The sequence below is a fragment of the Pinus tabuliformis genome, chromosome 4_2 (assembly GCF_031772625.1).
Source record: "Pinus tabuliformis cultivar Carrire ecotype Pingquan chromosome 4_2, CPIR1, whole genome shotgun sequence".
Taxonomy (NCBI): Eukaryota; Viridiplantae; Streptophyta; class Pinopsida; order Pinales; family Pinaceae; genus Pinus; species Pinus tabuliformis.
This window is the reverse complement of record NC_142304.1, coordinates 822547767-822691945: the sequence shown is the minus strand read 5'-3', so window position 1 is coordinate 822691945 and position 144179 is coordinate 822547767. Positions and strand designations below refer to the sequence as shown.

General features: G+C 38.5%; 1 protein-coding gene across 1 annotated transcript; it reads right to left on the bottom strand.

The window, feature by feature from the left end:
* Window positions 1-45593: 45593 nt before the first annotated feature.
* Window positions 45594-110708, bottom strand: LOC149172194 (CMP-sialic acid transporter 2-like). The gene is made up of 15 exons (XM_089424246.1): window positions 110503-110708; window positions 108706-108763; window positions 108515-108569; window positions 108314-108425; window positions 108063-108142; window positions 62198-62273; window positions 60137-60237; window positions 48046-48117; window positions 47649-47697; window positions 47479-47520; window positions 47017-47138; window positions 46711-46770; window positions 46519-46567; window positions 46331-46425; window positions 45594-46186 (listed from the first exon to the last, which is right to left on the bottom strand). The coding sequence occupies exons 1-15, from the start codon at window positions 110527-110529 to the stop codon at window positions 46135-46137; spliced, it is 1050 nt and encodes a 349-aa protein (XP_089280372.1). The 5' UTR covers window positions 110530-110708; the 3' UTR covers window positions 45594-46134.
* Between the last annotated feature and the right edge of the window lie 33471 nt (window positions 110709-144179).

The window sequence follows — 144179 nt, the reverse complement described above, 5'->3', positions numbered from 1 at the left end:
TTAGTCATTCTAGACTACGTAGAGACCAATAGAGGCAGCCCAGAGCCTAGAGAGACTACGCCATCCATGCAGAGGGAAGAGGGAGTGATGCAGAGGTTCGCATAGGATGTGCAGTTCCTCAGAGGGTTGACGGAGAGGGTCCTGGGGCTGACCCAGGTCAACAGGAGGCTGATGCAGAGGCCAGAAGGACCGACATTGAGCTTCAGTTGTGCCAAAGAGGGTTTCATGGGAAAGGTTTTCTAAATACCTACCTCCGAATATGCAGGTAATGTTGTCGTGTATTTTTCTCTGTCGAGTGAGATGGTTAGGCACCTAGTTATACTCAGAAAGACTGCATAATAATATAACCCTCAAAATAGCTGCACCAGGTTTCCCGCATTGGGTTTTTCCGAGGACATTTTTCCAAAAATAATGGTTTCACTTGTGTGCTTGTTTTCTTTCAGTTGATGATTTGTAGATGTTGAGATTGTACTTGTGTTTATTTTCAGTATTTATATGGTTAAATAAATTGTTAAATAATTAAACAAGTAGGTGAGATAAACCATATAGTATAGGAAGAATTTATAACGAGTTAGAATGAGAAATTCCAACATGGTATCAGAGCGTGGTTGCAGATCACAAGAAAACTGAAGGCATCAGCTAAGCATAGCATTTGCAACAGAATCAGTTGTCCTGAGTGACAGAGCTGATCCTTGCAGAAATCGACAGAGGAAGGAGTGACGCAGAGGTACTGCATCATCAGTATGATCCAGAGAGAAGCAGTGCAAATGCTAAGGAGGGCAAAAACAAGCTCATGCAAAGCCACGTAGAGGCTAGGTGGGCTGACGTAGTTGGATGAGGGAGTTATTTTTCTAGTGTTAGGATTACATAGAGCCAAGAGGCTCAATCCTTCAGTTACTGAGGCATAGGAGGCTGTGTGTAGTTTGCGGAGAGAAGTTGGTGGGGCACTGTGGTTATAACAGTACCTAACAAGGCAAGACCAAGGTAGAGGGAGTTGCTGCCGAGGCAGATTTCTAGCCAAGGAATCTGGATCAGTGTTACAGTTGCACAGACAATCGGAGTGGGGAAACTTGACGTTGGTAGAAGGATTTCTACGAGGGAAATTGGGACTCAGAGGGAGTCAAAAAGATAACTTACAAACGAGAAGTAGAGAGACTGAACAGGACTTGAACAGAGAACTTCCAGACAGGAAGTAGAGAGACTCGGCAGGAGTCGAACAGATAACTTCCAGATCAGAAGTAGAGAGAATCAGCAGGAGTCGAACAAAGAAATTCTAGGTGGGAAGTAGAAAGACTTGGAGGAGTCGACAAAGAAGAGCAGAGAGATTGCCGAAAATGGGCTGAGGGATCAGGACAGGTTGGATGAGGCATCCAACTTTGTCATCTGGAAGGCCAAGATCTTATCTATTCTATGTGCCACGATTGCTCATAAACCTCTAGAGAAGAGGTGGGGAGACATCGATTTGTAGTCAGGAGGACTACAGGCGATGAGGGGCAGGATCCTTGAGGTACCCAACCTCTTGGATTATATCTGGCTATGGGAGCCCTATAGAGGTGTAGCAGGACTAGCAGATGTCGGTAGATATGGATGCGGATGAAGCAATAGAGAGTGCTATAGTGCAGGAGTCCTCGGGAAGCGTGAGGCTAGCAGGTTGCAACAGTGCAAGAGGTACAAGAGTTTTGCACCAATGTAGGATGGCACAGAGAGGTGTGCAACAATGCGAGATGCAGGGAGTTATTGCAGCAGCGCAGAGGTTAGTAGAGGGAGCACTTGTGAGCGGTAGAGGAAGCTTTAGCATCAGGAGTGTTTCTAGCCTAACAAGGATGTCAGAACTTGGGTGGATCAATTACTTACTTCTCAGTAACTGAGTTATAGTGCAGTAGCACGATGTAGCATGATGAGAGGGGATACAGTGCAGATGCAGTGTTGGGAGGATGGACCAACAGCAACACGGATGTAAAGGGAGATGTCGTACAGATGCAGCAGTGGAAGTGGCAGTGCCATGGGCAACAGTAATAGATGCAGCAGTACAGAGGATGTTGGGCAGAGAGGCCTACTATCAACACAGGTACCGATGCCATACAATCAGAGTGATGCTCAATGGGGAGTGTTACTAGAGCACAGTCCTCACTAAGAGGGAGTGTTGATTTTGGGTAGCATTGGATGTGCTCTAGCCATGAAAATTGGTGGAGAAGCTAAAGCACATGAGATCTCCAAGACTCAAATGGTTTGGACATATTGTACCCGGGTTGGGAAATATTAATATAATTAATATTTTTAATTGAGTTCCTAAGTCTAAACTTAGGAAAAATAAAATACTAATGGGTATTAATATAAAACTGGGTTAGAAGGTTCCAAAAGTCATGGATCAAAGCAAATCTAATCTTAGCTATTGATTAGAGATTTAATCTCAGCTGCTGAAGGACCAACGAGAAAAGTATAAGAAAAGGCTTAAGGGTTAGTTGGAGAACACACCAGAGTGATCAGTCATTCATTTTGCTAGAGCAAGGTTGCTAAGCAAAGTTGAATCAATGATCAATAGCAAGGGGCAATGACTACGAGGTAGAGAGGCAGAGACAATACTGGGAGACCAACACAGAAGCAAAGAGAGCGAGAGCAGCAGTTAGTCCAAGCTACATAGAGCCCAGCAGAGGCAGCGCAGAGCCCAAAGAGACTGCATCATCCACGCAAAGGGCAGAGGGAGTGAGGCAGAGGCTCCCGGAGGATGTGCAGTGCCTCAGAGGGCTAATGTAGAGGGTCTTGGGGCTAACGCAGGTCAGCAGGAGGCTGACGCATAGGCTAGAAGGGCCAGGACTGAGCTTCAGTTGTGTCGGAGAGGGTTTCATGGGACAGGTTTTCTGAATACTTGTCTCTAAATATAGAGGTATTGTTGTTTTGTATTTTTCTTTGTCGGGTGAGCCAGTTAGGCACCCAATTGTACTCAGAAAGAAAACATAATAATATAACCCTCAAAATAGCTGCACCGGTTTTCCCGCATTGGGTTTTTCAGGGACATTTGTCTAAAAATGACGGTGTCACTTGTGTGCTTGTTTTCTTTCAGTTGATGATCTGTAGATGTTGAGACTATACTTGTCTTTATTTTCAGTATTTATATGCTTAAATAACTTGTTAAATAATTAAACAAGTAGGTGAGATAAAATAGATAGTACAAGAAGAATTTCTAACTGGTTAGAATTAGAAACTCCAATAGTCTCATCTCAAATCATCACACTTGGGATTTCACAAGCCTCATTAGAGAATTCAGACCTGTAATTTGAGGATATTTTTGGATGTCTTTAGGATGCACTTTGATGTTTGGATAATCTTGTTATATTATTGGAGCTTTTAATGCATTGTTGATGGATGTATATATTTTATATTGTATTGTAAGTGTACCTTTCAAAATTATAATCTTGGGAAGTTTTTCATGTGTTACACATTAATGATGTGGAAAGAATGTTCCTAGTGGATAATGGTTACATTTAATCCATAAAATTCCATGAGCTAATTATAAAGAAGGTAATTGTTGAAAGGGGTAACTAGGGCTTCCACTTTTAGCATCCTTAAAGGTTAATTTAGCCAATTATAAGCACCCATGACTCCATACTCTCAATGGTCCAGGCATTGATAGAGTACATTGGTGGTCAAACCTGGATTTAATCCATAAATTTTCCTTCTTTTCGTTTCCAAATTTCATCCCTTCAAGGATAAGGAGGGTTCCATAGGGCTTGGTGTGAAATCTTTTAGAGGAAGTATTTTTTAATTTCATTTAGATATATACCTTCTTTTCTGTCTCCTCTAAAGGTCCTCAAATTTTGGTGGAATTCCCATGGTGGATTCTCCATATATTTTGATGCCCTAGTTCTCGCATAAAGAGGGAACCCTAGAAGCTAATCCTTCAACTTAGGGATTCTTTGAAGGAAAATTATTTAGTACTCAATGAATTAAATCATACATTTCCTTTTCTCTCATCTACCTTGACCTTGGATTCTCCTATATCTCGTCTCAAATTTTAACCTTAGGACTTGTGTAGTCCCCTTCCCAAGGGGTTTTTCATGGAAAATCTTAATAGCTCCTCCCAAAGCTTGCACTTTTGTTGAAAATTTCCATTGAATGAGATACCTTGCCACAGTTCAATCCTTTCATAGAAACATCTATTATAGTTTAGTAATATTTGGATTCCTCCTATTGGTGGAAATCTGAGAAGAGCAGGGAACTTAAGCTGTGGTGACAGTGGGCGTCTGCCACAAGTGTTGTTGTGCCCTCTAAATTTTGAATATTCATAAGGCCTGCTATTTTGTGCAACAACACTACCCATGAGATTTCATTAATTATCAAAAATATAAAAAATATTTATATATTATGACCATGCTAGATCCATCTTAACTCCAGATCTATCAAGCGCCTAGAGGGATCAAATCTCTTTTCTCTAAAAGAGGTTTGCAGATCTCAATAAATTTGATCCCTCTCGATGCTTGGTACATCCGAAGTTAATATGAATCTAGGATGGTTTAATTTCCCCATTTAAATAGACTATATTCCACATGAATACTTTGGGTTCTCATACCATGAAGTTATTTTTATTTCAACATTATTTTTTATTATTTTTATTTTATCTTGATAGAATAAAAATGTTTACATAACATAACAGGATAAGACAACATCTTTTCCATATTGGGATGAAGAGCACCTCTCGGTGCAATCATGAGCATAATGGTAAAACACAAAGATAAAAAAAATGAACACTCATGGGTGATCATCAAAACATATCTCTTTAATGTTTTACACTATGTTGATTGTTACATAGCATTTCACTATGATTACAATCAGTTTTTTTTACATTGCGTAGGGATTTAATAGTCAATATATTATCAAATTATGATGCTCTCACGTACATATATCACTATTGAAATTCTCTAACATGTAGAAGTTATCATGTGCTTCAAAATTCAAATAGTGAGGGAGAGTTCCTTACATAACTTGGTTTAAACATTGCAATGATAAATATAGAGCATATAACAAACACATTATTCACACATACTTATTTTAAATTTTTGTTGTTAAATTAGTTGAAATGATTAAATATAATCTTTGAGAGTGTAGTTTTCATAGTGCTAATTCATATCAATATCGATGTTTTTGGAAAAAAATTAAAATAAGAATGAAAAGTATGGCATTTCTAGTAGATGATCCACTTAACATAAGGAACAAATGAAGTGGAAGGTCCCCTCTAAACCTCAAACACTTCATTACTATTTCACACTATTTTTATAGAAGCATAAATTCGAATATAAATAAAATACAAAAGAACATGACACACTTTTCAATAAACTCATTCAAATTATATCTATTAAACTCATTTAAACTATATATATTATAAAACATTTCACTTTTAAATACTATTAATTTGACTAGCCTTGTCTCAATAAGGAGTACCTTAAAACTAGATATATTTAATTATTTTTTATTTTTATTAAAAAAATTAAGTTTAATAATTTTATGAAAAACTTATAATTTTATTTAATAAATCAAAATTAAAAACCAAATCATTTAGAAACTTATTTTTCCTCAACTTTTACAATGGGAAATATGATTCATTAAAATTTTAAAACTTTACAAAAAGGTAGTACCACTCACATTTTATCCATCAACAAATATTTATTGTTTTTTACTTTAATTTAGCTATATTTAAACTAAGTGACAAACACTAGCTACTATGTAGCACTTGTTTAATTTTAGATCATTTTTGTGTAGACATTACATATGCTTAAAATATTTTTAAAAGTAACATAATGTTATGTTCACTTTTGTAATGAGATTATCTTGTAATTCAAAACCTATCAATATGTTTTTAAACAATGCATTTTGTTGATGAAACTATTCTTAGGAACTAAGTGATGTAATTTGTTTTTCAACTTAAATATAAGTATTGGTATATGAAAGAATGAAAATGGATGGATACAAGTGATGATTGAACATAGTTTTTAGGATATAAGATATGGAAGATTAGTAACTTTTGCGAAGATTATTTTATTCAATTCTCCCTACTCAAAAAGATATTCAACCATAAGAGAAGGCATATGCTAGAAAAAAGATATGCAATCATAATAGCATGCATATGCTAGAAAAACAAGAGACATTTATATCATTAATATTAACTAGGGTATATGCTATTATTTCACAATCATTTTATGTTTTACCTTTTTCTAAAGCTAATAAATTAGCACATAAGTAAAGTACTAAACATGGTGATTGAGTTGGGTTTTATTACCTAAACTCACATAAGCATGGATTTTCCTATGTTTATCTAGGGTTGATAAATCAACACACACATGTTGAACCATAAACATGGTGATTGAGTTGTAGATAGGAATGATCTCCTACTCAACTTAATTTTTACCATAACATCAATTTTACCAAAAAATCAATTTCTCATTAAGTTTGGCCTACCATTTTAGATGACATAGCTATCATAGTGAGCTCTTAATCCTCTCCTTTATCTCCTTAATCACATTCAAATAGGGATGGCTCAAATACTCTATCTCCTCTTTAAACCCTAGGGTGTGGTCCTCCTCACATGCAAATGGGCTCCAATGGACTTTTCCATTTGGTCAACAATCTCTATGACGATGAGGTTCATGTATTGAAATTGAGGTCATGGGTATCATCTACAATAATTAAGAGCATGGGTCTCATTTGTAGAACTCCATTTGGGCTCAACACTACTTTTCATGGGGGATCATGGTTGTAGGTATTATTGTAAGATGTTAACATATGTTATGTTAATATGTAAGATGTTATAATATTTGTTTTAGTTATTTTTCAATAAAAATAAATAAATTAATTATATATGTGTCTATTTTTTTTTTAATTAATTATATTATATTATTATTATAGGAATAAATTAATAATTTGCCATGCTTGACCCTTTTTTGATCAAAATCATTTTCTAAATTTTGTACGAATCTATTAAATGTTATAGTGTTACTCGATTGATGGGAACTTTGACCATGGAAATTCCTTGTCATGGATTTTATACCATTTTTAAAATAACCCAAAAATTTTGAAAATTTAAAAAATAAGAAGCCCATGATATAAAAATAGATATTTCCTTTCTAGAAAAAAGGAACTCACCAAAAAGGTTGAGTTTGATCACTTTTTCATTAGCCCTAAATTCAAGTCCTATTTTTTGTGCACTTAATACTACATATTTTTATAATTGGCCCAAGGGTACTTCACCATTGTAAACCAAGTTAGAGTTAACCATTTATGTGGCATCTCCATGTAATCATTAAATTGTGTGGACTTTCCTACCACTAATATAACCATTATCCTAAAGTGAGCATAGAATAAGAAAAACTATGTTATCTACATTGGGGAATGGGCTAAACACCCCCGTCTACTTAGAAATGGTCCATGTTGCATGTAAGGGTTCCTTTGAATTGGTCCTCATGTTATCATCGTAGGAATTTATAGGGTAATTTCCTCAGACAGAACACCAAAGGACACTGCTCACAAACAGATCACAGATCAATACACCAGTATTTTGACGTGGTTAAAACCCTCAAAGAGGGAAACAGTCCACAGCCTGAGCCAACGCGACCACTTCAGGCAATTTATTAATAAAAGAATGAAATTTTACATATGCTTCTCTCATAGACGGATTACCCTACAAATGACCCTCCATGCTCTTTAAATAGAGATCATGGACCAATCGGGTGTTAAGCCACGGATCAAGTGTCGGTAATACCGAGGAGAGAATGAACCGTCAGATCACTACATATCATGACCGTCGGATTGTAAGTTACAAAATGTACATAGTAAAGAAACACACTTTACCTAACTCTATACTAGACCAAGTTGTACTTAACTATTTCCTATGTGTCGGAATATCCTAACATCCCCCCTTAAGAACAACTTGGGATAGGATTGAAGGATTTACAAATATGACACAATAGGAGAAGGAAGGAGGCACTAGAGCCTATCCCCCCTTAGTGACAACTTCCTGAACTCCAACCATAAATCGAAGTTTAGTGAACTTCACCTCTGTGAGAACCTTTGTAAAGATGTCTGCAACTTGATCATCTGTTGAACAATATTACACTTCAAGAACATGGCCGTGAATGAGCTTTCTGATGAAATGGATGTGCAGTTCAATGTGTTTGTTGCGCTGATGTTGGACTGGATCTTTGCATAGTTGAATGGAACTTTTATTATCACACCAAAGTGTAGTCGGATGCTGCTGCTGAAAGCCAAACTCTGACAGGATCTGACGAAGCCACAAGGCTTCCTTAATAGCTTCTACGGCACCACGATACTCTGCTTCTACTGAAGAAAGAGAAATGGCACTTTGTTTCTTGCAAGCCCATGTAATAGGTCCTGAACCAAGAGTGAACACATAACCTGCAGTAGACTTCCGATCATCAGGTCACCAGCCCAATCGGAATCAGTGAAACCAACCAATAGAGGAGCTGCTTCGGCACTGTAATGAATCCCAAACTGAACTGTACCTTGAACATAACGAAGTATTCTTTTAGCTGCTTTCCAATGACTTTCATGTGGGTTTTGCATAAACCGAGCAACAAGGCCAACGGCAAAGGAAAGGTCAGGACGAGTATGGGTTAGATACAAAAGTTTTCCTACAAGTTGACGGTATAAGGTAGCATCAACTTCAGGAGAAGTACAAGTGACTGAAAGTTTGACTCCAGACTGAAAGGGAGAAGGGGCTGGCTTACAGTCTTCCATGTGAAAATGGCATAGAATATCACAGGCATACTTGGACTGAGAAAGGGAAATACCTTCCTTGGATTGCAAGACTTGAAGACCGAGAAAATAATGTAAGTGTCCTAAGTCTGTCATTTCAAACTTCCTTTTAAGGCTAGACTTCACATGGTTTATAAGGTTGGGATCACTACCAGTCAGGATAAGATCATCAACATAAAGAACAAGAATGATAAGGGACTTGCCCACTTTCTTAGTGTAGACAGTATTGTCAGAATGACACCTAGAAAAGCCATTTTCTAAAAGAAAGTTATCCATTTTGGCATACCAAGCTCGAGGAGCTTGCTTGAGACCATAAAGGGATTTCTTAAGTCGACATACAAGGCTGGAGTCTGTTTGTATAAAGCCAATAGGTTGTTCCATATAGATTTCTTCATGCAAGTCCCCATGTAAGAAGGCAGATTTAACATCCATCTGATGGACTTCCCATTTGAAAGAGACAGCAAGGGAAAGAACAAGGCGGATAGAGTTCATTTTGGCAACAGGGGAGAAGGTTTCAGTGTAGTCAATGCCTTCGACTTGTGAAAAACCCTTAGCAACAAGACGAGCTTTATGTTTATCAACTTTCCCATCTGGTCCATACTTGGTTCTGTAAACCCATTTGCATCTAACAAGTTTTCGTCCCTTTGGTAGATGAACAAGATCCCATGTATCATTTTCCAATAATGAATGATATTCTTCATTCATATTGCTTCCAAATCGGGATGGCCTGAAGCTTCTGCAAAGGTGCCAGGATCATAATTCACTGAAGCTTGAGCCAGTAAAGAAGAGGCTCTCTCGAACTGAGAACGTGTACGTCGCTGATCTGTAGGATCACCGGCAAGATCACCTACTGCATCCCGAGTAGCACGGACCCATTTTGGAAGCTGAGGAGCAGAAGGAGGATCCTGAGAAGGTGGGGGAGGATTTTCATCCTCGCTTTCATCATCTGAAGAAGAAATATTTTCAAAATTAGAAGATATAGGGAGAGGTGGCACATCTGCCGAACTAGGCTCGCAGGCCGATATATTTTCAGCAAACTTTACATCTCTTCTAATGATAACATTTTTTGACTTAAGTGGAATAAGTCCATATCCTTTGACATCTTCAGAATATCCAACAAAAATACATTTTTCACTCTTAGGTTCTAAAGCTTTATGTTTCTCATCTGGAATATGGGCCCATGCTTCACTTCCAAAAACACGAAAGTGACTTACATCTGGTTTGATTGAGCTCCATGCTTCTTCTGGAGTGATATTCTTTAAAACCTTAGTAGGAGTGTGATTTATTATGTAATTTGCACAGTTAATTGCTTCTGCCCAATAATTAAGACTAAGTCCTTTAGATTGAAGCATACAATTAGCCATTTCCTTTAAGGTGTGATTCTTCCTTTCAGCTACACCATTTCGTTGTGGAGTATATGGAACAGTATGTTGCATTTGAATTCCATTCTCAGTGCAAAAGTTGATGAATGTGTTTTTAACATATTCTCCGCCATTATCAGATCTTAGCTTAAGAATTTGATGTCCAGATTGTTTTTCAGCAAAGGCCTTAAAGGCCAAGAACATGTTAAATACTTCACTCTTGAGTTTTAAGAAGTATACCCAAGTGCGTCTGGAGAAATCATCAATGAAAGTTAAGAAATACTTGTAGCCAGAGAATGAAGCAACTGGAAGTGGACCACATAAATCACTATACACGAGCTGTAAAGGGGTTGAGGCGTGCCAAGAGGCACGTTTTTCAAAACTGTCCCGATGATGTTTTCCGAGTACACATCCGAAACAAACACCATCTCTGCAAGATACCATTAGAAGACCTGTCACCATATTTTCTTTACATAGATTCTGAAGAGAGCGATAGTTTAAGTGACCAAATTGCTCATGCCAAAGTTTGCTCACTTCATCATTATGAGCAACAAATACTGAGGGAAGATTTGATGACCCAAAGTTGTGAAACTTATACAACCTTGTAGAATCATCAGCAATGCCAGTAGCTAAAATCTGTCTAGGATCTCTTAGGTCCTTAATTACAACATCGTGAGGTGAAAGTTCAAAGATTTTACCTTCACCTGAATGAGTTATCTGATATACAGATAGAAGGTTGCAGGATAAGGTTGGAACACATAATACATCATTAAACTGACCATTGTCTAGATGAACAGTTCCAGTCCCTACAACACTAAGAGATCTATCATCACCAACATATATATTTTTGGTGTTACAATCATTTAAAGAAGAAAACATGGTTTTGTTTTTGGCCATGTGATAAGAAGCTCCAGAATCAATGAGCCACTCATGAGAATGAGAAGAAGAAGATACATTTAGTGCATAGCCAGACCGAGATGCTTGACAACCACATGCAGAAAGTGTCATTCCTGAAGATGAAGATGAAGTTGAAGTTGAAGAGTGCTCCAAATGGATGTTATGCTTCTTCATTGTTGCTTCCAAGGCTTCCATCTTCTTAAAGCATTTGGATTCTAAGTGGCCATCTCGATTATAAAAGTTGCAATGTCTATCAGTCTTCTTCCCTTTGTTTTTATTTGTCTTATCATTTTGTTGAAATGATTTTTCATTTTGAGGCTGAAATTGCTTAGGACCCTTGTTTGGTTTAGGACCATTCTTTTTAGGATACAACTTCTTAGGATTCTTTGGATTTGGTTGTTGCTGGGCGGCTAACGCTTTCTTAGAAGAGTTTCCAAGATGAAGAAGACCAAGGTGTAAGAGTTTTTCTTGTTCTCTTATTAAAGAATCACAAAAGGAATCAAAGGAAGGGGACTTGTAGGTTTGTCCTTGAGAAATGAAGGCTTCTCTTGTAGAATGGAAGGTGGAAAAAAACACAGAATAGGCTGGTCCCAACTTAGTAAGAATGGAGTTGATAAGGCTACTATCTTCTTTCTTAACCTTAAGACCTTCCAAGAGAAGTCTAAGGGTCTTGAACTTGGAAAAAAAATCTTCAATGCAAGAAAAATTATTGGGGTCCAATGTAAGCAATTCATTTTCAAGTTGATGGGCTTTAAGTTCATTTTTAATTCCAAAGACTTTAGTATTCTTTTTCATTGCTTCATCAAGAGTATCAAGTTCTGCAATATGGAATCTAAGATCTGGAGAAATAGACATCCCTATCAACCCACGTGCTTGGTCTTGCCTATTTTCCCATTTAGCTGCCTTGTCTTCATCTTTCGGTTTGGTCTCTTGGCTTGTGGCTATTCTGTAAAGACCTTTACTTCTAAGTAAATCCACAATGTAGGACCACCATTGGAAGTAGTTGGTGTTGTCAAGAATAACTTGGCATGGACTTTCCATTTTAAAAAAACTGAAGCTATAGATGCTGAAACTAAGTGTTTCAATGGAAATATCTTGAAAAATTAGGCTGTTTAAAAAAAAACGGTTCTGAAAACGTCTTCCGGATGAAGAAGTTATGGCTTTTTGAAGAAAATTTGATGAAGTCGCCGATGAAGTGCGGGAATGTGGGGAAATGAAAAATCCGCCCCCACAAAATGGAGACTTGAACCCAAGACCTCTACTCTCATAAATTAGCTTTGCACTAAGTGAGCTATACAAAAAGTATGAGAGAGAGAGGGAGGGGGGGGAGGGGGCGGTTGATGCTTTGGGTTGCGTGCTTTGCTTTGAGAAAGCTCTTTTTCCCTACAAAACAAAAAACACAAAACCCAACACGGACATACAAAAAAATGAACCTTGTGGCTCGAAGTTAGCTTTAGCTGGAAACTAGATATTTTCAAAAACGAACCTTGCGGTTCGAAGTTAGCTTTAGCCGGAAACTAAATATTTTCCTCAATGTTTCTGATTTTCTGAGATCACACTAAGGCGCAGCGGAAAAGAGCATACGCATGAGAAAAATCCTTCCTTTCTGTTTCTGATTTGCGCAGATCGCACAGAGTCGCAGGGCAAAGATCATACGCATAAATGAAAGGTATAGATCCGGTAATAAAAAAAGCTAAATAAACCGAAAACCGAAATAAACAAAGAGAAAATAACTGTAAACTGCAAATAAACACTGCATACCTCCAGATCTTAAAAATGACGTAGCTAGGGCTACCGGAAACCTTTTCGCGTGAAACGAAAGGGGTTCCTTACTAGAACAGATGCTCCCAACACAACAGAGCAGTCCTCTCGGCTCGAAAGCAGTCAGAAACAGTAGATCTAGGAAACGGTAGTCGGATGTAGTTCTACCGGCTTCAGATTTGGATCACCAACGGATGCGGCCCTCAAATAGCTCTGATACCATGTAGGAATTTACAAGGTAAGTTCCTCAGACAGAACACCAAAGGACACCGCTCACAAACAGATCACAGATCAGTACACCAGTATTTTGACGTGGTTAAAACCCTCAAAGAGGGAAACAGTCCACGACCTGAGCCAACGCGGCCACTTCAGGCAATTTATTAATAAAAGAATGAAAATTTACATATGCTTCTCTCATAGACGGATTACCCTACAAATGACCCTCCATGCTCTTTATATAGAGATCATGGACCAATTAGGTGTCAAGCCACGGATCAAATGTCGGTAATACCGAGGAGAGAATGAACCGTCAGATCACTACATATCGTGATCGTCGGATTGTAAGTTACAAAATGTACATAGGAAAGAAACACACTTTACCTAACTCTATACCTAACTCTATTCTAGACCAAGTTGTACTTAACTATTTCCTATGTGTCGGAATATCCTAACAATCATGACATAGGTTGATCAAGTAAATAACTTGGATTACACAAGAATTTGTACAACTTTCATAAATTTGAAGAGTATAATAGTCGTGTTCCCAATGTGTTTGGTAGCATTATCATTGATCTAATCCTTTACAATTAGAATGCTAAACTTGAAATCAATACCAAGGGGTGGTTTAGGGTATGAATTTGATTCTTCAATTAAGAGGGACTACAAAGTTGCAATAATTCCATAACTTGGACTTAATGAAGACATCGATAGAATTTTGTGTCGAGATGATAAATTTTGAATGGATAACGCACAAAAGGATTAAATTGATCACAAATTTAATAAAATTTAACTACTATATTTATCAGAGTGGTCTTAACCATAATCCTAGATACAATCTAACTCGTCAAGGTTAGAATCTATCTCTAACTCCCCCACATCATTAAATGATTACATAGTTCCCATTTCTGGGATATCGACCACATCATCATCCACACTATAAAAACCTCATCATCTTCATCTACTTCTTTCACTCCCTCATTTAATGCCTCTTCAAGCTCCCATTTTTTTTCTATAATGTTTTCTTCATGCTCCCCATATTCTTCCTACTCCAACCCACATTTTTTTGCCACACCTTCATGCTCCCCACCATATTCCTACTCCATAATATCTTCAGATACATAACTTATAGGCCTTCCTTTTGGATAATATCTAATAACAAATGTACAACTTAGACTATTCAAAATCAAAAAATAAAACGCCTACTCACATTGAATTGGAAGGACATGACACACACACAAAAACACTTGACTTGTGCCTAATATTATTAATCATAATAAAACCATTACCATGATCAATAAGAGTCATTCCAACATTCTATAACAAGAATATATACCACTTGACCTTATAGAGAAAACTTTTGGAGGGAATAATATCTAACTCTATTATATCCAAATGGCCATAATATATAATATCATACATGATTATGTTTCCATGCTCCCAATGAGATATATTAGTTAACTAGAAAGTTGCATCTATTCCACAATCTGAGGTTTTCTTTTTATATTCAAATTTTTTGTGATATTTATGGTCATTGTACCACATAACTTTTTGAAGGGAAAATAAATGAGAAAAAATAATGGTTTTCTATATTTTGTACCAAACACTAAATCTATGCATTTCAACTAATTGGGATTATTGCCCAATAAAATTTGTCAAATAAATTGAGATGACCTACCACATGACAAGTTACCATTAAATTTTGTCAAGATATTTTATTGGCATAAATTAGGAAATGTTATTTTAATCAATCAAAGTGTTTGTAAACTTAGAAGAACATTATTATATGTAGGTATTTAGGATTAGATTTATTGTCACATTAAGAAATAGAGATTTTTTGTATTCAGGCTTCTATGATCCGTAGGCTTATGTCTTGCACTATCAAGTACATAGGCTTCATTGATTTCTCAGAAGCTTGCCAACCTGTGCATGTCAGTTTGCTTCGCTCCCCTCATAGGCTACCATTCTGGACTTGGGCTAGTTGTTTGTTGAGCAACTCCCTCAAAAAATTGCGCAATTTTGGAGGGGAACCAGCCTTCCCTCTAGAAATTGCGCAAATCTACTGGCCAGCCTGTTGGGCTCAAAAATTGCGCAATACAGTCAGACAATCTTCCTTGGGAAAATTGTGCAATCTGGCCCAGCACTGTAGCTCAGCGCAGAAATTGCGCAATTTTGGGCAGCAATCACCTGCTCCTCCCAGAAATTGTGCAATCCCTCTATGACAGCTAGCCTAATTCCTCTCAGAAATTGCACAAATCCCCCTCTCAGTCAAGCAAGTTGTTTCATGTGCCTTCAGGTTGATCGGTTCCCTCGGGACCGAGCAAAATTGATTTGCATGCATGGGCTTCTCTTCCTGAAATAGCAAAAGGAATCCCTAGATCTAGGGAGTTATTTTTAGCAGCTAGAGGTTACATGCAAAGATCATTTTAGAAGCCTCTCGTTAAGTGTCACTTTTTCCTAAATTTGTGGCATGTGCATCATAGCCTCGATCTTATCAAAACTCATGAACCGTACGTTGCAGAGCTCATTCCTCACATCGACCTTGCAGCTCTAACATCCCACATTGCATCGAGTAGTCTTTGACACTTTCATCTTAGTTATTTCAAGGTAAGTCTGCTTTTCATGTTTGCGCTGTGTTTCTATCGCTTTATGTGTTTAGCTTTGTGTAAGTGTTTTCTACTTGATTTCAATAAATGGTTGTTGTCGTTTGTAGAAATTTCTGTTTTCCCACCCCGGTTTTCAGTTTCTCCTTATTTCTCCCATATAGTTAAATACCCTTTGCCATAAGCATACATTTAACAAGCTGAAAAAAAATAAATTTGCTGAAAACACAAATTCTGGAAATTTTACAGAATGCTGGAAATTGCAGAAATAAAAATCAGCAGTAATAAACAGCCATTAAAACACATTTAAACACTGAGATTTTTGGTCAATGTGACCCTGGAAAAGCCCCCTACAACTCTTGGGGAAAACCAGTTTGAGAGGTCTTCTTTATTTCTGAAAATTGCCTTTTACAGTGAGAAATTTTCAGCAAAAAATCAACAAGCAAATTTACAACTTATCTCTTTTCCCATGCTTCACAGCAAACTGGAAATTACAACAAACAGGACAGCAATAAATGTTGTACGGTCTCCTTGATTTTCGTGCCCACTTTCAGCATTAAATGTTGCTGTATGGCCCTCGTTTTATGTGTAGAAAAACCAGCAAACTGCTCCTCGATTTTTGTGCAAACCTCTCCTCGAAAATCGTGCCAAAATCTGCCTTTCACTGTGTGCTGAATCAACTGTACAAATCTGCTCAACTGCTACCTTGGAATGTGTGCCAAGTTGCTGTCTCCTTCTCCTCCCTGCTCAAAAATATCTCTTGCTCTCCTTCTCCCAATCTGCTCATGAAAGAATTGAATCGAATGTAATATTTTCCTCTTTTTCCTCCCTTAATATAACTCCAAATGACTTTTGGGTGACCCAAGTGACTTTTGGGTGATCTCTAAATCCAATGGCTGAAATAGATTTAGATCAATGGCTGAGATTAAATGTTCATTTAAATCTCACTTTTTATTTTTTAATTCACCCCACTTTAATAAAGACCCACTTAGTCATTTATTTCCAAAGTCACTTTTCCTTTCTAATTTTTCATTGACTTTATAAAAGTCACTTTAAAATTAGACTTAGTAACTTTATCACTTAAAATCACTTTTAAATTAGACTTAACTTTATAAAATTATAAAGTCACTTTAGGAGAAAAATTAAATTATTTTGGACACTTTTCCCTAGGCCAAAGATCAAAGCCTAAGGGAACCACCTGTCCTCCGGTACCAAATTTCAACACTCCCTCTTACCGAGGAAGGTGTTCCTCACCACACCCATCTTGTCTCTGAAGTAGACATGCTTGCCCCGTGGTAAGGCTTTGGTAAGGATATCTGCAACCTACTCATCAGTGGAAATATACTCAAGCTTCACAACTCCCTTCTGAACATAGTCTCTGATGAAATGATATTTGATCCCGATATGCTTTGACTTGTCATGAAATACTGGATTCTCCGTGAGTTTAATGCAACTCTGATTATCACAGTAAATCACTGAAGGTCTCAACGGCTGACCAATTAAGCCAAACAACATCTTGCGAAGCCAGATAGCCTCACAACTAGCTAGACTGGCTGCCATATACTCTGCTTCCGCTGAACTCAGTGCTACTGACCGCTACTTCCGGCTGAACCATGACACTACTGCGGAACCCAACCCAAAACAGCACCCTGAAGTGCTCTTCTTATCAGAAGCACAACCTGCCCAATCAGAATCAGTGTATCCTGCCAATCTCACTCCATCTCCCTGCCTGTAGTCTAGACCATAATCCACTGTCCCCTGCAAGTATCGCAAAATGTGTTTTGTAGCCACCCAGTGAACCTTCCTAGGCTCACACATAAACTGACTCATCGTGTTGACTGCAAAACAGATATCTGGTCTAGTGTTGACCAAATACATCAAGGAACCAATCAGCTGCCTGTACAATGTGGGATCCACCAACTCGGAATCTGAAGCATGAAGCTTCTTCCAGTTGGTGATCATTGGTGTCGACATGGGTCTACAATCCTCCATGTGGAATCTGCTAAGGATGTCCACAATATACTTCCCCTGCCCCAAGAAGAAATGCCCCTCCTCCTGCCACACCTCCAAACCCAAAAAGTAATGCATCAAGCCGATGTCCTTCATCTCAAACTTCATCGCAAGATCTCTCTTGCAGTGCTCTATGAGTCTCTCTGCACCTGTAATGATCAAGTCATCCACATACAGCACCAGAATGAGAGGCTCCTCACCAATCACAATAAAGTAAAGGTTCGGATCTGCCTCACTCTTTGTGAAACCCATCCCCTGCAAATATGTATCTATCCTAGAGTACCAAGCTCTGTGAGCTTGCTTCAGGCCATAAAGGGCCTTCTTCAGTCTGCACACATGGGACTCCTTCTCATGCACCTCAAAGCCCTATGGCTGCTCAATGTACACCTCCTCCTGTATGAAGCCATTGAGAAATGCAGTCTTCACATCCATCTGGTGGATCTTCCAACCCATCTCTGTTGCTATCAATATAATGGAGCAGATCGAAGTATATCGAGCCACGGGAGCGAAGGTCTCCTCATAATCAACTCCCTCTACCTGGGAGAACCCTCTAGCCACAAACCTCGCTTCGAATTTCTCAATGCTGCCATCTGCAGCATGCTTTACCTTGTAAAGCCATCTGGAAGTAACCACGGATTTGCCCTCAGGCCTCGGCACCACCTCCCAAACATCATTCTTCATGATAGAAGAATACTCCTCCTGCATGGCCTCTCTCTAGACCTGCTGGCTAGCTGCCTCCTCATAGCTAGAAGGCTCAGAGTCAAGGATGTTGGTAACCATCGCCATATAGCTACAAAACCTCTCAGGTGGTATACTCTCTCTGACCGGCCTCTTCGGCTCAGCAACAGATGTGGCATCTCTCAAGGTGTCCTGAAGCCACTTGGGCTTTCTCTTCCCTGAGCATGCTTCTCCCATAGGAGAATGAAACTCCTCCTCCTCATCACCATCAGTAGCCTAAACTCCTGACTGTCTGTCTGTTGTCCTCCTGTCTGCACCTGAACCTGTAGAAGTTGAGGTACCGTGTGAACTGTCCATCAGTGGACTCCCTAGTGCACTGCTCTGCATGCTGCCCGGAGCACCACCCCTCTGGCTCGGCGAGCCACTGCTCACTAACGGACCTGACATCCTCATAGATGTACCTCCAGATCCTCCTGATCCCTGCCCACTGGATCCCTGCGACTGACTCAACTGCTGTTGAGGGTCTGGCTGATCCAGATACTCTAACTCTCGTGACCTCCTAAAGGCCCTGTCCTCCTCGAACTTCACATCCCGTCTGACAACAACTCTCCTCTGTGCAGGAATGTAAATCCGAAAGGCCTTTGAGGTCTCACTGTAGCCCACAAAGATACCCTTCTCTGCGGTGGGCTCTAGTTTGGTCCTCTTCTCCTTGGGTATATAGGAGTATGTAATGCATCCAAAGATATGAAGATTACAAATATCAGGCTTCTTCCCAGAGAAAGCCTCCTCCGGAGTCATGTGCCCCAAGGCACGATGCGGACTCCTGTTCTACAAGTAAACAGCTGTGTTGCAGGCCTCTGCCCACAAGAACAATGGCAACCCCTGATCATGTAACATGGCTTTGGCAGCCCCTATGATGGATCTTTTCTTCCTCTCCGCAACCTCGTTCTGCTTGGGGTTGTAAGGAACAGTGAACTCCCTCCTAATGCCTGCCTCCGCACAATAGTCAACAAACTCTCCAAGGGTGTACTCTCCTCCATTGTCCGACCTCAAGGACTTGATCTTTCGACCTGTCTGAGTCTCCACAAGAGCTCTGAACTCCTGAAACCGCTTGAAGATCTCACTCTTGGTCTTCAAAAAATAAATCCAGGTCCTCTTGGAGTGATCATCAATGAATAAAACATAGTACTCATATCCACTCAAGGAAACATGAGACATCCGACCGCTCACATCGGAATGAATCAAATCAAGTATCCCCGTCGCTCTGCTGTCACTGTTGGGAAAAGGGGATTTGGAAAATTTGTCCATCGCACAACCTCTGCAAGTATCAAAGTGATCAGTACTGAAATCTGGCACACCTGTAGTGATCTCCCGCAATGTCCTCAAGGCTCCATGATACATATGTCCCATCTTGCGGTGCCAGATCTCACACAGCTCAAAACTGCTAGCTCTACTGTCGGTACTACTGCTCAATGCCAAAAGGGGCTGGAATGCAAACTTGTACACCTTTGCATGGCATACGCCTATCACTCTAGCTGAATCATCTGGAGTGCCCCTGGGATACATCAACACCTGTCCTCCCCTGAACAGTACCTCATATCCTCTGTCCTCCAAAGCTGAGATGGATATGAGGTTCTTCCTCATCCCTGGCACATAAAGAACCTCTGACACCTTCAAGGGAGGTTTGGACTCCCTCTGAAATGTCACTGTCCCCACCCCGACTGCTCTAACAAATCTGTCATCACCGAGTACTACCTCAATATCAGTGCCACTCTCTGAAAGCTCTGAGAAGTACTCACGGACTCCTGTCATATGATATGACATGAAGCCCCACTGTCCACATACCAGATACCTGAAGATGCTCCGCTAATCGATGGAAAAGCATGCTCCCTCTGAACCTGTGTGGCAGGTGATCCTGCACTAGAGGACTCACACGTAGTGAACGCAAACTCTCGGTCAAAACGACCAGCAAAGTCTTCAATCTCTGCTGAAGCTGCCACGTCCTGGTTCTTCCCCTTCTTCTTCTTCTTCTCCGGACACACAACTGCATAGTGTCCCATCTTTTGACAATTCCAACACTTCACCTTGGAATAGTCCTTCTGTGTGTTCCCCTGTTTACCTTTACCTTTGCCTTTGCCCCCACCACTGCTTGTGGAAGCCTGCTTCTTCCCTTTGTATTTCTTGCCTCCTGCCACCAGTGCTACATCCTCATCCTGCTCAACTGGCTTGGCTGCCCCAAGCTGACCTTTCCTGATCTCTGTCTGAATGCAATCATCCCAAAACCTCTCCCATGTGGGAAGGGTCTCACGTGCACAAACCCCATCAGCAAAGTTCAACCATGAACGGGGGAGGCCATTCACTGCAATCCGCACCAACTCAGTGGGTGGAATGGACTCTCCAATCGCTGCCAACTCATCTCTCACATTAGTAATCTTTGTGAGATATCGAGTTGCACTATCATTACCCATCTTAATGTTCTTCAGCTTCTCCTTCAGGACCATCTTCCAGTTCTCATTGGTACTCTGGTAGAGATTGGACAATGCTGTCCACATCTCATGGGAATTGCTCTTTCCTCTCACATGAGGAATGCAATGGTCTTTGATTCCGTTTAGAATCAGCCTCTTACCCTTGTTGTTCTTTTTATTATGAGCTGTCAACTGAGTAGCATCAGTAGGCACAACAACAGGGTTCTGTGTGGTATGCACCATGATATCCCAGACTTCTGCCTCCTCAAAGATACTCTGCATTCTCTCCTTCCAATTGCTGTAATTTATATGCCCATCCAGCCTATCTTCCACCCTCAATCCCAATGACATCCTGCTGCTCTAAAATTGAAAAATAGCAACGCTATAGTAAAGATAAAACTGTTGTTTATGAAAAAATCAACTTGCTGGAATTTTCTGAGTGAAAAATCAACAATTGTAATTTTTCTTTTTGCTGTCCCAAACTGCCCTTCAGCACTCAAGCTCTGATACCATGTAGAAATTTCTTTTTTCCCACCCTGGTTTTCAGTTTCTCCTTATTTCTCCCATATAGTTAAATGCCCTTTCCCATAACCATACATTTAACAAGCTGAAAAAAATAAATTTGCTAAAAACACAAATTCTGGAAATTTTACAGAATGCTGGAAATTGCAGAAATAAAAATCAGCAGTAATAAACAGCCATTAAAATACATTTAAACACTGAGATTTTTGGTCAATGTGACCTTGGAAAAACCCCCTACAACTCTTGGGGAAAACCAGTTTGAGAGCTCTTCTTTATTTCTGAAAATTGCCTTTTACAGTGAGAAATTTTCAGCAAAAAATCAGCAAGCAAATTTACAACTTATCTCTTTTCCCATGCTTCACAACAAACTGGAAATTACAGCAAACATGACAGCAATAAATGTTGTACGGTCTCCTTGATTTTCGTGCCCACTTTCAGCATTAAATGTTGTTGTATGGCCCTCGTTTTGCGTGCAAAAAAACCAGCAAACTGCTCCTCGATTTTTGTGCAAACCTCTCCTCGAAAATCGTGCCAAAATCTGCCTTTCACTGTGTGCTGAATCTATTGTACAAATCTACTCAACTGCTGCCTTGAAATGTGTTCCAAGCTGCTGTCTCCTTCTCCTCCCTGCTCAGAAATCTCTCTTGCTCTCTTGCTCTCCTTCTCCCAATCTGCTCATGAAAGAATTGAATCAAATGTGATCTTTTCCTCCTTTTCCTCCCTTAATATAACTCCAAATGACTTTTGGGTGACCCAAGTGACTTTTGGGTGATCTCTAAATCCAATGGCTGAAATAGATTTAGATCAATCGCCGAGATTAAATGTTCATTTAAATCTCACTTTTTATTTTTTTAATTCACCCCACTTTAATAAAGACCCACTTAGTCATTTATTTCCAAAGCCACTTTTCCTTTCTAATTTTTCATTGACTTTATAAAAGTCACTTTAAAATTAGACTTAGTAACTTTATCACTTAAAGTCACTTTTAAATTAGATTTAACTTTATAAAATTATAAAGTCACTTTAGGAGAAAAATTAAATTCTTTTGGACACTTTTCCCTAGGCCAAAGATGAAAGCCTAAGTGAACCACCTATCCTCCGGTACCAAATTTCAAGATCGTTTTAATATATGTTAGCTTGTAAAAGCACCGTTTCAATTTTCATTAGCATCTCACTGTTGTCACATGCATGACACTGTTTTTGCACTGACCGTTTCACACACATGCATGTTCTCTCGTTTTCTGAATCCTGCACTTTCTGTTTGCACGCATGATCATTCACTCTTATTTACACTTAGTTTCACCATGCATTCAGACTTCTCATATTTTCAATCACCCGTCGACGGGTCTGGGCTGCCTTGGCCCGAACCTTGCCTTGCCCGGCTAGCATTGCGCATTTCTGGAAGTGAAGGCTTTGCCTTCCCTTCATAAATTACACAAGCCTGGCCCAGCACTGACCTCGAGGCTTGCATTGGGCAATTCTGGGAGGAAGTGCCTTGCTCACCCTAGAAACTGCGCAATGTAGTTTGTTGGTTTGCGTGTCACTACCAACTGAAATTGCGCATTGTGCAGTTTCAATCTTCAGTAGACTAGAATAGATTGTACATTGCACAGCTCTAGCAATCATTCAGCCTCCCGATAGACCGGACTATGCCTTGCACAGTTTTGGTAGTGAGTCTCCCAGCCTCATGGTGAAAATTGTGCAATCTTCACAGATAGTCACACAGGTATGTTGCATGTCATTCCTCCAGTTTGTTTTGGTTTTCAACTGACAGATTGCTTTCCATGAGTGTTTCTATGTCTCCAGGTATCACATGTGTTCGTCTGCCTCTCAACAGCACAGGTACAATGGCTTCCAGGAGAGCAGAGTCAAAGACATCATTGAGAGAATAACTGGGGATGCAGTCGATCAAGTGTCTATGCACTTGCCTATCTATGAAGATATCAAGTTATTCATGGACAAGGATATCAAGATGAAATGGCAGTGGCATCACAGCGAGCAGCGCCATCAACAGCAGCATAAGGTAGCAGAGCTACGTGCGACCTATGCAAGAGGAAGGTTGTTCATAGCACAGAGGCAGAACATAGTTGAGAGTTCAAGCAGATCCACTTGTGATGAAAGTAGCTTTGGAGACTGAGGCGATGGCGCGACAAGAGGATCACACGAAGGCAGAGAAAGAAACAGAGAAGTAGTTGCAGGTGCTGAAGTGGCGACTCAAGGAAGAACATGAGCTCCACAGACGAGAGAAGGAGTTGCAGCAGGAACAGGTACAGTATGAGGCGCAACATGTACAAACTGATGAAACTTCACCCATACAGGTTATAGACCCATCCCAACAGCTGGCACAGAGCATACACGATGAGCAGTGTCGTCAATCGCATGCAAGGGTGTTCAGCAGCATGGATGTCATTGTGCACATGCATGCGATCCCACCCATTGGCATACTCACCGAGGTGAAGACAAGAAGCAAGTCCGACTAGAGCTAAACATGTATTTCGACAAGTTGATGCGCATGGTCACCAACACACACTTGGAGATCAAAAAAACACTATGCATCAGTATGTTGCTAGTCCAGTTGCACTTAAGATGATGATGCGCATGTTATCAAACGAGTTGGACAGAGGAGCCATATCAGTGTACCCGAATGCAATGGAGGCAAGAGTTCGCTTTCAGCAGGATGTCACCATTGAGCGCGCAGACGCCATCACAGACGACCAAACTTGGCATTATTTTTCCACCATCGACCATCATGAGAATGTTAAAGAGTTGGTCTTCCCACAGTTGTCCAAGTATTAGTGATGTCTTGCATGACTTTCTCAAGCCATTTTGTCTCACATAGATACATGTGCAGATTGTATGTAACATCTTGCAAAGTGGAAGTCCAAGTGTCGATAGTGGAATGTAAAAGTCATAGAGTAGTTGAAGAGTCATGAGGGTAGGTGAACAGTCACAAAGGGGAATGTCAAGGGTCACCCCACCCGTTTCTATTTATAGTACCTCATAACTCATTGTAGAGGTTGTTTTTCAGCCAAGCTTCTGATAGGATTATCATAGAGAAAGCTTGGCGAGTATTGTAACAAGCCTTGGCTTATCCACAGTGCATAGCTAATACATCTCTTTGGAGTAGGCGACAGTGATTGTAACGTTCCACTATTGGGACTAGTGGTTGGTCATGGTTGTATTGTATGATTGGAACTTTCAGTTCTTAATATAATAGAGACACCACGTTTCATGCATATGTTGCTATTGTTTCTTAGCTACCTTGGTTACTCTAATGATATATGTATATGTTTTCTTATGCATGCATGTATGGAGTTTTTCTATATAAGTATGTATGAATATTACTAAGATGTGATGTTGGTTTAACCATCACTTTGGATTGTTATCTTACTTGCTTTCTAGTTTGTGATGCATCTTCGCTCATGTGTTCCCTTCCAAGCCACGTGCTTCCATAGGTTTCCAAGGGGCGCACTCACCTCACTTTTCGTGTGTTAGAACGATTCATGCACCTTCCTTCGCTTGCTACGCATGTCACACCCTTGCTACCAACAAGGACATCTTACTTGCCTCTGCGTGCAACCACGATCAAGGTGATACCATACAACCCATTGTTGGGACTCCTACACCAAACGATTTGAGGTCTAGTTGGAACTTCTTACAGGGAGATCCCCTGACATTTTGGCGGGTCCAGCACCGTCAACATTTTGGCACTAGAAGGAGGGCCAGATGACAAGATGATTCCTCATCATCTATTTTGAATCTTCACACATCTATGGTGGATTCTATTAGACTCATCCCTCCACGATGTTTTTCCCATGCTAAACCTCTCAACATCACAAGGGAGTTTTTTGATCTCTTATCTGAATTCACGTATGATGGTGAAGGCGAAGTAGCGTAGCCTGAGTACTTAGAAGAATTCTATGAATTCCTTGATAATGCAGACGAGTTCTATGGAGAAGAGTTCAGCTTGCTGCTTGCATACACACTTCATGAATCCCCACAACGGTGGTGCTAGAGTCTGCCTCCCAGCAGCGTGCACTCACTTGAGCAGTTTTGTGATCTCATTGAATCTACTTTCCATCATTTTGATCCAGAACCTCTTGACCAAAAACTACTACAACAACAGAAGGCCCCGCATTAATTGCCTATGGAATTTTGGGATCGCTTCCGTGTGTTGCAGTTTCAAGCTCCGAAAAGCCAGATGAAATCCCAGTACCTCATGGAAATATTTGAGTATTGCCTTACCAAATTTTTCAATCCTAAAAGGAAGTTCAAGCCTAATTCGTTCTCAACATTCATCGGTGATGGAGTTGCACAATCACAGACGAACATTGTCATTGTCACAAGTGACTATCCATCGTCCCCTCATCAAATAGCTCCACCACTGCAAAGTGATGTGGGAGAACATTCACACACATCCATTCAACTGCCACATCCTCCCAACATCACTTCTCACAATTTTCACACAGATTTGGTTGCTAATCCCATGGGTTGTCACATGTATTTCGTACCTCAACCTCTATCTTCGTATTTTGATGATCATTCGAATTGCATTGTCTTGTGTTCTTCCGTTCTCAATTCTACACCTGTTATGAATGAGGGTGAAGCCATTGACGGAGTTGGTGTTGCACAACCAACCTGGGTTGTCATTCATGAAGAGTATGACTAGGAGCTTGAGCATCAATCCTCGGTGAAGGATGACTCCCTTCAGTCCGAGCCTCCTCCGTGTTTTCCTAACATCTTGTGTGATTCTATCATCCCTGATTTCGCACGTGTATCTTCGTCTACGGATGCACCCATTGTTGATCATTCCTAGAACACATCAGATGTCAATCCATCCTCTGGAAACGGAGAGGAAAAACAATTCATTAAACATCCACTTGATTATTCATCTGCTTTTTCCAGGAATGCAAAGGGTGAACATTATGGCTTCTCGTCTCCCCTCTGTGTGAGTCATCAAATCATGAGGATGCCAACAAACATCCTAAATTTTCTGATCTTGGTTGCCGTGACCTCTCTAATTCTTCATCTAGTCATGATTTTGATTCAATCATTGTTAATCTGTCTAATACATTGGTCTATGATGATCTATCTGTCGAAAAAGTCAAAATCCCGCAGACTATCGAGGCACCTCACCCCGAGTTGATGTTTATGTTAGGCCCTCACTGTCCTGAGGTTGGTTTCACTTCCAATCAAGAAATTTTTCAAACATCCAAGGCTCCTCATCACTCAGTTGTATGCATTGAAGATCAATCTCACACACATATTTTGCTTCCTCCACTCGAACTACACGATCCCATCGCTCACGCATTGGAGGAATCTTATAAAGCAAGCACACTTGCGTAATGTAAGTGGTCTACCTTTCTCACGTTTTCTTGCATGTCACAGTCAAGAGAATGTGTACACTTAACATTGGCACACATTGTCACACAACATCATGGTAATTCCACGGATTGTGTGCCATGCACTTGCACTCACTTAGGTTCTGTGGATGCATCTAAACTCGGAGTGTGTCTGTCTTCATTGTTATATCTTTCATGTTCGTTGGTTCGCACAGTTGTACTGTTTGCGAACCATGCCTTCACCAACATGGGTCGACCAATGCGTCGATGGTTGCATTGGAAGTATCACTTTACATAAGAAGACCCATGCATCGTTAGCTTAGGAGTAAAAGTAGTGTTTTCTTTTGGTTTGTTTGCTTGCATGTGTTTTTTCTTCTTAGTTTGCATGTTTGTTTGTTTTCCTGCTTATTTGTTTACTCGCTTTTCTTACACATTTACTTCTGCTTTTGCTTTGCTTTTCTGTTTGTTTGCTTGTTTACGTCTGTAGGTTAGTTTCACATGAGACCGTGTGACACTCTTGGAACAAGCTGGGTAAAGTACAAGAGGACTTGTGTAGTTATCAATACTTAGTTATCTATCATCCTGCCTCTATATGAAGAACTTGTTGTCTTCAATCCATGATACATCAATTCAAAATACGTATTGTTCGAAGTGAAACTTGGTGAAAACACAACGCTTGTACGCTAACCAGTATCACCTACTCTAGTCGGTTGTTTTTTCAGTTAATCCTTGTCATCTCAGTCAAGTAGAGTAAGGTGAGGGGGAAACCTTAACAAGCACATCAGAGGTATATACAAACTAATTCTATGAAGTATCAACCTCTTATGCTCTCAATAAGTCAGGATCCCTCTTCCGCCTATGAAATGAATAAGTGTTATGCACAGTTATGAATATGAAAATGTGAAAAATTTCGAAAAAATGAAAATGAATAAGGTGAAAGAAGAGAAAGGCTTCCTGCATAGAGAGGTGATGCAAGTAACTCCGTCGGGGTACTAAACAGGCTCGCTGGCAGCAGAGCGATGCTTGTGTTCCTGCGAGACTCTGTCGGGCTATTGTCCAGGCCTGCTGGTAGCTTAGCAACACCATAGATGAAACTAAAACTATGACGACCATATGGATTGTGCACCAACATACCCCTCATCCCCAATCAAAACAGTTTTGTTCGCTTGGCTTGGAATGTGTGTCGACCGACCAAGAGCTTGGTAGATGTTACATCTTACAATCGAGCAAGTGTGGAAACCAATATGAATAGAGAACTGAACAATACTTCAGGAGGTGTTAGACTTGCTGTTCATGAACAATGTTCATTCAGAGAGCTAGAGTTATACTAGTGTGTCACCGAGTGTTGTAGCAGCTACAACCACCCTCCAAAATGTTACCTTAGCTTCGTTTTGAAGCCTCCCTACTAACCATCCTTAGCAACATGTCTTGCACTGTCAAGTACATAGGCTTCATTTATTTCTCAGCAGCTTACCAACATGTGAATGTTAGTTTGTTTTACTCCCCTCATAGGCTGCCAATCTGGACTTGGGCTAGTTGCTAGCTAAGCATCTCCCTCAAAAAATTGCGCAAATTTGCTGGAGAGCCTGTTGGGCTCAGAAATTAAGCAATACAGTCATACAGTCTTCCTTCGGAATATTGCGCAATATGGCCCAACACTGCAGCTCAACCCAGAAATTGCGTAATTATGGGCAGAATTCACCTACTCCTCCCAGACATTGTGCAATCCCTCTGGGACAGCTAGCCTAGTTCCTCTCAGAAATTGCGTAAATCCCTCTCTCAGTCAGGTAGTTTGTTGCATGTGCCTTCAGGATGACCTGGTTCCCTCTGGGACTAAGCAAAACTGATTTGTATGCATGGGATTCTCTTCCCGAAATAGAAAAAGGAAACATGCACAAGGCATCCCTAGATCTAGGGAGTTATTTTTAGCAACTGGAGGTTACATGCAAAGATCATTTTAGAAACCTTTTGCTAAGTGTCGCTTTTTCCTATATTTGTGGCATGCGTGTCATAACCTCGATCTTATCAAAACTCATGAACTAGACGTTGTAGAGCTCATTCCTCACATCGACCTTGCAGCTCTGATATCCCACATTGCATCGAGGAGTCTTCGACACTTTCAACTTAGTTGTTTCAGGGTAAGTCTGCTTTTCATGTCTTGCGTTATGTTTCTGTTGGTTTTTGTGTTTCGCTTTGTGTAAGTGTTTTCTGCTTGATTTTAATGAATGCTTGTTGTCATTTTACTGTATATTAGCTTGTAGAAGCATCATTTTAGTTTTCGTTAGCATCTCACTATTGTCGCGTGCATGACACTATTTTTGCACCGATGGTCGCCGTTGCAACGACCCGTTTCACACACATGCATGTTTTCCCATTTTTTGAATCCTTCACTTAGTGCTTGCATGCATGATTATTCACTCTTGTTTACACTAAGTTTCACCATGCATTCAGAATTCTAATGTTTGCAGTCGCCCGTCGGCGGGTCTGGGCTGCCTTGGCCTGGACCTTGCCTTGCACGGCTATAATTGCACATTTTTGGAAGTCAAGGCTTTGCCTTCCCTCTAGAAATTTCACAATTCTGGCCCAGTACTAACCTCTAGGATTGCATTGCGCAATTCTGGGAGGCAGTGCCTTGCTAGCCCCAGAAAATGCGCAATGAAGTTTGTTGGTTTTCATGTCACTGTTGCTGAAATTGCGCATTGTGCAGTTTCAGTCTTCAATAGGCTAGGATGGACTGTACATTTTGTAGTTCCAGCAGTCATTCAGCCCCATAACAGCCCAGAATGTGCCTTGTGCAGTTTTGGCAATTAGTCTCCCAGCTTCCCAGTGAAAATTGCACAATCTTCACAGATAGTCACACAGGTATGTTGCATGTCAGTCCTCCAGTTTGTTTTGGTTTTCAACTAACAGATTTCTTGCCATAAGTGTTGCTATGTCTCCAGGTATCACAGGTGTTCGTCTTCCTCTTAGTAGCATGGGTATAATGGCTTCTAGGAGAGCAGAGTCAAAGACACCGTTGAGAGGATAATTAGGGATGTAATCGATCAAGTGTCTATGAACTTTCCTATCTATGAAGACATCAAGTTGTTCATGGAAAAGGATATCAAGATGAAATGAAAGCGGCGCCACAATGAGCAACAGCAGAAGGTAGAAGACCTTCTTGCGACCTATGCAAGAGAAAGGTTGTTGATAGCATAGAGGCGGAACATAGCTGCGAGTTGAAGCAGACCTACTTGTGATGAAAGAATATTTGGAGACTGAGGCTATGAGATGACGGCGCAACAAGAGTATTGCCCGAATGCAGAGAAAGAAACAGATAAGTAGTTGCAGGTGCTGAAGCGACACCTCAAGGAAGAACACGAGCTGCACAGACGAGAGGATTTGCAGTAAGAATAGGTACAACAAGCACGGGCTGATGAAACTTCACCCATACAGGTTATAGACCCAACCCAACAGCTGGCACGGAGTAGGTAGGGTGAGAATTATCGTCGATCTCATGCAAGGGTGTTCAGGAGCATGGATGTCATTGTGCGCATGCATGCGATCCCACCCATTGGCACACTCACCGAGGCAAAGACAAGAAGCAAGTCCAACTAGAGTTGAACATGTATTTCGACAATTTGATGTGCAAGGTCACCAGCACACACTTGGATATCAGCACAAACACTATGCATCAGTATGTTTTTGGTCCAGTTGTAGTCAAGATGATGATGCGCGTGTTATCAGACGAGTTGGACAGAGGAGCCATATCAGTGTACCCGGATGCAACGGAGGCAAGAGTTCAGTAGGATGTCACCTTTGAGCATGTGGACACCATCATGGATGACCAAGCTTGGCATCAGTTCGCCACCATCGACCATCATGAGGATGTCGAAGAGTTGGTATTCCCACAGTTGTCCAAGTCTTAGTGATGTCTTGCATGGCTTGCTCAAGCCATTTTGTCTCACATGGGTACATGTGTAGATTGTATGTAACATCTTGCAAAGTGGAAGTCCAAGTGTCGATAGTGGAATGTAACAGTCATAGAGTAGTTGAAGATTCATGAGGGTAGGTGAATCAAGGGTCACCCCACCATTTGCTATTTATAGTGTCTCATAACTCATTGTAGAGGCTTTTGGTCAGCCAAGCTTCCGATAAGAGTGTCTTAGAGAAAGCTTGGAGAGTATTGTAACAAGCCTTGGCTTCTCCACAATGCAGAGCTAGTACATACCTTTGGAGGAGCAGGCAGCAGTGACTGTAATGTTCCGCTATCGGGACTAGTGGTTGATCATGGTTGTATTGTATGATTGGAACTTTCACTTCTTAATATAACAGAGCCAGCATGTTTCATGCATATGTTGTTATTGTATCTCATTTATCTTGGTTGCTCTAATGATATATGTATTTGCTTGCTTATGCATGTTGGTATGGACTTTTTTTGTATAAGTATGTATGAATCTTACTGAGATGTGTTGTTGGTTTAACCATCACTTTGGATTGTTAGCTTACTTGCTTTCTAGTTTGTGACGCATCTTCGCTTCGTGTGTTCCCTTCCAAGTCGTTTGCTTCCACAGGTTTCCAAGGGGCGCACTCACCTCACTTTCCGTGTGTTATAACCATCCATGCACCTTCCTTGGCTTGTTGTGCATATCACACCCTTGCTACCAACAAGGACATCTTACTTGCCTCTGCGTGCAATAGCGGTCAAGGCGATACAATATGACCCACTACTGGGACTCCTACACCAAACAGTGTGAGGTCTAGTTGGGACTTCTTACCAGGGAGATCCCCTGACATGTTGGTAGGTACAGCACCGTCAACATGATCAAAGGTGTTGTCATGAGTTTACTATCTATCATCCCAAATTTTTGTAGAATATTGATCACACATTTTTCTTGACCTAGTAAATCTCACCATGTTTCTACCAAACTTCGAGTCCCAGGTAATAGTGTATGTATCAAACTCAACTTCTATACATTTTTTTCATTGACGAATACGATGTTTTGCACCCGTTATCATTAAGTCATCCACATTAAGTATTATGATCATGGGCTCATTCTTTACCACATTGATGTAGAGATTCAGATCTTTGGTACTTTTGACGAAACCAAATTTTAATATATAGGCATCCATTCTAACATACCATGCTGTAGGGGCTTGTTTTAAGCCATATAGAGCTTTATTTAACCTGCAAACATGAGATTATTTTCCATGTGTTTAATAATCTAGGGCAGTTATAGTTAGTGAGATTCTTCTTAGCTTGATAACTATTTGTGAGGTGTTTTTAATTTTTCTTCTTATCATAGTCTTCACTTGTTATTATTAAAGTGTGTCTTCTTAGTTCATCGGATAGCTACCAAAAACAAATAAACAAGAACACATGATGTTGCCTTTCTGCCAGGGCCAAAACCTCTCCCTCTTGGAGAGGAAAACCCGCACAAAATTCTTCTTATAGAGATTCCAATTGACGAATACCAAGACCAAGACATCAATCCTCTTCTTTGTCACTATTGAGATCATCATCATTGTTGTGCCACTGAGATCAGCAACACTGCACTATCGAGATCTACATTGTTGCGCCTTCATGGAGGACTTCATCATAACGACGAGATCATTTTTGTTGCACCATAGCTACTCCTTCGCTTATATAATTGTTGCACTCTTCACTGAGATAATCATCATGCACCAGGATATTTATCATGACCTTATCTTCACTATGACTAAGACCATGATTTCCATCATACTAAGATATAATTATTCTGAGATTGTGGTTGTCTAAAGAGCATGCAGAGAGTATCACTGAGATCCTTATCATCAAGAACGTGATTGTGATTCTTCTTTCACATAGATTTATAACACCTTGAAGGACATTGTAATCACTAATTGTGATTACACCCGAAGTTACAGGGGAATTGTGCTCACTGTACTTATCCGAGATATTGTATTCCTTTACTTTTATCTGAATTATTGTACCTTGTACTTTTTCTGAATTCTCAGAGACATCCGAGATCTTGTAATTCATTTATGACTGACCCTAGCTAGGTATATATAGTGGTTTATCCTCTGTATTAAGCCGACGTGTATCCATGAAGAGTTGTGTCTATTTCTTTGAGCCGACATGAATGAATTTAATTCATTTTGCAGGTCGACATAAAGAGGAGGACTGTGCTTTTCATTTAGAGGGCGTCTACATATTTCTATGGAATTAATACATTAATCATAGGCTCAATAACAGCTCCTTATACATGACTTTGACTCTTTGACTTTCCTAGACCTATGAAATGAGCAAGAAACTCATTCTTCTAAATTACAAACATAATATTTATTTTTCTTGACAAATACAAAGATCAAAATTACATTTGTAAATACCGAACCTAGTTTTACTTTATTCAAGACTCCCTCTTAACTAGGGAGGTATTTAGAATGGTACTTGGCCATTCTCAATTTGAAGAATTTCTCCTAAGAAGAATCGGATTGGTAATCCCATCTGCATAACATCGTATCAACCAGCATTGTCATAGTGCAAGGCCTTGACTAACAACTCCATCTCTCCACGAGATCATGAGCTACAATGTTGGTGAGACCAATGATTATAGACACCTTCATCATTGTCTCTCAAGGTACATACTCACCCAGGTGTTCACTGAGTATGACCTTCTAGGAATATTCTTCTCTTGGGTTCCCAACCCTCAAAGAATATCAGTCCTCTTCCCTTGTCTTGGATTCCCTACACATCCTCAAAGAGCATCGGATGCCCGATGATTACCCAATCCTCCATTCTTTCTTCCAAAGTAAAGACAAGAATGTTGTGTCTATATCTCCCTCTTAACTTGGGAAGATATGCCCAAGCTCCCTCTGATCAGGGACTCTCTCAAGCTCCCTTTCAATCAGGGACTTATCAGAGCTCCCTCTGATCAGGTACTCTGTCAAGCTCCCTTTCAATCAAGAACTTATCAGAGCTCCCTCTTGGCTAGGGACTCTTCTATACATCAGCAACTTATTCTTCGTGGGTCCTTCAGCTGCTCGATCAACTTTCCTCCTTGATGTCATGAAATTTAGTTGAGCTTCTTCCTTGTAGGGCAACAACCATCGATCACTTTCCTTCTTTGTTCATAATGTCATTCCTTTATTCATGGAAAGTGGCCTTATTTGTATCTGGAACCTTCATCATATGGCTACAAGCTCCTTCTCTTTATGTTGGCCTGCAAAATAAGAGCTCCTTATACATGACTTTGACTCTTTGACTTTCCTAGACCTATGAAATGAGCAAGAAACTCATTCTTATAAATTATAAAAATAATATTTCTTTTTCTTGACAAGTACAAAGATAAAAATTACATTTGTAAATACTGAACTTAGTTACACTTTCTTCAACACCGTGCACTTCAAATCCTTGAGGTTTCTCAATGTAGACTTCTTCACCAATTGTGTCATTTAGAAAAGTTGTCATTATGTCCATTTGTTGTATCTTCCATCCCATAGTAGTTGCAACAGAGATGAGAGATCTAATTGTTGTGTACCTGGTTGTTGGGGTAAAAATTTTCTCATAATCAATTCCTTCTTGTTGAGAGAATCCTCTAGCCACAAATCTTGCCTTATATTTGTCAATACTCCCATCAGTTGCATGCTTGATTGTGTACACCCACTTGGAAGTCACGTCTGATTTATCCTTTGGTCTAGGAACAATTTTCTAAATATTATTCTTCATTATTGATTGGTATTCTTCTAACATTTCATTCTTCCATACTTTATCTTCAGTTTCCTTTTCGTAAGTGGTATCTTCTGCTTCAATGTGTTTTGTCATATGCTACATACACTGGATATCTCTTGGGTCTCTTGCTTTCTCTGAATGTTCCTTTTGTTGTTTCATGTCCTTCGACTTCTTGTAGAGTTTATCTTAACCAAGCGAGTATTTTTGGAGTTTCTAGAATGATGACAGGTTGTATAGGTTCGCTTGGTCCTTCTCGTTGTTCATGATGATCAATTATAGGTTTTGGAGGATTGTCTTGCTCTATATTTTCTTCATTGGGAAACATAAGTCATTCTTCTTAATCAGAGTCAATGGGAATATCCATGGAATTATTATATGCAATGTGAAAATTCCTAGATCTAACAATCTCAGGAATCCTACTGCAACCAACTGAATCTACTTCACCTAGATTGTAAATTACATTACAAGCTTATTTCATATTTATTCTTGAAACATTGAAGTAAATTACTGAAGCAGCTTGCACCAAATTACATATGATTTTGAAACATAGAAACTGAGCAAGGAAAATAGAAACACATAGGACATCGTTATTTTTGGACAATAATCCTCGAAAAAACCCATTTCAGGAAAACCGATGTAGCAGCTCTGAGGGTTTTACTATTATGCAAGACAAAATTTGAGTACAACTGTAGGATGCTCAACTAGAAACCTGATACAACGAGAATAATGAACAAAACATTGGCGAAATGATCTCACCCTGTCACTAGAGAATCAATGACTGATCCTGCTAAACTGGAGGCTCTACGTCACCCTCTTTGTGGCCTCTGCGCAGAACTGCGTCACTCCTGACAGTTTCTATGTCACCCTTCCTGAGTATTATGTTGCCTCTCCTTTGGATCCTTTATTGGCTAAGAAATCGACCTTCTGCCTCCCAGACTCACACCCCGCTTCTGGAAACTGAATTTCGACTTCCCGTCAAGGACTGTGTTGCCTCTGCGTCAACATTGTGTGGGGCAGCATCAGCCTTCCTCTAGACATCTTTTTGTTCTCCCTCTGCCTTGTACTCTCCGAAAATTCCTTCTTCTAGATTCTCAATGCCCCTCTGCTGCAAGAAATCTCCTCAATCAATTTTTCCTCCTAACAACTTTTCACTTTAGAAAAATCAATTTCCTTGATCTCTCAGTGTGTTTTCCAAATGACCCTCAAGCCCCTTATTATATCTTCCTGTTAGACAACCAATGGCCTAGATTAAAGCTTAATCGAAGGCTTAGATCGTTTTGGCTTGATCCATGACTTTTTCTAGAAGTTTCACCCATGATTAGATTAATACCCATTAATATTTTAATTTTCCTAATTTTAGACTTAGGAACCCCATTAAAAATATAATTATTTTAATTAAATCACTTCTGGGTGGAATTTCCAAAAATGCTTTCTGGGTTCTTTGGAATACATGTGCCCAAGCCTCCCTGTGAAATTTGAGGCTTAGAGCACATCTGATGCTACCCAAAATCAACACTCCCTCTTAGCGAGGAATGTGCTCTAGCAATACACTACTACTACATAAAGCTTTGATTCTGAAGCATCGTCCTCTACGCTGCTGATGTTTGACATGCTTTCCACCAACTACTGCACTGTTGATGCTATTGTACTACTGCCTTTGACACTGCTAATTCCAATGCTACATTTGTACTACATCTCCCTCTCAAATGTTGCATTCGCTGCTACTAGCACTACCACTGCTAACACTACATCCGTACTACAACTCAGTTGCTAAGAGAAGCGACTGAAAACACCCAAGACTGGACAATTATCCAGTGGATACACCTCCATGTTGAAAACTTGATTGTTGCTAATCCCACATTGTCTTTTGAAGCCACTGCACTGCTGAAGCTCCACACTATGCCTCATGCACTTTTTCCTCTCTTCTTTGTGTTTATCACCTTCAGGCGCTACTAACTACTGCATCTGTCGAACCAACACTCCATGGCACCAACTGAAAACTCCTCCATCCCGCTACCACTGATCATGGGCTCCCATAGCAAGGTGATGATCCAAAAGGTGGGTGCCTCAAGGATCTTGCGCATCTATAACTTTATCAAAATACAGATCTATATCATCCCACCTCCCTCCTAGAGGTGTCTTGGTTGTCATGGCGAACTCCTCCTCTTGTTCGATCTTTGCGGTTGCAACCTTAGGATCATGCTTTTCATCCTTGTCATTTTCCTTCAAAGGACTCGGATGCATAGTGGCCCATCTCGCCACATCTAAAACATTTCACCTTGGAGACGTCCTTCATGTGATTTTTGAACCATTAGAATGATATCAACTAGTAGACCAGCATTAGAGAGTTGAAGCCTTGACCCCATTAAAATGTTGAGAAATCCAGAGTGAGGCAGTTAAACGATTTCTCTTATTATGACATTAACTTGTGATGTTTTAATTATTATTATTAGAACCTTTTTAATTATATTTTCTTATCATCAAGGCTAATGCCAAGAAACAAATAGAAGAGAACACAAGATGTAAATGCACTAGCAGGGAAAAACCCCACTCTTGGGGAAAACCCAGTCAAAATTCTTCCTTTAATAGATTCAAGATGAGACGACCAAGACCCTTACAAACGAGACCCAAGACATCCTCCATCAAGTCATCCTTGTAATTGTGAGAGCATCGAGTCCTTATCACTGTGATATCAACAAAAAAATCTCATTGTGCGACCTTGTCACTTGGCAGCACTGAAACCTCCTTAACTCAGCCACCTAGACCTTGTCATTGTAGCAGCAACAAAACCATCTTCACTGTGATAGCATCTATATTTTATCACTGCATCGAAATCATCTTGTAATAGCACTAAATTGTGGTTACTGTAGTAGCACTGAGATCATCCCTGTGCCTAATCCAAGCTCTTGTAGTGACACCAAAACATCCCTGAAATTCACCGAAATTCCACTCTGAAATCCAAGCTCTGTAATCTGAACTTCTCACTGTAATGGCACTGAAACTTTCTCTGAGATTGCACTGAAACTCCCATTCTGAGATCCAAACTTTTGTTCAGTGTGGAATGAGAGGTTCTAGGCTTGTATTTATAGTTGTTCATCCATCATAAATGAGTCAACATGAGACTTTGAAGAGCAGTGTCTTTGTGTTGAGACGACATGTGTTCTTTTGATGATAATTCCTTTCAAGTTAACTTTGAGGAGGCTGACTTGATAAGGATTTATTTGACAACAAAGAGACTTTGATGGAGGAGTCTTTGACTAAACAAAATTTAACTTTTGACGCAAGTAAACAATCCTAAAGCCTACAATGGAGGCTTCACCTATGAGAATTAACCCAAGCATGAAACCCATGCTTTAATAAGTCAATTTAATTTTAATAATAAAATTATTTTTGCTTTTCTTTTGACAAATATTATAATGTGATTCAAATACAATTTATGAAGACCAAACCTAGTTACATTCTTCAACACTCCCTCTTAACTAGGGAGGTATTCATATTTACATATAATCAAAGAGGTACATGGAAGATCTCAAAACACGTCATCTACGAAGAAGTTTATGCACTGCAATGCCATGCACTAGATTCCTGACCAGGGTAATCTATCCATTGGTCTCTCAACAATTTAGGCACCGCAATGCCACGGACTAGATTCCTAACCAAGGCAATCTATCCAGGTGGGACTAAGATGGAATCAATATTTCAGCCTCTATAGGTACCATCAGGCTTATTTGACAACCATCAACCCAGGGATCTAGGTGTGTATCCAAAATCAAAGCTCTATGTCCAACACCACCTTTCCAACTTCAAGACCTAGACATCAACACAAAGTGTCAGCCAAATGTCCTTCTAGGCAATGCTTCGCTCACAAAGCCTCAACACACCTTGATCCAGTAGATCAAGGACAACAAATCTCTCTTGATCAAACTGATCAGTAACCAGTATGTTTATCAAAACCTTCGAGAGATTTACCTATACAAACACAACCCCAATTAATAATATACTTTCACATGTATATAATCAAATACAAACCTTCGAGGCCTTGATGTTGCTTTTCAACACAGTAAGGATACCAACTGAATCTTTGACAGAACATTCTTCAATCATATACTTTCCTTCACATGCAGCAACATATCCTTCAAAATGTATTCTCCAATCAAAACTATGTTATGCCCTTTCTCTCAACCAAGAAGCTTTCCTCTATCCAGGCTCCCTCTTAATCTCAGGGAGATCTCTTTTATCCGAACTCCCTCCTAACCTAGGGAGATTAACTTCTTATTTTAGACATCGGAGAATCTTTCGTGGCTTCCTTATTTCTCATCAAAGTTATCATTATCATTCACATCATACTTATCACATCAACTTTTCTTTTGATCATCTTCACCATCTTGAAGATTGTGTACCTGCACAACTTAGATAGAAAGTACCTCCAAAACTATAGAATCATGAAGTTAGCGATATCAGAATCTTATAATAACGGAAGCATTAGACTTTACAAACATAATCAGTAAGAGAATATACTTTAATACTTCAACTTCTTGCACATCTCATCATGATATCAAACTTATTATATATAGGGTTTCAATATTCTTTTAATGACATGACACGAAGTAAAGAAGATCCTAATATAAAGAAGTAAAAATCATTCACAAGCAGTCACTAATGAAAGAGAAATCCCCTAATCCTAATGCCCTAGATTTCTCAACATGGTATCAGAGCTAAGGTGTTGAAGTAAAAGGAAGGGCATCTAATCAAAGATACATTCAAGGATCAAGTTTCAAGAAGGGCATCAAAACAAGTTGAAGATTATCAAAGCAAAAGATCAAGATCTACATTGAAGAATCAAACCCTAGATCGAAGAAGCAAAGTCTACAACAAGAAGAGATTTTGTTTCTATAAGCATCATCAAAAGGCCACAAAGACCCCCATCAAGGCAAGATAGCTCGTAGGACTTTAAAGATGAAGATCACATCATCTTGGAAAAAGTTGAAACCCTAGAAGCATTTTTTTATCTACACTACAAGAGAAGTCGAAGCATATTGAAAGCGAGTAGGCATTATCATCATCTTCAAGGTTATAAAGCAAGCAAGGATCCTCTCCTTGTCCTTGGAGAAATTCATCCGAAGAAGCAGCAAATCATCCTCATCAAAAGGAGCAACCTTCTCTTTTTTAGGAAAGGCTTTTTCATTTGGAAGAAGATCATCCAAGAGGGAGCACTAATACATCTTCAACCATCATCAAAGTGATCAAGGTGAAGATTTCATCTTCACTTGTCAAGTATCTTTCATTAATAAATTTGGTAAAATGACTCTGTGTTTGCAAGGAGATCTAAAAGTTGGTTGGGTCATCGAAATTCCTTGCATGGAAAAGGAGGATCGACATAGTCCTTGAAAAGTGAAGTCATATCAATGAAAAGGTCTCCTCATTACATGGGAATGGATTCTTATGAAATATCCCCTCATATAGTAATATTGGAGACATCAAAGAGATGTATATGATAAACTTATAAGAAAACTCTCTGAAGATGTGGGAAAGAAGGTCACATGACTTAGATCTGATCTACACAAAAAGTAAAGGTATCAAAGGATGAAGGATATCTTCATAATATCTCATCTACAAGATCTAGGAAAGAAGATAATCGTCATTGATCTATAATGCACTAACTGATAATCAAGGTAACAGATATCCATGGGATAAGAAAGTTACCTCATTCCACAACTCGTGATTTCTATGTAAAATAGAAGAAGACCAGTTGAGGGCAAAAGTGTTGAAGGTTAAAGACTCAAACATTTGCTGGAAGGATAGGAAGTTTGGAAAATTTTGGTTCTCAGAAAGAAAAGAAGAGCATAGTTGAGATTCAATGCTATGACGATGATCATTACAGGAAAGATGGTCCTTAGCTTAAGAAGGACAATAACAAGAAGGATAGAGAAGAAGTCCATTTCAGCAAAGAAGTGGAGGAGGTTGAAAGAAGAAAGTCCAAAGAAAAGAGGCATTAGAAGCAAGATCCCATGACATCACCATAGGGAAAACATGAAGGACTACTGGAACAAAATCTATGCTAATCAACTTTGAAGGATATAGCTCGTGGTGACCTCATTGGAAGATCAAAGGAAGAATTCATCCATGGCAAGTGCCATCATACATCAGTGTAAAAGGGAAACATCTACTGAATAAAGATATACGAGATGGAATCCTCATTGAAGGAATCATCGATCTAGAAAGGAAGCAAGTGTTTAATCAGGAACTCCAACCTATGAAATTCATGGATGATGGTATGATGACAAAGACCTTCATCAAGTCAAGATAGCTCATAAGACTTTAAAAATGAAGATCACATCATCCTAGAAAAAGTCGAAACCCTAGAAGCATTTCTGATCTACGCTACAAGAGAAGTCGAAGTATATTGAAAGCGAGTAGGCATTGTCATCATCTTCAAGATTATAAAGCAAGCAAGGATCCTCCCCTTGTCCTTGAAGAAGTTCATCCAAAGAATCAGCGAATCATCCTCATCAAAAGGAGCAACCTTCTTTTTTTGAAGAAAGGCTTTTTCATTTGGAAGAAGATCATCCAAGCGGGAGCACTAATACATCTTCTTCAATCATCATCAAAGTGATCAAGGAAAAGATTTCACCTTCACTTGTCAAGTAAGTATCTTTCATTAATCAATTTGGTAAAATGACTTCGTGTTTGCAAGGAGAACCATAAGTTGGTTGGGTCATCGAAATTCCTTGCATGGAAAAGCGGATCGACATAGTCCTTGAAGAAAAGTGAAGTCATATCAATGAAAAGGTCTCCTCATAATACATGGGAAGGGATTCTTAAGAAATATCCCCTCATATAGTAATATTGGAGACATCAAAGATGTATGTGATAAACTCATAAGAATACTCTCTGAAGATGAGGGAAAGAAGGTCACATGACTTAGATTTTATCTACACAAAAAATAAAGGTATCAAAGGATGAAGGATGTCTTCATAAGATCTCATCTACAAGATCTAGGAAAGAATATAATCATCATTGATCTATAATGCACTAATTGATAATCAAGGTAACAAATATCCATGGGATAAGAAAGTTACCTCATTCGACAACTTGTGATTTCTATGCAAAATAGAAGAAGACCAATTGAGGGCAAAGTGTTGAACGTTAAGGACTCGAACATTTGTTGGAAGGAAAGGAAGTTTGGAAAATTCCGATTCTCAGAAAGAAAAGAAGAGCATAAATGAGATTCAATTTTATGACTATCATCATTACAGGAAAGATTGCCCTTAGCTTAAGAAGGATAGCGAAGTCCATTTCACCAAAGAAGTGGAGGAGGCTAAAAGAAGAAAGTCCAAGGAAGAGAAGCAATAGAAGCAAGAGCTCTTGACATCACCATAGGGAAACATGAAGGACCGCTAGAACAAAATCTATGTTAGTCAACCTTGAAGGATATAGCTCTTGGTGACCTCATTGGAAGGTCAAAGGAAGAAGTCAACCAGGACAAGTCTCATCATACATTAGTGTAAAAGGGAAACATTTTTTGAATAAGGATATGCGAGATGGAATCCTCATTGAAGGATTCACCGATCTAGAGAGAAAGCAAGTGTTTCATCAAGAACTGCAACCTGTGAAGTTCATGGATGATGGAATGATGACAAGAGAAATGAAGCAGATCAAGGGGTTGAAGATATTTTCAATCAAGGAAGCTATTGAAAGAAACCTAGATGACTTAAGGTATGCTTGTATTTAATTTTATAAATTCATCGTATGGTTGCAGGTAACAAGGATCACTACTATTTTTGAGAAGCATGATCAAAGGAAAAGAGTCTCCTCCTTTGAAAGAATGTTAGAAGGCATGAGTCACACTACATGAAATCAAGATAGTATGTCCTCATATGAAGTATGAGGTGGTTGGCTACAATTAAAGAACTCTTATTAGAAGCCCTTCGAAATGAAGTGTGTGAAAAAATAGGAAGATATCATGATAATGTGCAACGAAGAAAGAATGCATTCTACATCTGGAGTCCAAGAAGATTTGACTAGAAGATCTCCCGGAAGAATGTGAAGACTCCGATGAAAGTCGAAAAAAGAAAGAGACCCTTGACACTGAATATATGTGGGAGATGTGTCAATCTGCATGTAGGAAGATATGTGAATAACTTCCAAGCAAACCATATAGAAGGATGTAATGTCCTTCCGGAAATATGGCATGAAAGCAAAATGACATGAAGCAAAGCCAAATAAAAAATTTGATAGATCACTTTCTGATGAGTTGAGGACATGACTAACTCATGAACAAAAGTGATGAATGATCTATGCCCTATATATAGAAGTTCCCAAAGGATGAAGACTCCTTATCGTAGAAGAAATTCATGACATCAAAGAAAGGAGCTCTTCATGCAGATGATTGTTTTAGGATCTGCACATGAAGAACTGCTATAGGTCGCTGATTAAGAGGGAGCCTGAGAAAAATTTTCTTGGAATAAACTCAGAAATCCCTAAGCCGGAAGCTTAGGTACACTCCTCTGTGATAGGAATGAGTACATTCCTTTAATGTAATAAAACCCCCTGGTATAAAAAGGAGCGATAGGTTATGATCTTCACTTGGGAAAACAAAATGGAGGATTGTGTAATCATTTGGCATCTGATGATCTTAGGGGATGAGATAGCGCATCCCATGAAAGAGTAGTCGTGGGGGACCGATATTCTTTTGGGACTGGGGAGTCCAAGAAAAGAATAGTCCTTATGGAGCATATCCTGAGAGAACCAGAGTGGGGTATGTTCCTAGAGAGACAATGATGAGTATGTTTATAAATCATTGGTCTCAACAGCATTGTGCTCTGACCTTGCGGAGAAATAGAGTTGTTAGTCAAGGCCTTGCTATATAACAATGCTGGTTGGTATGATGTTATACAAATGAGTTATAGATCTGAATTTTCTTATGAGAAATTCTTCAGATTGAGAATGATCAAGTACCGTTATGAATACCTCCCTAGTTTAGAGGGAGTGTTGAAAAGTGTAACTAGGTTCAGTGTTCATAATGACGTGTAATTGTGACTTTCGTAAATGATGTAATAAAGGAAATAAAATTATTTTTGTATGCCTTGCTTCATGGGTGTCATGAGCAAGAGATTTTATTTGTTAGTGGCTCCCATTGAGAGCTTTAGGATTTATCATTAAGTCAAACAGTCAATGTCATGTATGAAGAGCTCTTCTTGAGCACGATTCAATGTATATGAGTCTATGAATATGTCTAGATAGCACTCCAATGACAAGCACTTGCCATCCTCTTCTACATCGGCCTCCAAACTGTGGAAGATCTCATGTCGTCTCATATCAATAGACACATCCATTCGTAATGTCATGTCGGCTTAATATATGGGACAGACCACTATATATAGGAGTCTAGGCTCCTCGCATTCAACAAGAATAGTACTTCACATCTCTAAAATTTCAATGAACTGGGACATCAAAAGAATTCAGATCATCTATATTTCGGTAGAGGCTACAGTTGAAGGTTACAAGATCACAATTCTATGGAGAAGGGAATTCAAATCCCTCTTGAATGTAGATTACAATGACAACAAAGATTAATCTCTGTATATACCACAGTCACAAGTTCAGATTCTTTCTATGGTCAACAAATTTCGGAAATTCTCTCTGAGTTTTCGGTAATGATGATCAGTGGAGCATCTCTATGATTCGGATGTGAGAACAGAGCTCGGTCTATCAAACAGAGGAAGAGATTGGGTGTCTAAAGGTATTTGAATCTCTATACAGTTTGTGTTTCAATAGCAGTGAAGAAGATGAGACAATTCATAGGGTACCATAGTCATATATTTTTATACTATGAAGGAAATGACAGTGAGAAGATCTTGAAGACAATGATGAAAGGATCTTCATAAGACAGTGTGAAGATGCAAAGGTCGAAGCGAAGGAAGAATCATGAAGAAGAAAAGACAGTCAAGAGAAGTAGTGTCTTGGTCTTGGAGTGGCTAATCGATCAAGGGCCTTGGTCTTGGTATTCCTCAATTGGAATCTCTATAAGAAGAATTTGTGTGGGTTTTTCTCTCAAAGAGTGAGAGGTTTTGGCCCTAGCTTTTATAGCCTACATGATGTGTCTCGTGAGTATTCATGTTCATGCATTGGTTATTGTTTGATGAAAACCACTAATAATCTAACGTCAGGAAGATCCTAATCTAAAGACGTAAAAAGCATTCACAAGTAATCACTAATGAAAGAGAAATCCCCTAATGCTTATTGCCTAGATTTCTCAACAGTGACCTATGACAATTGACCCAAGCATGAAACCCATATGCTTTAATAAGTCAATTTAATTTTAATAATAAAATTCTTTTTTCTTTTCTTTTGACAAATATACAATGTGATTCAAATGCAATTTGTGAAGACCAAAACTAGTCACATTATTCAACAAAAAAGACTATTTAGTGCCCCAAATCACCACCAAAATAAGGTGTGTCCCTACACCAACTTCATGGCCTCAATTTTCTTCTTTTTTCTTTGTTATGACCCTTAGGCGGGCCCACCTAAAGGGGCCACACGAGTCAGCTCAACAGATGGAGCCTGACCCTAATGGACCCAAGGAGATTTGAACCCACGCCTCATGATAGAGGGCCAAAGACTTGGCAGGGCGGGTTTCAACCAACTGGGCTACCTATATGGGCTTGGCCCTAATTTTATACTTCTGAAGTACCAAAATAATAGTCAAGTTATATAGCGATCCATTTCATAATAATTGGATGTTGATCATAGTCATACATTTATCCTAGTTGCAATGTCTCCTAAACAATACATCAATGCATGTTGCACTGATTGCACAGGGATGATAAACATCGTCGTTATCATTAATAATGGTAGTGCCTTGACACCACATGCACTTCCCTTGATGCATTAAATATGATTAGTGATTGGTTCCATTGATTTTTTTCCTCCGTTGTTACCAACGGGATTTTCCACCATAAGATCACACAAGAGATCAAGCTGGCATCCAGTCATAAACCAATCAAGTAAAGACAAAACTGCATAGGGAAAGAAATGAAGAAAACAGGAAAAAGAGGAAGATAGACAGAAATAAACTAAAGGGGCCCTAAATCATCACCCATTATCCAAAAATCATTGAGATTATATAAAATAACATCTGAATTGAACTACAGTTACATCCTGCAAATGGCTATATGCCTCCAAACATGAACAAAATAAAATTGTATATAAATGGCTATCCTGGACAGGTATCTAAAGGGGCCCTAATCATCACACATTATCCAAAAATCATTGAGATCATATAAAATAACATCTGAATTAAACAACAGTTACATCCTGTGAATGGCTATATGCCTCCAAACATGAAAAAAATAAAATTGTATATTAATGGCTATCTTGCACAGGTATCTGGCTGTGGCGGTCAGTACAGGTATGTTAGTGATAAGAACTCTGTAAGTAGGGGCAGAGGGGTACATTGCTTTTCCTTTGTAAAGGAGTTTATCATGATGCCGGTACAAGTATGGCTGGTGCGGCAGGGGGTTTAGGAATAGCCATTCAATTAGGATAAAAGGATACATCTTACAACTAATTAGATATCAAAACTCAGCTTCTGAATGTAACCATGTTCAAACTTAAAAGGCTCCCAATTTTTTGGTAGAAAATGCTACTGATGTACACATTGTGAATTGTTAATAGTTTAAGGAAGCATTTTCTTCCAAAAAGAAAACCTAGAAGGTCCAACCTAAATCTTCAAATTAGATTGACAGATCGCTAAACTCCAATATAATCCAGAAAACATCCACATGCACTAGCTCTCCATTGCTCAGTATAGTAGAATATGGATCACCTTGGCACCTTCCCTTTAGAATGCAAATAAACTGATACAGACACAACCCTGCCAACAAAGACCAGAATAAACTCAATCTCTCTTCGTATGGGAAATATATATATTCATGAGCAGAATAACCAATCTAAGCACATCTGAAGTGGCAACTTAATGCTAAACAAAATGTAAACTCGTCCTGAAATGACTACTTACGTAGAACCAAGTACGAACGGAAGAGTTAAGCGAAATCCAAAGAGAAACATAGACACAGCAGCTGTAAGCAGCATTGCAACTGAGGTGGAATACACCTGTCAATAAGAACTCCGTTAGCTACAAACAAACAGCAGTAGAGAATATCGGCATGGGTAGTATATTTAAATTGTATGGAAAAACAAACATACCTTCACAATATTATCTGCATATTTCATCACCAAAGATACTGCGATTCCACTGCAGACAAATCAATGCCATGACAACGGGTCAAATGTGATCATAGCACTAAATGTGTGACGTAAAACATTGAATTGTTTAACATCACCTCTGACCAATTTTTCCTATCACACATGCAAAGAAATCAGAAATGACAACTGTACCTAAGTGCATGGTTGATAATCATGCATACAGTGATGGCTGAATAACCGTGGAAAAATCCCCTGCAAAACACGCCTTGTAAACTCAAATGGAAAATGAATTTGCTTCTAAAACTTAAACTGTTTGTCCCAGACGGTTTGAATTAGAAAGACATCGTACATGGTTAGAGGTGCCAATTGACACATATTGCAGCACTATTCTCCTCAATTTTAAAGGATAAACAAAAAAACCATCCTAAAAAAGGATATGCACAAAACTGCTAGCTAGATTTTCCATAAGCCAGAATCTAAGAGAACAGTTTGCCATACTTGTTCATAATTTCATCATAATCTTGTGTGAGCATAGCCCCGACATTGAAAATCATGCCAAAGACATACAACCAGAAATTCTGCACATTGATGTTTCTCGAAGGTCGCTTTTTAATGATCAGCTGTTACAATGCAAGTCATACACATTAGTCAGATCAACTTGCATCCTCAAACAAGTTTAACATTCACGATAAATTTTAGTAGGCTGGATTTTAAATTTGATGAAAAAATTGTAATGGACCTATCATCAGAAATGAAAATTGTAATTGAAATTCATGTTCAATGTATGACAAAACCCATAGGTGAGATGCGATGATTCAGACTGCTTTTATTTCTGTAACTTGTTACAAGATGACTATGCTGACAAGCACAAATATGCAACACCATATGTAACATGACCTGCTACGCATATCAGACTACCATAATTTTTCTATTTCCAATCATGTGTTTGCATGCATCTACCTCAGTGTAAACTCCAGCAAATCCACTGAGTAGTGCCATGATCTGCATAAAATCAATGTTAGATATAGAATAATATTCTAGCAGAAGCAACAAAATTTAGCATTGAGCTCCTCTGACAATTCATGCACAATAAATATGCTTATAACCAATACCAAAGATTGTCAGCTTACAATAGCCATGAACCAGCCTTGTATGGGAGTCTGTAAAACATGGTCCGATCTGCAGTAAAATGGTTATCCCATTAGCAACAGTCTTACTGAAGTGTCCACATAATTAAGATGTGATCAATTAGAAGGGGAGCTGCTTCAGCCTAACAAAACTGTCTAGGTTGCCTGCAGTACTGCAAGAAACAATTCTGTTTTGCACACTCCATGTAAGTACATTACTACTAATAAAATAAGATGATGCTTAAACAGAATTTCAAAACCTCACCACCAGACATCAGAATATAACAGAACCAGTGGATACAGTGCATCCTGGAAATGGTAAATACTAAATACTAAGTACTCCCAAGTAAATTTAGTTGTTACTCCAAGTATGTTCTCTGGATAAAGATAATAAACTTACGATGAATTCAACTGTGCAGTTGTGCATCCAACAGACAAGAGAATATAAGCTGACCATTGAATCTCCGTTAATCTACAAGAGAATAAAACATGTGGGAGTAAGGAGATATGTAACATTTTGTATCCACATATTTAATACCACATTAATCACCAGATGTGTAACAAGTTTACAAGGTGAATTACATAAACAATTACTCTTGACCTACAAAATGAACTTAAATACATTGAAAATCTTTAGCTCCAAAGATAACCAGAAGAATTTCATTATGTTAATTATTTGACAGAATATTATACCAGGGAAACTGTATAATTTGCTGCGATGATGAAAATGGATATATGAGGATTAAAAATGAACTGATACAATTCATATGCCGTACTTATCTAAGAAATTGCATCGCATCTATTTGACAACCATATCAATGTATCTGTGCTACAAATACAAAATAGGAAATGCAATAAGAAAAGAATATATGTTGTCAGGCAAAAAGAAACAGAACCAGCAAGAACTATTTAGATGCAATTTGCATGAGACAATTATTGCAAAACGGAAAAATCACAGCATGCAGGTAGCTACACTTTGTGATGATAGAGAAACAAAAAACAAAAACAAATGTGATGCTGAGATGTAATGCGGTCGCTGTTTGGTTTGATGTTAATGATCTCCTGGGAGAGGCGATTACTAATTTTTGCTTAAATGTATTGTGACTTATCATATTCTTTATATGTATGACACTCTGGGTATGGTTTTTGTGGAAATTATGTCTACAAGATGAATGGCAGTTTTTGTATCCGGCACACAAATTCCTTACTCTTTGTTTAGCAATCTAGTAAATAAAGATGTTTTCAGGCGACCTGTTACTGTATTTTCTCGATCTGTTTCACTTTTGAATATTTATGATATTGTAAGTAGAATGTGCATCAACCATTTGAACTCTGAATTTAAGTATGCGATAGCCATCTTTATCCTGTTACGAATAATGACTAGTTAATATGTAGACAGTTACTTATCTAAGAAATTGCATCGCATCTATTTGACAATCATATCAATGTATCTGTGCTACAAATACAAAATAGGAAATGCAATAAGAAAAGAATATATGTTGTCAAGCAAAAAGAAACAGAACCAGCAAGAACTATTTAGATGCAATTTGCATGAGACAATTATTGCAAAATGGAAAAATCATAGCATGCAAGTAGCTACACTTTGTGATGAGAGTGAAACAAAAAACAAAAACAAATGTGATATAGAAATGGTGCTGAATAGAAGACCATCATGATAGAGACCGCCAATGGAGTTCTAGCTATGCACCAAAGAGAACGGCATGTCAAGACACACACCAAGGTTCAATTATCATCCTTCAAGAGCTGTGTCACCCAAGAAAAGAGGCTGTTTATGGTACCTGATGGAATATTTCTGGAGTTTTAAGGAAGCACTTAATAAGAGATCAAGATACAGACTTCTTCAGACAGTAATCATTAATCATTAATTTTACTTTGGTACAAAGTGATATTCCTATGACAATATTCAGTGCTGCAAAGTCAACTTCCAAACTGAGAAAATATTGAACCCAAACATTATGTGTAGAAAACAAGGCTACAGAAAGCAAAAGCATTCATGTGCCAAGCAGATAGAGAACTAACTACAACCATATAATATTAGATTAAAACAACGAAGGGAAATTGAATGGAAAAGTTTTGATGAGTTTCGCTGCTCCATCAAAGCTCTGCAAATGTCCTACTCTTCACAGATCTACAGCGTTGATGAAAAGAGAGAAGAAACATGTCTGCACAAATTATAAGGATTCGAGTAGCAAAGTTTGCAAACAACAGACGCAGATATCTGTGACAAAGCTACCAGAAGTGTGTGTGCAGGAGTAATCATGGATGGTCAGATTTCCAAAGTTTACGTTTCAAGCAAACAAGGAACTCATGTGCATCCCCAACTTTCCCTGGATTCTGTCCCAGAAAATGGAAACAGAGGCTGTTGCAACAAAATCTAGCACCCACAAAAGTGTAGAGTCCCAAGAACCAAGGTGATAGCTTTGTGTAACTTGGGAGTCCAGTTTCTGGCGGTCTCCGGACGTCTCAGTCCTAGGCTGAACTATGAGTTTCTAATATATGTGGCTTGCGGGCTGTTGCATATATCTGGGGAGGTTGCTAGTTCCCCATCAACCATATTCTTTGAAAAAAAAGCTTGGGAAGGTTGCCCGCTGTCAGCTCAACAGTTCTTCCCCACACTTTATATTGTCTCTTCTCCATCACAAGAGGGGCTTCCCTAAGGTAGGATGACCAAAGCTATGGAGTGGGGGATCAAGGTGAAAATGAACATTGAAAAGTAAGCCTTGATAAAACAGAAAGTGTTTGTAGTCTATGAAAATGGAAATGAAAATGGGGAAAGAGAGGAAAGGAAAAAGAGGGGAACAAGGAAATGGGATGATATGATACTAGTGCCTATCAACCTATTGGGCTAATTGACTCATGATATGATACAACTAGTTTGTTATAATCAACTATTTTGGTGGGCTATATGGTAGAAAGGGCTAGTTTGCCACATTCAGCCCTCCAATGGATGAAAGAACTAGATGATACATTCATCATTTAGGTCTGTACTTAAGGTAAAAGGAACTAATTTGTAATGTCCCCAATTTTTGGATTGCCTTGTGGTGGGATTAGGAAGGATTCCCAAAGCTTATGTCAGCCAGGTCACAAGAGCAGGATTATATTATTGGTGGGCCCGGAGGGTTTTGAGGAGTTTCATGGGGGCCGACTAGGATCGCTTGCCATTTTTCATCACAGGGATCAGTTCCGCACAGATTGATCTTGGTTTTGTTGCATTCCAACAATTTCTGTAAAACGAAGTTATTAACAAGCATATTTTAATTAATTATGCTTAACTTGTTGTTTCAGGTTGATTATTTGCAGAAACACCTTAGTGTAACAACCAAGGCTGCGGGGGAGCACTGCCCCCCCCACCCCCACACTACAAATCACTCCCGGAGTGCACTCTGAGCGAGAGCGAATTGGGAGCGACCCAGGAGTGCACTCCCGAAATTTGCTCCCGCAAGACCAAAAAAAAAAATTGCTCCCTGGTTTTTCACAAAATTTGTCACAAATGTGTTCCAAACGCAATTTTTTCTCAAAGAAACACGAGTTTTTGAGTAGGGCAACCTAATATTCAAGCTTGTGTCCCTAGTATTTATATGCAATTCATGGAAATATTAAAATCTTAAAGTAAAAAGATGAAAATATGGAGAAAGTAAAATTTTAGATCTCACTCAAAATCCAGCTGGCTTATCAGTTTTTCAGGATAGGTTGATTGAAATGTTTCCATTGGATTTTGTCATGTACTAGGGTATGGGACTCGTATTTAATCAAGAGCACCAAGCCCTCTATGTACCTTGATGTTAGTACATTGGTTGTTGAGCTCATCTATTATGACCCTACTAAAAATGTACCCATCACTCAAACAAAATCTTGACTTGACAAGCTACATTTTTTCTATCTTATGTTAATTGCTTAGAGGGTGATATTAATGACAAAGATCCCAAGATAGGAAATAATTTGATGATATGTAGCTATTTGTTGTAACATGATTTTTTTGGATGCTAGAGGCCATCTAGAGCCTATTTGTTGATGTATTTTCGGTTCAGAGATGGATTGCACTCGATGCTATTTTGGTTATGTGCACCCTTACACGTTATATTCCTACTAGGAAATTAACAGTAAATATAGCTCTATGAACTAGGAACAACAATGTTGAATATAAAATCAAACACCCAAACTAGAAAACCAACAAATATGCGCAAGAACAACTGAGCCATTTTATTAAAATTGTAAATCTAGGTACAAAGATTAGGAACAATGGAACTTGGGTTTGCTATTGCAAGCTATGCAAAACCCAAGAGATATTTTGCTTACCCGACTACTAGAATAGACTCCAAGCTGAAGTGTGCACTACCCAGAAAATTATGCTAGTTGTTGCTTGATGGAAACTAGAATTCTGCTCTAAATAATGCCCGAAAAATTCTGCAAAATTAACCTCGGCCTCCTCTCACCAAACCCACAAAAACCCAAAAAGGGTTTGGGCTAATTCCAGGTGTCCTGGAACCCCTCCAAAAAGTGAGTTCCCTCTCTAGCTTGTTGTGCAAATTACTGGGAGAAATTCTGCAATCAAAACCCCAAATGCACCACTGGAATATCCCCTAGCTTCCCTACAAAATCACCTCCAGAAGCCCTTACTTTCTTCCCCTTGGTTCCTTCAATTCAGCTATGGCCCAACCCCTGCGCACTACCAAAATGAGAGTAATTTGACCCTCACTATCTTTGGCCCTGCAAATCCACCACAAAATCATCGGCACAAATAGGGCAATCGTCCTACAAATTAGTCGGCACTCCAACCTATTGTAGTTGGTCCACTAATGAACAATTTGAACTACCTCTATGCCCAAAAGTGTGCAGAACAGGGGAAACTCCTACAAATGAAGTCTAGTGAGAGACCTAAAATGGACTCCCAAATTTCCTCACTAGGGAGACACTCAAAGTTCTCTAAAATGAGGGTGGAATTCTGCCCGGAACTCTTGTGCCCAACAGCTACAAGAGAGCTCGAATTTTTTAAGTTTGATAGTCAAAAGATGGCTGGAAATTCTCCTTTGTTGCCTCAAGTACTCCAACCCCTTAGCCTCCCTTGGTGGCCCCCACAATCCACTAGTTCGACCTCCTTTCCTTGGTAGTTCGAATAACCTCCCTTAGTGGCCCCCACACTCCACTAAGAGTTTGATCTTTCTTTCTCCTAGTGTGCATTGCCTCTTTGCCTCCAAAATTCACATGGGGCCTACTCCACCCACTTTTCCTAAGTCTCCAAAATTATCAAAATTCCCTTCTAATGCCAAAATTCCCAAAACTATGCTACACTTAGCCAAACTATATGGTTGGGGATATCACAATAGTTCAACGAGCCAATCAATTTGCAATACATAGAGGGATCAATCAGATCTAAATCACAGTCACGTATCTTCTTCAAATTTGTCACCATTGGAGTGTCCATTGACTTACAATCCATCATGCCAAATTTATGAAGGATCTCAATAGTGTACTTGCCTTGTCCAACAAGGATTCCATCAAGCTTTTGCCAAATTTCCGATCCCAAATAGTAATGCATAAGACTAAGATCCTTCATCTCAAATTCAGAAATCAGATCCCTCTTACACTAGACAATGAGAACTTCAACCCCTATCAGAAACAAATCATCTACATACAAAAATCAAGGGCTCATGTTCAACAACTTTGAAGTACAAATTCAGATCAGCATCGCTCTTTTTGAAACCAAGGCTCAACAGCAATGGCAAAGTACCATGCACGAGGAGCTTGCCTAAGCCCATACAAGGCTTTCTTCAATTTGCAAATATGTGTCTCTCTATCATGAATCTCAAATCCTTGAGGTTGCTTAATATGTATTATAAACTTCTTCAATGACTCCATTCAGAAAAGCAATCTTGACATCCATTTGATGCATTTTCCAACCTGCAGTAGAAACAAGAGAAATAATAGATCTAATAGAAGCATACGTGGCAACAAGAGCAAATGTGTCTCCATAATCTTCTCCCTCTTTCTAGGAGAATCCTCAAGCTACAAATCTTCCCTTGTACTTCTCAACACTTCCATCAACTACATGCTTGATTTTGAAGATCCATTTGGAAAACACAACAGATTTCCCTTCAGGCCTTGGCACGATTTCTCAAACATCATTCTTCAATATAGACTGGTACTCTTCAATAATAGCATCTCTCCAAACTTGATGCTCAACTGCTTCTTCATAGATGGATGGTTCGGACTCAATGATCTTACACATCATGGTTGCATTACCTGAATAATTCTTCGGTCTCTTGCTTTCCCTGAAGGTCCCATGAGGTGCCGCATGTCCTCCAGCTTCCTTCAATGTTTGATCAAGCCAAGCATGTCTTTTTCTAGTCTCCGATATAGTGACTCTTGGTGGATCAACAAATTCATGTGGATCATCAAACTCTTCATGAGGATCTTGTTCCATCAGTTCAAGTTCTTTGGATTTTGATTCCACATTCTTAGGAGCCACTTGCATCTCATCATCAGAGTCCAAGTGTGATCCTTTCGACTTCCAAAAAGCAAGATGTTCATCAAAAATAACATCCCTGCAAGTTTCAATAAATTCTTTGTCCTGGAACATAGACCTTGAAGGCCTTTGAATTTTCATTGTAGCCAACAAAAGTTCCCTTCTTCCCTAAAGATTCCAACTTCATCCTTTTCTCCTTTGGCACATAAACATAAACAGGACAACAAAAAATTCTCATGTTCAACATTGGGTAACCCACCTATGAAGACTTCTTCAAGAATCTTATAATCCAATATTTGATGTGGGCATCTATTTTGAACATAAACAATTGTCCTTGAGGCCTGAAGCTTCTCCCCATAGAAACATCGACAGCTCTTGATCATGAGCATGGCCTTGGGAGCTTCCATAATAGTCCTATTCTTCCTTTCAGCAATTCCATTTTATTGAGGATAGTAGGGAACTATCATCTCCCTCTTAATTCCAGCATCCCTACAAAAAACAAACAATTCCTTGGATACATAGTCTCCTCCATTGTTAGACCTTAAAGTTTTGATCCTTCTTCCTATAGTATTTTCAACTTGCGTTTTGAATTCCCGAAACTTCTCAAACACTTGATCTTTGTATTTCAAGAAACAAATCCATGTTTTATGAGTAATCATCAAAGAAGGTTACATAGTATAGAAGACCACCCAAGGACTTATCAGACATAGGCCTACAAACATCTAAATGCATAAGATCCAAGATTCTTTTGGATCTACTATCATTGCTAGTACAACGCCCTTTAACATTTTTCCGAAGAGCGCATTCTTTGCAAACTCCATCATGCTCAATCTTGATTTCATGTACACCTTTAACAAAGTCTTTCATTCTAGACGAGGCTTTATAATGAACATGAGCATACCTTTGATGACATAGCTCACAAAGATTAGTGGTGTTGTGCAAAAGGCTTGAGTAGACCGACCAAGGAGACGATATAGGTCTCCAATTCGCAAACCAATGGCCTTGGAAAATTCAAAGGAGGAGTCCCTCTTCCATATTAGAACTTTTCCATCAACGATAGCAATTCCATATCCTTTGCCTTCAAGAAATGAAATGGACAACAAATTCTTCTTTAAACCAAGAACATATAAAAAAGTGATGTTTAATGCTTGATACTTGGTGACCAACCCTTGCAAGGTCTGAAAAACGCCGAATTTCCCTTGAAAAACGCCGAATATGTCCGTTTTCCCTTGAAAAACGCCGAATTTCGAATTTAATGCTTCAAATTCGGCGTATCTGGTGACTAAGGATACATTACCTCCAGATTCCAAATGGAATGACAATGAACCAATGCCTTTGACTTCGTATTTTCCATTTTCTCCAAGCTCAACTTTTTGAGTTATCTTATTTTCAACCAATTCAGAGAGATGTTCACGACTTTCAGTCATGTGCCTAGAGGCAGCACTGTCCACCAACCATATTTCATTATGACCTACAATGGAACCTGTAAAAGCAAAATAGAATGAATATTCATCATCAGAATCCCTCTTTCTAGGCCTCCTCTTATGCGATGGTTCATTAAGATTAGTTGCAGAAGCATGGTGCTTCCCTTTCCTTTTTTCAATCATCATCCCTTCGAGGATCATTCTTTTGAGGGCAGTTACAATAGAGAAATTTTGAGGTCTAAAATGGGCCTCCTAAGGAATATAATAAAATAATAGTGGAAATAATAAAATAAGATTAGATTACTTCATCAAGTTTTTGAGGGAAAAAAGAAAAAACCACTTTTTTAACTTGTATTTTCAACTTATCTTCCTACGATTTTACTCAAATTTCAAGCAAGAGCACTCGTTCGATGCGGAATTTAACTTTGCATCCAAGGAGTACCCATGTTGCATACTTTTGATGGAACCTACTACACAAAAAGTGTGAAATACATGAAAAAACATGATACAGTTTTTTACCTCAAAATTTCTCTAATGTTTTGATAGTGACCATATGCTTGGCAACGGTAGCATTAAACATTTTCCATATCTCTTCAATCTTTAGAGGGAGGAGGAGCTCTTCTTTGTGGAGCAGGTCCCCTTCTTGGGACATGTATTGGAGCAGCTCTTGAAATTGGTCTTCTACCTGAAATTCTTTGGAATCTCCCAAAATTTCTTCTACCTTTGCTACTCTTTGAGTGGATTGAAAAAGCTTGAGAACCTTCACCAAGATTAGAAATCTTGCCTCTAGATAGGAGCCTTGATTCTTCTTGAATGCAAGCAACCCATAGCTTATCAAAAGAAGGTGTGTTTTCTCTGCCACTAATACTTGCTACAAAAAGATCCCAAGATTCAGGTAGACCACCCATTGTCACAAGTACCAATTCTTTGTCGGATACTTCTTCATCAATAGCTTTGAGTTGATCTCATATTTGAGATATTCTTACAAAGTATGATGGTACAGTATCATTTTTCATGTATTTCACATTTTTCATGTAGTAGGGTCCATCGAAAGTATGCATCATGGGTACTCCTTGGATGCAAAATTAAATTTTGCATCCAACGAGTGCTCCAGCTCGAAATTCGAATAAAATTCATAGGGAGATAAGTTGAAAATACAAGTTGAAAAAGTAGTTTTTCTTTTTTTTATATATTTTTACCCTTTTACTCCAAAAATGGTTAATCATGAATCATCCCCCATGGTTGACATAATCATATTGAATCCTATTGGTTCCTATAAAGTTGATTTTTGTTGTTACATTTTTGTTTTGAGGCCCATTTTTGGCCTCAAAAAATCTCTATGCTTTTGATAGTGACCATATGCTTGGCAACGATAGCATTGAACATTTGTCATATATTTTTTTATCTTGAGAGGGAGGAGGTCTTCTTTATGGAGCAAGCCCCCTTCTTGGAGCAGGTCTTGAATTAGGTCTTCTACCTGAACTTCTTTGAAATCTCCCATAATTTCTTCTAGCTCTGCTACTCTTTGAGTGGGTTGCAAGAGCTTGAGAAACTTCACTTAGATTTGAAATTTTCCTCTGGATAGGAGCCTTGATTCTTCTTGAGTGCAAGCAGCCCATAGCTTATCAAAAGAAGGTGCATTTTCTCTGCCACTAATACTTGCTACAAAAGGATCCCAAGATTCAAGCAGACCAATGGTGAATCATGAAGCATCCCCCATGGTTGATATAATCATATTGAATCCTATTGGTTCTTATAAAGTTTATTTTTGTTGTACATTTTTGTTTTGAGGCCCATCTTTGGCTTCAAAATTTCTCTAACGTTTTGATAGTGACCATATGCTTGGCAACGATAGCATTGAACATTTGTCATATCTCTTCTATCTTGAGAGGGAGGAGGAGGTCTTCTTTGTGGAGCAGGTCCCCTTCTTGGAGCAGGTCTTGAATTAGGTCTTCTACCTGAACTTCTTTGAAATCTTCCAAAATTTCTTCTACCACTGCTACTCTTTGAATGGGTTGCAAAAGCTTGAGTATCTTCACCTTGATTTGAAATTTTGCCTCTGGATAGGAGCCTTGATTCTTCTTGAGTGCAAGCAGCCCATAGCTTATCAAAAGAAGGTGCATTTTCTCTGCCACTAATACTTGCTACAAAAGGATCCCAAGATTCAAGCAGACCACCCATTGCCACAGCTACCAATTCTTTGTCGGATACTTTTTCATCAATAGCTTTGAGTTGATCTCTTATTTGAGATATTCTTACAAAGTATGATGCTACAAGATCATTTTTTCATGCATTACACACTTTTTGTGTAATAGGGTCCATCGAAAGTTGCAACATGGGTACTCCTTGGATGTAAAATTAAATTTCGCATCCAACAAGCCATCCTGCTCGAAATTTGAGTAAAATCATAGGGAGATAGGTTGATTTTTTTAACCCTTTTACTCCAAAAATGGTGAATCATCCCCCATGGTTGACATCATCATATTAAATCCTATCGGTTCTTATAAAGTTGATTTTTGTTGTAAATTTTTGTTTTGAGGCCCATTTTTTACCTCAAAATTTCTCTAGTGTTTTGATAGTGACCATATGCTTGGCTACGATAGTATTGAACATTTGTCATATCTCTTCTATCTTGAGAGGGAGGAGGAGGTCTTCTTTGTGGAGCAGGTCTTGAATAAGGTCTTCTATCTGAACTTCTTTGAAATCTTCCAAAATTTCTTCTAACTCTAATACTCTTTGAGTGGGTTGCAAAAGCTTGAGAATCTTCACCTAGATTTGAAATCTTACCTCTGGATAGGAGCCTTGATTCTCCTCAAGTACAAACAGCCCATAGCTTATCAAAATAAGGTGCATTTTCCCAGTCACTAATACTTGCTACAAAACGATCCGAAGATTCAGGCAAACCACCCATTGCCACAACTACCAATTCTTTGTCAGATACTTCTTCATCAATAGCTTTGAGTTGATCTCTTATTTGAGATATTCTTACAAAGTATGATGCCACAGTATCATTCTTTGTCATCTTGATCTCACAAAGTTGACCCCTTAGACTTATAGATTGATTGATGTTGTTGATGGTGTACAATCCAATGAGGGCATCATACATTTCCTTGGAAGATTTGTGATCAGCAATATAGGGAATTAGATGATCCCTAACAGATTCCACAATGATGCTCCTAGCCAAGATATCATCTTCCTGAAACTTGTCTTTTCCTGCTTGGTCAGTTGGTTCAGTGACTTTTCCCAATACAATACCCAAGACCTTATGCCTTGCAAGCACTAGGTCAATTCTAGCCTTCCATGCCCTATAATTTGTAGCTCCTTCAAGCTTGTTCTCTGTCTTCATGAAGGAATTCATGATGAAGATGTCCAATCAAAACAAAAGATGTAGAATCCCAAAGCTCTTCAAAGTGCTCTCAATGCTCTTCAAGGTGATCTCAATGCTCTTTTTCCTTCACCAAAGCTTTGATACCATGTTGATTTTCTAGTGCAATCAAGACTAGTACAATTTTTCAAATTGATAACTACTTCCAATGATACAATTAGTCCTCTTATAGCATTCCAATCATTAAGCAGTTATACATGAAAAATTTCAACCATTCACTCTTTCTTCAATAGAGCATTATAGATCACAGTACTGAGTAAACAATGAGACAAGAGACACCAGAATTTAGGCTAGCAGCCAGGGCAAAACCCACAAGAGGAAAACCCAACAATATTTCCTCATGAGAAAGAATTCAGTTCATCAAAAATGTACATCAGAATATTCCAAACAAGATTCCAATTTCATGACTTCAATATTGCCAAGTCAAACCAGTCAAAGAAGAGAGAAAATAGTCAACATTGGTCGATGTCACAGTCTGCAAAAGAGGGACTGAATTTCAGCCTGAGGTAGCTAAACAGAAGGGCCAAAATTCAGTCAAAATCTTAGTCAATGAATCCTGTCAAATCTTATTCAAAGAGCAGCTGTTGACCTGTGGTAACCCTCAGTCGACGAGCCAGAACGGGAGCAGAATTCGGTCAAACAGAATCAACGAACCTCTGAGATTTTTGGCCTCCAAAAACATTCAAAGTCTTGGTCAAACAGAAGCAATAGATCCCAAGTCAATGCTGGTCAACATAAGAAAGCTGGTCAATACTAAAAAGGCCAATCATATGAGTCCAAGCCCCACGGGAGACACTCGACATCATGACAGAAAGCACAGTGATGAACACAATTTATTGCATTTTTTTACCATTCCATTCTGCATTCTAAGAGTTCAGAGGACAGAAAGCAAAGATAGAAGTATGAATCCTCTTTTGGAGTGCAACAAAGGCCATTACATCTGTTCAAAATAATTCAATACAGTATTCATTCCTCTTCAGAACCTCGCTCCTTGACCCTAAGTTTCTGCTATAATTACCTTTTACATGATTGACTTCTAACATCTCTATTAGCATATGTGAAGATTCCCCATATTAGGAAATTTAACCTTAGAATTGATGTTAATCTTTACCAATCTATTCTACATTCAAGAGCTCGGAGCATAGAAAGCCAAGAAAAAAGTAGGAATCCTGCTCTGAAGGACAATAAAAGCACTTACTTTCTGTTTAAAATAATTCGATACAGTACACCTGTAGTGATAATGTTCAAGTTCTTCAAGATCTGGTAGCTTGGCGCATCAACATAGAAAAAGATATAGTACTGCAAGTACAAATAGTTACGCAAATCCGTTATCCATTTTGAAATAATAACATCATGCTGAAATGCAAACTGTAAATCAAATTCAAAACCCAGTAAAAGAAATTCAAAACCAATGTAAAGCTGACTAGAATATAGTCAATGTTATAGCAAGGCTACCTGTAGGCAACTCGATGCTGGAAGTTACAAAATTTAATTTATTATTGGTTTATTATAAATAAACACCAGTAAACATTAGTGATTAGGCTTCTTATGTCAAAAATGACATATAATATTGCCAAAGCACAATATGCCAAGACATCCACTGAGACCTTGGAAAGAGTGATGCCAAATGTACCCTATTGGACATATCAGCTAAACATATAACATAGATCAGCCTCCAAACAAGAACTTCGGCTGCAGAACAGGCAGTCATTCATTCCCTGAAGATCAGTTTCTGAGGTAACTAGGCACCATACATAGAAAGGTAAAACTAGAATAATATTAACATAAGAAATTTTATGCCCACAGGGTATAGAACGGTTGGTGATAGGGTGTACTCTTAAGGCACTCCTTCTGTGAAGGTTGTCAGTTCAAAACCCCATATGTCTAGCTAACAAAAGAAATTTTATTGGATCCAGACTCCACACAGGCTGAAATTTCTCACTGTTATGAAAGAATCATACTAAACAATCACCTTATAAGTTATATCCAAGCCTCAAAGACATAGAGTTCCATACTGTCTACCACAAGCAAATATCATACTGCCTACTGAAAATTTGTTGCCAAAATAAGCAGCACAACTGAAAATATGCAACACAGACTCTCTCTATATACCATAACACTTCACAGCATAGTTTGCAGATAATTTATAATTCCTGACAATTACAATCAGCTTTTGGAATTTTCCTTCATATTTCAGTGTGACCATTCTCCCACCCGAACCTCTGGGTGTTTCACATTTACTCATATATGAAAGTTTTCCAATGTTACTCTTTCATATGAGAAAACACACTTGTAAGATGAAAAACTTAAAGAAAAGTTCTATGGTTTTGACCTTTTCCAGTTTGTCATCACTGGAATCCTGAAATAAAAACTTTGATGAAATTGAGATTTTGGATTATCGAAATTGTTGTTTTTAATGCAGAAACAGATTCAGCACCCTCAAATACCCCTGTGTGATATGATTTTGATTGTTAACTATTGATGTCTGCAATTCCATCAATCAAAAATTATTATTACCAGCTTTTTAACTGAAAATGCCAGTTTCACTTCCCATTACTTTGACCGGCCGCAAAAGATCAAATTCCTAGAACGTTATACTTATGACTACGGCAATCTTAAAACCCTTTCAATGGTACTAGATGTAGGGGAAGAGATATTTCAATAGATAAGCAGCTGAGTTGGCCACAGGCTAGAGAAATTAGCGAAGAATAGGCTCATTTCTTGTAAAAAACATGTGTATTATTTTCATTATTATGGATAAACCAGAGGACTAAGCACATGAAGGCCAATGGAGTTTCAAGTTCCCAATATTAGGTGATGCTTGTTGAAGATACAAAACCTTAGGGTGAAATGCCATGAGCATTGATTCCAATTAATCTAATCAAAGATTATATTTTTCCAATTATTCAGATTACATTAACTGTACAAATAGCATTAACTTGAGTATCTTCATTAGACTAGGATCAACAATGGCTTGAAGATCTCTACAACTTTTATCTTCAGAAGGAACAATGCAATCTAACCTTCAACCCATGTTTGCAGTGTAAGTAGGCCATTGCATGGGCATATAATTCGGTGGCAATGTTGTAGGTTCTTTAGTACTATCAACATAGCAATTAAAATAGGTTATTTTATGAGCAGTTATGTAATAGGGAATTTGATCATGTGTAATTTTATTTTATTGTCCTTAAAACATAAAAATCTAATAAACCTGTTTATGTAAATTGACAGAAAAAAATATTTACACTTGTGAACATACCTGCAATAGATTTTTAACAAGATATAATGCTGCTGGAATGGGATAGACCTTGACCTCATCCCATGTGGTACTCAATCTGCCAGAAGCAACAGATGTAAAGAGGAGCATGGTCAGATCCAATATGTTCATAAAAGCTGTCATTTAATGCTTTATTCTAGTAAAATGCGTGCAATGAGATTTTAAAAGATAATAAATCTTGTAGATATTGACTATTGTGATTCTCAACTTTCAAGATGACCAAAGGAATTTGTTTCTTCGGTTTAATTATAGCAAAAGGAGGCTTTCAGTAATTGGTCTTGAATAAGTGACAAATAAGATAATCATCTTTTGTTGTACTTTAATAGCCCTCCAAAAGGTCTACACTATCAAATGATAGAACAAATCTCATCAAGAAAATAGTATATTTCCTTTTCATTCTCCCAAAAATTAATCTTCTCACCAAACATATTTTATTTTTGTTCTCCCAAAATCTACACTTTCTCATTTAATACAAATTCAAATCTTACAAACATTGCCAATGGGGTATTAATTCACTGGTGAGTTTGACAGAAATTCAAACCATCCATCAGGGTTCCACTACCCTCTAGCTCTGCCCAATGTTTTAAAAAACACAACTGGTCTTTGAACCAGCCACCTATCAAACTGGAACCAGATTGAACCAGATTCAATGAACCAGTTTTTAAAAAATATATATTAAATGATTAATGTTTAATAAAAAAAATTAGGTTTAAGATTCCAAACCATTAGAGAAAAAATATGTGAAGCTTGCTCATCTATATACCATGTAAGAGTGAATATATCAAAATGGCACCAAGTGCAATACATATCAGCAACAAAATACATAATCAATGAACCTCTAAATGGCCTCTAGAATCCAAAAACCATGTTACAAGCTACTAGGCTACTGGATTACAACAAATCATTAATGAAATGATCACTCATCAAACTCATCACCACTATTAGAAATCGCATCATCAGTAGAAGCTACATAACCATCATCTAGCTCAAAGAGAGTTAGGAGGATCCCTCTCTACCTTCTTCCGATATCCTAACTAGCGATGCCTAGCCCTCTTCATCAAGGAAGATATTTAGACACAGATCTCAAATCCTACATACCTCGCCTCACTCGAGGATGATCCGAACAATCACATCATACTTCCAGGTCGATCTAGTTGATCGGGTTGATCGGAGCAACAAGCAACAAGCTAAGTCCCAGGGTATTTTAGATAGAAGAGCAATGAGACCTCAGGTGTCACGCCCCTACACCTGCGGTAGTCTTCCAACCGCTTGTAGCAAGGTGCGGCACCACCGAACGCGTTCTTTTCACCAATACTAACATTCGTGGACTACGCCTACTTTCACATTAACATACTTAGCTTGTGTTTTGCAACTAAGTAAAAGCAATTATCCTTTATACTTAATGAAGCCCATACTCATTCATTATCATCATGCAATTAAACCGAGAACAACAATTGCAACAAGTATAAAGGGGAGGGGCAACTCCCCGTAATGTGAGTCTGCCCGACAATATATTATATCAGTTTTTCAATAATACAATCATCAAGTATACTTGGCAAAACTCCAAGTCTATACTTAGAATATTTTACAACCAAGGCATAGAACAGCCTTTTACAATCATGTGCACCCTTGCACAAAGAGAAGTGCTCACCCGAGCCACTTATACCTCTCTACCAAGTCCTGCACATACAACCCGAACCTCGGCACGCTTGCCTACACTCCAACCGGCATAAGAAACTCCAAATCTGCACTTGGGTAGAGCGCATGAGCTATGCGCAGCTCCTCCTCTTCCTTGCGCAGATTTTACCCCTTCCTCATGCGCATAAGTGAATGAGAGTTCGAATGGATGATGAACAAATGAGCTCAAAGCTCTTTACACTTATACCATTCATGTGTATGCTTTAAGGGGGTGTGCAGCCCCATGGCCGACCCCACAAGTTAGCACATACGCCCACATGTAACTCTATTACAAGTCGGCTTTACATTCTTTTAACCATCGCATATATGTGGTAGGCCAACACTTAGTCGAATTAAGTGTTTACTATATCGTCGCATATTGTCGCATTTCCTCCGCACAAGTGTCGCACCCGTCGCACATTTTGTCCGCGCGCCCATGCGCCCGCTCTCGTGCACGAGTCGCCGATGCCCGTCGCACTTCGCTCACGAAGGCCTTACATCAGGTCTCCCCTCATCCCCTCACCCCTCCCCCAATCCCCCTTTGGGAGGCCAACTGGTACCCTCGACATTGTTGCGAAGGTGCCGAATAGCACATCAATTCACTCACACCTAGAGAGTCAAAGAATTTAGTACTAGACAGTTTCTCAACAAGCCCCCCCCCCCACCCAACACGTTGCTCCCCAACCCTAGCAGAGCATCCAGAGACTTGTACAAAGCTTCTTTCCTTTGGCCTCAGATACTAGGAGTATCCCTCGCTCCTACACCCCCCCCCGGGGGATCATGCAACTAGACTCCTCACTGGATCTAGAGGACTCCAATAGCGAGTCAACACCATTGTCTCCCCCCTCGTCATCGACTATCAAACTCAGGAATTCTTGACATCATCAACCTCCAACTCTAGACTTATTGACTTAGCCTTTTAAATGATTCGTTATATACATGTTTATGAGGTTGTCCTATTATTATTGTATCCTTCTTTACTTTGTTTTATCCTAGTTTTAGCTTTGGCATTTTCTAGGAGTTGCATTTGCACTCCCACATTGTACCTGTATTGGTTGTATCCTTCAGTCCTATTGACCTATTTATGGTCATTTGTTGGATATTAATGAAAATATCTTATCTTATTTGATTCCTCAACCTTATAATATGGTAGAAAAAGCTTAACATGACTAACTAATGACTTTCTTTTGAGTGAAGGGTTCAGCTCCTAAAACTTATAATATGATATAAAAAGCTTGACATGCCTAATCAATGATTTTGGTATAAGTGAAGGGTAAATTTTTGTTAAGGCCATCGCAGAGGAGTTCAACAATCAATACCACCAACATCAAGGTACATAAAGGGCTTGCAGCTTGGTGCTCTTGATTAAATGCCAAACCAATATCCTCATACATGATAGAATTCAATGAAAATGTTGCAATCCTACCAATCTTAAAAACCTAAAACTATTAATTTTGCCAAATTTTGAATGGGATATGAAATTATATTTTCTCAATATGAAGTCCAACATTGTTGGAACCAATGTTTTAAAATTCAGATTCAGAACCAGCCGAGGGTCAACTCCGACTCAGAATCAATTCGAACAAGTTGATTCCAATGACTCGGTCTTTGTAAAAAGTACATTATATATTTAATTTATAACGAAAAAACATATTTTTTAAGATTTTCATTCATGTTTCCAAACTCAAAGCATTAGAGTAATAGAGAGAAGACAAAATATGATCAAAGTATGCTCATTAATATATCTATTAGATAAAAATCACACCTAATGCACTGCCCAATACATGTAATATATGGAGATCATAACAAAAACACATAACCAAGGAACCTCTAAATGGCCTCTACAACAAAACAATACAATTATAGGACTACAAGTCACTAATACAAAATATTACTAGATAAGTGATCACTACTGCTAGACATGGCAACGTCATCTGGGTCGGACTCTGAATCAGAGTCAGACGGGGAATCCAATGGCTCTTCCTTTTCATCAAGATATCCAATTGCAATTGTAGAAGTAGTAGCTCTAGTTGCACACCGAGATAGACGAGTTATGCACTTGTGTCGCGATTGAGTAGAGGAAGTGTCTGCAGCTGGAGGACTTGGCGCTTGTAATACTGGAACTACGTCTAACTGATCAGTCCCTAATGCATCCATATCAACAACAAGATGAATATCCTTGTCAGGGTCAAACTCTGTTGGTTGAGTCTCCACTACCCAATCTGAGGTTGGATCAATATCTTCCAACATAATGGGGTTTGTATCAGGTCTTTTGTTCAGCAATTGGTTGCGTCTTAGCCGAAGGTTATATTGGACGAAGACTAGATCATTCAATCATTTTCATTCTAAACAGTTTCTCTTCTTCGTGTGAATCCTCTCAAAGACATACCAATTATGCTCACACCGAGAAGCACTGCAAACTTGACTTAAAATTCGGATTGCAAACTTTTGCAATTGAGGACATTGCTACCAAATGCCTCCCACTAGTGTGTTGCAGAAAAGATAGTTGTATAATGAGTTAGTTCAACAAATTATATCCAATTTTCAAATTATAAACATTTTAACGAAATAAGAATTTGAAAATTAAAAGTGTTTACCTAACTCATCTGCTTCCCTTGCAATCATTGCTAGGTTTTTGTCGAAGGTACCTACGGCTCTACTAAAACAAGTGATCTGTCGGTGTATCTCCAACTGCTCACTCTCATCAAGGACCATGCGCTTAAGGCACTCATACAACCCATCTTTCACTTCCCTAGTCAAATCTTCTCCCAACTACATGTATAGGGCGATGGAGTGGATTGTTCCATCTTTGATCAATGTTCTCCCAAATACGCCCATACTAAGCCACTCTATCCTTATACGTTGTCCTCATTTGCTCCTTTGCCTGATCCATAACCTTATAAATGAAACCCATAGCCAATCTTTCCCCATCCACCAACCACAACACCTTAACTAGTGGCTCAACAATTTTAACAATCTTTGTTTCCTTTTTCCAAAATGTGTCATCATTAAGTTTCTTTCTTACGTCTTTGCCATCCTGTTTGCTGGCCCATTGACATCCATTCCATTCATCACTAGAAAACATCTTCTGCAAGTTTTTATGTTAGGAAAGCATAAATTGCAATGTCAAAAAGTGAGTTGCAAATCAAGTGATGGTAGGCCTAACAAGATTCGTGTCCCCTGTGTTTTTCCTCATCAGGTTCAAAATCCGTGAGTGATTGTAGATATACTTTTTTATGCTTTTGGCATGCTCTACAGTGTTCTTGATCCAATCTATTTTACAAATATCCTCAAGCATGAGGTCTATGCAATGTGCAGCACATGGGGTCCAAAAGATGATTTTGTGTTTTTTCTTTAACATTTTACCAGCAAGAACATAGTTAGAAGCATTATCTATGATGATCTGAACAACATTAACCACCCCCACTTGTCCAACAACCTCATCCAAAATCTGAAACAACAAGTGTGCATCTTTTACCTATTAGACGCATCAACTGATTTTAGAAACATGGTTCCCCGTGAGCAAAAGATGAGAAAATTTATGAGGGTATGGTTCCTTTGATCAATCCATCCATCTGACATGATGGTACATCCTGTTTTCACCCATGAGATTTTGAAATCTTTCAAATATTCATCAATTGACATAACCTCTTTATGCAAAAGAGATCCCCTTAATTCATGCATACTAGGGCCTTTGAATCCCTTACCAGTAGCAATGATGGCATCAAACATAGGTTCATAATACAGTGAATGGGCAGCTTTGAAGGGGATTTCAGGATTGTACAACCATCTGGCCATGTATTCACAAGTAGTTTCTCTCAATTCCACCTTCCAATGGTCATCTAATGTAGGTTGGATTTGACTTCGATGAGCTTGAGGACCATGTGCACTATCAGAGGGAGAGGAGGGTGAGAAATAACTTTTGATACCACCCTTCTTTTTACCCTTACCCTTATCTTGAATAGACTCCAAAGAGAGAGAAACAAAGTGAAAGGTGTTGGATGCATCAATATAAGGAATAGAAGAAGAGCCCTCATAATAAAAATTGGGGTTGACCACCATCATTCATTTTAGACTCCTCTTCCTCCCTATTTCAGCCTCTATTGCTTTTTGCCTAGCTTTGTCTTCCTCAAACTTCTTTAATTTTTCTAGCAACTCCTTTCTAATTTCCCCAATATGCTCTGATGGTGTTGCACATAGGACAATTTGGCCTCTAATACCGACCAAGTGTTGTTTCAACCTGTGAATGCCCCCCCTGCCTCCCTTAATTTTTTTATGACAAGTTGCAATACATTTGATTATCGATCATCTCCGCATATGCCCAAGCAACGTCTTCACTCCAAGAGCCATTTTCTAATAATTGGAATTGGAAATGAGAGGGAAAAAGTCTGAAAATGAAAAGAAAAGAAAACAATTCTTAATTTTTTCTAGAAAATTTACTCATTTCAATTTCCAGATCCGAAACAAAAAAAAAAAAAACAACAGCAGATTTGAGAAGTAAAAAAAGCATACATGTAGCCTCCTCATTGTTGCTCCAAAGATTGCCCAAGAATCTCCTCAATGTTGCTCCAAAAACCAACTCCAACTGCTCAAAAGTTCCTCACAAATGCAATGAGATAGCTGTGAGGAAAAATGATGGGGTTGGGTTACCTTTATAGGCATCGTAAAGGGGTAGAGGAGCTAGGGTTTTAGAAAAACCAAAAAAAAAAAAAAATCAAGTCTACAAGCCTGCCTTTTTTTGCCGCAATCGAACTGGTCTGGTGTCTAACTCGGCCCTTGATTTGGTTTAGGGATCGGTCTGGTACTTAACCAGTCGAGTTGGTCCCCGACTTGGCCGGTTCATGGCGAGCTTGGTACCAGACTCAGTCAAGTCGGGGACCAACTCGGTCGGTTCGGTACCAGACCAATCCCTAAACCGAATCAAGGGTCAAGTCAGACCGAAAGGTGGCTCTAACTAGTTGACCAAGCTGAGTCCAAGTTGAACCGGCTAGTTGATGCAAGAGCATGAGGCTTGAAGACAAAAGACTTCGAATTTTATTCCAAAAATACAAAAAAAAAAAGTTTACAAGCAAAGGAGTGGGATCCTTTCGCTGTCACTTAACAAAGCTTTCTAGATAGGATTTGAACTAGAATTCAAGGATTTGAATTATCTTGTAATTAATTCAAATATTTAAGCTTATTTGACATTCTTGAGGAGAATATCATGCAGATTAGATATTATCTAGGATTAGGCAAATTCGATCCATTGATTTAGGATCTGATTGTTGTATGTACAAGTATTTATGTAAGTTTTGAATTAGTAGAATAGGATTTTTGACAGATTTTGGCTGGATTTTGGCTGAGGAGGATTGGAATGTAAAATTTGGAATTTCTCTGTATCTCTATGAACACTGTGCATGAATGGTCAAATCCCAGAGGTTTTATTTCCTTCAAAATATTTATGAGTTTTGTATAATCTTGTGTTGTCGCATCTAAATCTTCACTCACTGTGTATTTAAATAAACTTGGCGGAAGTGCTAAGTCTAGCAGAACGAGGAAACTTGACAAATTCGTGAGAAATCCAAGAGAAAATCTGAATCGTCCAATCGGACAGATCCAATAGATCTAATGGTCATCGCGTGCCAACAAGCACAGACATTAATTAGAATAGTAGATCGGTCTTCGTAGGTGTAAGCAGTATCTCGCGCAGTCAAAAGGTGGTAAGTGGTATTCTACAATTTCACGCGATTACCCTTAGCAAGTGACATGTAGCATGAGAAAACTACTTTTCTTGCGTGCCCTCGACCTGATATCGGTCGTGCAAGAATCCACGCGAGATTACGCGATAGCCGTTGGATCAAGCGGGATTGATCGACGGTGGAGATCAGCCAAGCTAGTTGGCGAGTGGGTGACGCGATAACCGTCGGATTGAGGAATGAGATCGACGATGGAGATTTAATGCGCTAAAGGTTTGTGGAATGGCGGATGCGATAAGGTTATGAACTGGGGTTTTAATTCCTTTTGGTTCCATGGAAAATTTGAAGTTTTGCCATATATCGGGTAAATTAACAGTTCTGCTATTTTAGCAGAATAACTAAAATTGGAGGTTGATGATTGATACTCCAAAGAAAACCAGAGAAGAAGTTCCACCCGAACTTGAAGAAATCATTTCTAGTTTTGAACGATTATCCTTAACACCTGCAACCAGCGCACCACTAGTTTTAAAAACGTTGGTTGAAACCACTCCCAAGCATCCTAAGACAATTGATGGTAGTCTTAAAACTTTAAGGAGAAGGATAAAAGAAATTTTGTATCCTTTTACTTTAAGAATCTAAGATTACCATTGATAGCCAGCATTGCTAGGGTTTAGGAGCTAGGTCTCTTGTTTAGGGTTTGGGGTTTAGGAGTTAGGTTTTTATAGAATGATCAATTCAAGATGGTATTGGCCAATTCAAAACAATTTGTACCGGTTTTGAAGCAAACAGGTACAAATTGGTCCACTAGTTCAGTTTGGTAGTCAATTTGACCCCTAAAGCTATTCAATTGGCCGATTTGACAGTTATGGTTCACACTGGGCCAGTTTTTAGAACACTAGGTCTACCCTACATAAACAGCATGATTTAGAAAAGGTATGAGATCAGGGGTAAGTTCCAGGCATTAGCTTCATCCTAGAGTAGTCTTCACCTTAGTTTTATCACCATCCTAGTACATGGTATGAAATATAAGAGATAAGGTTTGTAGTTGGTGTATCACAAAGAACAAAGCAAGAACAAGATTAGTCTCTTCAACTGTTCACAGCTATGGCCCCAAATTTGGCATAGAAATTAAGGATATAGGTCGACCACACTTAATAACTAAGCTAAGGTAGTGCCTTCAAGATTATTAGTTAGGTAGGCCATACTCTAAACGTTTGAGGTTAATTAAGAGAATGTTAGCACCTGTGACTAAGATTCGTGTGCATACATGTAACTAAAAGGACCAAAAAGGAGAATGATTACTCACAAGGAACTAGGGCATGACATTGTTTGCAAGTTTTTATAACAAAAACTAGCACACCCATGTGATGTAAAGTCCCAAGCATCAAGGGGGTAGTATAATGCAACTTAGAAAGGCTACCCATTGTCACCTCAGTAGCTATTTCTCCCTCTTTAGGTTGGTTCTTCTTCAGCTTAAGGGGGTCTTCCCTAGAGGTAGGGTTGTTAAGGCTATGGACTGGAAGTTTTAGATGATGTATGAAGAGTAAGCCTTAATAAAACAACTGGTTGTAGTCAAAAATGCATGGATCAAAGAGTAATAATGCATGAATGTGTAAGGGGAACAAGGGTTACTATGCATGCCATAAATCAGCCTTAGCTTGCTGAAAATTTATACAAAAATTAGTCCTTGGTTGCTAATCTAAAACAAAGTCATGAAGGTGATGTGGTACTACTTCAAGCAATAACTTGGTTTGTTACATGCAAGTTTATAACTATAATGAATATAAGGGGAATGAAATTCGCACATTACATTATCCAAATGGGAGATACACCATTACAAGACCTTCACAACTAGTTACAAGGGTTTCCATCAAAATGAACATGTGAAAGAATTTGCATTTATAAGGCCTCACATTAGATAGATACAATACCTCCAATCTTCCATTAAGCTAGCTAAAATGATATACAATGTGGCACAAGGGGAAAGATGCTCAATCCCCAAATTCCCCACCCATGCCAAATGAGATAGAGCGAGAAAACCCTTATATAGGTTTGGGCTCACCTCCTTTTACAATAAAAGAATATTATTGTTGTTTAGATCTCTTAGTTCATCACAGAATACAATAACATACTACACTTCTATCCTCTTCAATAAACTCCTTACTAAAATTACTAGTCAGTCATTGAGATCCACTTTCCTTTCCTTGAAAGAATAGTAAAGTAATCATTCTCTCCCTAGAAAAGCAATATAATAATGCTCTCATCTTAACTAACTCCATGAGAGATTGCCCTAACCTCCCGATTTCGGACAACACTCACCCACAAGTTAAGGGTCTAAATGGGATTGTTAGCTTATTCGAGGTGTGCCTCAAGAATTTTAATCGATCGCCTCTGCAGTTGGTCTGCAAATGTGTCATAGGAGGCCCTAGCTGGATGAGGCACAAGACTAACATGGCAGAGTCCTATCTCCTCACTAATGGGGAATGAAGAGTTACTCGATTATCAGCACGACAAAAACGATTACTAAGAGTTTTGGGCTAGGTCACCAATACTCAATCGCGAGCAGTTTAGAGAAGGGAGGAAAAAAGTCTGACTGTGGAGGCCCATCCTTTCCCCTCCATTATTCAAGGAAACCAACCAAGGGTATCCAAAGTTCCAAACACCAGGCTATTTGGAAAACCTTCCCCAATTGTCTCCTCATCGAAATGGGAAACCCCTGGGGGGTGAGTCACAGTGTTGCAGTATGCAATCAGGGTTTTGACACACTCCAATGGAACTCTGCAGTCTCTATTCCACCTTCGCTGCAAACTTCATCTTATGCAACTTGGGATGTCAAGCATGCTCCTCTATTTTATCGCTAAACCCTCGTTTAGCAGAGGGTTTTGACTTTAGTGAGGGCTTATTTTTCTTTGAGGTACCTCCATCTTCCTTTCCTGCGTAGTTTTCCTCAACCCTGCCTTCGTCAAACAGTTTTTTGAGATCTGGTAGTTTCTGCGGATGAAGGGAGTCAACTCCAAGTGATCGTTAACTTAGATGGGGAAGATTTCACCTCCTAGGAGTCCATAAAGATCAGTATCAATCTCGAAAAAAAAGGAAAAACAATATTTTTACAGCGCGGGAGGAGGAATGGCACCTAAAAAATAGGGTCATGTTGCTACCTTAACCCACACTTGGGATTATCGTGGAGAAAATCATTAACTCCACTTGGTGTGGCCTTGGGAACAAGTTTTGAGTTGAGGTTATCACTCAATTCTCAACTCCTTCGTCTACTCTTACTCCTAGTGAAGCCAAGGGGGGTGGACCCTAAAAGATATCTAAGGTTCAGCTAGCTCTAGCAAGTTAATTTTCTAGGAGTTGATACAAGATGATCAATATACATTTCAAATGTACAACATTAATTACATCTACAAACTCAGTGAGCACACGTATACAAGATAAATATCGCGAGATAATAACAGTGTCCCAAATGTAAACACCTGTTAAAATGGTCCAAGTAAAGAGACGTTCAGCAAAGAAAACTTGGAAAGAAGACAAAGTGCCACAACAGATAGAGGTTTTCAAAGTAAAATGGCAAGTTATTGTTTTAGCAAGTGCAAAAAAATTAGGAAATGTCTAGGAATGAAATAAATGCACATCAACTTGGAAAATGCTTATGTAATAAATGTGATACTTGAAAGTAAATAAGATCTACATAGGATCTACTAAGTTCTAAAGAAAGTTTCAAAGAACTCCATTTCCTCATACGGTCAAGAAATGGTTATGCAATGTTGATGTCGATCTTGAACTTGTCTGAGTAATCATATGCTAAAAAAAAGATGGTACCACTAACAGATATAGCAAGAACACTTATCAATGGTTTGCCTTTTACATTTGTCCATCCATCACATACAATGGACACCCCATGGTTAGTCCAAGAACTTGTCATTCTACTCAAAGAATGTGATATTTTTGCTTTTTCATGATCAAGTCCAACGGTTCTAGCCTTGTCATACCCAGGGCTCTTGTATCCTTTAAAGGCATCATTTATGGCAGAAACCATTTCATGCCAATAAGGTGAGCGAAGAACATTGAATGGTATCCCACATGCATAGAAAAACCTGTAAACTTTTGAATCCACATCATTCCTTCACCCTTCATCAAGGAAATCTAATATGGTTCTACGACTTGAAGAGATGTTTGGTGACCCTACGCCTCCATATCCACTGCCATGGGAGGATGTTGAAGGAGTTCTTTGTGCATGTGATTATGAGCTTGGTTCAAAGGAACCCTTTGATTTTTTAGATTTGTATTGGGCTTTCTCCTCTTCCCTTATGTATTTAGCTCTATCTGCTGCTAACATGCCTGTACAAGTTTTGATTCCTTTTTGTTTATCTCCATCCCATGGCCTTTTCCCGCAGAAGTGCTTTCTGGCACGGGTGTATGAAACTGTGCAATTATTGTTGCAATGGGGCAATGAAATTTAGTGGTTCCACCCCCTTTCCCTGCTTCAGGCCTATTAACATATTTCCACAATGGGGTTTGGTCTTGTTTAGTTTTTTGCGCCGACTCATGTTCACTCTCCTCCAGCTCCTCCTCACCAAGGTACTCCTCTCCGGGGTTTTCATCAAATCCACTATAACCCACTTCTTCATCCCCTTCTTCATTTTCAACCCTCCTTTTTCTACTCTCCAACACCATAATAACCAAAAAAGGAACCAAGAAGAAGAAAATGCCAAGAAATATAACCATGATGTTTGAAATTTGAAGTTTTGAATCTGCAAAAAAAATGGAATGGGAATGGGAATGGGAAATAGAGAAAAAATTATTTATTTATTTAGGAATGAACATAGAATATGTTATACTCCTATAGTTATAGGTGTCATATTTCATGATTGACTGGTTGAGCTCTGTAATATGTTCTTCCTTTCCTCGCTATAAAGGTTTCCATATTATCAAAAAATCAAAAAAAAAAAAAATTATTAAAAAATGTAAAGAGGGTATACCCTAAGAAAAAAATCAAAGGGTGAAAAAAATAAATGGTCAAAATAAAAAATGAAAAAAAATGAACCCCAAAAAAGAAAGACCAAGAAAGTGTGCAAGTCCAAATGCCACTACTATTTCATTTGCTGTAAATAGAGCATCATGTAGAGCTTGTCAAAATTTTGCCGCAATTGATGAATGGCCAAACAGCTTAATCTTGGTCAGTTCATGTTTGAATTTTATGTTTTATAGATAGAGAATAAAAATCTGTCCAAACTGTTTAATCTTGAAAGATAAGTAGATAAGCAAAAGAACTCAACTGTTTACTCTGAGCCCTTAGGCTTACCATGTAAAGAAAAGAAAAGTTGAAAAAGGTTTGACAGTCTAAGTGCGCCCAAAGTAAAGAAGAAAAAATGTTAAGCAAAGTAGGCTGGGTAGGTAGATGAAGTTGTAGAATGAGACTTGTGATGGATTCTGTTTCTCAAAATGTGTGTTAACTTACATCTCTATCACAAGTACCATGGCAGATATTTTTTGGAGCAACTCAAGCGAGGCATAACTAACTCCCCTTCAGTTTTTCCCCAAAATATTCACTAACACCCCCCAAAGGTATTAAGATCTGCTTAATATCCTTGAAACACTCATTCCATTTCATAACATGTTGCCCGAGTAAAACTCTATTGTACTTGGGAAAATGGCTATATTTCTCTTATAAACTCCTTTTTTCCCCTTAAGCCTAAGTTTTTAAACATTATAACTTAGCGCTTGTTTTCAAATCATTCTTTCATATTAACAAATTAATTTTTATTATTTAATACCCATATGCAATTGTTCCCCTTCCCGTAATATGTATATATGTATAAAGCCCCATGTATTAATATTCCCTGACCTGGTTAACTATAACCATATCACTGTTTAATTAGGGATTAATAAGTTTATTTGGAACTTATTAATAACCTTTCTGCTGCGAATGTCAAAGGGTTAATCAACCTCCAGTTGATTAATAACTGACCAAACCTACCCCACGAACCAATGAAAATCACCCCGAAACCATTAAAAACATTTGATTTAATATATCGGGCCCGCGTATTAAACCTCCGTCGTCTCCACGGTGCGTCTACCATCGGATCTCGGCCCATTCATCCGACGGTCCAAAATCATTTCGCGACCCCCCGTCTGCCGCTGTTTAAACCTCCACCATCTCCATAGAGCGCCCACCGTCCGATCAGCGCCCTCGCATCTGACGGTTGTTATTCATTTCGCGACCCCCTTATCTGCCACTGTTTAACTCCCAGAGAAACGGCGGTTTTGGCGTCGTACCAATTCCACGTGTCGCTCTCCCGCCGTGTTCGCTGCCCCTCCGCCCGAAACCGCCCAAACCCAAAAGTGATGTGGGCAAAATAGCTTACCACCCTCCCATTGACCCTCACTAACGTCATCCTGCCACATCACCCTTCGCTGACGTCACCGCCATGTCACCATCCGTACTGCCACGTCATCTGTCCCATACACCCCGCTGACGTCATGCTGACATCATCTGTCCTTCAAGTCAATTTCCCGCCAAAATTCAGTTTTGTCAATTGAAAGGGGAAAAGAGTCATTTTTGCTATATTTTTGTTTACGAACAGCGCTCCGGGTATGATATCTGCCGAGATCGCATTTCCAATGTTTCAACCGCCTCCGAACAAGAAAGCTCCAGCGCCAGCTCCGCGACCAACCGTTCAACCTGCACAGTACAGTTCCTTACTCTTTAATACAGTTCAAGCCAACACCGAGGGATTCCCAAGCTCGCAGAAGAGAGAAACAAAGATTTACAGGGATATTTTGCTACTCTAGCTAGTGGAAACCTGCAGAAACATGGATTGCCAGAGAAAGGCGGTGAAAGGACACGCAAGCAGCTTTGTTTTACCAGACAGCGATGTACAGAGATAAACAGGGCAAAACACAGTCAAAGAGTATCAGAGGAGCATTAAAGAGTATCAGATCAAAGTCAAAGTGTATCAGATCAGAATTGAAGACTGTTAGATCAGCATTAAAGAAAGCAGATCAACATTAAAGACTATCAGATGCGCACAGTTATTGCAAAAGACAGCTGCAGGCCGAACCCTAAAAGCCTGCCTCCAACACAGCATAAGTTAGTTGTTTCTACTTTGCTTGTAAATTACTTTAGGTTAAAATCTAGATATTATCTCACAGCTTTGATGAGATATCTGTTGTACATATTTTTGTTGTATAAATACCCCCTTCATCAAAGTTTTAAAGAGGTTGGGTATGTGTGGATTTCTTAGACTCTGTTGTAATATTGAGCTTTGGAATAAAGAGTTGTTGGAAACAATCTGTTGTCTGGCCTACTGGATGAAGAATTGATGCAGAGGACTTGTCACAGAATTCTTGAATCAACCCATGGATCAATGAGTACTCTCTATCTTGTGTATTTCAGTTTTCTTGTCTGTCATATCATCTGTGTTTCATAATCTGAATGATAAAGAAAAAGATCAATTCAGAATTTGCTTGACTGCACTCTGTTTTCAATCTTTATTGTTCTCTGTGTTTTCTTCAGAATTAGTATAAACAGTGAATTCTTAATTGCTAATGTTCCTGATTCTCTCATGTTGATTATTTGATAAAGAATTCTTAACTGCTCTTTGTCGGTAAGCATCAATTTTCCCTCTTTCAATATGTTGAAGGATTCTTAATTGCCCTTCACCCATTTGGGTCCATTCCATCTGATTCCAGCCTTTTTATTGTTCCATGTTTGACTACCTTGCTCTTTGATGCCATCCTCTGTAAGAAACCTAATCTAGAAAACCATCTGCTTTGACTCCATCATGCCCAATGGACTGAACTGTTATGTTTTACATCTCTGTTCTATCAAGTCTCACCACCCAAACTCAAAACAAAACCCTTGTACTTCATAACTAGCCTAATACCTTTAAAAAACAAAGCTAAATCATAAAGAGAGAGCCCTCTCTGGATGCAGATTGGCTAGAATCTGTATCTAAAATATTGGTCTGTGGTTACCTCAGCCATATTCTCTTTTTTACAACTTTTGGAACAACCTGAGTGATAATAGAATAAAATAAAAACATAAACAAAAAAAATTGCTAGAATAGAGTGTAGATCCTACCTCTTTGGCCTCCAATCTCCCCTTGCAAGCTCTTCAATCTCCCCTTGGATGCCTCTCCTTGCTCCAAACTCTCTCTTGCTATCTCTTACTCTCTCACTCTTAGAAATGTAGAATGAAATGAATAATGAGGGAGAGGCTTTATTTATATTACCCCCTTCCCCTCCCCTCCCTCCCTCGCTCTTTTTCCACGTCGTCGCCTCTCCCTCCCGCACTAGCGTCACTCTCCGCTGGACACGAGCGATTTTTGCAACCCAAGAGCGTTCGGAAGCGATCGCTCCCTAACCGCTCCTGAGTTGGAAAAATCGCTCCTGAAGCGACGGGAGTGATGCTCCCTACTTCGACTTGGCAAAAACCAAGGAGTGGAAATTTTGGTTAGGGAGCGCACTCCCGAAATCGCTCCCTTTTTGGGAGCGATTTCGAGAGCGCGCTCCCGACCCACTCCCGAGTTGCTCTCGCCCGGAGCGCGGATTGGGAGCGGGATCGGGGGGGGCACTCCCCCGCAACATTGTTCTGATGTATGTGGGCCCATGTATGAAAAATCACTTGGAGGTCACCTTTACTATGTAATATTCATTGGTGATCACTCTAGAAAGACATGGCTTTACCTTCTCAAGAAAAAAGATGAAGTATTTGAGAAATTCAAGGAGTTTAGATCTGAAGTGGAAACTCTAACCGAGAGAAAAATAAAGACTTTGAGATTTGACAATGGTGTAGAATATACTTCTAAAGAATTGATTGCATATTGTAAAGAAGTGGGAATTAAGAGGGGGCTCATTGTTCCCTACTATCCAGAACAAAATGAAGTGGCCGAAAGGAAGAATAGAACAATTGAACAATGCTTTTAGATCAAGACTTACCAAAATTTCTATGGGGAGAGCAACGACAACAGTATATATTGAAAATAGAATTCCTCATAGAATTCTTGAGAATATGACACTTGATGAAGCATTCACAGGGAAGAAGCCAAGTGTGGACCATCTCCGAATCTTTGGAAGTCCTGCCTATATCCACGTTTCAAAGGACAAACGAAAGAAATTGGAATCTACAAGCATCAAAGGGATCTTTGTTGGCTATAGTCTCTCCTTAAAAGCACATAGAATATACATCAAAGAAGGAAGATATATTGAAGTAAGCATGGACGTTATATTTGATGAAAATCATGCCTACAAAAGATCCAAAGATATCCCTATTGATTCCGATGAAGAAGACATACCAATATTCGAAGAAGAAGCACACCACAACAATCCTTCTACAATTCAAGAAGAAGAAGAAGGACCAAGTGAGCCTATTTAACTTGTGATCATACTGAGCGCTAGGAAGAGGCCAGATTGGTTAAAAGTTACTCTTGAAGATGTTGAAAGACATGGAGCTGCGAAAGGAACCTTTAGAGAAAGCACAAGGCCGAAGAGATATTTTGGATATGCTGCATATATGACAAAATTGATTGAAGTTTAACCATCTACATTTGAAGAAGTTTCTCATCAAGAAGTATGGAAGAAGGCAATGTAGTAGGAATATCAATCCATCATGAAGAATGGGGTTTGGGAAATCATCCTAGACCTAGTGACAAATCGGTTGTCACCTCCAAATGGATCTACAAGATCAAACATGTTGTTGATGGAAGTATAGAAAAATTCAAAAATATAAAGTTAGATTTTTTGCAAGGGGTTTCTCTCATAAGGAACGCACAGATTATGAAGAAACCTTTGCACCCACCGCACGGTATACTACCATTAGATCTTTGGTTTCATTGGCTGCTACAATGGGATGGAATATCCATCAAATGGATGTAAAGACAGCATTTCTGAATGGGACCATTGATGAGGAAGTATACATTGAACAACCTGAAAGCATTGAAGTAAATAGCAAAGATACTCATGTTTGTAGACTCAAGAAGGCCTTATATGGTTTGAAGCAAGCCCCTAAGGCATGGTAAGCAAGAATGGACGCATACCTTCTAAGAATTGGATTCGTAAAGAGTACTATTGATCCAAATCTCTACATCAAGCTTGTGGATAATGAGCTAGTCATTATTCTAGTATATGTGGATGATCTATTCATCACTGGTGTAGAGTGAAGGCTACAAGAATGCAAGAAGACGCTGGCAGCCGAGTTTGAGATGAAGGATCTAAGACTGATGCACTATTACCTAGGTCTGGAAGTATGGCAGAAACCTGGGGAGATATATCTAGGGCAAGGAAAGTATATCATCAAGTTGTTGCAAAAATTTGGGATGATGGATTCCAAGCCCATGATTATTCCTATGATCACCAATCTCAAGAAGTTGAGGGATTCTGACTCAAGTCTCGTAGACCCTACCTCCTATCGTAAGTTGGTGGGTTCTCTGATGTATCTGGTAAATACTAGGCCAGATATATGTTTTGTTGTGAACATTCTTAGTCAGTTTCAGTGGGAGCCTTGTCATGATCACTAGATAGCTACCAAGCATATATTGAGATATCTTTGTGGCACTATACATCATTGCCTAAAGTATGATAGCAAGGAAGTCAAGCTGATTGGCTTCACAGATTCTGATTGGGGTAGCAGTGAAACCGATGGGAGAAGCACTAAGTGGATGCTTTCGTTTGAGATCTGCCATGATCTCATGGATTAGTAGAAAGGAAGATCCCATTGTTTTGAGTAGTGTTGAAGCAGAGTATGTGGTTGCATGTGAAGTGGGAAAAGAGGTTGTTTGGTCGAGGAAGCTTCCAACAAATTTGTTTGAGAAGCCTCTGGGTCCCACTATGATAAAACTGTGACAATTAAAGCAGCATCAAGATGTCTGAAGATCTCGTGTTTCATGCTAGGACGAAGCATATCAACAATATGTTCCACTACATTAGGAACTTGGTGCAGGATGGGATCGCAAAGCTACAGTATGTCCCAACCTACAATCAGATAGTTGATATACTAACAAAGTCTCTTCCTAATAAGAAATTTGAATATCTTAGAAGCATGCTTGGTTTAGTAGATATCGTTGATCTTGTTGATGATGATCAAAGTTTGGAAGAGATTTGTTGAGGCTTTGTGTGTAAGACACATTGTCTAGGAGGACATCAGGTCGACACTATGTGTTGATGTCTAGATCCCAAAGTAGGGAGGGCGGTGTTGGTCATAGAGCTCTGACCTCGAATACACACTTGGATCCTTGGGCTGATGGCTAGCAAGTAACTCTGATGGTACCTAGAGAGGCTGAAAGCCTTAGTCCATCTTAGTCCCACCCAGATAGATTGCCCTGGTCAGGAATCTAGTCCATGGCATTGTGGTGCCTAAACTCTTCATAGTTCATATACTTTGATATCTTCCTTGTACTTCTTATGAATACCTCCCTAGTTAAGAGGGAGTGTTAAAAGAATGTAACTAGGTTCGGTCTTCATAAATGTATTTGAGTCATTATGTAATGTACTTGTCAAAATAATGAATAATTTTTTTATTATTGTTACAATGACTTATTAAAGCATGGGTTTCATGCTTGGGTCATCTTTTATTAGTCAAAGTCCCCATTGTGGACTCTTAGGATTTATATTGAGTCATTAGAGTCATTGTACATTTTATGAGACCCTTCTTGGGCTTTTCAATCATGTAAAAAGAATTATTTTTTAGTCAAAAATGAATTTTGTCACCTCCACACCAAGTTAGCCCTTGCCTGATGAAGTCGGCCTAAAAGGGGGCAATTCGACCCACAAGAAGCCTATACATACAGGTGCAGTTCAATCTATCTGCTCATCCACTCAACAAGTTTGATACACATAAGAAGCAATGCAGAAAAAGTGTGAAGTGCATGAGGAAGAAGCAGTAGTGTAGGATTGAAGTTTTTGTGCTCACTCTCTCTTTTCTGCAAAGTTACTGGGCTATTACAGGATTGAAGATGCAGGGTCGAAGTTCTGCTGTTGCAGTAGGTCGAAGCTGCAAAAGGGTCAAAGTTTCTGGGGGTCAAAGTGTTGTTGTTGCATAAGTCGAAGGGCGCATAGATCGAAGTGTTGGATAGCTCGAAGTAGTTGTTGTTGCATAAAATTGAAGTTTTGTTGTGGCAAGGTCGAAGATCTAGATCAAAGTTGGAAGGAAGGGCTGATTTGGTAGTTGGAGGAAGTCTGTAAAGAGTCTAGGATTATCTCAAGAAAAATTGTTGGAGAGATTTTCACTGGGTTTTCCGCTAGATAGGGGTTTTGCCCTGGCAGAGTGCCTACATCTTGTGTCTCGTGTTTTGTGAACTTCATACACACATAATTTGGTAATTGCTTAATGAAAGATAATATAACAAAGAAGTAAAAGAAGCCAACATAATTCACAAGTAATTATCAAGAAAGAAGAAATCAACCATAAGTCTACTTGCATTGATTTCTCGACACTTCGAAGGCTTGCTCTCCCTAACTACGCTCCGACGACTTTACTCATGATCCTAAGCATCTCTCAATGTCTACATGACCAATCTAGGTCTCCTAATAAAAACTAGGAGCTGATTTTTCCTCCTCCTCACCTAATGGCTGACTTCCTAAGCTAGAAGTCGTTGATCTAGACTAAATCTTCGAAGCTTCCTGTTCCTTGTCCTCTATCACTGGTAGGCTCTCATGTAACTTCCTAGATGCAAGGTCCTCCTCGAATTTCACATCCTGGCTTACCACAATTATTCGTTGAGCAAGAATGAAAATCTTGTAAGCCTCTGAAGTCTCATTGTATCCCACATGTTGAAAATTGATGTTTTATGCTGAAACGATTACTTAAAATGAAACTTCTTACAACTACAATATCAATTAAGCAATTGTAAATAGAACATACACCATATAAACCATATGCAAAATAGAAGATAGCTAAGAACGCAATGAGACAGAGAATTTAGGTCCAATCATCACAGCAAAACCAACAAGGGGAAAACCCAACCAAATTCTTCTTCTATTAGAAATCAACTGTTCAACAGAGAAACAAAATACAATGAGAGATTCTCTAATAGCAACAGCTGATGCAAACACTAAATCACTTTGGCTCGCCAAGTTTTCTCTCTCTCTCTCTCTCTCTCTCTCTCTCTCACACACACACACACACACAAGTTCAAATTCTCCCTTCACAATGCACAAGTAAGAGTGAAGATATGAGGCACATATACATAGGAGCAAGGAGTTCGAGTCATAAAGGAGGAGTAACTCGCATGCCTTGAGGGAGAGTAACATATGCCAATTTAGGGAGAGAGGTACGAATGCCTTGTAACACATGCCATAAAGAGAGAGGGATACGCATGCCTTGTAACTCATGCCATAAAGAGAGAGTAGTACACATGCCTTGTAACTCATGCCATAAAGAGAGAGGTATGCATGCCTTGAAGAAAAGAGTGTAACATATGCATTAAACTTTTAAAGAGTGCATAAGAGGAATCTTTTATAATAAGTCTTTAATGTGCATAAGAGTGTAAGAGGAGTGCAATGAATCCATTAATAGAGAGAGGTGTGCGAATGCCATCAAGGAGAGAGAGAGGTGCAAAGAAGCATGATTGAGTTCCAAGTAGGAAAGGTGAGATGTATTTCTATTTTGATAATAATATTATAGTATCATAAGGATAATAATATTAATATTAATGATAATATAGATGATTAAGTAAAAATTGAACAATTAAGATTGATTAAGGATAAGTGATTTTCCATCATCTATACTTGATTACCAATTTAAGCAAGAAGGTTTACTATTTTTGGAATGTCATGCTTGAAATGATAGACATGATTTTTTATTTTTAGAAAGTCACTTTAGAATAATCAAAAATGAGATTTTATTCAAGGAAATTCATCCCTTAACTGTCAATTTTCAACACTCCTTCTCAACTAGGGATGATTTTTTTTCTGAAACAAGGATCTCTGCTTTGGAATAATGATGTTACAATCAAATGAAGAAGAATCATCATAAGGGAAATTCATCCATCACGCTATATTCACTTGGGGGGAGTACCAATTGCCAACACATAACAAGGATCAACTACAACCAAGTCTCATCTCTGCTTGGGAGGATTACCACTTGTCAAGTATCACGCACAACCAAGTCCCTGCTTGGGGGGGTTACCACTTGACAAGGATCACGCACAACCAAGTCTCATCTTTGCTTGGGGGGATTACCACTTGTCAAGGATCACACACAACAAAGTCTCATCTCTGCTTGGGGATATTACTACTTGTCAAAGATCACGTACAACTAAGTCTCATCTCTATTATCCATGACTGCCCCTCTAAGAAGTGTCACATTTGTCAGTCCAAGTTGCTCTCTATAAGCCAAGAAATTCCCTTTCGACAAAGGATTGGTAAGTATGTCAGCTTTTTGATCATCAATAGCAATATGATGGAGCCTCATTGCTCCTCTCTGCAACATATCCCAGATATAGTAATATTTGATCTCAATGTGCTTGGACTTGTCATGGAACACAAAATTTTCAGCAAGTCGAATCCCACCCTTATTGTTACAGTAAATTACAGTCGTATCCAATAGATGTTCAAAGAGCTCTCCAAAGAGCTTCCTTAGCCATATTGCCTCACAGCTAGTGATGCTAGCAACAATGTATTCCGCTCCAACCGTGCTATGGCCTATAGACTTTTGCTTTCTACTCATCCAAGATATCATGTCAAATCCCAAGGTGAAGCAGCACCCAGATGTACTCTTTCTATCAGTAGAGTTACCATCCCAATCAGCATCAGAGTACCCATGTAGTCTTACATCTCGGGCAGTATATCTCAATCCAAGACTGATGGTCCCATGCAGGTATCTCAACACATGTTTTGCAGCAATCCAGTGTACATGCGATGGCTTAATCATATATTGGCTCAGAGTATTGACCGCAAAACATATGTCCGATCAAAGTTTAGTACGAACATCAATGCCCTAATCAATTGTCGATACTCAGAAGGATTAGCCAAATCAGTCCTACAGCTTCACCACATAGCTTCTTGAAAACCATCTCCATTGGAGTATTCATGGACTTACATTTTGTCATGTTGAATCTTTCTAGTAGCTTGACAACATATTTACCTTGAGAAAGGAAAATTTCACCGGGTCTTTGCCATACTTCTAGACCCAAAAAGTACTGCATCAAATGAAGACCTTTCATTTCAGATTCAAAAGCTAACTCCCTCTTACATTGGAGGATAAGAGGTTCACCACCAGTCAAAAATAAATCATCAACATATAATACCAAAATCAAAGGCATACCTTGGATCATTTTGAAGTAAAGATTTGGATCAACATTGCTTCTAGTAAAACCAAGCTTCATCAAGAAGTTATCAATGCAAGCATACCAAGTTCTTGGAGCTTGCTTCAAACCATAGAGGGCTTTCTTTAGTCTACATACATGAGTTTTCCAGTCATGTACTTCAAAACCTTGTGGTTGCTCCACAAATACTTCTTCCTTGAGGAAGCCATGCAGAAAAGTAATCTTCACATCCATTTGGTGAAGAGTCCATCCCTGGCTAGCAACTAGAGCCACAATAGATCGAATGGTTGTGTATCAGGCAACAGGTGCAAAAATCTCAACATAGCCTATTCCCTCTTTCCGAGAGATGATTTTTCCAGTCATGTACTTCAAAACCTTGTGGTTACTCCACAAATACTTCTTCCTCGAGGAAGCCATGCAGAAAAGCAATCTTCACATCCTTTTGGGGTGGAGTCCATCCCTGGCTAGCAACTAGAGCCACAATAGATCGGATGGTTGTGTATTGGGCAACAGGTGCAAAAATCTCAACATAGCCTATTCCCTCTTTCTGAGAGAAAACTCTGGCCACAAATCTAGCTTTATATTTTTGCAATACTGCGATCAGCACCATACTTAATTTTATACAACCATTTATAAGACACAAAAAACTTACCTTGGGGTCTTGGAACTACTTCCCATACATCATTATGAATCATGGATTCATATTCTTCAGCCATTGCATCTTTCCAACTAAATCTTTCACAACTTCTTCAAAAGTGCATGGTTCATCTTAAATAATGTTGCTCATGGCTACAATATATCCCTGGAACCGGCACAATTTCTTGTATTCTCTTAAGGTTCCTTTGGGGGCAGCATGCTTGTCAGCATCTTTTAGAGTGTCACGAAGCCATAATGGTCTTTTTCTAGCAAGAGGATCACATGGACGAGGATCCAAGAGGTCCACAGGCTCCATGATTTCATAAGCAAGATCAGTTGCAGCCTCAGGATCTTCTTATATTTTGAATACATCATCTTGTTTATCAACATTATCACGAGGAAGAGTGTCTCTTGCTTTCTAAGAGTTGCATCTTCATCAAATGTTACATCCTTGCTAAACTCTATATTTCTTTGACCAGGGATTTTGTAACCTTTAGAATTCTCACAATAACCAACATACCTTTCTTACATGATGCTTCCAGGTTGTTCCTCTTTTATTTTGGCACATGGAAGTAGACAAGAAAGCCAAAGATCCTCAGGTGCCCAACCTCGAACTGTTCACTAGTGAACACTTAATCAAGAGTCTTGTTGTTTAGGGCACGATGAGGAGATCTATTTTGGACTAGACAGTTGTGTTAGTAGCTTCTCCCCATATGAACTTTGGTAATTTTTTTATCATGCAACATAACTTTGACTACTTCCATGATAGTTCTATTTTTTCTTTCAGCCACACCATTTTGTTCTGGGTTATATGGTACGTTGGTCTCTTTCCTGATTCCAACTTCTTTGCAAAAGTCAATTAAATCATTGGAAGTGAACTCTCCTCCATTGTCAAATCTGAAGATTTTGATCTGCTTTCCAATTTGTTTTTCTACCAGAGCTTTGAAGTCTTTAAACATGTTAAATGCTTAAATTCCATTTTTCAAAAAATAAATCCGTGTCCTGCGAGAGAAATCATCTACAAAGATTATATAATACAAGTAGCCACCAAGAGAAGTTACAAGCATAGGTCCACATAAATCAGAATGTATAACATGAAGTACCTAATTGGTTTTGCTTTTGCTTGAAGCAAATGGTCCCTTTACTTGATTTCCACTTGCGCATCCTTGGCACATTCCACGATCTGCTCTAATTTCCAGCATTCTGAAAACCATCTTTCTCACATGAGGTAATGCTTTATAGTGTAAATGAGCGAAGCTTCAATGCCAAAGTTCACTTTGATGATTGTTGTCATGGATCAGTGCATGAATTGGTCTTCCATTGACCTTATACAGACCTTCACATCTTGAACCTAGAGTGAAGGCATCTCTCATGCTAGATCTCATCGGCCAAGTGAGAACTTTACCATTTATGAAAACAACTTTCATTCCTTTATCTTCTAAAGTAGATATGGATATAAGATTCTTTTCAAACCAGGTACATACAAAACTTCTTGAAGTGATATAGTTTTACCTTGATCTAGATGGAAATAAACAAAACCAGATCCCTTTATAGGATATGTAGAATTATCTCCAAGAATGATTTTCAAATTTGTCTCCCTCTCAACCAGATTTGAGAGCATTTAATAACCAGTTAAGTGCCTTGAGACACCACTATCAACTAATCAGCTGTCACAAGAATCTGTAGGAGAAGAACTAGAAAGAGCAAAAACAAGAAAGTATTTTGATTGTGTTTCCGCTGCATTGTTCTCATACCTTAGGTTCTTTGAAGAATGGTAGTTGTCTTTACGAGCAAAATGTGAAAATTTCACTACTCAAATCCTATTGCAGCAACTGGAATTAATTCTTTTAATCGTTAATTAATTTAGCATTTTATTGCTATGGAAACAACAACTTAACCACACTACAATCTTCACAAATAAAAATTATTGTGGAAGATAAACTGGAAACTGAAAAATATAGGCACATAGACAAAAATTATAACACCGTTATTTTTGGACAATTGTACCTGGAAAAAAACCCAATGTGGAAAAATCGGTGGAGTAGTGAGGATTTTATTATTATTGCAGCAACAGAATTACTAAACACAATAAAATGTTGCCAAACTAGCGATTCTTCCCAAGAGAAATACTGGAAAAAATATACTAAGGGATTTAACCCTCTTTCCGAGCAATCTCGTCACCTAACTACCTCTGAAAAGCAAGTCGTCCACCCAACTCTGCATAGGCCCTTCATCACCCTAGCACAAACCCTCTCATGCTCAGCCCAAAACTCCTACAAATCAAGTCGTCTTGCCCACTACTATCTGGCAAATTGTCTCTCTGGCACTTTGGAAAATATTCTCGACCTTTAGAACAGAAAACGAGTTTATCCTCAGCTGAATCGAGCTACTCAATTGAGGCTTTGTGCTGCCTCTGCGTAGCCTCCTGGAAAATAATTTTGACCTCCTCTTTCTGACTCTCTGCAACTAGAATCTCCTTCGGATTACTACTCTGCTGCCCCTCTGCCACTACTACTCGATCTACTGGCTTGATTTCTCCTACTAAGTCACTTGTACTGGAAAATCAAACTAGCCAAATCACTGAATTTCTGCAATGGTGTGTTCCTCCATCTACTCATCGACTTCTTCTTATAATCTCACTATGGGACTCCAACGGCCAAGATTGAACTTTAATCAATGGCTAAGATTATTTCCTAGTCAATCTGTGTGAGTTTCTAGATGATTCACACATTTCTCAATTAATATTGATTAATTAACCACTTTTCCTAAGTTTAGACTTAGGAAATATTTTAAAAATAGGCTAATAATCTAATTGAGACACTTCTAGGTGGAATTTCGAGAAACAATTTCTGGGTTATGGAGAATTCTTGTGTTTTAGCCTCTCCACGAAGTCTCGAGACTAGAACACCTCCAATGCTACAAAACTTTAACACAAAAGGAGCTTCTCTTCTTCTTCTATAATCAGCTTTGTTGGTACGATTGTTGTAGTCGAATCTCAATGCTCTTCTGCTTTCTGGACAATCGCAGGCATAATGGCCATGCTTATGGCAATTGTAGCATTGGACTTTTGATAAGTTTGTGTTCCATTTAAAGGAACGAGCAAGCTTTTACAAACAATGATGGCCTCCTCTTCCTTTCTGCTTCTTGCCTTGGACAGCAAAGGCAGTGGGTTCTCCCTCCTCATGCTTGGGGATTCTTCCTCTGGAATCACTGGGGCCTCTTCTTGACTACACTTTCCTAGGAGCTCATCAAATGAAGGAAACTTGTCGTTATTGCTAATGGTAGTAATAAAAGCTTCCCAAGTTGGAGAAAGACCTCCAAGCGTAATCAGCACAAGCTCTTTATCAAATACAATTTCACCAACTATATACAGTTGATATTTAATTTTAGATATCCTCATGAAGTATGCTTCAATGGTGTCTCCTCTGTTCACTTTAATATCCATGATTTGATTTTTCAAAGCAAGAATTTGTCTCAAGTTATTCACTTGATACATTCCAATCAGCATAACATACATTTCTATGGATTTCTTCAAGTTGGAGACATAGGTGATGAGATGGTTTCCAAGAGAATCAAGGATAGTCATTTAAGCCTTGAATTCTCCTTTCTTGTGTCAGGCCTTGATGGCAGCATTAGAGTTTTGTGTTGGTTCTGTTACCTTCCCTTCAAAATACTCTAGTACATCATATTCCTCAAGAGTAATATCCAATCTGGCCTTCCAAGAGAAGAAATTTGAAGCATCAACTAGCCTCTCTTCATTCTTAAAGTAAGAAGAAGGCATCTTGATCAAGTCAAACAAATTTCAGCAACAAGTAGGAGTAGCAAGGAATATTTCAGCAGCAGAGTAATATTTCAGTAGCAAATAGGAAGGGACAGCAAGTGATATTTCAGCAGAAAATGAGCAGCAAATAGAAGGGACAGCAAGAGATATTTCAGCAGAAAATGAGAAAAGGAGAAGCTCTTGACTTCTTGGATCTTCACCAAAGCTCTAATACCATGTTGAAAATTGATTTTCAATGCTGAAACAATTAATTTAAATGAAACTTCTTCCAAGTGCAATATCGCTTAAGCAATTGTAGATAGAACATACACCATATAAACCATATGCAAAATAGAAGACAGCCAATAACACAATGAGACAGAGAATTTAGGTCCAATGACCAAGGCAAAACCCACAAGGGGAAAACCCAACCAGATTCTTTTTTTATTAGAAACCAATTGTTCAGCAAAGAAACAGAATACAATGAGAGATCAAGAGAATGAAGCAGTTCACCCAAACCAATTGTAGCAAAGATCTCTGATAGCAACAGCTAATGCAAACACTGAATCACTTTGGATCACCAAGTTCTGCTCTTACTCTCCAAGACTCTCTCTCTCTCTCTCTCTCTCTCAATCCTTTTCTAGTCTCTCCAGCTCCCTCTTTCACAAGTTCGAATTCTCCTTTCATAATGCACAAGTAAGAGTGAAAATATGAGGCACATATATATAGGAGCAGAAAGGAGTTTGAGTCATAAAGGAGGTGTAACTCGGATGCCTTGAGGGAAAATAATATATGCCAATTTAGGAAGAGGTACAAATGCCTTGTAACTCATGCCATAAAGAGAGAGGTGTACACATGCCTTGTAACTCATGCCATAGAGAGAGAGGTATGCATGCCTTGAAGGAGAGAGTGTAATATATGCATTGAAGAGTGTGTAAGAGAAATCTTTTATGATGTCTTTAATGTGCATAAGAGAGTGTAAGAGGAGTGCAACAAATCCATTAATAGAGAGAGAGTAACACATCGAGTGAGAGAGAGGTATGAATGCCATCAAGAACAGAGAGAGGTGTGAAGTGGCATGATTGAGTGCCAAGTAGGGAAGGTGGCGTGTATTTCTATTTTGATAATAATATTAAAGTATTATAAGGCTAAAAATAATAATATTAATGATAATATTGATGATTAAGTAAAAATTGAACAATTAAGATTGATTAAGGATAAGTTAAGTGATTTTCCATCATCTATACTTGATTACCAATTGAAGCAAGGTGATTTACTATTTTTGGAAAGTCATGCTTGAAATGATAGACATGACTTTTTATTTTTAGAAAGTCACTCTAAAATAGTCAGAAATGAGATTTTATTCAAGGAAATTCATCCCTTAGCTGCCAATTTTCAACACCACAAACATGACCTTTATGCTAGAGGGCTCCATCTTAGTCCTCTATTCTTCGGGTACATATATATACACCTTACAACCAAATATACTAAGTGGTTCACCTCTAGCTTCACCCCAGTGAATGCTTCCTTTGGTGTCTTATCCTCAAGATCTGATGAGCACTCCTATTCTAGATGTAGACTATCGTATTGCATGCATTTGCCCAAAGGAACATGGGCAAATCTTGATTATGGATCATAGCCTTAGCAGCCCCTATGATTGACATGTTCTTTCTCTTCACAACCCCATTTTGTTGTGGGTTGTAAGATAATGTCAACTCCCTCTTAAATGATGTCTCCTTGCAGAAATTCTTGAAGTCATCAGAGGTATACTCAACCCCATTATGTCTAGCCTCAACACCTTGATCTTTTTTTCTATCTGACTCTCCACAAACAGCTTAAACTCTTGAAGTCAATTGAAGACTTCATCTTTTGTCTTCAGAAAATAGATCCATGTCTTCCGAGAAAAGTCATCAATAAAAGACATGTAATACATGCCTCCCTCTAATAATGCTACTGACATCGGCCCACAGAGATTTGCATGTATCAAATCCAAAATCCCCTTGGGAAAGCAGCCTTGGCATGCTTGCCAAGCGCACACCGTTCGCACACTCCCTGCCACTCAATATTGAAATCTGGAAGACAACTGATAATCTCCCTCAAAATAAACAATGCCCTATAATGCAAGTGCCCATCTTCCTGCACCATAAGTCACACAAGTTGCCATTGTTATGAGCCAAGGCTCACCTCCTAACCTATACAAATTTCCCTCTCTAACCCCAATAACCCAAGCTATGACATGGCTAGACCCTTCCAATCTGATAAGTAATTGCCCTTTCTAGAACTCCACAACAAGACCCTTGTCTTCGATGACCAAGACTGAAAGCAGGTTCTTGAGCCCTAGAACATACAGGACATTCTTCGCTTCGAGCAAGCTAGCTAACTCAAGCTGAAATGAAATTGTCCCAACTCCGTTTATTACATAATTGGCATCATCACCAAGCTCCACATGTATTCCTAAGTCCTACTTTGCCAAATTAGTAAACAACTCTCGTGTTGATGTCATATGGCGAGATACACCATTGTCCACATACCATGCAATCCTAGAAACTGTACTAGTAGAAATGTAGGAAACAATGAGAAAGTCTTCTCAAATTTAGCAACAAACTCGCTTGTCTAAGTTTTTGTTAAGGCTGCTACCTCCTACTGCTATGACTTGCCTTTGTCCTTCTTCCTCTCTCAATAGTGTGATGCATAGTGACCATTCTTATGACATACGAAATACTTTATTTTACTCAAGTCTTTCTTCTTCCTTGCTATGAGGTTGACTCCTCACTCTTTCCTTTTTACCAAAACCCTTTCCTTAGTTAGACAGGGGATAGGTTCTAATCAACTTCCTGCCTATTGGCTTTAGACTCCTCCTGGGTCTTTTCTTGGACACAATCATCCCAAAGCCTCTCAAAAGTAGAAAGGTTCTCCCGAGTGTTGGAAAATCAAAAAGGCATAAAGTTTTTTCTTATCTTGATAATTACTTGTGATTTCTTAGCAATCTTATTAACTTCGTTTATATTTTCTTTTATCTTCTTATCATCAAGGAACTATCAAAACATAAATGCATGAAGATCAAAACAACAAGGACACAGGATATAGGCTCTCAACCAGGGCAAAACCCCTCTCCTAGGGGAAAACCCAAAAATTCTCTTCTCTTCCTTTAGAACCAAATCAAATGAGACAACCAAGACCCTTGACCAAGACAAAGACCTCCTCCAATCCACCAAGTCAACCTCCCAAGATAATCCTTCCAATCAACTTCTTCAATACTGCATCACTACTACATCAATACTGCATCAACCAAAAATTTCAGCCCTACTGCATCAAAATTTCAGCCTTACTGCAGATTTGCAATTTCGGCCCCTTCCTGCAATCCAAGAACTCACATATGTGGGAACAAGAGAGAAATTTGGCTTCCTTAGCTTGACAAATGTTCCTTCCTCCTTCGTTTTTGTTTCTTCTTACATTCTAGGCTTTTTCACACATTTTTCTTCCTCTTTCAACTGTAGATTGAAACTTGAATGGATGATTCCTCAAATAGGTCAAATTGCACTTCTATATATAGCCTTGAGGTGTGGTCGAATTTCCTTTATGAGGCTGACTTGGTGGAGGAGTGATAAATGACACATATTTTACATAAAATAATATTCTTCTTTGATACAATGAGCCCAAGAAGGGTCTAGTACATAATGACTCAAGACACAAACGCTAGAAGCACTCAATAGGTGCTTTGACCTAGAAAATAAATAAAGCATGAAACCCATGCTTATAAATAATTTAGTTTAACAATAATTTTCCTTTTCTTTTCTTTTCTTTTGACAAATACATCATATTATGAGCTAGACAACAATTATGAAGATTGATACTAGTTACATTTCACAACATTGTGCACATATACCCCCTTGACAAATGGTTCCCAAGGCTTTGAGAATCCATTGAGCATTGTATTTTTCATTTCTACATTAGTTACCTTCTCCCCAACTAGTACATGATGATCACAGATATAAGCGATCTTCATGACGTAACTAATAATTGAGTCTGATCTAGACATCTACATAGATCTGAGCTTATTCCTTAGTATCATCTTCTTGTTTATGTTCTCGCTCTAGTAGAGACTTACGAGGCCTTTGATCTCCTTCTTCTCATGAGTTGTCAATTTTTGTGGATCTATCAGTAAAGGAACTCCTTTACAAACAATCTCCCAAAGATCATTTTCCTTTAAAAATAAAGTAACTCTTGCTTTCTAGGGCTGCAAGTTTGAAGGTCCATCCAATATACCTTCAAACTTGAGACTAGCTACCATCTTCCAGATCTAAACAAAATTGCCCTGCAAATGTCCTTCAAGCACCTAGTAAAATATAACTGTGGGTCCCCAAATCTATTAGATCTACCTGTTGTATACCCAAATATGCACTAAATTTGTTTGTTGGTTACTCAAATCTATAAAGATTTGTCTATTGTAATGATTTAACTATTGGTCACTCAGATTTGTAGGATTTGCTTGCTATAAACCCATAGTTGCACTATATCTATTGGTTGCTCAGTCAGCGACAAGATATACTTGCTATATACCCAAATCCGCACTATATTTGTCTATTGATCACTCAGATCTGCAAAAAGTGTGAGCAACACTTCAATGACTAATCCCAAAAACTCATGGCCTCACTAAATAGGACTAGCAAAATGTGCAACTCAAACTAAAAATTAATATTTCTTATAATTGTGAATCAACACCATGATTATGTGTCAATGGAGTAGAATGTGAATTTAGTGATATTGACATGCCTACAAATTACCCAAATCGCTTGGGTAGAGAACCCAAAAAGAATTTTGGACAAGGAAAAATCCTATGGAAACCAAATTGGTTTTACTCTTGCATAGCCCTAAACTTGAGGCTTTTATACCAATTTATATGATCTCAATCACAATAATGCAAGGATATTTGAATACTAGTAAACACAAAAGGAAAGTATGTAAGCATGAGAGGAGAAATGTAGAACTATAAACATATTCTATGTTCATTTGTGTGTGTTGGTGCAGATTACAAAATTGTAGGACATTAACCATCTTTGATCAAGTCTCTAATAAAATAAAACAAAGTAGGCAAGTAATCATTTTGGACCATGTCACCTAGAAAGGACCAAAGACAAGTGTATTAAAGTACAAAATAGATCAAGTATGAAGGGTAAGAGTACTAAAGCACAAAACAGTTGAAGTACAAATATAAACATGTGTGAGCACATCCAATAGACTACATCCCATCAAAAATAGATCTCCATTGTTTATTTTACAAAGAAACTTCAACTAATACCTTATCGTTAGAGCTAAATGTCCTACAATTTTGCAATCATATATATATGATTGCAAAATTGTAAGACATTAGGCATCTTTGACCAAGTCTCTAAATACAACAAAGTAGGAAAGTAATCATTTTGGACCATGTCACCCAAAAAGGGCCAAAGACAAGTGTAGTAAAGTACAAAAGAGATCAAGTATTAAACGTAAGAGTACTAAAGTACAGATATAAGACGTGTGAGCATATCCAATAGACTATATCTCACCAAAAATAGAGCTCCATTGTTTAAACTTTATCATACAAAGAACCTTCAGCTAATACCTTATCATTAGAGCCTACAATGCATGATTTGTCAAATTTGATGAATCAAGTTCAAAAATGAGTGAATATGGAAATTGTTGAGAAATCCAAGGGGTCACAATTAAACGATTTCTCTTATTATGACATTATCTTGTGATGTTTTTCATTATTATTATTTGTTCTTTTGAATTATCTTTTTTTTATCATCAAGACTAATGCCAAGCAACAAATAAAAAAGAACACAAGATGTAGGCACACTACCAGGGAAAAACCCCACTCTAGGGGAAAACCCAGTCAAAAATCTTCCTTCAGTAGATTCAAGATGAGACGACCAAGACCCTTACAATTTAGACTCAAGACTACCTCCATCTAGTCATCCTTCTTCCTTTCACTGTGTTAGCATCAAAATACTTGTCACTGAGATGGGGTAGTGAATTCTTGTCTCTGTGGCAACATTGAAATATCACTTTAATAGCATCGAGACCTTGTGGTAGCACTGAACCTATTTCACTGAGATAGCACCGAGATCATTGCACCAAAATCTTGTCAATGTACCGAGACCATGTCATAGTGGTAGCAACGAAACCATCTTCTGCAATATATAGCAAAGTTGTATCTTCATCAAACTGTGCCTTTACCGAAATACTAATATTGTCCCTTCACGAAATGCCAAGATTGTGCCTTCACTGAAATGCAGAGATTGTGCCATCACTGAAATGATAAGATTGTGCCATCACGAAGATGCTTAGAACCTATTCTCTGAAAAGACCGAACTGTCTCACTAAAAGTTTCCTCAGAAATCCAGACTCATCTCCTTCTAAAAAATGTGAAGTCCATGTGCTTGTATATATAGTAGTTTGTCCATCATAAATGAGCCGACGTGACTTTGTGAATAGTTGTGTCATCATTTTAGGTTAGGCCAACATGATCTCAATTGAACGAAGCCGACATGATGATAATCTATTTGAAGCAGACAGAAGGAGACTTGATGGAGGAGTCTTTGACCAATAAACAAATAAATAATTCTAAAGCCTACAATGGCTTGACCTATAACAATTGACCCAAGCATGAAACCTGTGCTTTAACAAGTCAATTCAATAATAATAATAATAATTTTTGCTTTTCTTTTGACAAATATTACATTTTGACTCAAGTATAATTCATGAAGACCAAACCTAGTTACATTCTTCAACACTCCCTCGTAACTAGGGAGGTATTCATATTTACATATAATAAAAGAGGTACATGGAAGATCTCAAAACAAATCATCTACAAAGAAGTTTAGGCACCACAATGCCATGGACTAGATTCCTGACCAAGGCAACCTATCCATTGGTCTCTCAACAATTTAGGCACCGCAATGCCACGGACTTGATTCCTGACCAGGGCAATCTATCAAGGTGGGACTAAGATGGACTCAAGCTTTCAACCTCTCTAGGTACCAACAGGCTTACTTGCTAACCACCAACCCAGGGACCTAGGTGCGTATCCACAGTCAGAGCTCTATGGCCCACACCACCCTCCCTACTTTGGAACCTAGACATCAACACAAAGTGATGGCCGCATGTACTCTCAAGCAATGCTTCACTCGCAAAGTCTCAACACTCCTTGATCCAACAAATCTCTCCCAATCAAACTAATCGGTAACTAGCATGCTATCAAAACCTTCGAGAGATTTCCCTGCACAAGCCCAATCAATAATATACTTTCACATGTACATAATCAAATACAAACCTCTGGGGTCTTAATGTTGCTTTTCAACACAATAGGGCTATCAACTGAATCTTTAACAAAAGATTCCTCAATCATACACTTTCCTCCACATGCAACAACATATCCTTCAGAATGCATTCTCCAATCAAAACTATGATATGCCCTTCCTCTCAACCAAGAAGGTTTCTTCTATCCAGGCTCCCTCTTAATCTCAGGGAGATCTCTTTTATCCGGGCTCCCTCTTAACCCAAGGAGATCAGCTTATTCTTTTCGACATCGGAGAATCTTTTGTGGCTTCCATTCATCTCATCAGAGTTATCATTACCATCACCGTTCACATCATGCTTATCACATCAACTTTACTTTACAAACATCTTCACCATGTACTTGCACAACTTAGATAGCAAGTACAACCAAAACTAGAGAAGCATGAAGTTAGCCATACCAAATCTTATAATAACAGAAGCATTTTACAAACATAATCAGCAAGAGACTATACTTCAATACTTCAACTTCTTGCCCAGGTTTTGTTATAAACCCTAAATCACATTCATAGCTCATCAAGATATCAAACTCATTATATTTAGGGATTCAATATTCTTTTAATGACATGACACGATCTTTCATATAGCAAACCCTAGAATCAAATCAAATTAATGCATCTAACAATTTTCCTACTAGAATTTCATGTACACCCTAGATTTTATACATGAGCTCCAACAATCAAAACCAAACACAACTTATACAACATCGTGACTAACCCTAGATTTCCATCTACAAATTCTCAACAATCACTATATAAATTCATAGATTCCAGATTGCCATATCACACATACTAGAAAACTACTACTAGGGTTTAGCTGCAAAAACCTAGATTTACAAAACAACATCCTCCTAGAACATCAAACTTTAACTAGGGCTTGTTTCCAAACCCTAGGACTCATGACCATCAATAATTAGATCAACATGTATATCTAGGAATTCATCATCAATCATAACCATAACATATGTCAGACAATATTAACACATTAGACATATACCGACCTAGACCAAGCTAGAGTTTCAACCAAATGAACACATACCTAGGATTTTATTCTAAAGACATAATAAGGGTTTTGCTTATTGGCTCAACCAAACCCTAAGGATTTAGGATTTCATAACATAGCAAAGCAAACCCTACTATATCAAAACTTCAAAGGTTCGAAATTTCAGACAACATCGTTTCAACCCTAACAAGTTAGGGTTTTCATGATCATATCAAAACCCCAAACGTGTCATCATCAACAAAAACTTCAAATAGCATTTTTTAATAACCCTAAGCATTTTTAGGGTTTTCTAGAGAACCTGTCTAGCGTTCTACAAAGTCAATTAAGAATATGGGGGGGTAGATCTATCAAGTGATGAATAACCCAAAACAAGAATCATTATGATTCAATACAGCTAGACATAACGATGTTAGTAATATAATGCAAATTTCAAAATAAGATAAAGAGAATTTTCTAAGATGTATAGTCTAAGACATACCTAGAGATGTTTCTTGACAAACCTTGTAGGAATTTCTTGAAGTGTAAGCCATGATCTTCTATACCTGTAATGCATACTTACAAGCAAAACATGTGATACCAAGAACATGATTTAATTTCTCAAGTTAGATCCCCTACATAACCGTGGAGGATGGAACCCTATGATATCGAAAATCAAGTTATTCATTCTTTCAATTAACATTAGGACTTTTGTTTGACATCATATATTACATGTAAACCCTAGAAGATAAGGATGTATGTTATCTAGGGATTACAATCTTTATCCTAGTCTAGCTATAAACAAGGATCATATGAACCCATTTAAGATTAGATACTTTGAGAATTTTAAAATCTTAGGAGCATACGTACCTTGAGTTTGCACACCTTTGACTTTTAAAAGACTTGTGACAAGTGTACTTTGTTACGTGACAATACTTACTTTATTTTCTTAAGTTGGTACCTTGTGCTCTTCATAGGACAGACTTCGGGTTTCCTTCAAACTGAATACTTCTTGTAGTCATAGATACCTCAGATCATTGGTAGATTTCCATAGGCAACTATTCCGAGATCCTTTTCTTCAACGAGATGTAGACCAAATGTACTCCTTCATTGTATATATCACTGCTTCAACATTATCACTGCTTAAACATATCAATGAGCCCGAATTCTTCTTCATGATTGTGACTGTGACTTCACCCCATTTCTGAAGATGTTTTGAATAGGTCTGAACTTGAGGTATACTGGAATCCTCTTTCTTCTTGACTGTGATTTTTACCTAACCCCTTCATTGTGATATTAATTCACTGTGATATATCACCGAGAGTTTCCACTGTAGTGCAGGTTCTGTGGTCACTGTAATGCGAGTTCATCTCTACAATTAATCCGAGACTTGTCCACCATAATATCACTGAATAGCATCGAAATTATATCACTATGTTATCACCGAAAACTGAACTTCTTCCTTGCACAAGCACCGAATTTCCTTACTGAGGTACTGAAATTCACCACTGTGGCATTGAACCTGAAATTATTTTCTCTGAATCAGGTCTGAACTTGTCACCTTGAGGTATACTCAAATAAGCTAGGATCTTGATTTAACTGACATGATCTTTAAGGCAAATGCAAACTGACATGATCAAAGATATACAAGTGTTCTTCAAACTGTCTTTGATCTCGACCATAGCTCTGATACCATGTTGAGAAATCCAAGGGGTGGCAGTTAAACAATTTCTCTTATTATGACATTATCTTGTGATGTTTTTCATTATTATTATTTGTTCTTTTGAATTATCTATTTCTTATCATCAAGACTAATGCCAAGCAACAAATAAAAAAGAACAAGATGTAGGCACACTACCAGGGAAAAACCCCACACTAGGGGAAAACCCGGTCAAAATTATTCCTTCAGTAGATTCAAGATGAGACGACCAAGACCCTTACAATTTAGACTCAAGACTACCTCCATCAAGTCATCCTTCTTCCTTTCACTGTGTTAGCATCAAAATACTTGTCACTGAGATGGTACTGAATTCTTGTCTCTATGGCAGCACTAAAATATCACTGTAAAAGCATCGAGACCTTGTGGTAGCACCGAACCTATTTCATTGAGATAGCACCGAAATCTTGTCACTGTACCGAGACCCTGTCATAGTGGTAGCACCGAAACCATCTTCTGCAAAATATAGCGAAGTTGTATCTTCATCAAACTGTGCCTTTACCAAAATACTAATACTGCCCCTTCATGAAATGCCAAGACTATGCCTTCACCGAATGCAGAGACTGTGCCATCACCGAAATGATAACACTGTGCCATCACCAAAATGATAAGACTCTGCCATCACCGAAATGCTTAGAACCTATCCTCTAAAAAGACCGAACTGTCTCATTGAAAGTTTCTCTCTGAAATCCAAACTCATCTCCTTATAAAGAATGTGAAGTCCCTATGCTTGTATATATAGTACTTCGTCCATCATAAATGAGCCGACATGACTTTGTGAATAGTTGTGTCATCATTTTAGGTTAGGCTGACATGATTTCAATTGAACGAAGCCGATATGATGATAATCTACTTGAAGCAGACAGAAGGAGACTTGATGGAGGAGTCTTTGACCAATAAATAAATAACTAATCCTAAAGCCTACAATGGAGGCTTGACCTATAACAATTGACCCAAGCATGAAGCGCATTCAATAATAATAAAAATTATTTTTGCTCTTCTTTTGACAAATATTACATTTTGACTCAACTATAATTCATGAAGACCAAACCTAGTTACATTCTTCAACAGAAATGAGCAATAACAACTGACCAAGATCGTTGAACATTAATGAGAATAATAAAAAATCTTCTATTTGTTACCTACATAAGCGCCAAGCCTCCGACTATTAATTATTACTGACTAATTTTTAATTATTATCGTTATTCTTCCTAAAACAATCAGGATCATGTAATTTATGCCCTAGATGGAAATTATAAACCTCATCAATGCTCTATATATATATATATATATATATTGCCTGCTCTCCATTGGAATGGTTGTTGCACTTACATTGTGATTTATCCATCATCAAAAAAGGGAAGGATCAACCTGCATTCTTGGCCAACCGCTAACAAGTTTAATCTCACAAATTCAAAGAAAGACAAAGAAAGAGAGAGGTTTAAAAAGTAAATACAATATATAACTTTAATGTATATATAAATGGAATTCTATATGTAATGAGTTTATATTTGTGTGTGAGACTTGAATGTGTATTAGATAAGTATTAATTATACCTACAAGTTTTATCCCTGAGGGTTGGCGCAATTGGTTGGTGTTATTATTGCCAGAACACTATCGATAATCCAACGTGCTCTGTAAGTCCTTCGTTCAATTCCCACAGGGTTAGGCAAACTAAGTCTTCTTCACCCACTTTACACAAGAACCATCCTTGGAACGAGGGAAAGTGCCAAAGAATTTCCTGGGGATTTATTTCCAAAGAAAAAATAAGCATTAAGTTTACATCTTAGTATGGTATATACTATATATAGATATAAGCCTTGAGGGTTAGCTCAATTGGTTGAGTTCTCATTGCTAAAGCACCTTGCTAATGGGAGGTCATGGGGTCAATTCTCCTCGACACCCTCGAGGTTAGGCTCTGCTAATAAGTCGGCGGGATGTGATCCCTTCGGGTGGATCTGCTCAGGTATTTCCCTCAGAATATGTGTGTGTGTGGGGAAAGGGATATAAGGTGAGGATAGGAACTGACCCCTGGCCAGGTAGTGGACAAAGTCACATTCTCCCTCAACCCCTCATTGATTTCCTCCCAGATAATGGGATCTCAAAACTTTCTCATTTGAATAAGCCAGAAGCCTCTACCCTATGGTCACAGGGGTGGAAATCAGCAGAAGATCTAAGGCTAGAGGTTACTTTCACTGAAGTTTGGGCCATCTATTTAGAAGCCTTAAAAAAATGGACACATCAGACTATCGAATAGGGAGGATGAGTTATTATAGACTGCTTCCCTTTTCAGAATCTACACTCCTAAACTGGGTTATATTCATTTGAATACAACCCAGTTTAATGTCGCTCCTAAATGGTGGTGGAAGACTTCATGGCGGTCAAAATGCCTGGCTAAATCTAGAATATTTATGTGGTGTCTTCTAGAGAACAAAGCCCCTACTTGGGATGTAATGCCAAAAAGATTCCAGATAGGCCCAGGCTGGTGTACTTTATGCAAATCAAACGGGGGAAACTATATCTCATCTTTTTATCCATTTCCCATTCACTCTTCAGGTCTGGAATACTTGTTTTTTGGCTTTGAGTCAGGCCTGTGTTTGGATTGGAAACAATGTTGAAGACTCCTGGCAAACTTGGCTTTCTTCTCCTTCTGTCAAATCTTTTAGAGCTCTACTGCTTATTGTTTGTTGGGGGATTTGGTTGGCCCAAAACAAATCAACCTTTCAAGATGTGGCTTCCTTTCTCGCTCATGTCGTTGTAGAACGTCTTGCCATTTTATCTCACTTCCCTCAATGTAAGGACACTCCTTTGCCACGCTGTGTCATTGCCGAAAATCCTGACACGTCCATTCCACGGGCTTACTTTGACGGGGCCTCTCAAGAAAATAATCAAGCATGTGGGGGTGGATTCATTCTCCATCTTGCATCGAATCACTCTTTTCATGTAAAGATGGGCTTTGGTAGAGGGCCAAACAATCATGTAGAACTCTTGGCTGTCAAATTTTTGATGATTTTTGCAAAAGAGAAAGGATGTGAACATTTGCAAGTTTTTGGTGATTCTCTTCTTGTGATAAATTGGATCAATGGTGCACAACAATGTAGAAACTTATTACTTGTTCCATTTTGGGAGGAAATAATGAGGATAAAACTTACATTTGACAGTTTCACTTGTTCACATATCTACAGGAAAAGGAACACCGCCTCTCAAAAGACAGGTTAGCACTCGACCAAAATAAATGGCAGATTTCAGAGACTCGAGACAACATTTTCTTTGAATTCTACCACAGGCCTTACATAGACAGTTTCAACTTCACTATCAACCATTGACAACAAGCATAAATTACTCTCTATTACTCTTCTACTTTTTCAGCAATTCATATATACATATATCGGAACAACATACAGAATGAAGTTTAAAACTTCAATTTCTGGTATTGTAATATTGCAGAATATGCTACAGGCCCGAGGCCGAAACATTATCTTTTTGTCAACTATTTTGAAACTTTTATTTTTGAAGTCAGATTGAATACACACAGTAACTGTGTATATACAGAATGTAATTTTGTCTCTTTTTAGAGAAATAAAATTATGGCTTTTTTCCAAGGAAAAAAATTATATATGTATCTATATATATAGATATGCAAAAGAGAAAGGAATTCAAAAGATTCAAATATTTGGAGACTCCCAACTGATTATCAATTGGATGAAAGATATCTACACCTACAACCTCTTTTCCAAAGCATTAAACTTTTCACTGCCTTTTTTCAACCAGATCTCATTTGAACATGTCCACAGGGAAAGGGACGAACAAGTGGACGTCCTCTCAGAAGCTGGTTTGGCACTGGACAGAGGCAGCTAGAATATCCAGGAAAAAACTCAGGACTCCTCTTCAGAATATTTTCATGCCTCATGGCTCCAGCTGGATTGAACTCTTGATTTTCTTCTATGTTTTTATTTAAAAAAGCTGTTATGGGATAATCTATAGATCCCCCTTTTATTTACAAATACCTACAGACTATTTTTGATACAGGATGATATATATAAGAGACATACACTACGCACATTTTTGGCATTCATGGACAGACTTTTGTACAGAACAGTTACATTTGACTCTTCTGTTTAATTTTTTGTCATCAGACAGCTTTTGGCATTAGTCAGATGGAATGCTTAATAGCATCTACAACTGTAATTTTGTTTCTACTAAGAAAATTACTGGATTTTTCTCCTTGGAAAAAAAAATTATAAACTTACATATATACACACTCAAATTTCATCGAATTCAATGACAAGCTTTATCTTGAAGCAAATTTTTTTTGGATTAAATTATTGTCAAATTCAAACACAAATGCCAACCATGTGACATAGATAGACCTATTGATGTGTAACTTTTATTGAATTTTTTACTATAAAGGGATCAAAACTTAGTACTTAGAAGTTACCTTTCTGGGATCTATGATTATGTATGACAAAGTCCTTGATGCAACTTGAATAATCTACCTCTTTGATTTATGAGGAAACCCCACTCCATCCAAATCATTCTACCAAATTTGCCAAGTGAGAGAACTCTAGAGTCTAGTTAACTAATATGCTTGATTCAATAGGTAGAATAGCTTTCCAAGTACATTTATAAGCCTTGTAGGAAACTTAGCCATTGGTTTGCCCCTCCTAAAGATACATGCATACAAACTTCTACATAATGTCAAGGGCCAAACAACCAAACAAAAAGAATGTAGGCTTACTTCCAGAATTTGCCTCCATTAAAAAAATTATTTGTAATCCAAACTATTAGCCTTATTCAAAAGAATGATGATTTTTTTCTTCTTAATCTTGCTCTCTAGATTCTATGCCTAAGGAAATCAACTAATGGGTCCCTATGTAAGTCTCTAATATTGATCTAATTTGTCAACTAATGGGTCCCTATGTAAGTCTCTAATATTGATCTAATTTGTGAAGATCAAGGGAAATGCCTAGAGGGGTGCATAATGTGCTTCGAAATATAGGTTGTTATTTTTTGTAGCATCAGATGTGTTCTAGCCACGAAATTTAGTGGAGAGGCTAAAACACATGAGATCTCTAAAACCCATAAATTGTTTCTCTCCAAAACCCATAAATCGTTCCTAGAAATTCCACCTAGATATGACTTAACTAGATTATTAGCCAATTTTTAAATATTTTCTAAGTCCAAACTTAGGGAATATAGCGAATTAATCAGAATTAATTAAGTCAAGGTGAGAACTCTCTAGAAACTCACACAGATCGATCCAAAAATGATCTAAGCCATCGATTAAGATTTAATCTTGGCCGTTGGAGTCCAACAAGAAGACATAAGAAGGGATCGATGTGGTGATGGAGAATACGCCAATGCAGGTACTCAGTTGCCTAGGCAGATCGATTTTCTCAGTAGCAAAGACTCAACAGAAAAGATAGAACCATAGGGTAATTAGCAAGTAGCGGAGGAGGTAGGCAGCATTTCAAGTGGAAGTGTTCCAGTTTCGGGAGAAGCAGTAAGAGGAAAGCCAAAAATTCCCAGAGGACCTGTGCAGAGATTGACGAAGGATCTGTGTGAGGCTAGGGAGGCAGTATCAAGGGCATCAATTAGTTGCAGGGTGAGGAAAATTTTCAAGATAATTTTGTCAGTATTTTCCTCAGATCAGATTGCCAATAGAGCATCTGAATTATTGTATTCAGAATTGCTACCGAAGAATAATAATAAAACCCTCATATACTGCATCAGTTTTCCCACGTTGGGTTTTTCCGGGGACAATTGTCCAAAAACAACTTTGTTAAATTTTTGTGTGTGTATTTCTCAGTTTCCAAAATTTTATTTTCCACAGTATTTTTATCGTGAAAATTGCAGTAGAAAATAAACTGCATAATTAAATTTACAGTTAGGAGAATCATTTCCAGTTACTGCAATAGATGAAATTTTCACATAGGCAACCCTATTAACACAGGAAAGCCAAATAAAAACTACATAAACCCTTGCTTTCTAACAAGAGAAATTGCAAATGTCTTATCTCTCAAGAATGGGGATATATCTTCACCTCCACAACAACGTAGATACTTATAACACGGACTTCTATAAACACAAACACCAAACAATATCCATTGCAAACTCGTTGCTTTTCTACAAGTTATTTTATAAAGTTAAGAAAGGTACCAAATATAGACAAGTATAACTAAGATGTGTTTTGCTTCTTCTAACATGCATGTATTGCTACACTAAATTTGTTTGCCTTATCCCAATATACAAGTTACCTTTTATATTTTATATCCATAAACATGTATTGAAAGAGTCTTGTATGCTTGGTATTTCATATGTAGTCTTATGTATGTGATAGATCAAAGTCATCGAGATTATACATGACCACTTATGGTTGAATGATTAGTTAAATAATGTGTATGTTCTAGATGGTTCCCAATCTACACTCATGCATGAGAAAAAACTCATTGCTATGAAACAACAAATTTGTGTTGATTTCTGGTAGCATCAAATTTTGCAGGGAGGCTTGGGCACGTGTATTCCAAAGAACCCAAAAAGCGTTTTGGGAAATTTCACCCGGAGACAATTTTATTAAAATAATTAATTATTTTTAATGGGTCCCTAAGTCTAAACTTGGGAAATTAAAATAATTAATAGGTATTAATCTAACAGTGAGTGTAACTTCTAGAAGAAGACGAGGATCAAGCAGAAATGATCTTTGTTGTTGATTAGCTTTTAATCTAGGTCGTTGAATGTCAATGAGGAGATTATTTAAGGAGGCTTGAGGGTCATTTGGAAGAGACATCGAGAGTTAATCAATCAAATCGAATTGTTGAGCTAGAGAGTAGCACAGTGATTTCGTGGTGATCATGCAAAGAGGGGCAAAGATAGTTTTGGCTGGAGGATCTTCTTCAGAGCTAAGAATACGCAGCAAAGAGGTAGAGAAAGACGCAGAGGAGGCAGCACAGTGCCCAATGAGGGTGACGCAAAGCCAGGAAGGGCTCACGCAAAGCAACGTGGTGCCTTCCACCAGAATTCTAAGATTTTGCTGGGGGTTTGACGTTCTGAGCCAGGAGGGCTGAAGTCGAAGCTCCTGAGAGCAAATCGATCTAGCAGAGAGGTGACGCAGTGCCTCAAAGACAGTGACACAGGCCCACGCAGTGACTGCGTAAGGGCAATGCAAAGGTAGTCGGGGACTCGTTGGTTCAGCTGCCAGATCAACTAGGACTTGCAGTGTAGAGTGAGATAATCTCACTAATTTCTTCTGTCGAGTGATATTCTCTGTACTGGATTCCCTGCAAAGCATCCAAAGCTTGTATTCATAAATAACTTATGCAAAATAATAAAACCCTCAGATCTACTGCCCCAGTTTTCCCGCATTGGGTTTTTCTGGGGACATTTGTCCAAAAATAACAATGTCCTATGTGATGTTTTTCTCTTTTGCTCAGTTTTCTTTTTTCGGCATATTATTTTAAATAGTAAATGTTGGAGTTGTATTTTACTATTTACTTTGATATTTACCATAGGGCAGAGTAAATAGCTTGTATGGATTAACAAGTAGGAGAAGTAACATCAGTTCACTGCAGTACGGATTCTGGGTTTAGGAATTTTCACAATTTGCTATTTGTTATTTGTGATCATAATAAGGATATAAATGATCCTCTTCTTATCTCTGGTTTGTTGTGGTTCTTCTTTGGCCTAGCTTGGTTTAGGCACTGTTATGAGGTTATTGTCTATAATATAATATATATGCATAACTTGTGTTCAATGATTAGATGTTTTTCCCCTTCAATTTTGAGTAAATGATTAATTTAGCCCATGGGCCTTTGGATTGACGGTGAATGGGTGCACTGTTAAGGCACTCCTTGCGATACGTCACTGGTTCAAATCCCTTGTGAGTGCTTACCTACCAAAAAAAAAAAGAGTAAATGATTAATTTGTACTTTTGAAGACCTGAATTATGTTTGGTCCAGATTTAGATTTGTCCAATCCAAGACTCATAAAATGTTTGATGCAATAAAACTCACTTCAGAATATTCCAAAAGCATTAGACATGTTAGGCAATAAATTAAATAGGATACTTTGACAAAATTATATTGTCTAATAATATAAACTAATCATTTTAACCCACAAAATTAGTCTGAGAGATAAATAACTACTAATGTTTACATCATTTGTAACATCCTAACTCTAGAAGGCACTACATGTATTGAGCTTGCCCGCAATCAAATTTGTCTTAATCATCTGAAACGTGATTTTCACTGTTATTATTGTATTGAAAGTTTTGTTGTAACTATGAAATAAGGAAAGCACTATTCGTGTCAATGCAGTTGGAATTGTTTTAGCATAACAAAATTTTATATGGAGTGGTTTTAGCATAATTAGCATAATTATTTGTCTTGACTCTTGTGCATAACACCCTTCAAGATTTTGCAATAAATGGAACAATTGGAAAAAGCTGCCTGTAACTGCCACATTCTTAGATTTAACTTTAGAGTTAGATAACGGTGGGGATAATATGGAAAACTCAGAACATCTAAACAAATAAGGATGCAAGTGCATCACGATTCTGCTCAAACAGAACCCTTTTCTGCAGCTACTTAACCAAAATTTTCCAGAAGAATAAAGCAAGTGGGAAAAAGGGACGCATGTTTTTATATGGTTGAGATCCATCCAACACTAATGCTATTTGCGGCAGAGAGCTGTGCAGAGCAATAATGTATTGTATGTACAACATTTTATGTGTAACTCATACAAATGAGCTACCTAATTGCATATCAAGAAATTACCAGTCAAACAGGCCTTTCAATATTACTTGTTATCCTCTGTGATGCCTTCTCTTTCCCATGTCCGAAGCAGAGCAATCAAAGATAATCCGCACTTGAGAGTCTCCACCTGAAAATATGACAGCAACTTCACCATAAACAGGCAGACTGATATCTTTGCGAGCAAAATGAATCTCCAACTATAAATTGCTGCATATGATCTTGTCCAGTGTGATAGACTACTCAAAAGTAGGAATTAAACACAACATTGAGTGAACAAAAGCTCATATGGTATGCCCACCAAGAAATTTGCTGAAGTGACACTGTAGTCATACTTTCCAGCTCGTTTTGACCATGCAATTAGTATTCCTTGTGAGCTTGTAAGCACTGTTAATGCAATTGTCACAAGCGACCTGAACAAACACAAACAGAAAACGATACGTCGGTAGGCAAACCTTCAAAAGGCATCCAACCAACGAAACTACTATATCAAAATACTCACTTGCGCTTCCACTCCGATCCTTTCTGAATAGCAGTTTTTGGATTATTTATGATACCTGCAAAGCATGTACCAACACATGCATACTCATTTAAACAGATTCCATTTCTGCGAGTATCGCTAACTAAAGTGTTACCTCTATACACAATGGTATCAAAGAACTGTTTTGGTGTCACAGTGTAGCATGAACATACCTTCGGAACCAGATCTAGGGGGTGGATCTTCAATATCTGTTGGGCCCTCGTCCTTACTCTGCCACAAAAGCAACCATCAGGAACTTTGTCCTTTGTATATGATTCATTTATGCAGTATGCACAAAACAAACTGGTTTGATCTAGTGATTATTGGGTGGCATTAGTTAACACAACGCCATACTTCAAATCCCGAGGAGCCATTTCAATCCCATACGCAGCAGAGACTTTAATGCCAAAGTTACAAGCGAATGAAACATGCACCTCTATGGGGCCCTGAGATCTCCAAAAAATGCTTTATTTACAATAAGAAAAATTCTACAGTTAGACCTTCATTTTTAGATAAAAAGAAAATTAATCAGCATTTAGACCTCATGTTCGGAGGACAAACACAAATAGCAGCATTGGAATCCTTCCATGCCATGAACCTAATAAGAAAATATTAGATATATCAAGCCCATCTAGGCAAAAGCTCGCTTTCCAGCACATGGATACCATATTTTTAAACACACAACATCCACCTGAGGAGTCTAAGATATAGAACAGAGTTACAACTAGCCCAAACTAATGAAACCAATTCACCCATCACCCTTGATGCCAGATTTGTACAAATACAGGCAATCGAGAACAGGCCCACTATAGAGTGCTATCTATTTCCAGAGCGCTCAATCTCCAGAGAGCTATTTATTTCCAAGAAACAAGATTCAACAATCCAACACCAGTTTTTGGAGTGTCTCTACAGGGCTTGAGATCACCAGAGAGCTATTTATTTCCAAGAAACAAAATTCAACAATCCAACATCAGTTTTTGGAGTGCCTCTACAGGGCTTGAGATCACCATAGTGCCATTTATTTCTTCCGAGATACAAGATTCAAAATTCAATCATCAGTATTTGGAGGGGACAGAAATTGGGGATTTGACAGTTTGACATTGTATCATCAAGCAGAAAAGAAAGTGCAGCACTTGAAATCCCAGTAAACCATGAATTTACTTCAGCACAAATATAATACTTACAATGCGGGCATCATATCTCAACATAAGCCTCACTTGCCAACACTAAACACACCTAATTATTAAACACATCAGATACACCTATAGAAATCCTAGATCGTATTACATTGGCGATTGTGCTAATCGGCAGGGCCAAACTGTAGGGCCACAGAATGCCACACCTTGCAGCTAGAAAAACACAGTATTATTTCAAGACTGCCTTGGCTAAACTTTCAAACAAAACAACACACCCTATTATCAAAGACAACGTGACATAAGGAACTCTATATTTATAAATCCAGGTGATAAAGGACCCCATTCTTCAAACAAATGCAGGCCCATGGCAGTAGAAACCTATGATGAGAATGTTAGAATGGCATGGTTGCCTCTTTGGGTTTTAACACATGACAATGCATTGATAAATGAAGGATTCCACATTGGATCTGAAGTAGCGGGGCTGTAGTTTAAGCCTGATACCACCACCAAAACACTTAATGCAGCCCAAAATGAATATTGCAGCAAATTCTGATGCGTGGTAACAGAGAAAAATTTGTTCTCCATCAAATAACTCGAAGACAAAGGATGAAATCACTGACACCGGCTAGCTTATTTCAACTGAAAACTGGTGCATTGATCGCCCATCAAAGATTTTGCGTGGAAAATTGATGAACTTCATTAACCAGCAAAGATTTTGCATTGCAAACTGTTAAAATCTATTACCCACCAAAGACTTTCCACTGAAAACCGATAAAATCAACCAGAAAAATGTTATCAAAACGTGGATCTATAGAGAATAATGCAGTATATCACCTCATCCTTGATCTTCATGTACTCCATGGTTAGCAAACAGGCCTTTGAAATGCTTGAATTTGTTCTTCAACCTGTGGCTGTTTCAATACGATCGAGAATACACTAGAGAACCCTCTTATTCCGAACTTTTACAGGTGTCTGAATGTGTTCACAAACCGTGCTTTGAGGTTCCTTTTATTCCTTCTTTCTCGCGGTGGGAAAACCGTGCTTTTACTTTCTATTCAGGGCGTCTATTATATGATATTGTGATTTATTAAATTTATCTTTTGAAACTTATTATAAATAATTTAATGCCATAGAATGTCTCAAAAAATAATATAAATAATATGTTAAAATGTATCACAGCCTGAATACAGAAATGTTAAAATGTAATTAATATATATATATATATATATAATTTGAAAGTTGAGTGTGTTTGTTAAATGGTCCAAGGAAATCCCATCATAAAACGCTTCGCTCCATTCAACGTATACTTATCATAAAGAATGTTTTATCTATGTATGAGTTATACCATGATATTATTTTTTTAACCACATTATAACCAATAGTATGGTGTTATATTTGATATAAGAAATTGTTTATATATGTTATTGTTCACATGTCTACCACATTTAGTGTCAATGTTTTATAGCAAAAAATTACAACAAAATACTTTCATAATTAAAGAAAGTATCGTTATACTTAATCTTAACTAAAAAGAAATTTAAAATAGAAAAGGTAATTGTTCCACATATTTTTTTTTGTCAATAAACATATTGAAATCCAACGGTCCATGTGTTGCAGTAACATGTACCAATGTTCAGTGAATGGAAAAATTTCCACTGTGTTGACAGGAAGAATTTGCATAGATTTGTATTGTAACATAAAGAAAGGCAGCGAAAGACCATCTTTGGATAACTTGATGGCAACCGAATTGAATTCACGGTGTGTATGAGTAATTGTCAGATCAATGTTCCATGATTTTCCATATTCTACCCAACGAGTTGAAAAGGAGTGGCAGGCATAAAGCAGATTTATTAGAAACCCACTCCACAACCACTTGCGAATTTCTGAAGACTTTCAGTTGTACCAACCCAAAACCTGCATGCACAAAATAGAAGGCCCCATATTGTTAGAACTTCAACTCGTGTATTTGTCCATTTACCCCCATTCCAGCTTATATGGTACATAGTTCCTGGTCGAATGATGATGTAGGCACTACAACCGCAAATCCCATCATTTGTTGTGTCATCGAAGTAACCCTGCGAAAAGGGTGGTAAAGTTTGTGGAGGAGAAATATGTCTCTTAGTAGGTGTACCCCCGCTGAAATTGTGCTTCCCTGTAATATGCCACGATGCAAACACACCTCTGCCAGATATTAGGTATGAGTTATAGGATGATATTGATACTATCAATCTAAGTGATTGAGATCGAGAGTGCGATGGAGACAAGCACGCCTTTCTGAAATACCATGGGTGGATGTCACTTACAATACCATGGGTAAATTCCATGAGTGGATAAATACCATGGGTGGATGAATACCATGGTTAGATGTCGTTTTCCATTTGGATCATTCCTCCCTCCTTAAGAAGCAATGGTAGCCATTGCGTGAAGTTCCCTCCTGAGAAGTTTTTGTTGAATATGAAGAGCCACTGAAGAGAAGGGTTTTGTGTGGCTAACCCATTACCTTGATGAACGAAGATCTGAGGATAGAGACACCCCGTAATGGTTGTGACCAAGTGTGATACTAATAGTGTGCAGCCTAGCAAATGGACTTTAATGAAGCGTGGGTTTGTGGATGACCCATAACCATGAAAAATGAAGATTCGATGACAGAGATACCATATAATGCTTGTGACCAATTGTGATACTAACAGTGCGTGGCCTAGAAAATGGACTTCGATGACAAGGGTTTTGTGTGGTTGACCTGTAACCTTGGGTTTATGGGTGACCCATAACCGTGATGCTTGTCAATCTACTCAGTGAAAGCATGGTGGTTGCTCTAGTAGATTCTCCTATCCAATGAGATGTTGTAAAGGTTTATTTCACATTATAGACCTCTTGCTGCAACTTTTCTAATAACTTTTTTTATAGGCGATGATATCAAATTCCGTCAAAGAACCATTTAAGGTATTGAAAATGTATTTCCTTTGATATAAGACACTTGAAGTTTGATGACCTATGGAGTGAGAAAATAATTCCAGAAACCCATGTTACGCACGACCACGCAATGTTCGAGACATGTGTAACTTCAATTGCTTATATCTCTCAAACAGGGAAATGAAATCAAATTCCGTAAAAATACCCATTTGAGCTAACGGAAAATACTTTCAAATGAGTTATTTTTAACTTTCTATAAATATATGTGGAGGTTGTAGCACTTGCATGAAGTTTGCTAAAGATTGATGCAAAACTTTGAAACTTAAATATGCTTCAAACCCTCATTCCCATGGAGTCGTAACCTTAATCTGATACCATTGATCTCGATCTTGGGGGGAGGCCACCAAGATCTAAAAAATTGAAATGTGATAAAAATATGAGACTGATCGGGATCTTGGGGGGAGACCCCCAAGATCTAAAAAATTGAAATGCTAGAAAAATATGAGAACACAAAGTAAACAAAACCACCAAGAAACCTTTTATTAAAATAGAGAATAATTGTAAAAGCTACATTGTGGTGGACAATCTGTCATTTTACAAAATGCGACTTGTTACTTATAGTATTTTTTGTTACAATACCACTGGTAAATTGCATGGGTGGGTAAATACCAGGGTAAATTCCATGAATGGGTAAATACCATGGGTGGATGCCACTTACAATACCATGGGTAAATTCCATGGGTGGATGAATACCATGGTTAGATGCCATTTTCCATTTGGATCATATTTTGAGGTTGGAGGCGAGGAAATCATGCCAAGAGAGGAAATGGAGGTGGACAAGAGTATTCGCGTCAAACAATAATGTGCGAGGGAGTTATTTTAGCACAACAAGACTTGTCGATTCTGCCAGCAAGTCAGTTGTACTGAAATTTAAAAGCCCCTAGTCAATGCCGGAACAGACAATGAAGGGAGTTGGAGACTTGGAACAACAAAAAAATCCAATTTTTGTTTGGTCCTTGTCTATGGATTCCCTATGTTTTATGGTCTCAGCATCGGAGGTTGTGGGAGCTTTCGCTGACAATATTCATTAGCAGACAGGTATGCTAAAGGAATAAGTGAGGCTTCTCTACAAAGGGATACAACTGAACCCAGTAAATGCTTTAAGAGATTATGGACTTACGAGGGATGTCACTATCTTCATAGTGGCATGCTTGAAGGGAGGGGCCAAAGGTGGTGAGGCATCTCTGACAACTAAACCCTTGTCTTACAAAGATGTTCTAAAGCCAAACTCTAGCTATCAAACACCAAAGAATCTCTCAGGTCAGGCTTTCATGGTGGAACATGCAACAGACACTCCATCGATCGAGGTGGATGATGTATTAACAATGTTGAAGGTAGCAGATTATAAACAGTGGGAGGCTATATGTTGTTTCAATGGTTTTTGGCCCCCAAGATCTACCCTCCAGGACTGGGTTCATCAAAATTGGTCCCAAAATTTAGAGTTGTTGTTTTGCTCGAAAGGATATTTTGTGGTAGTCTTCAAATATTTTGATGACCGACAGAGGGTTTTCGACCAAGGACCATGGTTCTGGGGAAGAGCAGGTCTCTCGCTCCAACCATGGTTTCTAGACTTTAACCCTCTTCCATGAAATCTCTTGCTACACCGGTATGGGTAAGGCTCCCAAACTTACCCCTCCAATGGATTCGACCAGACGTTTTGGAACAAATCGGTAATTCGTTGGGCTGCTACATCAAAACAAACATCGAAAGATTGGAGTCAAGTTTCATCACTTTCGTTCATATATGTGTTGAATTGGATTTAACTGAAGGACTGCCAGATAATATTATTCTCAAGTGGGAGGGAAAGTGATTCTCTTAGCCATTTGGATATGAAAACACAACTTTCAGGTGTCGAAACTATCACCAACTAGGGTACTTGCAGAAGGCTTGCCCATCCTCAAAGGGGTCATCCCGCTCCCAAGAGAAATGGGAACCCAAAAGAGGTTGGAGTGACCAAAAGCTTGCTTCAAGTGGTAAGAACTTCGCACCCCAACCTACTCTATGTAACCACCCCTCCCACATTTACCCACTTTCACCGGGCTAACAAGGTAACATGAGCTAAGGGCTACTATGACATGACTCAACCTCCTATGTAAAGTTAAGGAAATGGAATCAACAAACCAAAACTTTAATGACTTCCCTCATGTGCTAGAGGACCCCCATAAGTTAAACAACCACTCTAGGTGCCCAAACCCCGAGTTAACTTTCTCTTTTAGTGTTATGGACTCTTAGTCGCTCCCATGACAAGGCAAGCCAGTGACTGTAACCTTCCAATCGCATGGATACGCTACTTCCTAGCGAATGCAGTCTAGATTTCCCAATTTTGAGCTATCGACCCCAGAATTTGAACCACCTTTTCAGGGCCATCACCTAGACCTCTACCATGAACTTGATAGAACTTTCTGAAATGATGAATGGCGCAAGGACAAGGCCATTCATGTAAAACTTAGTCAAGAACTTTACCTAACTAGGCTAACCATGATAGACATTTCGTAAAAAAAATTGTGAATGTGTAATCTACAGGCTATAAATGCATATTTAAACATAGGGAATTTATACTTATCTGAAAATCATCAAGAAGGTCTAATTCCCTCATAATAGCTACAATACCATCTATTAAGTCATGCATTCAATAGCCATTCATTTACCAATCAAAACATGTTAAGAGCCATAACTAAAATATGTCGTGAAACCATGCTTATAACGAGCATATAACCAAAATAATAACAATGACAAAACAACAATTAAAGTCACATAATAACAAGTATAAATACTCATGAAATACAAGACGAAAAGAGCTCTTATTAACATATGCAAAAGCCAACCAAGTCATGGACTTCCATGTACCACCCAACCATAGATTGAGTTGAACCAAATCTTTCTTTCAGCCAATCACCCCATGCCATATTCCAAGCATGAATGTGGGACTCGCAACAAAATAACTAGGGCTTCCTTAGGCTTTACCATAATCCCGCCAAAACCGGTCAAGGGACTACTAGTCCTGAAACCCTCACTTATGCAACCGGGCTTTACTGCAATCCTACCATTACCGGTCAAGGGATTCCTAGGCCCAAACATAAAACATAGACTATCAGGCTTTACTGAAATCTCAACAAAACCGTTCAAGGCATCACAAGGCCCTAAACAAGCTTGGATGCCTCCGGATTTCTTCACAAATACCTTGAGGAATTTTTCCTGTCTCCACCCTCAAGCTTTATCGGGTATCCCACCATCACCGGCCAAGGGATTTCTAGGCCCTTGGGAATTTTCCTAAGACCACCTCACTCGGTTCGAAAACCATCCGACAATCCAAAGCTCAACCAAGTAAAAGAACCCATCACACCATGGCTATCCGGAAATGGAAAGGCAAAGCTGAAACCACTGTCACACCTAGAAAAACCCATGCCAATAACAACAAGAGAACCAAATACACACATGCATGTCAAAACTAGCAAGGAAATCATACATGCAACTCGATACCTGCAAGTAATCCCGTTGCAATCACTTGATCCAACTCTTTCTTGCTTGATCTTTGTTTTCCTTCGTTCTTGTCCTTCCTTTGCCTTCCTTTCTCCAATGTTAAAGTGCTCCAAGAATGCTCTAAGTGTGCAAGAGTACGAGAGAGAAAGAATAGAGAGAGAGATCCAAAACTAAACTAACAAAAAGGTTGAGAATTGATTCTCATAAGCCTTTATATCATTAAGGCCTCTATTTTATTCAATTTCCACTATTTTCCTTCAATTTCCTCCTCACATGCAACCTAAGACCTTTCACCTTCCTTTTCTCCTAATTTCCATTATTTTCATAAATAAAAATCCAATAAATGCCTCTTTGCCTTTTCAAATCCTTTATCATTGTCTTTTCCAATTTCCTTAGCCATAATAAACCAAATGAACACCTCACTATGATGTTTTTCCCAACATTCATCTTGGAATATGTGTCCCATGACCTTGGTCTTATTTTGCCTTTTTTAACTTTATTACATGAAATTTTAACCCGGGGGTATTACAGACCCCTCCCCCTCAGGGAACACCGTCCTCGATGTTCAATGATACCTACAACTAGCAAAACTGCTGAAAACCAAAACATATTGCCCATGGAGCTTTATAACTTAGCTTGATGCAGATTTACAATAAACAACCTGTTGAAAAGAAAAATCAACATAAAAAACATGACAACATGACAACTATACCGCTTATTGGAGCTTTATAACACAACTCATTGTGGTATCTACAATAACAACCATACATAACTATATACATATAACAAACTCCTTTGCCTCAACCGACAAACAATGAAGGATACACAACCCACATCTGATCAACCATCTCCCATGTAGCTTTATCAGGCCCAAAGTGCTTCCAATGCACTTTAACTTGCTTGATTGCTTGATTCTGGAGCATGAGTTGTTTCCGTTGCAAAATGCATTGAGGTTCTGGTTGGAATTCTCCTTCTGGCTCTACCTGCAATACAAACCAGTTAATCACGTGATCAACATCCTTCAAATATCTTTTAATCTATGAAGTGTGGAAAACATCATGGACTTTCACTGTCGGAGCCAGTGCAAGTCTATATGCCACTAGTCTAATCCTCTCAAGGATCTCGAAAGGCCCGCAATACTGAGGTGCCAACTTCGCACATGACCCAATCCTCAAGGGGCTTTTCTTGGGCTTGATGTGCAAGTACACATGCCCCCAACCTGAAACTCCTTAAATGTCATGTGTTGATCTGCATAACTTTTATGTCTATCATGTGTTGCCTTTATATTCTTCTTGATAACCTACATTTCCTATTCCATTTCTCTCAACATGTCTAGTCCTATAAGTACCTAGTTCACTGGATCACTCCAGCTGATGGGAGTATTACAATTCTGACCATATAGTGCCTCGAACAAACTCATCCTTAGTCACTCCTAATACACATCATTGTAAGCAAACTCAACCATTGGAAGATACTCTTCCCACTTCCATTGTTAATGTATAACATACATTATCAACATGTCCTCTAGAATGTTGTTGACCCTCTTCGTCTCTCCATTTGTATGTGGATGATAAATTATGTTGAACGCAAACTTTGTACCCAAACCTACAAATAACTCTTTCGAGAACTTGGAAGTGAACTTCGCATCTTTAGCTGGTACAATCTTCCTAGGAATACCATGTAACCTCATTATCTCCCCGATGAAGACCTGTGCTACCTCACTAGTTGCGTAAGTAGTCTTAACCGCTATGAAGTGAGCTGCCTTAGTCAACCTGTCCACCATGACCATAATGGAATCATGTTGTCTAGATGTCATCGACAAACCTGTAATGAAATCCATAGAAATGACCTCCCATTTTGATTCTGGAATCGGAATCGAATGTAATAAACCACCTGGATGCTTGCACTCTACCATTACATGTTGACAATCCAAACATTTAGCCACAAACTTTGACACCTCTTTCTTCAGATTTGTACAGTAGTAGAACTTCTTAACCATTTTCAATGTCTTTTGATATCCCGGATGACCTGAATACGACTTGAGATGAAATTTCCTCATGATAAGCTTCTTGAGCTCGTTGTTGTCCGACACATGGATGTTGTCCCTAAATCTTACAAAACCATCTGCAGTGAGATGATAATCCACATCCTGTTCACCTGCACCTTGTTTTTGTAACCTGTGCCTAAGCTCCTTGTACCTGTCATCCAGTTGTCATGCTTGTAAGATATGATCATGTAAATCTGTCTCATATGAACTCATAGTTTCTATGTGATTTAATTGAACTCTTTTGCTAAGAGCATCTGCAATCTTGTTCTCCTTTCCCTTAATGTATATGATCTCGAAGTCAAACTCATTGAGCACGACCAACCATCTATCTTGTATGGCATTTATATTCAGTTGGTAAAATAAGTATCTCAATCCAATGTGATCACTCATCAAGATGAATTTCTTGCCAAGAAGATAATGCCTCCACATCTTCAAAGGCATGAATTATCGCTGCCAACTCAAGATCATGTGTCACATAGTTTTGCTTGTACTCATTCAATTTCCTTGACTCATAACATACCACCTGCCCCTCCTGCATCAGGACTCCAACAAGTCCTCTTTTGCAAGCATCTGTACACACCATGAACTCTTTATATGGATTTGCAGTCTTTAGAACTGGAGCATTTGTGAGCAGCTGCCTCAATTGCTCAAAATTGGCTGCACATTCCTCTATGCATTCAAATTTCTTTCCCTTTCTCTGAAATGATGTAATAATGTAGGCAATCTGTGAGAAGTTCCTGATAAACCTCCTATAATAACCGACTAACCCATGAATAATCTGACCTCGTCCACATTCCTAGGAGTTGTTGATTCTATGATAGCTCTAATATTTTCTGGATCCATTGCTATGCCTTCCTTGGAAACAACATGTCCCAAGTAATATACCTTTGTCTAAAAGGAACTAGATTTACTAAGTTTGGCATACACTTTATGCTCTCTTAGCAGTCTCAATATTGTTGCTAAGTGTTCAACATCCTCTTCCTCATTCTCAGAATATATCGATATATCATCAATGAATACAATCACAAATTTGTCCAGATAAGGACATAATACATTATTCATCAGGCACATAAAAGTAGATGGAGCATTAGTTAAACCAAAAGGAACCATAACAAACTCATAATGCCCATACCTGATCTGGAAAGCAATATTATAGATGTCGTCTTCTTTGATGTGTACTTGATGGTATCCTAATCTCAAGTCAATCTTTGAGAATATTGTTGCTCCCTTCAACTGATCGAAAAAGTCATCAATACTCGGCAAAGGGTACTTGTTCTTAATTGTCACCTTGTTCAACTGCCTGTCGTCAATACACAACTTGAGACTACCATCCTTCTTCTTTACGAACAACACTGGTGCACCCCAAGGCGACACAATTGGCATGATGTATCCCTTGTCAATCATTTCCTTCGAATGCAACTTCAATTCCACTAGCTTTGGAGTGCTCATCTTGTAAGGTGCCTTTGATGTTGGTGTTGCTCCTGGTACCAACTCAATAGAAAAAGTCCACTTCCCGGTGAGGCGGTAACTTTGAGATCTCTGCTGGAAACACATCCTGAAATTACTACAAAACTGAATACCTCTTCAAGACTTTTGCATCCTCAACGTCCTTACCTTTATCACTAGAAATATTCACTGAAAATAACACACACCCTTTTCTGTGACTGCGCTTTGCCTACATAGTTGTAACCATTATGACTGATGTTGCCTTCTTCTTACCCTGTAAGATTCTTTGTTCTCCATCGTCATCCAAGCACTCAATAGCATTCTCGTAACAATCCGCCTTAGTCCTATGAAGATACAACCAATCCATACCCATAAGCATATTGGATTATCACAGTGGAAGTACATTCAGATGCACTGATGTAGGCATACCATTCAACTTAAATACACAAGCTCTTACCCAATGATTAACTATCTTCATTGTACATGTAGCCAACTGCACTAACATGTAACCTATAACATGTAAACAACCAAACTTGCAAACTTGTAAACCCACAAACCTATAAACAACCAAACCTACAAACATGTGAACAACCTATAAACAACCAAACCTGCAAACCCGAGCTATTGTTCACTTCGGTGGCCATTTACCTTAGTTTTGTCATTCCCTTTCCAACCTTACTTAAACTCGGTCTTACACTTTGATTTCTCATAACAGTGCTTCCAGTTTCCAATGATTTCTTCCAACGACTAAGGCTCATCATACTCAATCTAATCCTCAAATGCTAATGGAAATCCATTGATAGATCTCTTAATCTTGGCCTTATCATCCTTAAGATACGGTACATACCTCAATAACTCTAAGAACTTAGTTGTGTACTCATCATCTGTCATCGATCCCATCTTTAGCTCATAGAACTCCTTAACTTTACTATCATAGTACCTTTCTGACAAGTACTTATTCCTGGAAGTCCCTTGAATTCATGCCAACTCAACTCCTCTATCCTCATGTATTTGACATGCTTCTCATTTTCCAACCAGATGTTTGCTTTCCCTTTGAGGATGAAAATAGATATCATGGCCTTCATGTTCTCTATATAGTCATGCAGCTCAAAGAATTTCTTCATCCCAAGTAACCATGCCTCTGCATCTTTCGGCTTCTTCAAATCTCCATCAAACGTAGGTGGCTTGGCTTTCTTGAACTCATCTGACAAATATCCCTTGTGATTCCTCTTGTAAGGATGATAGTGATGATGACCATGACTCCTATTTGAACCAAAACTAGAGTAGAACCCATATCCACTGCCTCTCCTATCAAGTGTATCCAAGAATCTGCCATCTCTGACTGTGTCATCTCTATCCAATCGCTGCCCACCATGAGACCTATTGTCACATGCCCCATTAGTCTTGTCCTTTTGTCCATAACTGACCTGTGGTTGTCCATGTCTCTGCAAGTTTGAGAAACTCTGAAGAATAACAACATTAAATTCTACTTGTTTCTCTTATGTATTTGCAAGTCTCTCCCGTGACTAAATGATCTTGTCATTGTCTGCTTTGCAACTTCTAATCTTTGCCTTCCAACTTCACAATTTATCTGCTATGTCCGAGGAGTACTCATCTCTCGGTTGCTCATCTGATTTGCAGGGAGAGTCGCATGAACTGTAATCCACCATTTTGCTAGTCATCTTTGATCTTCTTCTTCCGACAAGTATACCATGTTAGCTAAACCAAAATATAAACATAACCAACATACCTCAGTGATTGTTTGGTTATTTAATTGATGTTAAAATACTTACATAAAAGTATCAACCAAGGCTAGTAAACTGATGAAATGTATGTGCTAGAAGTCTTTGTCACTTATTAAATGCTTAAATCAATTTGAATTATCAAAATACACATGTTTCTATATGCCTATATAAGTAAACGGATTGGTTATATCAAATGAATCAATTTTAATCTCCTTCCTTAAATAACAATTTCATCCTACTTAAAAGAAACTTCAAACTTGCTTCATAAGATCACACTCACACTTGTTTGAATTAAAATCACTCACACACTTGCTTAAAGTAAAATCACACCTGCTAAAATGAAAATCAAACACACTTGCTTAAATGAAAATCATTCTTGAAAATTACATTCATTCAAATGGAAATCATACTTGCTTGAATAAGAATCATAACCCACACTTGTTTGAATGAGAATCACACCTAAACTTAAATAAAACCACTCTTCAAATCGTACTCATAAATAAATCTATCTCTATGAAAACTATGATTAAAAACCACTGCAATATAAAGCTTAAATTCCTACTACTATTTTGAACTAAGCTTTATCTATATGCATGTGAGATCTCTCCTTTCTCGATCAATAAAATCATTAGTAAAACAATTTCAAATCTATATGTAAAAATCAAAACATGAATACTTGAATGAATCGACAAAATCTAAAGGAAATATGTGTGAAAATACTAACTGTAAATAAACAAAATCCTTACGTCTCGAGGGGGCCCTCCTACGAGAAGCATGCAACATTATAAAGCTTTCACGAAATGATTATTCACACATTGGAACACACAAAAAGCAATGGAGTTGAAACAAAGTTTTTATATCAAAATAGAGTACTTCACAAATACAATTCTCGTCCTGTTTAGCTATGCCGAGAGGCATATTTATAAAACCCTTACGCAATAAATGTTTTCAGAGCTTTACGCCTATGCTAATCAACATCAGCTATAATTATCCTAAGAGATAAGATATTGTAATATTATTTATGATTTGCTAACAACATAGAAAATCATGAAATGAAAAATCTGCATCTCGCTCGCTTGATCTGTGCCTTCCACATCGTTTGACTTATCCTTTGACCAGAATGATAAGGTGCCTTTTTCATCGATCCAGCTTTTGCAAATAGGAATGAATCATTGTCCTCATTATTTTCCAGCTACCCATGTGCCTTGTTTCTCAGATGGAGCTCCACAACCTATTGAACCTTGGATCTAGCTGCAAAAACTTTTATCAACTACAAAATCATTATAATTCGATAGCTTAGGTAGATATTAAGTCAAATAATAAAGACAAATGACACTTATGAAATATATGATGATTATATACCTGTTATGCTTCAACCTTGTAAATTGATACCCATATTGTAACTTATGAAGGTCAAAAAGGAAGGATTAGGGTAGAAAAGGGAGTGTAAAAAAGAAGTAATTATGGGGTTCAACAATGATGTTCAGGGGAGGCTATCTTGTCTGTAAAATCAATCCAGATTAACATGATACATATATAATCATAATCATCTCAATATATCGACATCATGCATGACACTACCAACTACATACCATGACCTCATGCATGGCACTACCAACTGCATACCATGACCTCATGCATGACAACCATAACCACGACAATCAATGCATAACATACATATAGACAACAAACATGCATACATGACAAATACATTCTACCCATCTAGTCCAAGCATTGAACCATTCTCTGCTACCAATATATATCCATCCCTCCCAAATTTACCCACTTTCACCGAGTTGTCAGGGTAACATGTGTTGAGGGCTACTATGTACAATTAAGGAAGTGGAATCTACAAACCAAAACTTTAATGACTTCCCTCATGTGTTATAGGACCGCCAAAAGCTAAACAACCACTCTAGGTGCCCAAACCTTAAGTTAACTTTCTCTATTAGGGATCTAGACTCCTAGTCACTCCCATGAAAAGGAAAGCCAGCGACTGTAACCCTCCAGACAAACGGATAACCCTGCTTCCTAGGGACTACAATCTAGTTTTACATGTCATGAACCAACAACCCCAGAATCTGAGCCACCTTTTTCAGGGCCAACATCCAGAGCTCTGCCCAAAACTTGATAAAACTTTCCGGAATGATGAATAACATAAGGATAAGGCTATTAATGCAAAAATTAGTTAAGAACTTGACCTAACCAGGCCCAAACATGACAAACATTTCATCAAACATTTTGTTAACATGTAATCTACATGCTATAAATGCATATTTAAACATAGGGGTATCATAATTATATGAAAATCATCAAGAAGGTCTAATGCCTTCGCATAATAGCTGCATTAACATCTATTAGGTCATGCATTCAATAGCCTTTCATTGACCAATCAAAACATGTTAAAAGCCATAACTAAAATTTGTCATAAAACCATGCTTATAACTAGCATATAACGATAACAGTAACAATGACAGAACAACCATCGAAGCCACATAATAACAAGTATAAATGCTCATGAAATACAAGAGAAAAATAATTATTTTAACATATCCAAAAACCAACCAACTTAGGGACTTCCACCTACCACCGACCATACATTGAGTTGAACCAAATATTTCTTTCAACCAATCACCCCCATGCCATATTCCAAGCATGAATGTGAGACTCACAACAAAACAACCAGGGCTTCCTCAGGCTTTACCACAATCTCGCCAAAACTGGTCAAGGGACTCCTAGGCCTGAAACCCTCACCTATACAACTAGGCTTTATCGTAATCCTACCATTATCGATCAAGGGATTCCTAGGCTCAAATATAAAACATACACTGCCAGTATTTACCGCAATCCCGCCAAAACCGGTCAAGGGATCACTAGGCCCTAAACAACCTTAGATGCCTCCAGATTTCTTCACCAATACCTTGACGATTTTTTCCTGTCTCCACCCTCAAGCTTTACTGCGTATCCTACCATTACCAGTCAAGAGATTTCTAGGCCCTTGGGAATTTTCCTGAGACCACCTCACCAGGTTCCGAAACGATCCAACAATCCAACGCTCAACCAAGTAAAATAACCCCATCACACCATGACTATCTAGAAATGGCAAGACAAAGTTGAAATCAATGTCATAGCTTAAAAAACCCATGCCAATGACAAAAAGAGAACCAAATAAACGCATGCATGCCAAAACTAGCACGAAAATCGTATATGCAACTAAATACTTGTAAGTAATCCTGTTGTAGCCGTTTGATCCAACTCTTCCTTGCTTGATCTTTGTTTTCCTTTGCATTATTTTCCTTCCTTTGCCTTCCTTTCTCCAATGCAGAGTGCTTCAAGAATGCTCAAGTGTGCAAGAGTATGAGAGAGAGAGAATAGAGAAAGAGCCACAAAATTGAATTGACAAAAAGGTTGTGAACTGATCCTCAAAAGCCTTTTTATCTTTGAGGCATTTATTTTCTTCAATTTCCATCATTTTCCTTCAATTTCCTCCTCACATGCAACTTGTGACCTTTCACCTTCCTTTTCTCCTATTTCCATTATTTTCATAGATAAAATGCCAATAAATATCTCTCTTCCTTTTCAAAGCCTTTGTTATTGCCTTTGCCAATTTCCTTAGTCATAATAAACCAAATGAACACCCCACTAGAATGTGTTTCCCAAAATTCAACTTGGAATAAGTGTTCCATGACCTTGGTCTTAGTTTGCCTTTATTAACTTTATTACATGAACTTTTAACTCGAGGTTGTTACACTATGCTTCTCAAGATTCAAAGCAGTCAACTGTGGCACCACCCCATTCCTCAGCAAAGGAAAATTTTTAGGCCCAGTATAAGTAAACAACATCAACAATAATTGTGTCGGCAAGTAGCGGAAACACACCCATGAGTCTGACCATTTAGACAGTGATAAAGATGTTCCACGTTCTACAGATACGAAAGAGATGAAGCTTTCTCTAAAGAATGAGGATAGGGGTTGATCCTCAATTGTAATTGATAAAATTGTTGGTTGGGTATACATTTGTAGGAACAAAGGGAAAAAATGAAATCCACGGACAATTCCGACGTGTAACACCAGAAAGGTTATGAAGTTTTTTGTAATTTGATGTAATATGCTTTCTTGAGTTAATAGAATTTAATTTACCAAAAAAAAGAATTATATGATGATATTTATGTAAAAAAAAAATCATATAAAATTTATAATATTATATTTTTATAAAAAAATATATATTAAAATGTAGTAGGTTTATGTAAAATATATGTAATATTATATAAAAATATGAATTGTAAGATAATATTTATATAAAAATAAAAGTATAGTTTAATTAATAGATGAAATGGTTTTTATGACGGATTGGACAATACAATTTCTAGTGAGACTATGATATTTTGTCGTCTAAAATACATTTTTGAATGTATAAATGATTTAACAACTTGAAAAACTTTGGAGGCATTAGATCTTTGTAAATTAAACAACTTAATCTCATGATTTTTTAAAATATGTACATAATTTTGAACAAAATTGATAAAAAGAAATGTTCTAAGAAAAACCATTTCATTTATTAATTAAACTTTGAATATATATATATATATGAAAACTTAATTATTAAAACGTAACATGTTTGTGTAAAACATCATATAATATTTATATTTATGTTTTATTCATTTTTTTTTTTTTTTTCCTTTTAAGCCTAGGAGACATGTATAGGCTAGTTATATGGTTATATAAGCAAGTAATGCACTAGTATATACATACGAGTTTGATTGTATAAAATGTCTAAATATATGGAAAATAGGTTAATTATTAAATGCATTAATTAATATTTTAATTATTGAATTAATACAATAAAATATGTTAATTTAATTATATTTTATTAATATTATTTTAAATAAATAATGAATTATTATTTAAATTGTTATAAAATATATTTTTAACAATATAAGTTAAAGAATGTAAAAAAGGAGAAATTGAAAGAACTCTAGAAGACCCTCCACTACTCTCAGTTGAACCAACAAATCAAAATTTGCTTTCTTTTAATGATGTTGATGATGATGATGGTTAACGTCCACTGAGACCAAACTTTGGTCTATCGAACTGAAAGAAACAAATTATTTAGTTTGATTTAAGATTTTATTCCTATGCTCAAAAAGCTTGGAGAGAAGCCTCCCGAGCTTACTATAATTTTGACATCGTAAAAGGCTAGGAAGGTCAGTATTGCGACAAAGATTATGAAACTAAGATCTAATGTGGTTGTACGCGGGGCACTCTAAGAGGAAGTGGTTTTCATCATCGATGTTCCTATTCTCACAGAGATGGCAGATCCTTTCCATCCATGGTGTTTTAGGAACTGCCGAGTGACCTGTTTCACTATGGAGCTCATGAGAATTCGTTCTAATCTTCGTTATATTAATTTTCTTCTTTGAGCTAGTTAAAATAGAAAGATACTTTTGATCTTCTAGGGTGGGGTTGATGACCTTCTTATAATAACTTAATTTTCTTTTAGCCGCTAAATCTTTCTCACACCACATTTTTTCTTTGAACTTAGAAGTAAAAATATTTTTAATGTTATTAATGTTTTGCAATGCATCATTCTCGTTGATCTCCCAATAGTTTAACCAGGCCCTGGTGTCTTTATACCACCCCCGTTTGAGCCTTAGGTGGTTTTGGCTGGAACTTAAAGCTAGCTTAGGAAGTCTATGATCTCCTACGTTATTGAGTTTGTGCTTGTACAACAGAAGCCTAATCATAGCTAGGCTCTCGATAGGGGAAAGATCTACTTCTATAAGGAGAATAAGATAGGGTGTATTACTTTTAATTTTCAGGTTATACGTTATAAAACGCTTATGGATTTGCTCAATCTTTCTCCAGGATTCTCTAGAGATGTTGCAACCCCAAACCTCACATCCATATAAGATAAAAGGAGTGACTAAAGTTTCAAAGAGGAACTTCTTTTTATCCCACATTACAAGGTTTGTTGTTTTACAATTATTTTCAAGACCAAAACAAGCTTTCCACCCCCTATTAATCCTTTTCTCAATCCTATAGTTCCAGTTGAGCTTGTGATGAATATCAATTCCTAGGTACTTGTAGGAATACACTTCCTCCAAGTTATTATTGTCATACATAAAATTAGTGTAAGTGTCCTTCTTGGATTTGATAATCATAACTTTTGTTTTGTCAGTGTTAACAATCATACCCATGGTAGAGCAAAAATCCTTAAGAAGCCTGAGTTGCTTATCAAGATCAGATGGGCACCTTGTGAGAAGAACAATACCGTCAGCATAGAGAAGAAGGATGACGACTATCCCAGGTAAGATCGTGCCAGCACATCCTACTTCCTCTAAATAACCTTCGAGCTTGTCGATGTAAATGCCAAATAGGGTAGAGAGGGGGCAACCTTGTTTAACTCCGATATTACACTTAATATCTTTCAACCACCTCTCATTGCTATTTAGCTTGACAATTACATTCTCGTATAACCTTATAGCGGCAACTCTTAACTCGAAAGGAACCTTTAGCTCTTCTAATCTATCCCAAAGGTTGTTTTTAGGATCTGTATCAAAAACCTTTCTAAAGTCCGCAAAGCAACAAAAGAGACTGGATTTATCATTACGACATTCCTCCACAATGATCCTAAGCGTAATGAGGTGGTCTGTTGTTGAGTGATGCCTTCTGGAACCCGCTTGGCCTTTAGCCCGTTTACCTTCACTTTCAAGCCATATGCTCAACTTCTTTTCCAAAATACTACCATATAACTTGGCTAAGAGAGGGCTGATCATAATTGTCCGATAATTAGAGGGGTTATTTGTATCCCCAGTTTTAAAAAAAGGGATAATGAGGCTCTCAGTCCATGGTTTAGGGAACCCTTGCTTGACCGCTTGATTGAAAAGCTTGTGGATGTGGGGGATGAGGACATGACCTCCAATTTTTAAGATTTTTGCCTGGTAACCTTCAATGTCCTTAGCTTTCCCATTATCTAGGCGATTAACCCCAAACTCAATGTCTTCTAAAGAGAAAACTTCTTTCGTGTGAGCAGGGTTTCAAAGTTATCCATGACATTTGGAGATTCATAAATCTTTTTAAGATAGGAATTCCAATCGTGTAGAGCAATTTTATTATTATCTTTAGTTTTCCTAGTCAGAATCTGCCTCCAAAATTTCTTAGGAGCTACCTTAGAGAGGTGTAAGAGATTCTCTTGCCTTTGATGAATGTACTGCCTCTTTTTCCTTTTAGTTAGGGCTTTGTATATTTTTATCTTGCCCATTCTAAGAGATTCATCAACAACTTCCTTAATTGCCCTCCTCGCACTTTTACAATCTTTGTCATACCATGGGTTGGTTTTGCTAATTCTTTTATTATTTGAAACTTCAATTGAGAACTTGTTAATAGAATATGAGAGGGTTGTAGTAAAATTATGATAGAGGTCTTCTATGTTGTCTATACTGGATAAATGAAGCAAATTAGTTTTTATTTCATTTAGAAAGAGATCGTTTTTATTTATATCAAATATTAATTTCTTTTGGCTATAAGGATTATTTTCTATGTGATCTCTATGCATGACAAAATTGAGAGTTATAAGTAAAGGCCTATGATCAGAGTCAGGCTCGTGTTCATTTAAAATGTCAAAATTTATTATTTCGTTGTATAACGAGAGATCGAAAATAACATAGTCTACCACGCTACTACCAAGCCCATGGATGCAGGTCATCTTGCTAGAATGGGGCCACTTCTTTAGACGATTGCAAATTATGAGATCCTGAGCACTACAGAGCTTGACTAGCTCTGACCCAAACAAATTCTCCCCGAGGTATTCAGAGCTCCTTTTGTACCCACTAGCCAGAGTATGGTCTTCATTTAACCAAAGAGGATTAGGGTTGGAATGATTGCTTAGAATAATAACTTGGTTGCTTGAAGTTCGAGCATTAAAGTCACCTATTGAAAGGATATTACCTTCATTCCTTAGGCCAGAAATATCATTCTCTAAACCATTGTAAGGACTATTTTTATCTAGATTCTTCTTCTTATAGAGGTTAGAATTGATGGGGGGAAATAACATATTGCTATGTAGGTCTTTTTATTATTAATGTCACTGATCTCTATCCAACTATATTGGTTGTAAGGGTCGTTTTTATAAATCCTAGCATGGGGGGAGATGTTCTTCTTAATGTAACAAGCTATTCCCCTAATGCCTCTACGGGAGGATCGCTTGTTCCAGGTAGACCATAGCGTAAAGCCATCTATGTTAGGGACCTTAGATTCTTCGTGCTCCCATGTTTCAACAAGCAACATAATATAAGCATTATTTAAGATTCAACTTAGCTTGGGGCCTTTGTTCCATGGAAAACCCCAACAGTTCCAAGAAAGAATCCGGAGCATGTTGAATTGCTATTTATTACTATCTTTTTGGTTTTTATCTCAAATTAAGTCTTTTCTATTTCTGATTATTGCTCATTTTCCTTCCTTTCTAGCTTCTTTTACCTTTTGAACCTCCTTTCTTAATTCTGCTTGATCTTCTGGAATGAGATCTTCATTTATAAATATTCTTGTTCCTTTTAGACTTGAGGTTTTACTAAGTATGTCGTACTTATGATTAGTAGAGCTCACCTTTATTCGGATCAGTCTTCCTTTGTTCTTGGTTAATTTCCCCAACCTTGTTGCTTCTGTGAGACACGTTGTTTCAATTTGTATTCTATTATGTAATTCTGTCTGGGTTATGGCTAAAGTATCCTCATCTACCTCCTCTTTTAAACAAAAGACTATAAGGTTCAAGGCCCTTTTGTTATGCTTGTGGTCTAATTCTATTGATTTTTTCATTTCAACTTTAATTGGTTTGATATCTAATTTATCTACCACATTATTTAGGGTGAGGCGGCTATTAACTTTTTCTTCTAGTTCTTTAATCATGTCTTTCATTTTAAGACTCTCTAAAGTATCAACATCTCCTTGCTGGGATGTTTGGTTAGTATCTTGGTTTTGTTTTTCTATAACCTACAACCTAGTCTCCATTGCCTCCATTTTATTCTCCAGTAGTTCTATTTTATTTTCTATTTGTATTTGGATCGTGTCTTCAAGAGATGCAAATTTATTTTCTAGCATGGCTTCTAACTCTGTTTGTAGCTTGGCTTCTCTTTCTTCTCTACGTTTCTCTAAAGACTCTATATACTCATAAAGGCCTTGTAGAGTGATTGTGCTAGGTCTGCCTTTGGTAATCTTTGGTAGCTGTGGTGAAATATTCATACTTGAAAATATATGATCAAATATGTATTAGAAAAAGATAAGGAATGTCTGCACCTGATATCAGCGAACCTGACTGCAGATCGCACGTGCCCACCGCAGCCCGCAGACCTGATTGGATCGGGAACAATATTCTCAAGAACAATGGTCGTTGCAATGTGCCTTACTTCGTCAGTTCACGCTTTATGATTTATGATCTGAAAGAGTGCGATCTGTGAAGATAATGTATGTGAGCCTCAGAATATATACCACGCTAGCCTCAGAATCTATATTCAATAAAAATACCTGAGCTTAAGAGTGTGATCCGAGCTCAAGAGTGTGATTTATGATTTATGATCTGAAAGAGTGCGATCTGAGCTCAAGAGTGTGATCTGCGAATATAATGTATGCGAGCCGAGTATAATGTATGCGAGCCTTAGAATATAGATTTGAAAGAGTACGATCTGCGAATATAATGTATGCGAGCCTCAAGAATATATACCACGCTAGCCGCAGAATCTATATTCAATAAAAATACCCGAGCTCATGAGTGTGATTTAGGATATTTGAACCACAAAGGTATATTGAACCTTGATATTCATTGAAGAACGCAACCCGAATATATATTATAGATGTTGGTGTTAGACCGCAGAAAGACCGAATATATTTAATTTAAAAACATAATTGACCCCTCAATGGATATTATACAATTTCTTTTGGATAAGGTTGAAGGGGATTGGACCATGTGAAGGGGGGTTTCTTCGGAGGGAAGAAACCTCTCCTATAAAACAAAATATAAAATTGGAATAGGAGGGGGGTCGGGACCTTTTTTGTATAAAAAGTTGGACGAGAAAACTTGAGAATTTGGCTAGACAGACATTGGGAGTTTTAGGAGATTTGGGAGACGAGCATTGGGTTTGGGTTCTTAATTATTTGACCTACAGAAATTAGGCACTTTTATTGGATTTTTGGGCATAGGAGCTAAAAGACTTCGATCTCGAAGTCTTCTAGGTATGGGAGCTGGAGAGGCTTGTCCCAGATTCGTTGGGTGGAATTAGCCTATTTGGAAGCGAAGCGGGAGCTCATAACTTGGATACAAGTTTAAGCCAGGGATCCACATCAACTAGGACAAACCAAGTATGAGGGAATGCTTATTTAGCGTTCGTTAAATTAAATGTCATATGAAAATATTTTTTTATATGATAGAGATTAACTAAAAACCTAGTCCCTATGCATGGTATATCTAGAAATGAACATATAATTTTACTTGATTGTGAGCGAAATTGATGTTGAATTTCCACAACCTTGGGTCTAGGATAGAGTCTTAAAAGCACTGACGCTACGAAACCAAGAATCTCAACCATAAACTACTTTTCATATAAAGCAGTAAATCACATATGCATAAATATACACATTTTTTAACAAAATTGTACTATGTTGTACAATCACCAATCTTCGTTATATTAAACCAAATATGAATAATGCAACAGTCTATGGTATACAAGATACAATGAAAAACTTTGTTGTAGCTTCAATTTTGTATCTTGTCCTTCCAGTCCTTCGCACCCGTACTGCGCACTAGCTACCCCTTAGTCCTTCAAAGGACAACACATCGAGACTCCAAGAGGGTTGCCACCTAACACTGCTACATGTCACTTATGCTGCATGTACACGGGCTCATAAATCTGCTCTCTGGGTAGGTCTAATTCCCGAGCTCCAATCTGCCTTCTAGTAGCCTCTTTCGTCCATTAAAGAGCTACTCATAAGGCTGCAAACTTCACCCAATCACACACCAAACAACGTCCCTCTTGTATGCTCCTCTAGGGCTACTTTGGGTAGCCAACACACTGCCCTCCACCAGATCAATTACTCCCAATACTAAATTGTCGCTTATGCTCCTAGGAAGACTCTTCACCTCCTCAGAAAATCCACCACATAGCACCAATAGACTGCAAGTTAATGTGATCCAAACAGATCACCTCTTGACCCAACGTTCCTCCACAAAACACTGTTGTAAATTATGTTTGACTACGTTGTTTGTGACAGTCCTGGTTAGGGCACATACTGCAACCCTAACTCTGCCTAACACTCATCAAAGAAGCCCTTGAAAGGGTTGTGACACACCTTGGCAGGCTCCCTCTTTTGCCATGTTGCCTCCTTAAGGAACTTATCACCTCTTGACAACTCTAAATCAAGTCCAATTGTGTGCTATGGCCTGCGGACTAGCACAACAACCCTCCTCCTATAGAAAATAGCCTCCAAACGTTACCCAAACAATCTCTAAACAACAATGTATTGCTCCTCCTATACTCGACCCAACAACAAGCCTACTCAACCTCTAATACAACAAACTTGGGCCTCTTTTCTAGCCCAAAGACAACATGTTGCCACTGTAGCTCACTCAGCTCAACAACAAACCTACTCAACCGCTAAAAAAACAAACTTGGGCCTCTTTTCTAGCCCAAAGGTAGTCTTCTACCACTGTAGCTCACTTGGCCTCCATAATAGAATTCAAACCCTCTTCTCCATGTTGTCTTGACCTCTTCTTTGATGCGGCTAGGGCTAATTTCAAAGCTCCTTTTCCTTGGGAGGATGTTGCAAAAATGGATGCTAAAACAACGTCACTTCACCCTTTATTTATATCCAACAAAGGGGCTCCATGAATTAGTGAAGATACACATCTATTGGACAAATTTTACTTCAAGCCTACATGACTTGAAAACCAATAATTACTTGTCAACTTCAAAAATTCATTTCTCCACTTCTACAACTCGGAATTCGACGATTCTTGAAGCGTTGGATTCTCCTTTCCACCCTCTATCATCTCATGCCATCAAATGTAAAAATGCGCTACCTGAAATGCCCAAAACATTATTTGGTGCAAAACCCCATACTTGGGTTCCAAGCCCACAAGTGACCCTTGTGTTGCTTTGCCATCCAAACCCTGAATGCTAGGGCTTGGAGTACCTCCCAAGCTACAAAAATCAACACTCCCTCTTAGCGGAGGAGGTACTTCCAAGACTAGTAAGTACTTCACCATCATTAGCACTGCTTGCAACACTTGTCCAACTCCTAGTGCTCACAATTACAACAACCCCTGTATGGTGAACTACGCACTTCTTGGAAGTGTTGTTGTCACTAGTGGAAGCACCCTGCTTCTTCTTCTTATCCTGTAACATCTTCCACTCTCTCCATGATTCCTTCTTGGCAGTTGTAGGAGCACCCATGCTCCCCACTGACCACGTGCTCTTCTTGGATTACAGAGTCTCCCTCTGGATCTGCAAGCTCCCTCTCGAACTAGATTGCCTCTGAGTCTCTGGAACCTTGACCTTCTCGGGAAGGTGTACCTTCTTTTGGGGAACATGTACCTTCTCCTCTAAAGCCTGCATCTGCACCTGCACCTGCTCCACCTGCTTATTTCCATGATCCACAGGCTTTCCCGTCAACCTGTAGAGACCATGCTCTCTAACTCTGAGTACAATCCCATCGGACTTAGAGCCTTTAGGCCCGAGTCTCTCCTTTCCATCATGGAACAAGACCTCAAACCCCTTCCTCTCAATCATCGAGACAGAAATCATGCTATATCTGAGTCCTAGTATAAACAGTACATCCTAGACCCACATCACACGTCTTATCTCCATCCTAAATGACACAACTCCTGATCCACGAATCTCCAATTGACTCTTGTCGCCCAACACCATGTGCAACTTCGAGTCCCATTCATCTAGAGTCTCAAAAACCTCATGTGACCTTGTCATATGATTTGTTGCACCACTATCCACCTATCATCCACCCTCATTAACAATAACATGAGAGAAATTAGAAATCATAGCAAAGTCCTCCTCTTCCAATCTCTTGGTGAGATCATCTATCTCAGCTGAAGTGGCAACACTGACAACCTGCTTTCCTTTCCTCTTCTCATCATCTCCCTTCTTCTTCATTGGACATATCGATGAATAATGACCCATGTCATCACAGTTGAAACATTTTACTTTACTCAAGTCCTTTTGCTTACCCTTCATTCATGCTGCAAGTGCCACGTCATCATCAAAAGACTTCTTCTTTGGATTAAGATCCTCATCTCACAAATCTTCCTGAATGAAGTCATCCCACAACCTATCCCAGTCCGGTAGCTTCTCCCTGGCAACGATCCCTTAGATGAAGAGCTTCCATTCCTCAGTGAACCCTTTCAAGGCAATCCTGACCATATTTCCATATGAGATAGTCACACGAATGATAGCCAACTCATCTTTGACTTGAGAAAATCTCATCAGATACGAGCTCATACTTTCACCCTTTATCATCTTGGTGGACTTCAACTTATCCTCCAATACCATTACCTAGTTCTTGTTCTTATTCTAGAACAAATTCTGAAGAGCCATCCACATCTCATGTGCATTGTTCTTCCACAACAAATGAGGTATTAGGGAATCCTTGACACCATCTAAGATGATTAATCTCGCCTTCGCATCCAAATCATGCCATATTTCCATCTCCTTAGGGCCGGTTGGCTTCTTGATCTCTTTCTTGGCAAAATCCCAAATCATGTTGACCTACAAGACCAACTTGATCCTTACCTTCCAAGGAGTTTAGTTGGAAAACCCTTCCAACCCGTTCTCATACCGAAGACCTGCCTACAACTTCGACATCGTAGTATGCCCTTCATTTATAATGTGACCAATTCCCTCTCACGGTGTACTTCGTTGCGCACAAGTTTGATTTAATTACTTCCAAAGTAGCTCAAACACGCTCTGATACCATGTTGAATTTCCACGACCTTGGGTCTAGGATAGAGTCTTAAAATCACTAATGCTACCAAACCAAGAATCTCAACCATAAACTACTTTGCACAACAGAAATATAATGCAGTAAATCAGATATGCACAAATATACACTTTTTTAACAAAATTGTACAATATTGTACAATCACCAATCTTCGTTATATTAAACCAAATCTGAATAATACAATAGTATATGGTATACAAGATACAATGACAAACTTCGTTGTAGCTTCAATGTTGTATGTTGTCCTGTCGATCCTTCACACTCATATTGCTCACTAGCTGCCCTTAGTCCTTCAAAGGACAACACATCTAGACTTCACGAGGGATACCACCTAACACTGTTGCATGTCACTTATGTTGCGTGTACACGAGCTCATAAATCTGCTCTCCGGGTAGGCCTAATTCCCGAGCTCCAATCTTCCTTCTAGTAGCCTCTTTCGTCCATCAAAGAGCTACTCATAAGGCTGCAAAATTCACCCGATCACGCACCAAACAACGCCCTTCTTGTATTTTGGTCTAGGGCTACTTTGGGTAGCCAACACAATGCCCTCCACCAGTTCAATGGCTCCCAATACTACACTGTCAATTCTACTCCTAAGAAGACTATTCACCTTCTCGGAAAGTCCTCTACACAGCATTAACAAGCTGCAAGTCAATCTGATCCAAATCGGTTACCTCTTGACCCAACATTTCTCCACAAAACACTGATATAAATTATGTTTGACTTCGCTATTTGTGAAAATCTTGGTTAGGGCATGTGCTATAGCCCTAATTCCACCTAATAGTCATCAACCAAGCCCTTTAAGGGATGCGGCACACCTTGGCAGGCTCCCTCCTTTACCACGTTGCCTCCTTAAGGCACTTGTGACCTATTGAAAACCCTAAATCAAGTCCAATTGCGTGCTATGGCCTACGACTTAGCACAACAACCCTCCTCTTGTAGCAAATAGCCTCCAAACATTACCCAAACAATCTCTAAACAACAACATATTTCTCTTCCTATACTCAACCCAAAAACAAGCCTATTCATCCTTTAAAACAACAAACTTGGTCCTCTTTTCTAGACCAAAGATAGTCTGTTGCCATCGCAGCTCAGTTAGCCTGCATAACAGAATTCAAACCCTCTTCTCCACGCTCATCTTTTCTACGGCTATGACTAATTTCAGAGCTCCTTTTCCTTGGGATGATGTTGCACAAATGGATGCTAAAACAACATCACTTAACCCTTTATTTATATCCAACAAAGGGGCTCCACGAATTAGTGAAGATACACATCTATTTGGCAAATTTTACTTCAAGCCTACATGACTTGAAAACCAATAATTACTTGTCAACTTCAAAAAATCATTTCACCAGCTCTCAACTCAGAATTTGGCGATTCATGAAGCATTGGGTTCTCATATCCATCATATATCGTCTCATGCCATCACATGTAGAGATGTGCTCACGGAAATTCCCAAAACAAGATTTGGTGCAAAACCCCATACTTGGGTTCCAAGCCCATAAGTGATCCTTGTGGTGCTTTTCCCTCCAAACCCTGAACCCTAGGGCTTGGAGTACCTCCCAAGCTACACAAATCAACACTCCATCTTAGCGAGGGAGGTACTTCCAAGACTAGGAAGTACTTCGTAATCATCATCATTGCTCGCAACACTTGCCTAACTCCTGGCGCTCACAATTATAGCAATCCCTGTATGGTGAACTATGCACTTCTCGGAAGTGTTGTTGTCACTGTTGGAAGCACCCTGCTTCTTCTTCTTATCCTGTAACGTCTTCCACTCTCTCCATGATTCCTTCTTGGCAGTTGTAGGAGCACCCTTGCTCCCCACTGACCATGCACTCTTCTTGGACTGCAAAGTATCCCTTTAAATCAGCAAGATCCCTCTCGAACTAGACTCCCTCTGATTCTATGGAACTTGGACCTTCTCCAGAAGGTGTACATTCTTCTCGGGAGCCTTTACCTTCTCCTCTAAAGCCTGCTTCTTTGGAACATGCGCTTGCTCCACCTGCTTCTTTCCATGATCCACAAGCTTGCCCGTCAACCTGGAGAGACCATGCTCTCTAAATCCAAGTACAATCCCATCGGACTTAGAGCCTCTGGCCTGAGTCTTGCCTTCCCATCCTAGAACAAGTCCTCAAACCCCTTCCTCTCGATCATTGAGACATAAATCACACTATATTTGAGTCTAGGTACAAACAGTACATCTTGGACCCGCATCACACGTCCTATCTCGATCTTAAATGGCACAACTCCTGATCCTCAGATCTCCAACTAACTCTTGTCACCCAACACCATGTACAACTTCAAGTCCTATTTAGCTAGAGTCTTAAAAACCTCTTGTGACCTTGTCATATGCTTCGTCGTACCATTGTCCATGTACCATCCATCCTCATTGACAATACCCTGCGAGAAATGAGAAATCATAGCAAATATCTCGTCTTTCCATCTCCTATTGAGATCATCTATCTTGGTTGAAGTGGCAACACCAACAACACACTTTCCTTTCCTCTTCTTATCATCTCCCTTCTTCTTTGTTGGACATCTCAAGGAATAATGACGCATCTCACCATAATTGAAACACTTGACTTCACACTGCAAGTGCCATGTCATCATCGAAAGACTTCTTCTTTGGATGAAGATCCTCATCTCACAACTTTTCCTGAATGAAGTCATCCCACAACCTATCCCAGTCTCGTAGCTTCTCCTTGGCGACGATCCCTTTGATGAAGGGCTTCCATTCCTCTGTGAACCCTTTCAAGGAAATCCTTACCATATCTTCATATGAGATAGTAGCAATGATGGCAACAAGCTCACCTTTGACCTGAGACAAGCTCGTTGGATATAAGGTCACGCTTTCACCCTTTATCATCTTGGTGGACTTGACCTTATCCTCTAATACCAGTACCCGGTTCTTGTTCTTATTCTGGAACAAACTCTGAAGAGCCATCCACATCTCATGTACATTGTTCTTCCTAGACAAATGAGGTATCACGACATCCTTCACACCATCTAAGATGATCAATCTCGCCCTCACATCCTAATCATCCCATATTTCCATCTCCTTAGGGTCAGTTGGCTTCTTGATCTCTTTCTCGGAAAAATACTAGATCCTGTTGGTCTAAAAGACCAACTTGATCCTTTCCTTCCAAGGAGTATAGTTGGACAAACCTTCCAATTTGTCGTCATATTGGAGACCTGTCTGCAACTTCGACATTGTAATGATCCCTTCACTTAAAATGTGACCAAATCCCTCTCACGCTATACTTCTATGCACACAACTCTGATTTACTTACTACTAAAGTAGCTCAGACACGCTCTTATGCCATATTCAATTTACACAACCTTGAGTCAAGGATAGAGTCTTAAAATCACTGATGCTACCAAACCAAGAATCTCAACTGTAAACTACTTTTCACATCAAAAATATAAAGCAGTAAATCATATATGCACAAATATACACATTTTTTTAACAATATTGGACAATCACCACTCTTCGTTATATTAAACCAAATCTTTATAATACAACAGTTTATGGTACAATGACAAACTTCATTGCAGCTTTGATGTCATATCTTGTCCTGTCGGTCTTTGCACCCATATTGCTCACTAGCTACTCCTTAGTCCTTCAAAGGACAACACATTGAGAATCCAGGAGGGTTGCCACCTAACACGGTTGCATGTCACTTCTGCTGCATGTACACGGGCTCAAAAATATGCTCTCTAGGTAGGCCTAATTCTCGAGCTCTAATCTGCCTTCTTGTAGCCTCTTTCGTCCATCAAAGAGCTACTCATAAGGTTTCAAACTTTACCCAATCACACACCAAACAACGTCCTTCTTGTATGCTGCTTTAGCGCTACTTTGGGTAGCCAACACTCTGCCCTCCACCAGTTTAATGGCTCCCAATACTACATTGTTGATTTTGCTCCTAGGAAGATTCTTCATCTCCTTGAAAAGTCTTCCACACGACACTAATAGGTTGCAATTTAATATGATCCAAATCGGTCACCTCTTGACCCAACATTCCTCCACAAAAAATTGTTGTAAATTACGTTTGAATTCATTGTTTGTGACAGGCTTGGTTAGGGCATGTGTTGCAGCCCTAACTCCACCTAACAATCAACAAACAAGCCCTTTAAGGGTTGTGACACACCTTGGCAGGCTCCCTCCTTTGCCATGCTACCTCCTTTAGGCACTTGTTACCTCTTGACAACCCTAAATCAAGTCTAGTTGTGTGCTATGGCCTAGAGCCTAGCACAACAACCATCCTCCTGTAGCAAATAGCCTCCAAACGTTACCCAAACAATCTTTAAACAAGAATGTATTGCTCCTCCTATACTCGGCAAACAACAAGCCTACTCGGACTTTAGAACAACAAACTAGGTCCTCTTTTCTATCCTAAAGATAGTTTGTTGCCACTGCAGCTCACTTGGATTCCATAACGGAATTCATATCGTCTTCTTCACGTTCTCTTGGCCTCTTCTTTGTTGTGGCCAGGGCTACTTTCAGAGCTCCTTTTCCTTGGGAGGATGTTGCACAAATGGATGCTAAAAGAACATCACTTCACCCTTTATTTATATCCAATAAAGGGGCTCCACAAATTAGTGAAGGGACGTGTATCTATTGGACAAAATTTACTTCAAGCCTACATGACTTGAAAACCAATAATTACTTGTCAACTTCAAAAATTCATTTCTCCACTTCTACAACTCAGAATTCGACAATTCTCAAAGCGTTGGATTCTCCTTTCCGCCCTTTATCATCTTATGCCATCATATGTAGAAATTTGCTCCCATAAATGCCCAAAACACAATTTGGTGTAAAACCCCATACTTGGGTCCAGGCCACAAGTGACCCTTGTGGTGCTTTTCCCTCCAAATCCTGAAACCTAGGGCTTGGAGTACCACCCAAGCTACACAAATCAACACTCCCTCTTAGCGATGGAGGTACTTCCAAGACTACGAAGTACTTTTTCATAATCATCACTGCTTGCAACACTTGCCCAACTCCCGACGCTAATAATTGCAACAATCCCTGTATGTTGAACTACGCCCTTCTTGGGAGTGTCGCTGTCACTACTGGAAGCACCCTGCTTATTATTCTTATCCTATAACATATTCCACTCTCTCCATGATTCCTTCTTGGTACTTGTAGGAGCACCCTTGCTCTCCATTGACCACGCGCACTTCTTGGACTGTAGAGTCTCCCTCTGAATATGTAAGCTCCCTCTTGAACTAGACTCCTTCTGAGTCTCTAGAAACTTGACCTTGTCGGGAAGGTGTACCTTCTTCTCGGGAAATTGTACTTGCTCTTGCCTCTCTGGAACCTACACATGCTCCACCTACTTCTTTCCATGATCCACATGCTTTCCCGTCAACCTATAGAGACCATGCTCTCTAATGCCGAGTACAATCACATCGGACTTAGAGCCTCTGGGCCTGTGTTGGGTGTGGAGCCTGATTATCTTCTATATTCAAAGGTATCACCGCATTGGACCCCAGCTGGTAATGGGGAGGCAACGCCGCCTGTAAAATATTCGCTGCATGGGGGGTCCAGGGGGGGCAGCAAAAAATATATGTAAAATTGTCTTGTAAAATGTTGTAATTTCGTACTCAATCTGGGCCGTTCATTAGGCGGAGATCTGACAGTATAAGTTATCTTTAATTTAGGGTTTTTTGCCCTAGAAGGAAACCCCTCTCTATATATGAGGGAATTGTATTGCGTCTATGTAGATCTGTATTCTCAGTGAGGAAGAGAGAGGAGATTGAGAGTGAAGAGGGAATTACAGCAGATCTGTTATAGGTTGTATCTCTTCAGTTTGCTGGATAATATAAAAGGAAGGACTAGCTGTTTCTCCATGGACGTAGCCCAAACTGGGTGAACCACGTATATTTGTGTCTCTCTTGTTTTATGTGTTTATATTTCTGCAATATTTTGTTTTCCATTGCTCTATAACATATAATTTTCTAACAACTGGTATCAAAGTCGAAGGTCTATTTGGCTGATCAACTCGCAGGAGAGAAGGGTTCCTGGTTTGAGTGGGAGCAATGGCGGAAGATGGTAGGTTTAGGGTCGAAAAAATTAATGGCCAAAACCACCAGCAGTGGAAGATGCAGATGGAAGATTATATGTATCAGAGAGATCTGTACCAACCATTGAGCGGAAAGGCAAAGAAGCTGACGAGTATGACAGACACAGAATGGGATATTCTTGACAGAAAGGCATTTGGAACAATACGGTTGTGCCTCGCAGCGTCGGTAGCGTTTAATATTTTAAAGGAAATGACAACAAAGGGTTTAATGTCGACATTGGCCAAACTATATGAAAAACCCTCGGCCTCAAATAAGGTATTTCTTATGAAGCATTTATTTAATATGAAAATGTTAGAAGGTGGATCTGTTGCTGATCATTTAAATGAATTTAATACCGTTACCAGTCAGTTAAGTTCTGTAGGGGTAACTTTTGATAATGAAGTTAGAGCTCTGTTATTTATGTGCTCATTGCCAGAAAGTTGGTATGGTTTAGTTATGGCCATTAGTAACTCTGTCTCTGGATCTAGTACTTTAAAGTTTGATGATGTTGTCAGTGCAATCCTTAGTGAGGAAATGCGAAGGAAAAGTTCCAGTGAGACATCAGGTAATGCTTTGAATGTAGAGACTAGGGGAAGAAAAATGGAAAGAGGAAAGAGCCCTGGATATCGTAGTATGTCAAGAAAAGGCAGATTCAAGTCCAGATTAGGGATAGTGTGCTGCAAATGCGGGAAGAAAGGACACCTGAAGAAAGACTGCAAGTCTCAGAAGGGAAAAGATGGAGACGCGCAACAAGAAAATAATCATGAAGCGAATGTAATAGGTGATGTGTTGCAAGATGCTTTGATTCTTTCATTAGAAAATATTATTGATGCTTGGGTGGTAGATTCAGTGGCCTCATTCCATGCCACACCTGATAGGAAACATTTTCATGATTATGTTCAAGGAGATTTTGGACAGGTTCGATTGGGTGATGATAAACCCTGTAAAATCATTGGAATGGGTACAATTTTCATAAAACAACAGAATGGAAATCAATGGCTATTGAAGGAGGTAAGGCATGTTCCAGATCTGAAGAAAAATCTTATTTCAATAGGGCAGTTGGGAGGTGAAGGCTATGTGACTACTTTTATAGATAAAACCTGGAAGGTCACTAAAGGATCCCTGGTAATAGCAAAAGGAGAAAAGGTTGGTACATTGTATTTATGTAATAGTATTTCTAAGTTTGTTAATTCTTTAACCTCTACAGGAGAAGATACAACAATGTGGCATCATAGGCTCGGGCACATGAGTGAGAAGGGGATGAATATTCTTCACTCAAGAAATTTTTTTCTAGGTTTAAAGTTCTAGGTTTGAAGCACATTGATTTAAAATTCGGTGAGAATTGTGTTTATGGAAAACAGAAGAGAGTCAGATTCCTCAGAGTTGGGAAAGAAAAGAAGAGCGAAAAATTAGAGCTTGTGCATACAGATGTATGCGGAAATGCTCATGTATCATCTCTTGTTGGCTCTCGTTATTATGTTACTTTTATTGATGATGCAACCAGGAAAACCTGGTTTTATTGTATTTGAAATAAATCTGATGCATTTGATACTTTCAAGAAATGGAAAGACTTGGTTGAAAATGAGACAGGAAAAAGGTTGAAGTGTCTCAGATCAGACAATGGAGGTGAATATTACAGCAAAGAGTTTGATAGGTACTATTCAGAGAATGGAATTCACAGAGAGAAGACAGTTCCAAGAACACCACAAGAAAATGGTGTGTCAGAAAGGATGAACATGACAATCATGGAGCGTGCAAGGTGCATGAGATTGCATGCAGGATTGCCTTTACAATTTTGGTCAGATGCTGTAGATACTGTTGTTTATCTAATAAACAAAGGGCCTTCAAGTTCCCTAGATGGTGGTATTCCAGAGGAGGCATGGACAGGTAAAATGGTAAACTACTCTTTTTTAAAAACTTTTGGTTGTGAAGCCTTTGCCCATATTAATAAAGAAAATAGAACAAAGCTTGAGGAAAAATCAAAGAAATGTACCTTTATTGGGTATGGTGTTAATGATTTTGGTTATCGCTTTTATGATTATGAAAAACACAAAATCATTAGGAGCATAGATGTCATATTCAATGAAAAGGTTTTGTATAAGGATCAGTTGCAGGAAAAGAAATAGGAAAAATAAAATAAATTGATGAGATCACAGAAAAAGTGATGGTGCCTGAAAATCATAATGATCAACATCCAGAACAACAACCACAATAGCAACAAGCACCTCAAACACCTGAAAGTGGTGTTAGAAGATCTACCAGGATAAGTAGACCCCCTGAACGATACTCTCCTTCATTATATTATGTATTGTTGACTGATTCTGGTGAACCAGAATGTTATGAAGAAGCAGTACAGGTAGAAACCAGGAAGAAGTGGGAGTAAGCCATGAAAGAAGAGATGGACACCTTAGCACATAACGAGACTTGGGATTTAGTCAGGTTGCCTGCACGTAAAACAACATTGCAGAATAAATGGGTTTACAAGTTGAAGGAAGAAGATGGAGGTAGAAAAAGGTATAAATCTATACTTGTGGTGAAAGGGTTTGCACTAAAAAAGGGTATAGACTTTGATAAGGTATTTTCTCCTGTTGTTAAAATGAATTCAATCAGAACTATTTTAAGTCTAGTAGTAGTTGAAGATTTTCATCTTGAGCAGTTAGATGTAAAGACAACCTTTCTCCATGGGGATTTGGAGGAAGAGATATATATGTAGCAGCCACAAGGATATGAGGTAAAAGGGAAGGAGAAACTAGTGTG

What these genes read in the sequence shown, in the direction of transcription:
- LOC149172194 (XM_089424246.1), bottom strand. Translation starts at nt 110,529, where the DNA reads ATGGAGTACATGAAGATCAAGGATGAG. An exon ending in TTGTTAAAAATCTATTGCAG is followed by an intron (nt 60,238 to 62,197) that starts GTATGTTCACAA and finishes TTGTACTTGCAG; the next exon opens with TACTATATCTTTTTCTATGT. An exon ending in AAGGCTGGTTCATGGCTATT is followed by an intron (nt 47,521 to 47,648) that starts GTAAGCTGACAA and finishes GATTTTATGCAG; the next exon opens with ATCATGGCACTACTCAGTGG.